Below are 121,896 nucleotides of genomic sequence, written 5' to 3'. Positions count from 1 at the left end.
ACAGGAGGTAATGGATCATCTCCACCTGCTGTGCCTAGAAGATGCTGCAATGCCTGTGTGTAAGAAGCCTGGCCCAGGAGCAGTGCCCAGTGCCCTCCCCTCAGGGCAGTATTTGGCCTCTCAAGGCTACCCAACCCTGAGCACTGGCATGTGGGAGCCAGTCCTCTCCCTCTGGCCTGAGCCTCAAACCCACAACATCCTTGAAAATCCTGAGCAGGGCTTCCCTTAGCTGGAGGAGCAGCCTGTGGTGGTTCCTGGCTGCCACTGAGGGTGACTTGCCCTCCTTAGAGAAAAGTTTTATTCCACCTTTAAGTGACTGGGTAGCAATACAGTTGCTTCTATTACAGTTTATATTTTGGCTTTCCTGCTGCTTAATTAGTGATTGAACAGGAGGAAGTCAGTGTTTAGGAGCTATCAGCAGGCAGGATTGTGCTGTGCATTGGAGGTTATGGGCTCACAGTAAAAACGCATGCACCAAAACCACACACAAACTTGATTTTGCACAACTCTAACAGCAGTGACTCAGCTTGCCCTCAAGAAGAGATGGCTGAACGTGTTCCACCTGGCCCAGAACCTTATCATTTCACCCAAGGGTAAAATATTAGCGAGTAACCATCAAGCCAAGTACGTTACAGTCGGGCCATGGGCAGCAGCTGTCTCAGATGACTTCAGCCTTGCCTCGGAGGTGAGGAAATTGGACATGGGTTGCCAGCAGCCACAGAAAGATGGGCAGGTGAGGAGGTGAAGGCACCCTGGATCCTACACAGGCAGTGACCAGCTGCTGTCTGAACAGGACCCAGGAACCAGAGAGCTGACAGAAATTGGATTTTTGTTTGTTTATTTGTTTGCTGTTGTTTTTGTATTAGTGCCCCCATGGCCAGGAAGCAGAAAAGAGATGCCAAGGTGTTTCACAGGATGTGAAGCCCAGCAAGAGAATCTAGATGGGAAGAAACTGTAGCTCTTGGGTCTCACATCTGCACTTGAAGTGAGGTGATGCTGGGTCCAAGGAGCACACAGGTTAACCCTTGCATGCCTGGTTAGGCCAGGGCATCTGGAATAGCTTTGACAAGGTTCTCAGCTAGTTGGGACAGGCAAATCAAACCCAGTGAGGCTGCAGAAAAGGATGCCCAAGACAACTATCTGTACTAATACAGGAAAATTTTCTAAGCCTGATTTGCTTCCCATGAATGCTGCTTTAGCTGGCTGTGAGCATCCCCCACTGCGAGTGAGAGCAGAGCAATGCTGACTGGGGTGGCCAGGCATGGCAGGGAGGGAAAAGGTCAAGGTGATGCTCCCAGAGCTGGCCTGTGTTCCAGGCAGCACTCTGCCCTTTTCCCCCTCCTAGGTTAGAACAGGATGATCCCTTTGGTGCATTAATCCCTGTTTATAGCAAGTGTGTCTGCAAGGCAGAGCTGCCCTCAGACTAATGCACGGTGACTAATGGCTTGCAGAGCTACTGAAGGAGGGCAAAGCAAAAAGTCCTGTTGGGTTTTCCCCAGAAGTTGCAGGCGTTTAGAAGGAATTCGCTGCAGCCATGTGATTTCTTGGGAAGGGTGGAAGTGCTGGAAGTGAGATGCAGTTTGAAGGCAGCAGGGGAGAACCCAGGGCAGTGCCTGGGGTGTGCAGCACTTGGGTCTCCCAGGACTATGCAGTGCTCACAGTGGGAACAATTTGGGATTGCAGCTTTTCCCCATAGCCTGGAGCATGGGCTACCCAGCAGCAGCTTCTGACCTGGAAATTTTCATTTGCTGCTAGGCCCATCACAAGAGCAGGAGAGATGTTTGTTATCTTTCGTCTGGTGGCGCCAGCAGTTGAGCAAGAGTGGGAGGCTGGCTGCTGTATCCGTGCCATCCAGAGCTCCCACCTCATCCCGCTGGGTGGGGGACTCACGGGCTTGGTAGCATTCCTGGTATGGTGTATCTCCTCTTTTGTTTCAGTGTAATTAGTCTGAAAAGGATGTGGCATCTTCCACCTCAAGGGGAACTGCTAAAGACTCATTAGCAGGGTGCGGGTCGTGGCTGCAGGGGCAGCACGGCGGCGAACAGGGAGGGACGTGCACGGTGCCAGCTGAGCAGGGCAGGGTGTGTGCTCCTCAGCCAGGGTTTCTCACTCCCTGCAGCGCCTGGCTTCGGTGCAAGCACGTTTACTTTCCCCGCGGCCTCTCAGGAGGCTCCAGAAGGGTGGGCAAGCCCAAGTTGCCCGGGAAGCCTGGTGGCAGCACGGTGGGCTTGCGGCTGGCAGCGTGGACCTGGCAGGTTGCTGGGCGCAGAAGAGCACAGCACATCATCTGCTGGTGGCTGAACTTTTGGAAGATGCACGTGAACATCCGTCTCTTCATAGCCACGAGCAGGATGGAAAAACCCTCCCGGGCTGCTCTGCTTGCAGAGATGCTGTGAAGGCTGTGTGAGTCACCTGGGGAAGCACAGGGTGCAGCCATGCTCCAGATAAAGTCCGTGTGCACTTCATCCCTAAGAGTCGGGGACACATTTCGGTGTGGGGATGGGTATTCTCGAAGTGTTTGCTCAGAGCACCTCAGGGTGTCAACCACACGCGGCTCAGGGCTTTCCCTGGGGACCTTTAGTGACAAACCTCTGCCCTGCAGCTGTGCAAAATGAGTGCGGCGATCACCCCACTGCTGATGGGGAGTTCACAGCCTGCCCCATCCTCTCCCAGTGCCACGAGCTGCTCATATAAAAGACTCTATTTTTCCTTTGACCCTCTGGCCAGAGGAAGGAAGGAGGGGCTCACACAACAGCTTTTTCCAGTGTGCTTAGTGGGGGGAAAAAAATGCCGTGGGAGGTGGCCGAAGGCTTTCCCCGCCTAGACAGGGAGCCCATCCACCCACACCCAGTTCTGCTTGGAGGAGCCAGGCTGTGCCCTGATGCTGTAGGCAGGTAACTGTCACAGAGTAGATAGACATGAAACTACTCTGCCTCACCCAGGGCCAGAAGGGTTTTTTGAAAACAAAAATGAAGGGGAAAATACAGTCTCCACCCTTCCACCCATTTTGGTTGGCAAATCAAATAAAACTATCTCGGAGCTGGCACCACAGGAGCAGTGAATGCCAGCTCCCAGCCTCTCACATGAGGTCAAAATGAAAGATGAAAAAACAACTCCCAGGTGCCTGGGAGCCACAAACTGGTTTTAAGATGCAGGTAGGTTGTTTTTCCCCGTGTGGTGGTGGGAGCAGCCCCCCACAATCACCCCATGAGTGGGCAACTTCCCCTGTAGCAGCTTAGTCACCCCTGAGCTATGGCACACGTTGATTTGGCTCAATGAAAAGGACTTGGTGAGAAACGCATGTCACCACAGATGGCTTTCATGGGCATCCTGGCTTGGGACAATGCAGCCAGTGACAACATGCTGAAGGGGACCTCAGGCTTGGCCATCACCTCAGGTGTGCCCAATGGTTGCAGGGACCCCTGCAAGGATAAACCAGGTACCAAGGTGCCCCACAGCTGGAGCTTCTGCCCTGGATGGGTACACTTGGCCCATGCATGTTTGGTTGCTGTAACTAATACGAGACTTTAAAATACAGGTGGGGGGGATTTCAGTGGTTTCACAGACAAAATTCCCCTACTTAGGGCTATGTACTCTCAGAGGTGGCTCTGGGTTTGCCATGAACAGACCTTGTCATGGGTGCAATGAAGATTTTTTCAAAGTTTGTCAGGGGATCCATGTTCTCCTCTCTGTGGGGGGGAAATCTTAAGACAGCTTCTTCACCTTTGCTACAGTCCAGTTACAGCATTGTGAGCAGCTGGGAGATGCTCTGCAGGGCAGTCACGCTTCTTCACCACTTCTGCCTCAATGCAGTCAGATCAACCACTCTCATTTCTTGCACTGGGGCTGCCCAAGGCACACTGGTGGCAAGTGGTGGCCTCATGTCTCACCAGTAAAGCAGGGAAAAGCCTTTAACCTGATGCTTTCAGCTGACATTAGGTGCAGAAGCACTGCAAGGAGATGATGTGACCCTGGGCTGCGCTGGGATATCAGCAACACCCCTGGCACTGCCGGGATCAGCCCAGCCAGTCTGATGCAATATTTTACCCCCGAGCTTAGGACCATTGCAAAAAAGCCATGTGTGATGGCAGGGTGGTTTTTTGTGGTGTTTTTCCCCTCGTGGCTCAGCTGCTGGGCTTGCACGCAAGGCCGGGCAGGAGCTGCTTATCAGCTCACCCCATCGCGGCAGCGGGAGATGGTGCGCTGCCATCTCTGCTGCTAATCTCATTACAAATAAAGGAGGAGTAGAAGCTAAACTGAGCTCATATTAATTCCCCCTGCCCTGCCCTGCTCAGCTTCAGGAAATACCTACTAGAATTGCCGTTCTTGTTACCCAAACCATCCCTGGAAACAATCATTAGCTGACTTGCTCCTTTGCCAAGGGTGGCCACTCACCAGCCTGCTCTCTTTGCCCACAGGGCCCCCACGGTGCCTGCTCCCACCATGGCTCTCACCAGGGCACATACTGCAGGCTCCTGCACTTGTACTCTGCCACCACAGCCCCGCACGCTGCTGCCTGGCTGGACCACAGCTGGACCCCCTCCCCTGAAGTTCAGGGGTGCTTTCAACCAGAAACAAGGTGAGAATGGCCAGGCAGCTCTCTGAGTCACCTGTTTTGCTTTCTCAAATTCTCTAGTGTGCTGCACTTATTTTTTGTGGGGTTGGATGATGGCCAGGAGGTTGGGACGTGCTGACATTTATGATTTTTGTTTTTCTGCATAACAAAAGTTTTGCTAAATGAGAAGGAAACAAACTCAGTGCCAGCTTTCACCATGTGTTTAAAACAAGATAAAAGCAATTCTGGGCTGGCCGTGGTATCCTCTAGAGCTGTGGAGACAGCAGTTTCCACTGGGGGGATGGTCAGGTGGCCCACACACACTGCACCGTGCTCCCAGAGGATACTGGGGAGCTCTGTTGCTCTCAGGGACATCTATTGGACCTGTCCATGTGGAGCCCCAGGCCCAACGTGAAGGCAGGGCTGTGCTTGGGGTGAACAACAGTGCAGGATCTGACTGTGCATGGCTGCCTGTTGGTTCTGGTGCTCTCACTGACACCAGGGCATCCCATCTGTCTGGGTGCTGGTGTGGAAATGGGCTGGTGGGAGGAGCAGCACACATCTACATGGGCCCATCCACACGTGGGGAAGAGCACAGTGTCTTGGGACCTGGCCAGGGTCATACCCCAATGCACAGACAAGCAGGAACACTTCCCCCAGGAAAAGGTGGCTCTTACAGTGGGGTGTGGACATAAGGAGCAGTTGTGGAAACAAAAGACATACTTCTTTTCTCTTTTAATATAGTTCTTCCCTGAAGCAGGACTAGCCCAATTTTATCTCACTGCCAGCTGTTTTGTTATTTTTTCTCTCCCCTCCCCCCTCCCCATCCCGGCTGCGCAAGGGTGTGGACAGGAGGAAACAACCTTTTTTTTTTAGTGACAGTTTTTCATGGGAAGATGTTCAGCTGCCTGTAAGTGCTCAGGTTGGCTCCACCCAGGTGTAAGCAGGAAGGATGAGCAGGGCTCAGTGCAAACTCCATCTCCTTGTTCTGCCCACATCTTTTCCCTCTTGTTGGAGACTCACTGTCCACATGGCCCTAAGCCTCCACAACAATATTGGCAAGGTTCAGTTGCTTAAAATTAATGCCTCAGAAAGTCTCTCAGGCTAATGCCTATGGAATGTCCAGGTTTCTTTAGACTGCAGCCACTAGACAAAAAGAGGTTTAGGTATTTCAGCCTTGAGTGTAGATTCAGCAACTTGTAAGTACCCACAAGTCTTCTTTTCGGGTGATGTTTCAGGGGTGAGCTTTTGGCTGGAGAGAAGCTTTCTGCAGCCACGTGGAGTAAGGCATTTACAGCCCAAGGGGGCTCAGCCTCAGACTTTCTGCTGGCCTCTCTTGGAGGTTTTTTACTTACACAAGGTGTTTTCCATGCTCCTACCCTCTGCATGAGGCATCAGGTACCTTGCTGGGCTGTCATGCCTCCTGTTAGCCACTGCTCCCCAAGCCTTGGTGCTTTTGCTCTCACTGGCTCTTCACACTCCGTTGCTGAATCCCTGGCTGCAAAGTGCAATCTTGTCCTTAATGCAGGCATTATTTCATCTGTATTGTCCTGAAATATGACTGACCTCCCTTTGCTGAGACATGCCTGTGGCACAGAGCAGGCTCCTCCAGTGCCCCCACAACCTACAGCAGCTTTGTGTAATGGGCAAGTGAACTTGGCTTGGGCCCACTTGGGCATCAAAACAAAACAAAACAAATCCTCTTGGTAGTAAAGGTCCCCTGGCATGGAGTAACACCATGCAGGCTTCGCTTTCAAAACCACATCCACACCCAAACGCATGCACACACACACAGAACCACCTCAGCTGTTGTTTTAAATACTTTTAAATTCCATTACATTTCCTTTATGGGGAGTTGTTGTTTTTTTTTCCTCGTTGACTGTCATAAATCAACCCTGCTAATCCCACTCTACTTATATTATTATTATTATTATTATTATTATTATTATTATTATTGGGAAGGGCATGGCAGAGTGCACAAGGAACTAAGGCACAGTTCAACCACCTCCATCTCCAAAAGGCTCCTGTTGCTGGTGATAGAACTGGGGAATGTATAACACATGACCAACACCTACCTGGGTTGTGCTTCTCTTTGGTGGCCAAGCTTTGGCTAGAGGAGCTCGGAGCTGGCCTGGGAGCCATGAAGTGTGCTCTGGAATGCACATCAGCTTTGTGCTCAGTGCTGTGACTGCAGGCACTGCCTCCCTGCGGAGCTGCTTCACGATGGGGCTTTGGGAAGCAGCAATTACTAGACTGGCAGGTCAAGAGAGGAGTAACAATGTGAATTGAAGTAGGAGGAAGCAAAAATGTAAGTGCAGGTTGTCCCTGGGGCATATTTGACCAAGGAGGAGTGTATATGTTCAGTATTGTCATCAGCTTTCTTTTCACAGGGATGCAGGTGCTCTGAGGCACTCTGGATGTGACCCTGACAGCTCTGCCAGATACCAGGCCCCTGCATCAAATCTAAGAGTTAAAATTAATTTCTCAGAGTCCAAGCCACCTTGGTGGCAACCCATCCCACTTGGATACAAGAACCTGTGTTGTATTTTACCCCAAAGAGCTCTGCCACTTGCTCCTGTGAGGCTAAAGAGTGCAAATAAACTTGGCACCCACCTCTGCTGTTGCAGCAGAAATACAGATCAACTTCTGAGCTAGACTTTGCCAGAGCAGAGAGCTGGAAAAACAAACAAACGGGAGAAGTGCCTTTGACTCACTGCATTCCCATTTCCTGGCTTCAGCCTGGCTCAGGCTGCCAGCAGGTCCCATTGGCAGAGCAGTGCAGTGAACAGCATGGCCCAGGCAGCGCAGAGTCTTTTCCCTTCTTGGGGATTCAGGGGCCATGTTTGCAACTGAGTCCTGAAATATTGCATCCCCCTGAGGCTGCTCCATGGTCCTGCACCAAAACTGTTTCACTGAGGTGTCTGTGGCCCTGCACACCCCAGCAGTGCACAGGGGCTGTGACTCCCTCTGCTCACCAAACTGCCTGAAGCATGTCCACGGTATGGAAGTTACTGCACAGCTGGATACAGAGCAAGGGAGATGGACAGGCAGCCAGAAGCCCACACACACAATCCACGCTCCTCCAGCATGGAGAGGGGGCTCTGCTCAAAGGTCTGAGGCAGGAAATGCCAAAGGGACAGATACCATCATGAAGCAGGCCCCAAATTCCTTGGTCTATCCAACATTTCACTGAAGAAAGACAAAGACAGGCACAGATGTGTTTAGTTTATTTTCCCTGGATTTAAACACAGCTCTGGCTGACCACCACAGCAGCAAACAAACCATGACCTGTGCCAGCCCCTGCACCTCCTCACAGGAGAACCAGCTGGTGGGATCCCTGGGAGGGCTGGGGCTGTGCCGAGGGGCAGCTCTGCAGGATGCACTTGGGTAATGGTTGTTGGGGGATGGCAGCACAGAGCCATGCAGAAGGTGCAGCATTAGGAGTCAAGCCTTGGATGCAGCAGCGTGGTGCATGTGGAGGGACAATGAAATGGGTGTCAGCTCTCCAAACTGAACAGCTGCCCTCCCCTCCTTCCCCCCAGCTTCTCCTCTGGCTGTTTTGAAAAAGGGGAGGGGGCGTTAAGCACTTACAGAAGAGGCACTAAAACAGGGAAGGCTCTTTGAAGGCAGAGACCTGGGGCAGTTCTTTAGGGAGCCCACATGAGGAATCTTTTCAACCATCTTCGAGGAAAGGAGATAACCTCAAAGGAATAAGCAATGCTGGTGGCTCAGAAACACCCAGAGCTTTTTCCTCTGCAGATTCAGCATGGAGGAAGTGCAGCAAAAGACTCTTCCAGCATTTTCTAGGCAGTAATAGTGCCCTCTTCACAGTCTGGGCACTTGTTTTTCCAGATGCACAGAGTTCCCCCCTGTCTTGCCCAGGACCAGCTTTTGAGGAGGTCTCTACAGAAGGACAATCCTTGTCTACAGCCTTTGCAGCCAGTGACTGGATGGGAAGAGGGGGCTTCTGAGCCTGGGAGGTTTGAATAGGAACAAGCTGCAGGAGCAAAGAGAAAAGACAATTCTCTATTGCAGATTTTAAGTCCTGGGAATGCCAAAACTGGCAGAGGGGAGCAGAAAAGGACTGAAGAAAGAGCCAATGCAGCAGGTAGCTGAGCAAAGCTGCTCAAGGATGTGAACTCCAGCAAAGGTCCCTGCAGTGTTTTCTGGATAGATTGCAGCCTTGCAGTAATTTCAAGGTTGCTAAAATCTGCCTTTTAGGAACTGCGTTCCAGCAGCAGCAGCAGCTGCTGGGTCAAAGTAAAAGCTGTCCTTAGGTCTGGGACAGCAATTCTGTGGCTCAGTGCCTGTTCTGATTGAGATGGGGCTGCTCTGATCCCACACACAGGACTAAATTTAATAGCTGGGGAGGGATGATTTACTGGCTTAGCAGCAGTTACTTGACTACTTGCAAAAAGTGCTTTCACTGCAACAGGCTGGGTCAGAACCACTCTGAGCAAATAGATACTACTACACCATGAACATCTGCTGCTTCTGCACTGCCAGGATGGGAGGATGCAGCCAGGACACCCAGAGTACAGAGCTGCACCATGACCATCCAACACCATGGTTCTTTCTAAGCTGCTTTGCAACAGGAACTTGGAAATTATGACTACAAACTTTGGGTTCTACCAGAGGCAGACTGGGCTGGAAGCTCTAAGTATGCAGTGTGAAGCAGCATCCTTCATGTTCCCAGGCCATTAGCAAGAGAAGGGACTGAACATGAGTGACAGACCCTATTTCACCAGAGTCAGCTGCAAATCACATCCTTTCATGCCCGTGCACAGCTCATGCCCCTGCTCAGCAGCTGATTTCTGGAAGCTCTGCTCAGAATTAATGCCCAAACACCAGCTTTGCATGGCTACAGAGGTATCTTCATTTTGCTAGGATTTGGGTTTTCCTTTTGTTTTTTCCCCTTAAAGGCATATTTCAAATGGTGAGGGACAATCATTACTCCAGTTTTTGTGCTCCAATTTCCCCTAAGAGGAAGCAGGAGGAGGAAGACTGGTGCCTTAGGACACCTGAGACATTTCTCCAGCAGATGCTAAAGAGAAGCAGCTATTTTTGGTTGAAAAAGAAAAAAAATAGATTCTCCGAGGGTGTAGAGTGGGCCTGAATGAGTCCTGAGAAGTGCTAGAGAAGAACAGGGAATGCTGGAAGCAGAGTCAGCCCCACCAGGAGATGCTGGCATAAGGATGAGGGTTCCAGCAAAAGCTGTGCTAAACACAGAAGAGGCACTCCTGAAACTCCACAATCATATTAACCTGTTAATTTATACAGCATCTCTGTACAAAAATAGAAGGGTTCTAATAAGAATAACAATATTAAATAAATATTTAATAGAAAAAGTCTTTGGCCTAGTTCATAGCTCATCCTTTGGGTTGATGTTCATTTCACTGGGTCCTAGATGCTCCTGGTCCAACATTGCAATCACTTCATCTGCCTGGATTCGTTCCTGCAAGAGGGGAAGCGATGAAATGGTAACAGCAGAGCTTCAGTGCCTGCTCCAGCTAATTCAGTGAGGCTCAGGCTGCTGGCAGGACATGCAGCAAGGATTTTACCCCAGAACCAGCAGTGTAGGTGAGAGGATGGGGAGAGCCTGGGACTCGAGCTGGGGATTTCCTGGGCAAAATAAATCAAATCCTTTCCCACCTCAATACCTGATTCTCTCCTCCCTGCAGGGCTGCAGTGGTTGGGGCAGAGCTGATGTTCTGCAGCTCCCTTATCACACTCCACTAGCAGCCACTGCTGCAGCACAACCTCCTCCTGTCCCCTCCACTGATTTCCAGCTCCCTGGGCAGGGCTGATCTCCTACCACACAGGCACCAAGGCTGGAGGAATTTCTGCTAGTGTAAAAAATCTGAGAGACATCGAAGTAGATGGCTGAAAATAAGCTTTTCCCCAAACCTTGCAGCCCACCTCCATCACAAGGGAAAGGAACGAGGGTTTCGCTTTCTCAGTGCATTTAGTTTTGCTTGGTCTTGTATCTTTTATTTCTACAGACCAGAATTGCTATCAAAGAGAGGCAGGGGCTGGAACAGCAGCTTTTTAAAACAGAATGTGGAGGGTGCCTGGTGAAAGGCATCACAACCCAGATCTTGCAAGGCACCTTGGGTGCCCAGAGCCATGGACTTCAGGTTGCCAAAATGCCTATGAGCGGACTTAGCAGCACGACTCAGCACAGCACTCGGAGCTGTGGACGGCTCTGGAGGAGTTCCCCATCCATCAGGCTGCTGCCACTAGGTGTCAGAAATGGCCAGCCCAGCCCTGCACGGAGCCCTTCCATGCCCCACTCAGCACCCCAGCCCAGCACTGCACCCCACGGGCCAAGGGCAATGGCTGCCCAGGAGCAGGACTGGCAGCAAAAACCTGCCCCAGGGCCACCAGCTCATATCATGGGAATGCTGCTGTGGGAGGTGTAATGGGAGGAAAACAGATGGACTGGGACTGGAGAATAAGATGGTCCTGGCTCCTGTGCGATGCTGGCTATGCCCCAACTCCCCTCACAGCAGAATGGAGGGACTCACCAGCTCTCTGTAAAGAGGGTCCAAGGTGAACCAGAGAGCCACAGCGCACCGCTGGCCTTTGGTGACCGCCTTCACCCCGTGGGGGTTCTCGCCACCCGACGAGAAGCTGATCATTCTCCCACACTTGGGCTTGATGGAGGCCTGCAGGGAAACAGCAACAGCAGGCTGGCAAGGAGCTGCATGTGCTGGCTGTGGCCAGGCTCACCATGGTCCAGGGCCTGGGACCTCACTGGACATCCCTTTGCATCGCCCCAGGACCTGCTCAGCTGCTCTGGGGGACATGTAGAGCTCTAGGCGTGCCTGGGAAAATGTGTGGAGTAAATAGGCAGGTGTGAAGCTTGCTCCTGCTGTGCAGACATCATGCAGAAACGACAGTGGCATGGAGTCTCTGCAAAACTATAGCTGACCACCTAGAGCAAAATGGGGCCATGGTGTAACTCCAGGGACGTCCAGGGTAAGCCTGGCATGGCTGTGAAACATCTCTTTCTTCTCTTGGCAGAGCCCACAAGAGTCCTGCAGGACCTCAGGAGGGAGCAGAAGTGCCAATCAAATCGACCCTCAGGCACTTAAGTAGACCCAATCTACCCTCCAGCTCCTCCAGAGACCCCAGCAGGGTGCCCAGACCTCTGTTCAACCACAGAGTGAGTGCCCAGCTTCCTTAATGGCCACAAACAGAGGTGAGGGCTCATGCCGGAGCCACATCCCTCTCAGGGTCTGATGTCCGTCACGGTGACACACTCTGGAAGAAGAGACTTGGATCAGGCACTGCATCTGTATGGAGGCACCAGTTCATGTTTGACCACGAGATGGGGTGGCAGCTCAGCAGTCCTCCAGGCAGGGACAACTACCAGCCAGCCCTTTGCCTGCACTGGGGGTGGGGAGAAACAGAAGGTCTGTGCTCCTCTGCAGCAGGATTTTGTATGGGCTGTTTGCAAGTTAGGAGCTGCAGGCTGCCCAGGGAAGTGCAGAGCCCTCAGCATGGACTACTGAGGAACAGCTTTTGGCCCGCAGCACCAACTCACCGTCACAGTTTTGGCATCCATCTCAGTGAAAATGAACTCGCCGCCTTCGAAATCTGCGTTCATGTACAGGAGGGCACTGGGGGAGGAAGTGGGAGATCCCCGTAAGGGCAGCACTGGGGAGGTCTCAAGGCTGACCCCCACCTCGTGGACAGATCCCACACTGCTCCACTAAGCCACAGGTGGGGGACAGCCAGAGGGAGAGAAGTCCCTAGGGAGATCCCCTCCCTTCCTTCCTACCTGTAATCCCGAAAGGTATAGGCAGGAGGCTCCTTCCAGCACTCGTTGGCCTCGGGGTCCAAGAGGCAGTTGTCAGCATGGATGGGATGGCTCAGATCATTCCTTCTCTCCTGCTGGCCTAGGCAGAACCATGTGGAGGAAGGGGGAAGGAGAAGGGGTGGATGAGATGGAAATGCCATGCTCTGTGGGGTCTCATCATGGGGTGGGAGCCTACCCTGACCCCACATTGGATGATGTTCACAGGTGAGAGAAGGACAGGAATGGCTGGGGAGAAAAGGCAACATCTAAGGACTCAGATCTGCACAGGTCTGCCTGTTCCTTACTGCAGGGAAGCGAGATGGAGAGCTGGGGCTGGGGTGGAAAGGAGAACGGAAAGACAGAGGAGGCAAGAGAAGAGGGAGGAGAAAACAGAAGAGTTGCAGATATGAAAATTAAGAGACATAACAGAAATGAGCTCCTTTGGGACAGCAGTGCCCACTTTTTGCTGCTGTGGGATGCTGACTTTGCCCAGCCCTTGGCCACCAATTTAAACATCAAGCAAAATGGAGCTACTCTGACCCCCATTCATAAAGCCCCCACGGAGGGCTGAACCCCTGCCATCCTCCCTGCTCCACTGCTAGCTCCAATTCCTCACCAGAGAGGGCGGTGCGGCACACCAGGTGTGTGTAGGAGAAGTAGAGCGTGGAGTTGAGCTGGAAGTAGGACTCGACGATCCTGCGAGCCTTCTCACTGATGTCATAGAACAGCCGGGCACTCTTCAGCGGGACACGGCCCTCGTAGCCATACTGGGCAAGGAGAAAGGCCAGAAGGGGTCAGTGTTATGTGCAGAGTGGGAGGGAGGGCACAGGAGGAGGAGAAAGAAGAGGGAGCTGTACCTTGAGGGCTTTGAGGACAGTGGCTCCTTCAAATCTCTCATTTGGGGTGTGGGGGGAGGTTTTGCCCCTGTAGCCATCTCCAGCCAACATGATCCCCTGGAAGACATGAATACAGATGAGGGGTGAACTGGTTTGTCAGGAGAGAGGTGTCTGCAATGGAAGCACATGGCAGGCACCCTCTTCCCCAAATCCCCCAGGGCTGCATTCACTGGGCCAGGTGAGTTGGGTGGGAAGGTGCTGCAGCTGTCTGTGAACAGGGATGCTGGATATCAACCACCCACCTCCTACCTGGGGATGTTTTGGCACCCTCAGTCCCTTGCCAGGCTCAGTTAATGGTGAATGAGAAGGCTCTACCAGACTTGTGGATTAGCATCCTTTGGGGTTGTGTATAACATGGAGGAAGAGCTCCTTCTGCCCAGGCTCTGTCTTGCAGCGTGTTTGTAAGAACAGCCCAGGATGGAGCAGCAGCTCCCGTGCTGCAGTTATGGGTGTGCTACGGGGACAAGCATCCACCTGCTCTCCACAGGCATCCCGGCATCAGCTGTAACACCCAGGAGCAAGGCATAAACCCAGAAGCTCTCCAGAGGCTGGTCATACATTCAGCTGTCACGCTCAGCCCAGGGCCACTGCCTACTCACACTGGCCACCCTGTGCAGCTCCCGGCACTGCTCCTCCGAGATGACGTTATCCAGCAGCACTCGCTGGGTGCCATTCAGCTGCTGAGAGTTGTAGACAAACTTCACATCGCTGTAGAGAAGGGGGCCCCCTGAGCAGAGACACAAAACCATCCTGCTGAACATGCCCTGGCCTTGCTGACATCTTGTACAGTGGCTGGAGGCCAGCTGAAGTCACCCAGGTGCGCTGACAGGCAAAGAGCTCCACAGCAGAGAGCAGAGTTTGGCCTCCCATCAGTAACATAAGAAAGAGAAGCAATGGGAACACATGGAGATGAAACCAATTTGCTGCAGGAGCATCAGCATTTTCTACCATCTGAACAGCTGCCCTGCAAATGCAGGGACCACAGCCTGGAAACACCAAACCCCAGGGGGACACAGGGAGAGATACGGACAGTGGCTAACTTGGCTCTCTGGCCCAGCCGTCAACACCATCAAGGCTGTAGGCTCCCATTGCATTTGTGCTGTGTGGATCCTGCTGGCTTGGCATGCAAAGCCACTCTCTGCAACTGTCATCAGTGGTTTTTGTCTTCTATACAGAGAGAAAACCTCACGTGGTGCTGAGCTTGCAGCAAGCCCTGCTCTCCTCCAAGAACGGGGGCAGGGAGTGGGTGAGCCAGAGCACTCTGAGGACAATCCTCCTCCACTGAGGCAAAGGAGCTGCCATGGCTGTCCCTGCCATCCCTCACATCCTGCCTCTGAGCTGCCTCCCTCTGCCTGCAAGCTTTTCATGAGAGGTTTCAATCCATCCCCATCAAATTTGACTGATCAAAAAACCAGAGCAAGGCCCCTAAACCACCATCTTTTGAAGTCTCTTTCTTGCATCTCCTCAAAGAGAGAAAATGAAATGAATGGTAACAATAAAAGCCTAAACCAGACGTTTCTCCAGGAGAAAAGTGAAATACATCTAAACTGTGGGGAAAATTATTTGTTGTCACAGAGACACAATGAAATAGAGGAAACAGAGTCACAGAGCTCCTCTCACCATGTGGCACTACGGAACTTCTCTGTGACAATGTTTTTGTAACTTTTCTTGCCTGTTGAGTCAAAACTGTGTTCTTGGCAGGTTTCCTTGGCCCATGGAGGACACGTAACACCCACAGAGCCCTGTGATTAGCCCACAACTTTATTTCTGAAGAGTTAGGTTTCTTGGAAATGGAAAAGATGGGATGTTTCTGGCGTTCACTGTGCTGATTTTGTTGCCTGATAACCACACTTATTGCAAATGCAGCTGGATCAGAATCAGGATTCTCAAATCCATACTCCTGGCACGCTCCAAATCAGTGCTGCGTTTTCCAGCTCAGATGTTCTTCCCCAGCCACAGGCACATGAGGGATGAACATGGGAAGCATCACTCACCACTTCCAACATTTCTTCTGTTCCTCCCAGGGATCCAGTGGGCCAGCTCTGTGCCATGGACACTGAACCCTTGTCCCACACTGACAGTGTGCTCCCACCTGCTTTCCTTGCCTCCGCCTCCTCTAAGCATCAGCAGAGAGACAGGCCTGTTCCATGTCTCTGTGCTCTGTGAAAAACACCCCAAAGAAACTGACGAATTCTTTGGACTTTTGGGAGTGAAGGCATTGGCAGAAAGGAGGAAGGGGGGAAGGGTAGAAGTATGGAAGAGTACAAAACTAAAACAGACTTTTTTCTTTCGGCCTTTTTCCAAGTAAAAAGAGAGAAAGAAAAAAAGACAACAGAGAAAGGCAGCAGCTGGATGGACAAAAATCCCAGTTTCTTTTTGAATGGTTTCAGTTTTCTTTGTAAACAAAAACATTCTGCAAGTAAACCAGAATAAGAGCATAGAGAAAAATAAAAACAGAAAGAAGGACTCCGAAATTACTTGGTTATAAATGGCAAACAGGCCAACAAATGTAATTCAACCAGCTCTTGGCTTAAGCAAGATCTTTGGGATCTTACTGTGGTATTTGCCTATTTTATGTATGGCTAGAGAAGGGATAACAACACTCTGAACACAACACTGAGCAGTTGGACACAGGCTGGGGAAAGCTGTGAAATTCCCCAAAAAGCGCTACCATCCATTGCATTAGAGGGAGGTTTAATTGCCTGCTGCTGTGGAGCTGGCTTGCTAGAGACACAAGACACCTCCTGGCTTGAGACCCTGCTGTTTTGCAGCAAGGACTCTGCTTTGGTGCTTGGCTACAATATTGTTTTTCAAAATTGTTATGGGGAAAAATCCTGTCTTTAGTAGAAGATGCTATGGTATTTTCTGTGGTTGCTGAAAATGTGCTGAAATCAGTTGAAGTGTCTGCTGACAGGCTTATAAACAAGTGATTTCATGTGAGCTAAGACATGAAATCATAAGCTAATACAGTGTGATCCAGCACATTTAGCAAAGCATCAGGACCAGATGCTTCCAGCATCCCTCCTTTTGCAGCCTGGACAACAGGGAACACATTGATCTTAAAAGCACCAAAAGAGGAAAGACTACTGTGTGCTGGTGTCACTTTCCCCATGGTGAGGAAGACCCAACCTCCCAGCTCCACATCTCAGGGCTCTGTCACCTCAGCAGGTGGGAAAAACACGTCCAAAAAGCAGTGCCCTGGGATCCACAGACCCAGAAATGCTGTGGCAGCATGAAGACTTCTCTGTCTCTTAAACAAAACTGGAACTCCTTAAATAGGAGTGGCTCTCATTGCTCAGTGGCCAGCCTTTGCAGTGTGTAGTCTCTAGCAATAGGAAAAAAACCATCCCGATTTTGTTGAAACATCTCCATCAGCCTTACCCTCCTTCAGCTCTCGATCTGGCTTTGGCATGGGTTTCTTTGTCAGGGACAGCCGGGGCCCATCCTCTGGTTCACTGCTGATACTTGATGGGACACTGAGGAGCAAAAGAGAAGAGGAACGTCTCAACTTTGGCCACAAGTTCTTGCACTTTTGCACCCTTTGGAAACTAATACACAAAACCCCCAAACAGATCAGTACTTTGTACAAATGTCACAACATACAAGCTGAAGCCCTCACCCTGTCCTGTGGCAAACATCTGGGAATGGGAGCAACAGTTTCCACCAGCAAAGCACAGACACCAACAAATCTGACCAGCACCACTTGCCCCATCAATCAAATTCCCTCCAGACCATTGCTGGTTTTGAGGCACTCAGCTAAAATAAGGTCCTTGTGGGAATGTTTGTAATGGTAGGGGGCAATGGGCCCTAGTTCAGCCATGATGGTGAGCTGGGTGGATGGGCAGTACCCCCGAATGGCAGGCTGGTACCCCACCATGAGCACATCCCCTTGATCCCACCGTGGGGAATGGCAAAGCTGCAGCTCAGCTGGGGTGACTGTGGCTCACCTGTGCTCGTCCTGGCGGGGGCCATACCTGTTCCAGTAGTTCTGTGGGAAAAGAGAGAGGTCAAACTTCTTAATTTAATGCCCGGCCAAAGCCAGGGCATTACCTGCTCTGCCTGACTCCCAGGAACATCAGCCAGCCTCTCTGGATCCATCCCACACAACTTTGGGCAATGGCCTGAGGTCACCAGATTGAAAATGTGAATCCAAACTGGCACATTGTGATGAGTACCTAGGAAGCCCAGCTTGCTCAGGCATCTCTGTCTCACCCCATCACCATGGCAGTGGCTGGGACTCAGACAGACCCCATGGCAGGAGAGCTGCACGAGGCTGTATGTGCCTCTCCATCACCCCAGGACTGCCTGCCTTTGCTTTGCCACCACTATTTTCCTATAGGGAACAAACCAGGCCAAGACCCAGCTCCCGAGTCACCTGCAGAGGACTGGCTTTATAGCAGAGGGGAGGGGGGGAGCTGGTCCTACAGCTGTGAACTCCTACAGGTCCTGCCACAGCACACCCAGGCATTACCGGCTCCGTGTAGGCGTATCCCAGGCCAGCCGCAGCCACCTGCAAGAGGTGAGACTCCAGCTTGTGGCGCCGCAGCAGCGTTTTTGCTTCCTGAAAAGAGAAGGAAAACAGGAGTAGTTGCACATGGCAAGCTTTTGCAAGACAGTGGCAATGCACCTCTGCTTCAGAGGGGTTTGGTTTCCATGCAATGCTGCAAAGTCCCGTGGGGCGAGGGATGCTTGGAGCAGCCCCAGGAACAAGGCTGAGGCACTCAGTACATGACAGAAAGTGTTCAGCAACTCATTTAGGAAGCCTGAATCCCCAAAACACATGTCCATAGCTGGAAGAAACTCCCGAGCGCCTTGGAGAGCCTCCAAATATCTGGGCAAAAGGCTGGCCAGAGAAACCCCAGCTGCAGAACAGGGGCAGGCTGATGGGGCAGGGACCCCGGCTGGACTGTGCCTCAGTTCCCCACATGGAGCCCATGGCCTGGCCCTGGGATGCACTCAGAGTGCTTGGATGGGGACCACAAAGCACAGCCAGCTGGAAATTGTCCATCAGAGGGCTTTATTTTGAATGAAAAGTCTGTAAACAAAACACTGGTATTTCTCCTAGAAAAGTCTTGTGCAAAGCAAAAATCAATTCATTTGTTACAGAAAACTTCAAAACACTGTAAACAATTAAATGTTTTTGTCAACTTAAGGTTTTTTTCCTAGATTCATTTTGTGAGGAAAAACAACAATTATTCTTGTTTTCCTTTTTATCAATTTGCTTTTATTTCTTAACACTTTACCAAATTCACCTCGATTTGCCTGGAAGTCAAGGAGTTCCCAAAGGAATGGAAAAACCAATTCCTGCCAACACTCTACTTATGGTGCAAGAGGTATGAGCAGGGCTGTGATGGGATGGGAGGAACTTCTGCATGGTGAGGAAGGCAGCCCCAGGGCCATAGATAAAGGCTGCCCAGACCAGAGAGGAAGCCAGTCCTGCTGGTTGATGGAACACACACAGTTTGGTTATTTGACCCCAGCCTAACCCTGTGACAACAAAGCTACTCCCTGCAGGACAGGCTGAGCCCTGAACTCCAAGCTAAGACACTTGAGAGTAATGCTGGGATCCCAGCCTCCCCTGGGAAATATTTCTCAGCCTTTTGCTGGGTGTTTCATTGCATTCCTCCTCTGCGTATCCTCCGGAGCACTGGACAAGAGAAGGGTTTACACTGTTGGTCACTGCCCTCCCTGCCCTTGCTCAGGCTTTACTAAGCTGAAGTCCCCATTTAAAGCAGATCCTGTTCACTGGCCTCTCCTCCACACCAGTGACTCTGAACTTGAACTTGTGAACTTGAACAAAAATCACCACCTCAGCATCACCAGCGAGCCCAGCACTTCCACTTCTCTTTTCAAAGTGGTCCCACTGTGGGAAAGCTGCCAAGCTGCTTTTATTTTCAGCAGATTCTTTTACTAAAGCCTCCCACCAAGAGCTCTCAGGTGTCACTCACTCTCACCTTGCGGGGTTTGACGGTGGCTGGATCCACTGTACCTTCCAAGAGACCCTCGTAATAACCTGCATTCTCCAGGACATCTTCATCATCCGGGTGGAAGAGCAGGTAGGACTTGGCACACTCCAGGGCTTTTACGTAGTCACCGACTGGGGAGCAACACAGCAGTGGTCAGGGGGGCACAGGGGGCTCACACAGAGCCCAGGAGGGGACTGCAGGGATGGAGGCACAGCCTGAGCTCCCCATCAGCTGAAGGGGCAGCCCAGCACTTCACAAGGCTCTTTTCATGCCACTTTGTCTTAACCACTCCACTTCACCAGCAAGAAAACTGAGGCACAGACACGAGACTTTTCTGCCACCATACACAGATCAGATGGTATCCAAATGGGATCCAACTGGATGGGCAGGATGTGGATACTGTCTGGCATCAAGCTGCTTCTCATCTGTGCAGCATCTCTCAGGGCCCAGGGGGTTTTACCCACCACATTAAACCTCTAACTGGGCAGAGGAATAAAGAAGCCTGTACACCACACATGAAACGCTGCTGACTCCTCCTTCTTTCTTCCCACTGTGTTGATGAATGAAGAATCTTTATGTCTGAGTAGAAATTTTGACCATTGTGCATTCTGCCCTCTTCAGGAAAGAGCTCTTTGCAGAATCCTGAGAGAGCAGATTTCTATTTTCTTTTATATAACAGAACATAATAAAATAGCACACAGAACCACACAACTGGCATTATTTTTTAGCACTGCCGACTCCTGACATTTTGCCATGCTGCCAGCTCCTGCGACTTTACTGCGAATCTTAAAATATTTGGCAATTGGCAAAAAATTGGCATCTTGGGATAAACTTGAGCTAATTCATATATCTCTTATATTTTAATTTAGAAAATTTATCAGGTCATTTCAGAAATTGTGAAACATATAAATCCCAAGGATTTTAATATCAAAAGCCAAATGAAAGGATCCTAAAAAACATGATTTATTTAAAGAACAGCAATGTTTAAGCTAAAGGTTGGTCTTTTAAAACCTGACTGATGATCTAAAACACCTTCACAAAACTACTTAATTGTATTTCAGTCAACCTGACTTTTGAAGAGACAATTTCCACTGTTAATTGCTTCTCTTTCAGACCACGTCTCTGCATCACTGTAGTGTGGACATGAGGGGAAAATTGCCTTACTCCCACATGGAACAATATAAACTTGCACAAAATGAACAGAACTCAGCCAGGTGCTACGAGGAACAGTACAAGAGCCTTTACCTCTGTAATAGGCAAACTGCAAGTAGTCATAATGGAGGGGAAGGAAATTTTCGATGGGTGAGATCCGGCCCGAACGTGTGGCGAGCTCTCGGACACAGTCGTGTTTGCAGGCCAGGACCTGCATGTAGTGATCTGCCAAGAAAAGAGGGAGAAGGTGGCCTGAGCTGAGAAGGATGGCGACAGTGCTGAGACAAGGACAGACAGAGGATAAAACTCCTGAGCTGAGGGATGTGCAACTCACACTGCTTTGGTCTGGCAGGCGAGTGTGCACTGAGAGAAAGGCTCCTCCCCAAAACCAATTTGAGAGAGTTGCAGTTACAGCCTTGCCCCCCTTGAGAAAGGCCTTCCTCCTTCTGTCAACTGTAGAGGGAGCTTGAGCATCTCTTTTGTGTGGCAGGAGCGCTGTTTCTGCCCAGGGAAGCTGGTGGCAGGGACCGCAGGTGGCAGGTAGCACTTCAACCCCAAGAGACAAACCCACAAAGCAAGCAGAGGTGTGAAGACAAGCGGCCACATGTGCTGCCACATGAAATCCAGCTCCAGACTCCCTTCCTTCACCTCATCTTTAATCCTCTCCTTTCCTGCAGCAAGGAAGGTCCTGTGAGGGCACGGGGAGGCTTAGCTAAGAGGGGCTGGTGCGGATTCTCCAGCACGGCCAAGCAAGGCACCTGCACCCCATCCGAAAGGTCTGAGGTGCAAATCTGGGCAGCAGAAAACCCCATGTCTGCTGCTTCTCAAAGATGAGGTATCTCCCAGGGAATCACGAACACATGGTAAACATCTGCCATTAACAAAGTTTCTTAATTGGTGGGAGTCCACAGTATAGGCGTTGTACCAGCTGCACAGTTTTTAAAGCCAACACTGACATCTGATTCCATTTTAGAGCCTTTGCTGCAATGTACTTATGAATCTACTCTGCTTGCTCTGTCTCTGCACACCATTAAAAACCTTAAGGAACAAATACAGGCTCGAAAATAACCATGTGCTCAGCTACCAAAGCATTTCTTAGAGCTGCCATAAAAAACGCCTGAGGAATTTGCAATGAAATCAAGTGGAGACTCAGAACAGTGCCTATTTGCTCTTGACAGGTAGTCCGAGTAGTTATCTGACTTACCATACACACACAGGGTATTACATTAAGAAAAGCAAGAAGGGAAAGGACATAAATCATATTGTTGTAATTTAAAGCTGTTTAAGCATCCTAGATCCGAAATAATCCATCACTGAGAAGCACTGCTTTTTCTTGGTACTCTCAAAGTGCCCTACAACTAGGGTTATATAGACTGGAATCAATTCACTGAAATGTATCTGTCCCTGGGGGGAAAAGGTGAGAGTGCTTCAACCTCAAGCAGCAGCACAGCAAAGCAGTTTGGGATTAAAGAGAGAAATGAGTTTTGAAGAAACAGAAACTCTCTTTTCTTTGTATATTAGTGTTCCCACTCCCTGTTGAAACATCTGTGCCTGAGTGCCTTGGACCAGGGGTGAACTTTGGATTATGCTGCCCTGGAAGGAACCACCAAGTTTCCAACAGGAAAGCAGTTGCATCACGTATCTTATTTCCCTCCCTCAACTCCCTGTTTTGTTGGGTACCTGAATGGTCCCGGGGTTTAGAGTTGTTATGCCCAGGCATCCCTGGCCAAGCCACAGCACTTGCAGGGACCATCTGGCCTGTTGTCCCTCCCAGGTGATGTGCTGCTCTGAGCACCACCACACCATGACCCTGTCTGTGCTCAGGATGGGCCAGCACAGAAACCCCTCGGCTCACTGGGGCTGCACCCGGCTTGCCCAGCACAGGAACAGTTTGTCTTGTTCGAAGAGCAGCAGCTTTCAGTGAGAAGGATGCTGGGTTTGCTTTGCCACTGAAGACTGCTCTCTTGATGTGGCCCCTGGGGTCCTAGTCAGGGCTCTAAAAGCAGGTCTGATCAGCTGAGAGCCACACTGGTACCAAGTCAGCCCTTCCAACACTTCTATTTTTCGCATGGGTAAACAAACCCCACCAGGGTAGCTTCCCGTCTGGTATGCTGGTGGTTTCTCCTCTTGGTTGTTTCAATTAGATTTCCTGTCTCGACACAAACAGAATTATGCAAACCCAAAAAGCAGTCTGCATCTGAGTGAAGTATTTTCCACATAAGAAGCAAGATTCCAGGGCTTGATGCTACTCTAAGACCATAAGCAGATAAATAAGATTTCTGTCACCAAACAAACCTTAATTTATTGCTCTTCCTTCCCTCCTGACTAATTAAATGTAATCTCATTTCTACTGAGAATGAACTGTTTTAATCCCCTCTGGCTCAGAGCCACACATGCAAATCTGAAGATTACATAGCAATGCTCAATTCTCTCCAGAGATTTCAGTCAAGATCATAATTAGGTGGGCCTCCACTAATGACAAATCCATCCTTTTGGATGGGGAGAAAATCCATGTTGCGAGCCTTTTTGGCAACTTTCCTGGCCCTCTGGAGCATGGCCAAGAGAACTCTGCTGCTCTTTTCATATGCTCTCAGAAACAGAAAACATAAACAAAGGCCAGCAATGTCTAGATCCCAGGGAGGTGTGCGAGACGTGTACAGGGGAAACGGAAGCAGTTAATGATAAAGCACCTAAACTTCAAGCTGTAATGGAAAGCTGCAAATGCTCCCACATCTGCAAATGCAATTATTCTAGCCCAGCTTCCATTCAGGACCAAAATGAGATGTTCTAGTTCACTGTCTTCTGAGTTTGCACTTTCTGAGCTTCCAGGTGCCTCCTGCAGCGTTACCAGCAGCAGAGATGGAAGGGAAAATACTTCACCAAATCCAGCCAAAGGCCCAAACTCAGTAATTAAAAACATTTCAGGGCCAAGGGTGAGAATTCTAAAAATGCAAAAAGATCTCACCTGCAACAGCTTCGTAGAGACCAGCCTTGTAATCCAGGTACTCGTGCTCCTCAAATCTCTGCGGTCCCTCGCACATGATCTGGCAATCCTCATCCTCGGAGTAGTATCCTTTCAAGGCACGCTCCAAGAATTCAATGGCCAGCTCGTACTCCTCCCTGTCATAGTGCCTCACTCCAGCACTGTAGTCCTCCTGCAAAGTAGGAAGGCAGAACACAAACCATGAGCAGGCTACACTGCCTGGACCACAGCACCCTGCCCTTGCCACCTGTAGATGCTTCTCAAAAGAAGGAACAAGGGGGCAGGGACAGGACAATCTCTCCCCAGATACCTACCAGATGTAATCACTTGTACCAAACTGTGTTTAAGCCATCAGTGGACTTTTGGACCATTGGAACCTACTAAACCTGCCTAAATGCTCTTCTCAACTCCTCCATACTTAGGGAATTCTCAGTGCCACTCCTAGATTATGCATTATATAAAAAAAATCCTTTTTTTCTGTTTTTACCCTCCCAACAAATAACAACACTGAATGCCAAGGAAAAAGATTGGTCCTGACCTAGGAAGATTGTTCTAAAAATGGTCCTTAATCAGCACCTCCATTAATTACACCAAACAGCCACTCCTGCTCCCTTGATTCTTGTGAAATTGGGAAGTTGGGGGTGGCCCTGGCATTTGTCTTGGGCTTTTGCTTTGGGGAGGTGGAAAAAGCTGACACACTCCTGCCTGCCACCCTGCACCCTCACCAGCACAGCCACTCAAGTTCATGAACCCCACCCAGGTGGGAGAACTCAGCTCAAAAGAAACACACAGGAGCCAAGATCTGTCGTGGAGGCTTCCATCGAAGCTGTCTGCTGGTGTGTGTTCGCAGCCACGGATGACCCCCAAGTTCTCTGAAGAGGGGGGCCAGGCTGGGGATGTAGCAATCAAACAAAGAGCAGAGTGCCTTGAGAAGGCAGGAGCAGGCTTACCTCAAGGGAAAATGCTGAAAGGGAAAGTTTGTTTTGCTGCACTGGTAAGAATCTCCCCATTTATAGATGCATCTCTCTTGGCCTCCTAAATCTCTCCTCTCCAGACTTCCTGATACTTAAGCTGGGCACCTCTTCAACTCAGACTCACCATGTGCTGCCTGGCCTCCTGGTCAATCAAGCTGACCTTCCCTGATGTGGTCTTGTAGTTCTCGAGGTCCTGTTGTATCTCCATGTGCTCAGGGTTTGCCATGAAGAAGGTGTGAGCTGCATTTGCTGCCTCCTCCAGCTTGTTCAGCTGTAACAAGGTTAGAAAGACCAGGTGAGGTTGGTGATGTAGGAAGGTGAACACAGTTTATGCTGCATCCTCTGACATCCTTTTGACACCTCTGGACTGGGAAATGATGGGATAACCAAGGAAAACCTGAATGCAGAGGCTAAAGAAAAAAGCTGAATTGAGAGGAAAGCCACATATAAGTGAAATGGAAAGAGCTGGAGTTGCTGAGAGCCAGATAAGTCACTGCAACTGGCGATGAGATCCAGCCTGTTTTCCAGCAGCACATCCTCTTAACTCAGCTGCTCCAACCACCTGCACAGTCCCAGGTGGAAAGATGAGATGGAGAGAGAAGAAGAAAGCAGCTGCTGAGACCGCTCTGTCTACAAGCCTTGGAGGCTGAGCTATGTCCAGGCTGAGGGCTTCTACTTGGAGATGGGGACTCAGAACCATTTATTAAGCTCAGCTGTGTATAGCTGCAAAAGGCCTGACTCTGCTGATAGTGGCAGAGGTATAAAGAGAAGTTTATTTTGGTATACCAAGTTATTTTGGGTTTAGAGATTCAGAACTGAGACCAGACATTAGTTTCACCCTGGAGAAAGCCTCGTAAACAAACAGAACTGTTAGTGCTGAAAACATCCACAGCAGCTGCTGGGAGCATCAGGAGCAGAACAGATGTTCAGGTGAAACATCTGCATGAGCTAGCAGGAGAGAAGTCACTCAAGCACTTGCTTCTGAAAGAAAGCCAACACCACTGAGTACCAGCAAGCTGCAGTGAGGTCCCTGGGACACATCCACACTCTGACCCAAACATATCAGCCAGGGCCAGGCTAATGCTAGCCCTGGCTAGGCTGTGTCCAAGTGTTCTCCTTGACATCAAAACCCACACCAAGCCCTGTGCCAAGAGGCTGCTCCTGAGGCACCAGAGCCAGCAAGCTCAGGCACATCCATGTGACATGGTACAGCAGCTCACCTGCACAGGCACCCAGCAGACAAATCCCACCAGCAGAACGAGAACAGAGACCTGCAGCAAAGCATGAGCTTCACACCCTGCCATCCTGCAGCAGAGCAGACAGGCTCCAGGGTAGAGACAGTCCAAGAAGCACACAGGAATATCCCCAAAAAGAAGGTGAAAGCCACGGCATCCCAGCCTGCTCCCCAGGTCTGCACACCAAAGCACAGCTGTGCTACAGTGCCCACAGAAACGCAAAAAATTTGCCTTGTGTAAACTTCAGAAGTTTTTAAGGATTATCTCTGTACTGACAACATGTGCAGGGAAGCCAGATTTTACTGCAAAAACAACATCTATTCCAGTCTTTCATTTGGAGTTTTCCAAAGGACACCACTCTCCATAATAATCCCTTGGCTTTCCAGCAGGCATGAAAAATGACTGTAAGAAATTTTTAACTGAGACAGCACATAAAAAACCAAAACCCCTTCAGTGCAGAAGTATTTTTTTTTTTAAAGAGACATTCCTATTCAGAAACATACATTCCATTTTGAAACAGATCATTTCAACATAATTCCACTCTGGAAAAGTTCATTGCAGCTGGACACCATCGAATATGGAATAAAGGACTGACCAGAGCATCTCACAATGGGAATTTTCAGGTCCTGCTGAGTATCTGCAGGAATGCCACTGCAGCTGGTAATTAGGACAGTCAAGATGGAACAAGAGGTTTGTTGGAGATACACAAGTTGCTGACCTGATCCAGAGGGCTCCTAAGAAGCCACGATTTGAGCTGCTTGGGGGAATTGCATTCCTTCACACCACAGACTTCTATTCACAAACAACACCCTGCCTGTGCAGATTTAAAAGAGACTGAAGGCATCTCAGAAGGAGAAGTGGTCCCTCAAGACACAACCTGCAATAGTCTGTTGTGGGATGTTCTTTTTCCCCTTAGTTCTAGATCCTTTCCAGAAGCTGTCAAAAACTGTCAGAGATCCCAGGATGGGCTTAGTTCTGGATAACATCCACCCCTGTGAAATGTGACAAGCCTGATTTCTAGACAATAGAAAATCCCTTTCAAACAAGGCTCACACTGTGTCTTGTCCTGCTGGCTCTTCACAGCAGAGATGACCTTTGGAGTTTGCTAAGCAGACTCAAAGCAGAACATTTCAACTCAACGCTTTTCAATTTATCATGTTCCATATTTGCCTTAGAAACACTCAAGTAACACAAAGAAGCCAACAGCTGCTAAGTTTGGGGGAGTTTTTAAGTGGGTGAGTGTATATAAAAGCAAAATTCCTAACTGGTAAGACACGTTCAGAGTCTAGCTCTGACATTAGTTATGAAACATTCTGGGGAAACTTTTGCCAAAACACTCTGAATTCACAAGGAGCGGGATATTTTGGTGCTTAAAGGTCTGGGCTGGGACTCAGGACACCTGGACTCAGTTCCTGGCCCTGTCACAATCTCACTGTGCAGCCACTGGAAAAAAACAATTTTGTTTTCTTTGTGCCTGGTTTTCCATTGTTTTAAGCTAATAACAACAAAAATAATAGCATTTCTCCCACAGAGTAGTAATTTTGTTTATTTGGATGGCAAGCAACTTGGGGGCCATAAGCATGTGCAAGCACGTAACACAAGGAGATTTTGATCTTTGTACAACAACTGCTGAATGAAAATCAGCAAGGAAAAAATGACAAATGTAGACTCACAACTTCAGTATGTGCTCAAAGGTCTGCTTGCTCACCCCACTGGAATGAGATCGCTGGACCATTGCTGCAGCTTTGCACCAAACCCTGTGTATTTCAGCCAGAGAAGACACATGAAGTCAGAGCAGCAGCACTGAGAGAGCCCTGGGAACACCCTGCCCTGTCCATCTTGATCTTAACATGCCAACATCTAGAGCCAAGAAGGGGAAAACACAACACGTAAGTGCTGCTGGGTTCTGATGCTGGAAGATGTTTATTTTCCTCATTGAGATTTAGGAGTGGTTCATTTCACAGAAAAATAGGAAAAAATATTTTAAGCAGCAGAACCTCAGGTGAAAGAATTTCAGCAAACTGTAAAGGCTCAGTTTCACTTGCATCTGGGACAGTGCTGGCTGGGCTTCGGTGGGATTGTGGCTTCCAGCCTGCAGAGGTGGCTTGGATTAGAAAGGCTGCTGTAACTGGAGCATTGTGCAGGAACAAAGGCTAGAGAAAGAACCTTGAGTGAGCATCTTGACCATCACTAGACAATTGAGCCCAATTCTCACTGATAGCCGTTGAGAGAATCCTTTATGGAGCCTCCACAGGCTGCACGGTGACACATAACATAACACTAACAGACCCTTACTATTCATCGTCATTCTGGGACCTGTTAAGATATGTTTAAGTCAGCAAACTCCATGCTGAGCAATCTGATTTGTACCTGTGATGCCACAGTCACCAACCACCTGGGCTTAAGAAACAAGCTGTCTCACTGAAACATGTACAACTTGCTGTTTGATTTTTCCATCACTTCGGCTGCTGTGTCCCCCAAAGAGAAACACAGAGGATTCACCTCATTGCTAACACCCACCCCAAACACCTCAGACTGGCTCAGCTCCATGTGCACATGTTCTGAATTCACACTTGCCTTCACTACTTGCAAATGAATTCTTACCAAAGCCCCTCTCATGCCAGATGCTCAGCAAGCTGGCACAAACTCCTGTCCCCTTCCCTAGGGAAAAGGCCTCACAGCAGCACCATGGCTTCAGATACAATGACCCAAAAGTTTCAGTCCTTTAAGTTTGCTCTCTGGAGCTTGGCAGTGGGGATAAGGAAGTGGAACAGGCAGGGTGCCAGTGAGACAAGCACTGCACAGCTGTACAATCAGCTCACGCAGCCAGGGCTGCCCTCCCACCATCACTTTGCTTGTGTTGAGCACTGACACACTGAAGCTTATGGGGAGAAGCAGCTGTAGCCAGAGCAACTACAGGTATTCAGCTGCTCCCAGCTCACCCTGAGCTTTTCACAGCAAAAACAAGGATGAAAGAGGTGCAAAAGTCAGAGGATTTTAGAGAGAATGTAGCCAAATCAAACCAATTCTGACTGCCTGAGATGAGAGGTCACAGGTGTGATATAACCAAGACCTCAGACTATTTTTCATAATGAGTTCCCCTTGCATTAAACTTAATAGCAGATTATTGGCAGCTGTCATGCATTCTGTGTTAGACTGTCCTATCGAACCTGCTTCTATATTGAGGTCTCTTCATCACATAAGATATAGCTTCAATTAAAACTTTTGTTTTTGAGGGGAAATGAAGTAAGGTTTATATACTGGAAAATATGTCAGAGTGCTCAGCATTTCTTGCCATGCCAGGACTGGACCTACCTGCACATGACCTCAGTTAATTCCACAGTGTATGAGCTTGGCATGGAGCTTGTGATGAAAAATTTCAAACCATTCAGCTGACCTAGAAACCAAAGTCTCCAACCTCGCAGACAATCCCTGGTTTGCTGAACAGATAATGTTTTTCTAAACTTTTCCATGGCTCCACTGCTGCTGTGTTGTATTGAAGGCTTAGTGCACTGGACTCTGCAGAGGAAGGAGGCTCTGGAGTCTGCAAGCACAACAAGGGAAATAAAAGGCTCAGTGTCATGAAGGATTAATCTCGTTGTGTCTGTGCAGAGCTTACTGCCCAGGCGAGTAGGAGCAAGCAGCAGTGAGATGGCTATAAATAGCATCTGACCTTGCCTCAACTATTTTATTATTGCAAGTAAGAAGGAAGAAATTCTCCTGAGAAATTAATCAGGAAATTTTTCCTCTGCTGATGGGTCACATATTTGCAGAATGATCCTTGAGCTGTTTGCAGCCCACCATGGCACCCACTGGCCCCACAAAACCACCAAAATCAGAGAGCGAGGCAAGTACACGGCAGGAAAGGACCTTAATCAAGTGCAGGGAATAGGTACCAAGAGCCAAAGGTGTGAGGCTGTCTCTAAGTTCTGTACCACACCATCCCCTGCTCTCCAAACCTTTCACCAGTTTCTTGTCTTCCAACTCAAGATAAACAGGGTTGACTCCTATCCCTGCTACTGCTGTGATGAGGGGCAATAATGATGCATTCCTGGAGACTCCACATGTATCTTTTCAGAGGTCTTTTTCATTTTCAAAATGAAGACAACCTGTAGCCTGCTTTGGACAGTTCCTCTTAGACTACCTCAGTTTGTGTGCTGCTCCCTACCACTCACTCTGGTAGACCCAAATCCAAACCAGAACAAATTTGGACAATTGGCACAGGGAAAATCTCTCCTGAGAAAGGAAATTTAGAAAAGGTTTGGAGTTTTTTTGGTATTCCAACAAGCAATTTTCAAGACACAAACATAGCTGGATTGGTAGGTACATGGTCAAAAGAGCTGATTAGATGATGAATTATTCTCCAGAAAGTGGGAGATACTTGGAAATTTAAAATCAAACTGAACACACCACTTCAATATTCTTCATGGAAAAAATTACTTTAAATAATCAAGACAGAAATCATATTTCTTAACGAATCTCTCACTTGAGCCATGCTGGCATTATTTTATGTGTGCATGAGTCCATGCTGAGCAGACTGACTGGATAACCCTGCCTGAAAGGGCCATTTTGCATTGAGAAAGCGAATTAGATTGTCACTTACATTCTCCCTTCCTTCCCTCTCTGACATGCTCCTCCTGAACTGTTCCCAGGCATGTAAGAATGAAGATTTCCACACGTTCCTGGCTGTGCTTTATACGTTTCAGTGCACACTTGTGTAACAAATCCTGCACAAGGAGCAGGGCATTACTCACAGCAAAACCATTTCCCAGCGGGAAGGACCCTTCCCGTACAAATTTCCAACACACTGAAGCATTGCAGGATTCATCTGCAGAGCAAGCAGTGGTAAATGTGTTTGTGTTTACTGAACCTTCGAGCTGACTGATTGTGAAATACACTCTGAGTTGCATTTTGTCCTATGTAGACACTCAGTTCTGTCCAACATACTCTGAGAGCAGCTGAGTTGTGTGTGAAACAGTATTTTCAATGAGGAAAACGTGGGATGTATTCAGCCCTCAGGAATGTGTGAGGATGGTTACCCATGAAGCTCCTACACCCCAGAGTTTTCCTTGGTCAGGTAATTAACCAGTGCCCTTGGAGATGAGTAACATGGGAGAAGCAATACACTCACAGACTAATGACAACTATCAGTGCAACAAAAGGTGGACAGTATAAAACCAAACAGGCTTTCCACAGCAGAATTTTTTCTTGCATGTCCTTCCTCCTGTTGTTATAACATCCCTGTGGCAGCTTGAGTCTCTGCTCACCTGGAAAGTATCAAAGATTAGCCCAGGCATTTTAGGCTAATGAAATCGAGCAGCTGGGAACAAGCAGGATGTGACTATCCCCTCCCCAGGGACCACCAGCACTCCTGCAGGCCACTGCCTGTTAGACAAATAATGAGCTTTTAATCTGATATACTGACTGATAACAGAGAGGCAGGCAGTCCCCAGAGTCACGGAAATACCTGGGAGAAGAAAGGTGAATCTTGCTGAAGACACTGGCAAGGAGCAAGGGAGGCCTTTGCTATCAGGGGAAGAGGGTCTCATGCTTTTAGGGGAAAATCAGAACTAAACAAACTTGGCAGGCAGTTAAAAGCAGCTTTTCAGTTTAGCTGTGAATTTTCTCCAGCATCCTGCCTCCCTGGACATTGCAGCTAATCAAACTGCCCCGATTGATAACTGGGTCAGACTCCTAACCCAGCTGTCTCCACACTGGTATCTCTATAGAAATAATTACTAAAACACTTAAGAAAAACACGACAGAAAAATCTGAGACAAGCAGAAAAATTCTTACAGCAGGAACTTTCCTCCCTTTCTATGGTTTAGCAATGGCTCAGCACCTCTTAGAAGAGTCAGACATGATGAGCTGTTGAATGCCCTTTGGGAGCCAAAGTTTCCTGTGCAAATGCATTTGCTTGTCTGCTGCTACTTAACAACATCCAAACAGCTACGTGTGTCCCTAGAATACGCCCTCCTCAGAAGACACATGGTTTTCCATGACCATCCCGGAGCCAGGAAGCCACAGCGACCTGGTGATAAATGATCCTTGTTTTTTGCAGCCCTTTTATGATGTAAATGGAATTTTGTCAACGGGTTTACAGCCTGTGCCAGCCTGAAAAGTCCTCTCCTGAAGAAGGTGCTGACTGACTCGCACAGTGACCATGGTCAGTTTATGGTGTTAGCACCAGAGCTTTAGTTTGAAAAGCAGAGTGCAGAGCCCTGAGGGTAGCTGCAAACAGGACTGTGCTATCTGAGGAAGAAGTTATCTCTCCCTGCCCTGACCTGTGATGGGGCAGCAAAGGGAGAAGCAAACAAACCATAAATTTCAATGGGAAAACAGACTCACAGCATATCTATGCATCGTTCCCTCACCCAAAACCCTTGACAGTCTTCAAGGAAATGGTTTTAATTCACGTTTCTTCCAGACACAATGTTTCTTGAATACCTTTTCAAGGGCTCAAGTCATAAACCAGCGAATCATGCCTCACAGCTGCTGAATTCATGGAAACCATCATGATGGTGATGGACATTAGGGCACTGCAGATCTGATTAAATAATCATCGGATTCCAATTCAAGCATTTTGAAAAGTCTAAAGAAGACCTGCAGATTGGGGGTAGGCTTTGCTCACTGTGAGGGGAACTGACTGACACCAAGGGGAAGCAAACTCAGCTTATGCCTTAGTTGGGTTTGCAGAAAACTGCCATATTTGAAAAGAAATTTCTGCGCTGATTCACCACTACAGGGCCAGCATCAGGGCACTGCACTGGCAACAGAGAGTTTGCAGAGGAAGGGAGAGAGTACAAGGAAAGAAGTGAAAACATATCCATAGTTCTTCAATTTAATCTTGGTTGGTCTGAAAAGCAAAGGAGAGAACTCGCCAGGGATACTACCTGTATGGGCTGCCAAGTTCAGTCCAAAGGTTCAAGTATCCCAGGAATCTTCCCCCAGCAGTGGCTAGGGGTGGATACTTGTGGGCAAGGCACAAGGACATGGCGGGTACACATTCACCCTCACACACAGGGCATTGCCTGCAATGTCCAGCAGCTTACAGGCTTCCTGGACCACTGTGCTTAAAAGCCACTGATGGATCTGTCCTCCATGGAGTTGTGTAATCCTTTCTAGAACTCATTTATACAGGCTGCAATAAATAAGGGGTTTAGGAGATTTTAAGACATCAGTGTATTATTTTCACCAGAGTACATGTGTGGTTGAGAAAGACCTACCACTAGGCTATGTTAGAGTTTTCAGAAAAGGTGGAAGTTACTGCAAAGCACATGTTGACTCCTCAGGAAAGCAAGAGGCATTGCAGCAGCACTGCAAATCTCCTCAGGTTCCTCCAATGCTCAATGTTCATAAAACTCAAACCCATCTGAATAAACAGGGATAGGGCTTCCCACCAAAATGCATCTTCTGAAATGAAGGGACACGAAACAGGGCAGGGGAAGGGGTCCACAACCCACCCTCTCATCCAGAACACTGAGAGCACGCTGGGTCTCAAGGGTTGTTGACAGGATGAGTATGCTGGCATGGGATGGACTACACTGACTTCACAGCAGAGCAACTGCCAGACACGTTCTCTGCAAAATCTGACCCTGAAGTTTCCGGAGGAGAGGTTCCCTTTCATAAGAGCTGACACACGGAACAAAAGCATGCTGAAGAACCTACCTTCAGGCATTGCCACGTTCCGTTTACCCAGCACCACTAAAGAAACGTGTATTTCATCTGGAGAAGGTGTAACTCTACCCTTGCAAACGTGACTTTTACCCTCCTCCGGCTCCCCCAGCTTTGATGAGCACTGTTACTAATTTGAGAGAGGAATTGCTGGCTTTGAGAGAAGAGTAACACCAAGTCCCCAGAATGACACCTCTGACAGCCCCGGGGCACTGTATGGAGAAGTGTGCTCTGCTGTTCAGGCTCTTGGTGCAGCTCCAGAGGCTCCTGCGGAGTTACACCAGGGCAGATTTGGCTCATGCTCCAGTAGGCAAGGCCACATACCACTTGGACAATTGCCTCCATACATGACACACACCACAAGTCTCAGCTGGATTTGCTGCTTCTGAAATGAAAACACTTTGCTTGCTTTCCCCAGCCTTGGCTTGGTAATCGTTACTAAACACTTATCAGCTAGACAGCCTTCATTTCCTGAGAGCCTGGACCTAATTACCCCGGGAAACGTGCCGCTTTTTCTTCAGACACTGAGAAATGCTGGTTTCTGAGCCCTTCTACTACAATGTTTAACTTTGCTCTGATTAGTAGAGGGTAGGGGAGGGAAGAAACACAGCCAGATCTCAAGAGGAAAATGCAGTGATCATTCACAGAGATGCTCTGGCTTCACTCTACATCATTAATAATAACAACAAAATGCCACAGATATTTCATCTCCCCTCCCTCCCTTATTAATCTTAGCTGAATGCTGCGAGGCCCCTGCAAAGAGGTATTATTTTCCCTGAATTGCAGGTAAGGAGTCTGATGTCTCACAGCAAATCAGAACCAGACCTCGGGGCTGCCGGTTCCTAATGCCATTCCTCGAAGGAGTCAAACAGGCCCTCACAGCTCCATCCCGTTATCAGGACATTCGATCCAGGACATTCGAGCCAGCGGTGGGATGAAGGAGCCTTTGCCAAATGTGCTGCACACAGAGCGGTGCTTTCAAACCCCTCCTTTGTGCCATGGGGCCCACTGGGACGTTGAGTTACAATTGCCCACTCATAATAGAGCCCAGAGTATCACCATCAAATCAAACTGTGGGTTAATTAGTGTATAAAAAGCCGCCTACAAATGCACAGTAATGGAGTTATAGAGTCATTAGCACCAAATCACAAGATCTGCTGCTGCAGCAGTGTCACTTTTACCCTGTGAGCTGCCCAGGAGCTGCTGCCCATTCCAGAGGGCTGCCAAACATCTGCATCCAATGGGAGCGACTTAGGGCAAACCTGCTTGGAGAACAAAGGCGAGGAGACTTGAGCTAAGGAGTTGTGCTTCCTCTGACCGAGGCTTCCAGGCACTCTCACTAATCCTGTTATCCTGGCTTGGTAAAGAGCTTACAGAAAGGCAGAGTGGGTCCTCCCAGTGGTGCGGCTTTCCTTTCACAAGAATTAGTAGAATGAATGTGGGATGTGTCAGCTCTCAGTTGGACCGGTTCACATGTGGCCAAAGGAGTGAGTGACCCAAGAGGAAGTGGGCACATGTCTGTCCTTGAAAGCAGCCAAGAGATGTGCCCTCTGCAAAGGGCTGACCAGCGGCACATCCCACATTTCTGACTCTGGGTGCTCTCCTACAGGTGTGTACCTTCACCCTTCTTCCTCACAGCCACAAGCTGGAAATAAGACACAGACCACTACCCTGGGCAAGAGCAGTGCACAGACTGGGCACTTGGTCTGCACAGATTCCTGCACTGGGGGCAGATATGGATAGAGCCAGGCTGGATGCCAGCCACAGCCTGGAGGAACTTAAAGACATACAGTGTTCAACCTCTGACACCCTTGTGGCCCTGCTTGCTGGAAACCCTGTACAGACACACTCCTCCACAACCTTCTTCACATCAAGGGCTTAAAAGCATCTGTGGTGATGGATGACCTTTGCTGGTCTCTTACCCAAGCACCGGCTCCTCAGTTTCTCAGTTCTCAACCAGCACCAGGAAGCAACATCCTGAAGGATGCACATGTCACTTGAGGCATGGCACAGGTGTTTATTCCATCACTGCTTGCGTTGCTCTGCCTGCCTGAGATGGGGAAAGCAGCTGCTTGGTGCAGCTCCAGGGAGGGATGGCAGCCCTCCACAGAGGGAGCCCTGCCAGCTGCTGCAGGATGATCTGCAGCCCAGAGCCCGTGGGGAGCCGGGCAGGAATGCAGCAGGATTCCTGGGGAGCGGTGTGTCCCACAGGGATGCACAGGATGCACAGGCTGTTGTCACTCACGGCACTGGCACACTCTGTGTCCCCGCTGCAGCCCCAGCACTGACATCACCCTGGCACCGTGGGAGATGGTACCTGCTGTCTGGGGCAAAGCTGTGCTCCACTATGCAAAAAAAGAGGAGCTGTCTGCCCTTGCTGAGGACACAGCTGAAGTCATGCTCCCTGAGAAGCCAGTGTTTCCCAATTGCTGGCTCTGGTTCTGATTTACTGGGAATTCTTCTGCCAGGCACCAAGTACCCCCATGACTCAGTTTCCCTGTTAAACAGGAGCACAAACCTTTTGGCCCTAACTGCTGGGAGGCTGAATGACAACATTTAAATACCTCAGATGACATGTCAGGGCTTAGGACATTGCAAGATTTTTCTGTTGATCTGAAAATTATGCACTGGACTCCTGTAAGAGCTCACTCAGTCCTTATAAGTGGCTCTTTGTCATCGTTCCCATCCACACCCTGGTTCCTCTTTGAAAGGCAAATACTATATAAAGCTGTTTATAGAGACTGAGATCTAGAAAAGAGAAGTCAAATAGGGTCAGGCTCTCTATGGCTTTGCTGCCCTGAGCTGTGGCCAGGGGGTGGCTTCCTGCTCCCCCCGTGATTGCAGGGAACACTGACCCGTTTGTCTGAGGAGCCTCCGACGTGGGTGGGTGTCTCCTGCCCCTCTGCAAAGAAACGTTTCATCTCCAGTGGAAATAGCTAAGATGGAAAATGTGGATGATGCCAAGATTAAGAAAGAGAATTAGGGAAACAGCAAGCGTCCCTAATCAATCATGCTTGGACAGTGAGGGTTTTATGTGCACAAAGACTTCACTTAAATTCTTTTTTGCATTTATCCACAAGAAAGAACAAAAAATATAGTGGCTGAGGTAATTGCCAGATGTTGATTCACCATTTTGCTTTCTGCAAATGTTTCCATTTTGTTGAAAACCCAATCAGCAAACTCAGGAACCCTTAAAAAAATTTATTTATTTAGAAAATAAAACCTGTTAGCAGCTTCAATGGCAGCACATGACATGGATGAAGGCAGAGGAAGTCTGCCATCTAGCAGACTTCACGCCACTAAATTTTTCCTGGCCTGGAGCAGCAGAACCGAACCGGTCTCTCTCTCACTGGTACCAGGTCTGGTTTTCCCTGGCACAGTAAAGAGAATGCGTGATGAAACAGATATGTCAGTGCAGGGATTTTTAAAAGAAAATATAGCTAAGTATTTTAACAAAACTTCTGGTAAGGATACTAATCATCATCTGGTTCACAAAGATCCTTTAACTTGGTTAAATACAATCCAGGGTGACAACTGAGACAGGCAAAGACAGAAAGTCACAGAGGGCAGCAAGGCAGGCAGGATGTAATGACATCCTATGTGACCCACCCCAAACCCCTGAGAGGAAACTACAAGCCCTGAGAAATCCCATCACAGCCAGTGAGAAGGATCTGCCACCACGCACCTCTAACAATAGCTCAGAGCATCCTGGGCTGGAGAGCGCAGGAGCTGCAGCACTTCCCAACATTTCCGTTCTAAACAGAGATTTACAGCCAACTACTGACGGATTAAATAGGGTGAAGACTAAATCACAAGCCTATTGTTACATTTACTCAGTCTCTGGCACGTGCACCTAACCATAATACCGCATCTAATTTTGGTTTTAAAAATAATCACTTTGGACTTAGTTTCCACAAAACGCTTCTGTTTGACTTAGTGCACAACAGCTGTTCATTTCAAGAAGCTGTTGGAAAAACATTCATCTGCTCCCAGATCAGACTACTGTTAAAAAAGCAGAGCATCCTTCTAACACTACCAAAAAAAGAAAAAAAAAAAGGAAAGATTTGTGCTTTAAAAAGTACAACTAAGCAGAACTTTTGACAAATGTGTTTTGGTCATTGCTGAAGCTAATTCAAAACATAAATCCCTGCAGGTGTAACTTCACTGTAAACACGTGGCTTTCCATCCAAAATAAATCTGGGGCACAGAATAAAATCTGCATGACCTAAGAGGTGACTTGGCAAACGGCGCCATGGGCAGACTTGCACAGTTAGCACCAGTGCTGCATTCAGCTCTCTGGGTTATTATTTACAGGGGCTTCCTATGACGACAGCATCCCTCCCCTCCGGCTCTTGGGGAGCACTTCCCTGGAGCAAGATGCTCTGGAGCGCTCACGGTGCCAGGCTGTGGCACAGGCACTCGCAGCAGAAACGTTCCAGGAATGACGTAAATGTAAAAAAGAACCCTGGTTTCCAGTGACAGCAGCAGAAAGTTCTCTGGCTGCCAGACCACAAACAAGCTGGAGGCGTTCCCCTCTCTCATCCTACTTGACACGAGACCTGAGCCAAGCTCCTTCAGCAGCTCTCCAAAGGATTTACCATGAGACCGCCCATATGTCCGATTCCCAGCTGCACAGGCCTGTCCCTGCCCTGGCAAGGGGAAAAGGCTCTGCTTTATGGGACAGATGCAGCAGCAAAAGCTCTGTCTGTGATGGGGCAGGAGAGACAACAAGCTCCATAAACCCTGGGCTGGATTTTATACCAGACCAACAACAGCAGTAGCAGCTTAAGACTCCTGGAAAAAAGTGATGCTCTGAGTGAAGCACCAGGGAGGGCCAAAGTCTCAAGAGCTGCACCCCTTGGTTTGCCCAGGACAGTGTGGGCTTCCCACTGCAACAGAGATTCAAACTCCCCTTCAGGTATGGGCTGAGGGCTTCCCACCATGCCTGGATGCTCAAACCAGTGCTGCAAAGCAACTGCTGTTTCTCATGTGCCATATCACTCACTTTTGTCTCATGCTCAATAGAGCAGGTCAACCAACCAACAGGTCAGCTGGCCTGGTGACATTTCTGGTCCCAGGCTGTTCAGGCAAAGGGGTCAGACTTAGGTACCCATTAACTGCACAGAATAGTCTTCTTTGTCAGCAGATGACAGTGATCCACAGAGATGGCTCAGAGCAGGGCCAGTGCAGCCCCAAACATGTAGGAGAAGGTGGGTAATTCCTTCTCTCACCTCACCCCAGAGAGCTCATGAGCAAGGTTCAGGAAAGGCACCAGAGGCCAAGTCTGGAAGAGGAGAACAATGAGGGTGAGAGAGATAAAATAAACTTTCACTTTTGGAAAGCAGATGGGCCCAAACCATGGAAAAAGGCTTTATGATCCCTCAAGCAGGAAATAAGTGTTGACATGCTGTCATGTTGCTGTGTCAACAGCTGACACATCGCAGCAGGATAATTTCACAGGCTCCCACGTTAGTTTAAAAGCTCTCTTTGAAAGCACAGAGGCAGAGCAGAGGCACTTCAAGTCTTGCACAGCAATGGTTCTGCAGCAGATCCACTGCTGTGGATTCAGTGCCTCAAGAAGCAGCCTGCACAGAGAAGCCACAGCCAGCCCTGCCATCCACCGAAAGCATCTGCGGCTCACCACAGATGGCTGCTGATACAAGACCAAAGCACCAGCCTCCCTTCCCTTTCCCCCTCCAAGAAAACAGTACTCTGACCCAAAGTGTGTTCAAAGGGTTCATTGTCTGGCCAACACACGCGATGCTTGAAGCTGGCCTGGAAGTCCTCAAGGTTGTGGACAAAGTTCTGCATGTCTCAAGCAGGCTACAGCACTTCTGAGAGTCTCTTTTATCCCTAAGAGGAGCTTTTTGTTTGCTTTTAACATTATGCACCAGAAACAAAATATTGCTCCTTTCCTCTCTCCCTGCCTTTCTTACCGGAAGCAGGTACTGGCATTTTCACCAACAAAATTGCTGGGCAGTTTTTCTAAGGGTCTGCATATCTACATTCTCTGCATTTTTCAGCAGTGGGGTGCAAGAGCCAAATCCTTGAAGACTGGCCCACAGGGTCCTGCCAGGATGGAAACCAGAAGGGATATCTCCAGGAAACCTTGTACTCATTGTGTTGCCAACTGGAACTGCATTTCTTCTTCCAGCAGTGGGTCCAGCACAAGTCACACAGACAGATACCAGCAGAAAGAACAAAACCTGTGTCCCCTACAAGCCTGATGGAAAGGCTACCCCTATTCAGCACAAATTCTGCAAAGCCCATTCAATCTCTAAGGAATATCTCCTTTTAGAATCCAGTTTCATCTCCCAGCCCATGATACTAGAGACAGGCTCTGTGCAGATGCATCTCCCACCAACTTTTTCTTTTGAGAGTGAGCCTGCCTCTGGGAGAAGTTTGCTGAAGTTACCAAGTGAGTGCACACAACCCTCTCCTTGGAAAGCAGTACATTAGGAAACCGTTTGGGCTCAGACATCAGACAAGTGGTTTCGCCCATTAACCTATTAATTTACACTCTCCCCTGCCCCAGGTTAGTGCCTCCATGCCCTGCAGCAAGCAGGCACACTGGAGCAGCAGCAGCAGATCTGCTCTGCCCCAGCTGCAGTGCTGCTGGCCAGAGCAGGAGGCAGGATCCTGGGCCACAGCCATGACTCACGCTCCCAACCCTGCCAAGTAAGTAGTTTTGGAGCAAGGAAGTGACAGGCAGACCAAATTAGAAAGCCGGTGAAACAAAATGAAAGAAAATCCTCCTCAGCTCTCCTTACTTGCATCCAGCAGGGAAGCAGGGTGTGCAAAGTGTGAGAGGTGTCAGGGCACAGTGTGGTGCTGCACTGACACACAGGTGGGCTCTGTCCCTTCTTCTACCAGAGGGAAACGCCCTCTCCAGCATTTGACCACAGCAGGCAGGCCAATGCCCTGTATGGGTGAGTCACCACACTTCATGGGGTGCAGCCAACCACACTGGTGCTGGGTGGGTTTCCCTCCCTACCTTCTGCTGTAGAACAGTAGAAGAAGTAATGCACGCCCCAAGTATTTCCCCAGCTACTGCGTGTAAGGCTCCATGGTTCTGGGCTCACACACAGGTGCAGGAAAATATCAAAACTTACAGCCATGACAGTCAATGGCAAATCTCCTAGTGCTAAGGGGAGCTCAAAACACAGCCCCAGGTGAAGTGGCCCCAAACCAGGTGCTCCAGGTTTGCCTGCTTCTTTACAGCCTAACTCCACAGCTTTCTTGGATGGTAATACCAAATCTGCAGATGGGGAGAGGGGCACTTCTGAAGCTTCCCAGGGAGAAAGCCATATTTCTATTACTGTACCTTGACCGCTGTAATGAATGACCCTAACAAGACTCAACCATGTGTTTAGCTGGCAAGAAGGGGTCAGAAGTACAGCAGATCAGCATGAACCACAAGCCCACAAATACTGGTGAAAGAAATCTGAACTAGGATGAGTGCCCTGCCCATAAATCCCATTGCTGTGAAGAAATCTGAAGGCATGGTGATGACGACCCCTCTTGCTTATGTCCCTGATCCAGGTGGCTTCCTACAGGAAGCTCTACTACATCCTGTCCCACACACACTTTGCCCCAAAACCTTCTTTGCCAAGTTTCAGCCCACAGCTGAGATTTGATAGCCAAGTTAATGACTTCAGTATGTGTCAGTTCAGAGCAAGGAGGATGAAAAAGTCAGCCTGACTTTTTCCCACAGCCCTCGGTGCCTGGTAAATGGGAAAAACATCAAGAAAGGGAGGAGGATGCTGTGCCACAGCCCTTGGGAAATCCTGCTGCGTGACTGGCAGGGCAGGGTGGATCAGCTCTCAGGCAGGCAGGGCAGATATTGTCAAGGAAAGAAAAGGGCTGATGAGGCTTTCCACCACTAATAATATCAAAATAGCATATTGCTTTCATTGGCAGTGAAGCAGAAAATGAAACGGTGCAAAAAGGAGAAGCCTCGGGTGAAGTGGACTGGAATAATGTCAGGTCTGCATGAATGACAACCCTCAAATGCCCTTAATACTTGAGTTTTTCTCTTGCACATTGGGAGGTCTGGGAGGTACAAGCTATCAACTCCTACTCTCCATCCCATAGGAATCCTCCCACACTCCTGCCTTTGCACTGCTGGTAAATTGGCAAGTGTCTGCAAGCTAAAGCAAGCCCCTGGGAAACATGAGCCAGATGGCCCCACTGCCCACTCTGATGGCTGGGGGAAGAACATCCTCACTTGCTACCTCTGAGAACCATTAAAGTGCATTTCCTTCAGTGCAAAGGGGAGCAAAGATGCTTTTGCTGGCATTTAACTCCAATTATGAATTTTGGCTCAACAGCCTGACCCACAGGCTCTCAGCTCTTAAATCAAAACCTGGAGAGGACATCTCCTTGCTGCTACACAGAATGACAGCTTAGACCTTGCCCAACTTTGGTGCTGTGGCTGTCCCATGCTGGGTCCCTCACACTCCACCAACCCACAGCCCAGACAGAGCCTGGGCTCTGTGGGGCAGGAAGGGTTTGCTAACATGCCTGTACACTGATTTATAAACTAAAGCACTGACTTTTTGTGACGGTCTACTGCTATGGCATTATAAAAGAAAAAAAGAAAATAACCAGCAGGAATACCAAAGAATAATTGAAGCAACTTACTGAAACTCTCTAGAGTGTTCCCAAATGACTTAATGAACTTTTTTTTCTTTTTTCGTGCAGATCCTGTGCAGAATCCAGAGCACATGACGGGAGGGAAGCAGAATGCATATGAGAGCACACACCTAGCAGGTACACCCCACAGTGGGCCATAAAGGCACTGTAAGTCTTCAGGATGTTCCCAGGCCAAAGCTTCCTCAAGCATTACAGCTCTTATCATCTAAACGCACAGGCATGCTCACACATGGCAGCAGCATGTTGTGACAGCATGCCAGCTGTCTGCAGACCTGCATGCACTTATATATAATGCATCTATTATAACAAGGGCAAACTGTATGCCTGGAGTCAAAGCTAGGTGGGAAGGATCAGTTTAGAAGTGGTGTGATGCTCCTCAGCTCCAGAATTCAAGCTGCTGGACAGAGTTCAAAGGTGTTTTTCCTTTTCTCTCTTTGTGCTGTCTTCTCCCCGATCACCCTTACCCCCAGGAAAAGCTGAATGCAAATTATCTGTTAATTCACAAAAATAACTGAACAAATTGGGCTGCAGCAGGGCTTAGCACAGTTCCCAGCTCAGCTGTCCTTCAACCCAAAACCAGCACAGCAGAGCTCAAGAAAATGACTGGAGACACCAGGGTGTGAGGCTCAAGCCTCACCCTGCCCAGGGCTCCACTGACCTTGCAGCTCAGCGACTGACACAGAGCGATGGGAACCTGCCAGCCTTTGCAGGAAGGGCCTTCAAAGGGTCAAAGGCAGGGACACTGGTGGCTGTGGGTGAGCAGGGCCATGGAGTTGGCAAACCCCTGCGCCCTCCCCTTCTCTGGGATGCTCAGACCCCGTGGCTTTTGCTGCCTTCAGCAGTCTGTGCAGAGAATAGATGCCTTTTCCATACACAAAACGAATTATTTCCTTGCTCTCAAGGAGGAGACACTTCCCTCTCACACACCCATCAGGTTAATGCACATTTACAGCTCCTGCAGGGAAGGGAAAGTCCAGGGATCCTCACTGCACCTCAGATGTTTGGCACTTTGCTTCCAATAAGCAAGAAACCCCTTTGCTGCGGGAGGGCAGCCTGGCAGAGCAGGGTCCCTGAGAGGGGAAGGGCAGTGCTGCTGGGGGCCAGGATTTGGTCTATCTGGCTGCTGGAAGCACTTCATCTGGCTGTGCCAGAGAGAAGAAAATAAATTAAATCAGTAAAAAAACCCAGGAGGCTGGGGAGTTAATGTCATTAAGCATCTGACAGCTGGAAAATGTGAGCAGCCATTGTCTGTAACCCCCCACAGCTCCTCCAGCCAAAGCAATTTGCTGAAAGCAGCAGCAATAAAGTGTAAAAGCCAAGACTGGAAACACTGACTCCCCTCCCTGCCCTGCTGCCCTCACTGAGGGAACAAGACAGCTCAGAGGTCACCCTGCCCCAGCTCGTGGGTCCTTGGCTTCCCTGCACCCCTTCCCCAGACCTTGTCCCCCCCTTGCAGCTTTGAGGCAGCGGCTCTGGGATCGCTGCCGAGAGGCCTGAGGAGGCCATGGCAGCAGCTCTCTCATCTGTCACCCGCTCCAAGCAGCTGTGCTCCATCTCCACACACAGCACTGATGCTCCTGCTGTCACCGTGGGGGTGAGCAAACTGCTTTGAGCATGGCTCCTGTCCCCACTGAGCTGCCATGGGGAGGGAAGGAGCAGGACAGCTACACCCCACACCACCAAAACATCGCTCCTGCCCCTTCTCCCAGTTCCACTGATGGGAGATGCTACAGACCTTGCAGCTGAAACAAAAGTGATGCTCTGCATCCCTTAACCTTCAGGCTACCTTCCCTTCCAGCAGCTGACCCTGACCCCATGCCACCTTCCCCAGGCACAGGATGGTGGTCACTGATCTGCTCCCAGCAGCACCCTGAGCCTCCTGCCAGTGTCAAACTGATCTGGTGCCAGCAAGAGTGGGAGCATTCTGAGAGCACTTTTGGGACAAACCTTGTGCTGGGGAGAAGATTTGATAGTAAACCACAGCTTTTCCCTTTAAAGCTTGAAGAGGATTTTCATCAAAAAAATCTTCAGTCTAGTTCTGAAAGCACTGAACTCAGGCACTGAAACTACATCTCACTTCACCTGGCAAAATGATGGGAAAGCAAACCAAAGATTCAATCCCAGGAAGTCCTTTTAAGCAACTCAAACTTATGGACAGATTTGTGGGACTCCTTTTCCTCAGACCGTGTAGCAAGCTTCAGGTTTTATCTGATCACAGGCAGGCATTGAACTCCACTGTCACACCAGTCAAAGGACTTGAGGGAATTTCCATTGGTCCAGTTCAGTCTACTCCACACTTCAACAAGAAATAAAAAATTGCCTTCACAGTAGTGTGAGAATTAAATTTGACCTGTATCATACCCAGATGCTCCCTTCCACATGCACACACACTCTGAGGTCCCTCATAAGTTACTCTGGTGCACCAAATCCTGCAAAACACTGAATGACACCAATACCCCTTGGCCTGAAGAGCTCCTTGCTCAGCACCTCATCAGATGACACAGCTGCAACAGATCTACAGCAACAGCACAGCATGTTCACACTCCTACATAGCAATAACTGAGATCCCAAAGACATTAATTTCCTCACCACTTCCCCTGACGAGTCCCACGCACTTCTGCAACAAACAGGAGGATTCTGCTCAAGGCAATTCATATGGGTATAAGCCACCTTTTCCCTGGCATCTTCCTCACTGGATGCTCATGAACTCCAAAAACCACATAGGAGCACCTCACAGCAGCTTGTTCCAAAGTCTTTGTGTTCCCTTCCAGGCCATATGCCTTCCTCTACCTTGCCTTCATCCAACTGGGAAACACACATTTAATTGCATTCATTTGTGTTCAAAAAGGCCTATTGAAAAGTAAGTGGATTAAAAGCTGGTCTGGAAAAAAATTAAACCCTATTGCAGCACAGCACAGGCTGTGTATTTGGGCTGCCATGTAACGCAGGCAATGGGAATTCTCTTCTGCAAGAGGCATTAGGAATTTAATGTTGCAGCACAGCCAGCTGCAATGCACTTAGCAGATGTCTGAGACCCACAGCCTCATCCATCTACCTTTGATCTTATGTTCCACTCCTTCCTTCCAAGTCTGAACAGCCATTTAACCATGGCAGAGGCTCAGTGCACTTCTGCAGATGGATCTAAACCCCTCTCTGAACTCCAAGGGCAGGAGCTGCACACATCCATCTGCAGGCAGCAAAAGGGAACACCCACTCATTCACTCCTTCACCCATGCCACTGTCATCCAAGACCCACAGAGGGATAGTCTGCTTGAACGTGGCTTTTCCATTGCAGCAGACAGTTAATGCTAAAAACAGGCTGGCTGGGAGCTGGTGACTGAGTCTGAACATCAACACCTTCCTGTTTGCACTTCCCACCAGTGAGGCCAGCCAGGCCAGTGCTGCTCAGCCTCCAGCTCCCCACGAGAGGACCCCTGCACAGGAAGAGATTATGCAAGCCTTTCTTACCTCTGTAAGTCCAAGTCCAGGAGTGCAAGGTAGTAAAATATTACCAAAAAAAAAAAAAACAAACCAACAAAAACCCGACAGAACAAAACAAACAAAAAAACCAAAAAACCCCCCAAAAAAACCAACAACCAAAAAAAACCCCGTGAAATTAGAGTCAAAGAGTCAGACTGGTGAAGCACCAGGCTTGTCTACCCCATGGGTGCAGAGACATCTGAGTGCACAGCAGTAAGCAAACACAACCACTCTGCTTTCAGCCCCTTCTGGCAGCTCTGCTGGTGCTGCACTGCTCCACGCTGATGGGTTGCCCCAGATTCTGGCAACCACAGGACAGCCACTCTCCACACACTCAAAGCAAACATAGGGATAGCCAGAAACAAACCTCCAGGACAGGCCATTCATGTCAGAGTTGGACTCAATAATCCTTGTAGGTCCCTTCCAACTCAGAATATTCTGTGATTCTGTGACTTGTTAAGCCTAAAACCTTCCCTTCCAATCCATACCACACCAAGCTGCTGGCTCACAGATTTGGCTCCATGTGGGGAAGAAGGGACAGGAGAAAGAAGAAAAATTTGTAGCAGTTTTTTGCAGTCCAGTGAAAAGGTTCAGCAGCATTTGGCAGATCATTAAAACCTGCACAAACCCACTGTGCTCCAGGCTTCCTCTGAGCTTTCCCCTCCCAGTTTTGCTTGCCTCCCTTCTCTGGCGAAGCCAGGATGCAGAGCTGGCATGCTCTTACCGTTAATTAAGCAACAGCAATTAAGCAACACATTTTTAAGCGGTTCTCTCACAGCCGAGCTTGGGAAAAGGCTGGCTTCAGCATTGAACAGGCAGCTGTGTACAAAGTGCCAAATCAGTGCTTGACAACGAGGGAACTTGATATGTAAACAGCCTTGTCAGTAATTACCCCAACGCCTCCCGGTGAATTGCTGCGGCTTCGCTCCATTAGAGCCTCGACTTCCTCGGGGCTGAGCGAGCAGACAGGGATGCTGCACGAAGCAGGGGTTTGTCTGATGGTTAAACCAAAGCCCAGGACACTTAACAGGAACAACCTCACTGAATATTCAGTGTTGTGCTAACGGAGCCACGCGGTGACGTGGAGTGGCCCCTCTCAGCACGGTCTTGGAGGATTTATCCATCTGTCCCGCAGGTTCTGGGCTGATGTTTATTACAGCAGATTGCACAGGAGAGAGGCTGGCTCTCCACAGTCCTTTGGAGCCGAATTCAGAGATTGCCGCTCCCTTCTCAAAAACTCCTTGGGAGGGGCCTGGCAGATAACAGGGATGGGGAGGTTTCCATCACACGGACAGGGAATTGGACCTAGCTTCCCTCTTCGCTCCAGCAGGAACCAGGGGCTTCATGTGATCCACGTGGTGCTGAAAACACGTTCCAAGATCCCTGAGAAAAATGCTGAGCAGCTCTCCCACAGACAGCGCTGAGCAGCTGCAGAGCAAGCAGTGCTTGGAGGATGCGGTCCGAGGCGCCAGGGCTGCGGCTGCGATCCACCAGGATGCAGCCACATGGAACAGCAGCGCCAGCACGGCTCTGCTCTGTGCCCCCTTTGCCTCCTCTCCGTGCCTTTGGCTTTCACTGGGACCTAAGAGCAAGGCCACCTAATCTGTGTGCTCAGGGAAGCCTCAAGCAAAATTTAAACATATTTACTGGTTTGTTGTTTTGCTTTTTTTTTTTTTTTTTAAAATAATGGCTATTTCTGCTCTGCTCCAATAAACAGGCGAAGGTTGCCAAGGACACCCAGTAAATCCCACATATGCTCCGCTCTTCTCAGCTGAATATTTACAAATTTCCAAAGTGCTGAACCTCTTCAAGCCATTCAGCTTCTGCTTTCATCTGTAAAGTCTATCTCAATGCTTCTGAGATTTTCCTCCAGCTATCCTAAATTAACAAGGATGGGAAACGAGGCTTCATCTGTAACCCTAAAGGTCAATCACATCATTTTGCTACAACGTGCCAAACAGACACAAGACAAAAACAAACATACGAAGTTTCCCAAAGGTTTATGAGCGAAGAGCCCTCTCCCAAAGGAAAGCAAAAGCCCTAAAGTAAGGAGGATGATTTAAAGTAGTTATTTCTATCTGTCTAGATAGTTGTGACACATGCAATGCCTGGGTGCTAGCAAGATACCCCAAGCTATGTGGGTTTTCCAAGAGGTGATAAAAACATTCCTTGGTACTTTAGGATAATGCCACCACAAAAATTCTGCATTCTAATTTAAGTGCAGCTTTGCATACCTGCGGGGAGTTTGGCAGCCCCAGGACAGGCACAAACAGTTTCTCCCCACTCCAGCCCACAACACCCATGTTATGCTGCAAGTATGAAGGAATCCCAGCCCAGAGACCAGGAAGATCTTTACAGCCTGAAACCACTGGGAACACCAAATAGCAAGTTCCAGATCAAAAACCACGTCACAGGATAGCCCTGATTTCACCAACATGGGCAACAGCATGCACCGCATGTCCTGAGCTCCACCAGCCCCATCTGGTACCACTCCTTGGGTTCAGTTCCCAGGGAGGCAATGGGAACTGGGAGCGTGGGAGGAGACCTGCCTTAGCTCTGAGAAGACGGCACACAGACTCCCAGTTATCCAGGGATGGTGGGATGTGCCCCACAATCTGCATTTCAAGGATCCAGAACCAGAAAGGTGAAGGCAAAGCCACGTCTCCAGCTAATGAGACTGGCTGGTTCTGCCCCTGCTACTTGTGCTGCCCAACAGGCTTTCACATTCCAAGGGAGCTGTCAAAAGGCCAAGTGAAGAGAAAAATACTGTCACTAACAGTTCTGAGCTATGGGGCTGGAGGTCCAAGCATGTCAAAATGAGTGACAGTGGTCTGAAGGGACTGCACACAGCTGGAAATTTGAGTTTCCTTGCTCCTGCCAAGGCAGAAGAAAATCCAGCATCCCACGGTAGCTTCCAAAAGGGTCTCCTTCCCTAACGCCCCCTTTTCCATCTGTGTGTGACTAGTGGGGAGAAGTGGCTGTGTCACCACTCATGGCCTGCTCCTGAGCTCCAGACCCTGTGCAGGGACTTGGACCACAATCCCCATCAGCACTGCTCTGGCTCTCAGTGCAACAGAGGAAATCATGCTCCAGGTAAAAGTGGATTATGGATTTAAACTCCATGTTTGCAAGCTGTGTTTTCTCAGCACTTAAAAATAACCAAATATAAAGATGTATCATGAAAGCTTTTTCAGGGACCTCACTTTCTAGAAACTATTCAATTCTCAAAGTAACATCCCTCATTTCTAATTCATGTACTGCTTCACTGCCTTTAATAGCACTTTACCCCAAATCTGCACTCTCTCTTCTGCCTAAAGCACTAATTTCCATTACCTCAAGAGGTATCAAATTCCAAATTTTTGCTGCAGCTTCAGGTTTTCACACTCAGGTTACAGACACCTCATTAGCCTCCCCACATCTGGTTCAGGCTACAAGGTGCTCGTTCTGCGACACGCCAGAATCAGTCAACACGACTGGCTGGTTACGTACGGGCTCCAAAATGTCTCATGTATAAGGAAAAAAAAAGAAAAAAAATTAAATTAAGTAGATGGCCCATGGAGCACTGAGATTTGCAATTTTGTTCCTGGAAAACTTCTGGTAAGCCCAGTTCCAAAAATAATACTAGGAATAGCCCTCCGTGTGGGAAGGAAGAATTTTCTAAAAACCTTTGATCTCTGTGTTCCAGAGAAGGGAACTGACACATTAATCAGAATATATTGCTGAATGGGGTTCCTCTCTCACATCACAGGGCAAAACCAAAACAGGTATTTAAACATTGGTGTCCAGCTCCTGACAGATATGTACTGTGTTGTTTTTTTTTTTTCTCCCCAGGATATTTTTTCAATTAACAAAGCAGAAACATAACAGTTCAACTCTTCCATAATCCCTGCTATCAACTCTCCCCTAAATCACTGCTCATCTCCTACTAAAATGTCTAACAGTTCTCACCTAGAATTTCATGCAGGTTTGTGTCTGGCCTTTTTTAATATGTATGTATGATGAAAATTTCCAAATATAATGAATTTATCCATGGCTACAAGCCTCATTTCACAGGTGAGACACAGGGGTGCACTTGGGGAGAACTTTGGTGGTTACACTGAAGCGATAAATCCAGGTAGTCAACACTCCAGAATAACCTTGGAGCATCCCAAAACTCTGCAGGATAAATGTCACACACACATACCTCCCCTCCCACCTAGGTTTCATCACAATGCAGAATTTACAGGAAAAGCACTTTCCAGATTGGACCCCCTGCACGCACCCTCCTTCCCAGCACTTATCACCACTCACAGAGGTCACCTATGGAGAACACCCACACCTCCCATCTCCTCCTTCACCTGATCAGGGTGCAGGGTCCTTGTCATCTAATTCCTCATTTTGAGGACGCTTCCTCATTTTGGAAAGAGCATCTTCAAGCTATCACTGGCCCCTTCTCCCCATCCTCCACCAGCAGCAGAGCCAAGTACCCGGACACAGGAATACAGTGCCGAGCTCACGTCCCCTTCCCAAATTGCCTCTGTCTCTACAGGCCACAAGCTGACAGCATTTGTTTGGATTCCATTCCTGGACAAGACCTTGCTTGAAGCATTTGATTTTCTCCACTTCTTCCACTTCCCTTCTGTAACATGAAGCAATCCTTTTTCCCCTATAAAAAAATGAAATTTGGAGCATTCAACCTAAATTTGAAGGTATTTATAATTTTTGGTCCATGCACTCTCAGCATTACTCTGCCAAACACTACTTGCTGCTGGGAAGGCTGACAAAATGTGATCAGCCAGGAACAAGTGAACTTAAACTTCATCATAGGATGGAAATTGGAAAAGGGAAAAAGGAAAAGGGAAAAAACAAATGGTATCAAACACTTGTCACTTTTGCAATGGTGTAGGATGATGACCCTGCTCAGTGACAGCTCACTCACAGACTGGTCTGCTATTGTCTATCAGCAGTTTATGGCAAGTAAAAAGGTTATCAGCTCTCTTTGGAGATAACAGAGTGAGAGGGGAAAGGTGAAAAACACATCTCCAGTTCTCCAAAGACAACTTTAGCCCAAGGAGCACACATTCTGTGTGGCTTTATCCATTGACATGATTGCAATAGACACACGTGTTGAGCTGCTTATTGATGCTTACATCACACAGCATATGAAGGGATATAGGAAAGCAGAAAGTCTGCTACCCAGTTTGGGTAACTGGGATTTGGCACAGCTGTCTGACCTATATTAACTTTCCATCTACTGGAGTACTACTTGGAGGAGATTCTTAACCACTGTTCTTGTATCCTGTGCTTATAGTTTGTAAAACAAGTTAATTCACAAAGAATCTGAGTTACCTCAGAGGAAGAGAATTATGAGAGACTTCCTCTGTCTGGATCTGATAATTCATTATCCAGTGCAGGGGAATTTGCTTATAAGTAAAACATTAAGGAACTATTGTCTTCATCAGTAGTTGCAGCTTCATGGAGCTATGGAGCTGCTGTGGAGCTGGCTCAGACCCCCTGCTATGACCTTATCCTGTTCACCAGCTCCCAGCAAGGCAGGAGGCTCCCTGAATGCCATCTGCTTGCAGAGCAATACTCTGCAGTTCTGCCCCCACTCTCCAGACCCCTCCTCATGAATCTGGCAGCATTTTCCAGCCTGACTGACAGGCAGCAGCACTCAGCATCTCCCACATCTGCTGGCTTGGGGAGCACGTGTGGCCATTGCACTGCACACCCTTATGCAAAGGCTCAGCACCATGAACTCTCCTGCCCTGGGAACTGGAGAATCCCACTGAACAACAGGAAGCATTAAATCAGCATCTCCTCTGAAAAAACACCACAAAAACCACCCACGGGGCTCTTCTGCTCTTGCTCTTTTGGCTCTGAAACCAACTTCCTCAGCAAAGGAACCTTCTCTGACAGGAAATGCTGGCTTTGTCCATCCCATTGTCTCCAAAACATCTGCACATGCTGTCAGAGTTCTTGGGTAGGCAGCATCCCCCTGGCCTGTGCCTGTGACAGAAGGAAGAGCCTCCCTCAGCAGGAAGAGCCCTTTCACAAGCACTCTCCTCTTTAGCCCTGCACAGAGTTAACTCAGCCTTACACCTACGAACACAAAGGCCACACCTGCCCAGCAAATGATCTGATTTCTGCAGCAATGTAAGGGCTAGAATAACTTGAAGAATGTGGGCTGCTCTTGCAAACAGCCTATCTCACAACAACATCAGTCCTGGCATTCCCACTGCAGGACACCAGCAGCAAGAAATGCCAAGTCTATGCTTTGGGGAAAGTGGAACCAAGTGAAACACACACCCAGCAGAGCTGGGGCAGGGACAGGAGGCAAGAGAAAAAGAAAATTACTCTGGAAGGTCTGGTCTAGGAGGGAGGACTGAAAACAGTTGGCTTTCTCAAGCTAGAATTGAAAACACAGAGGGGAGCTGAAAACACAGTTCAGATGCAGGCTGATATATAAAAAGAAAGCTGATGAGGAATCAGAGTATAGCCACTGCTTAGTAGCATGTAAAAATGTTTATCTAGGTATCAGGAAAAATAATGCCCAACTTCAAGGACATTTTCCTTTGGGAATTCAGGATTCTCCTCAGGAGGATTTTAAAAACATATATAATAAATATCTGGCATGCACCTATCTCAAGCAAATGGTTGGACTACATAAGTTTTTAAGTACCTCTCAATGCAGCATTCACATAAATCTATGATCTTTGAGAATTAATTACAATTTCTGAAAAATCTTGAGCACTTTTAATTCAGAAAATTTGCCAGCAATTGCTAACTGCCTTTTATATTGAAAACAAGCATTGTGTTTGTGCTCTGAAGTTGTTTTTCTGTCCTTCCTTGAGTGCCCAGTCCTGGCCACTCTTGGGGACCTTTATTCTAACTGGATACAGCTGCTCTCTGTGTCAATTGCATAAAAACAAAAACCAAAAGCAAACCTCCTCCTCCCCCAATACCATTAATCATGTGCTTTCTAGTGCACACAAATGTTACTAAGAGTAAGAACAGCAATAACAAAAAGCGTGGGACAAATAGGTTTTCTCACTAGAAAATCCAAATGTGGTTTCTGCACTCCATGTCCATAGCCTGTTATTGCAAGGAGCTTCAAAGGAGCAGAATTGCAGGGAGCAGTTTGTGACACATCTGGTATTGGGCTTTATCTGGGAGGCATCTTAATTGAAACAGAAAATTCGTAATTAAGATTGGAATCCCTAACAACCTTCCCAGGACCCAAACAGGAAATTCCAGGTAGGAAACTGTTTCTCATCCAACTCTGCCTCCTCCTGAAACCAGAAGTCAAAGGAGCCCTGTGTTGGCCAGGCACCTCTGCTTTTGTGCTGCCCCTTGGCACCCAGTTGAACCCAATGGTATAGACAGGAAAAGAGATTAAAAAGAGCTGCTTGACTGGTATCACGGGCATCTTTGAAAACAGAGGGGCAGAAAATCAATCTGTAGTGCAAGATCAGTGTGTCAGGGGCAAGCAGGCAGCCACTGGTGCACCACTGCCTCCATCAGCCTTCTCCTCAGCTGGTACCTCCAGCTTCTGCCTCACTTACTGCCCACCCCCAGGGCACTCATAGAGCCTGTGATTGTTCCCTCATGCTGGGAAACATGCCTCCTTTCAGCTGGAGCATCTACTGCTAGAGAAGCATCAACAAGTCACTTGATGAAATTTACATCAGCACTTGACAACTTTTAGGAAAAAAACAGCCAAAGGAAATTGGGATTAATCCCAAACACACTAGACAATTCACGTTTTTCAGGGGATGATATACCTGTCTCATTCCCAGTCCTTCATCTCCTCCAGCAAGATAAATAGCAAAGAAAACAAACCAACACCCTCTAAACTTTCCTTCTGCAAGGATCCAGATTCCATGAGACTAGTCTGCCTTGGCTGTGAGCTGGAAAATAATAAACCAGAGCTCTGTTCTTTCTCAAGGGCCACAATGAAGAAGCTGTGCACAACCAAGAATGAAAAAGTCCGTGACTCTGCATTTTCCAGGCTCTCCTCCAGGCTGGTTGCTTATAACTGAAGTTGTGAAAGAAGTATAGCAATTCTCTTCCCGGAGACATTTGTGATCATATATCAAAATATAGGCATCTTCTAGCATCTTCCCCATCTGCTTTCCTGAATCAGCACCACAGCAAATTCCCCAGCAAGGTTTCCCATCTCCAGGTGCCACAGCAGCTAGCACACAGCCCAAAATGTGACAGTCAGAAAGTGTCCTGAGTCCCCAAGAATGAAGCAGGAAGCCAGTCATCTCTCCAAGAAGCCAACACCAAGCCTTTGGAATTCCAATTCGTGCATGGAACAGACATGAAAATCCAGGTTGCTCTTGTGCTCTTTCCCTAAAGCATGAATCAAGTCCCTCAATTCTATTTTTAGTTGAAACCACAATGGGAGGTCTGCAAGGGTGGAAAAACCTGGGAAGTCTGAGATGCAACCTACATCATGTCTGGGCTGCATCTGCATGACTCAGCAAGCTCTGAGGGGTAAGATCAGCATCTGTGGTAACCAAGAGCTTCCTCCTCTCCTTTCAAAAATGTGCAGTTGTTGCACAGCCAGACTCTGAGCAAGCAGCGTATTCGGAGGTGAAGTAAAAATACTTTCCTTACCTAGCAGATTACAGCAAGGCTTTCTCAGCAAGGAGTGTGAAGTGTCAGCTGCCTCAGGGGAGCAGCTCTAGCACCACAGCTTTTATGGTAAGATGGTTTACTGCAGTATCAGCCAGAGAGGGATCCATGGGCAATGCCAACACCCACTGAAAGACACGGCAATCCTCTGCCTTGGAAACAATTAAGGAAAGACCAAGAGTGTGTCTCTTGGTCTCACCCGGACACAAGTGTGTATGCACCAAGAATTGTTTCCACCCCACTTGTGGGTTTGGTTAGGTCGAACCAGAATCACAGGGTGGCCAAGAGTGGCTATACTGATGAGCCTGGCAGCATCTGGAGTGGGAAGGACATGAATTGCAGGTGTCAATTCACAACAACACGTTTAGATCAACCATTCACAGCTTGCTAACGAAGAGATAATTCTTGTCCTCCTGCCAACGCAGCAGCTCAGCACCCCTTGTGGTGTGGTGAAGCCTCCTTCCTTTTGTAGTTACCTGCAATGAAAATATGCACAGCAAACCCTCCCACCTGCACAGGAGTTTGAATAGCTACACTAATGAAATTAATTAAAAAATTAAGAAAGGGATGGATTTCACATCGTTGGAGAGACTCATGCTGTCCAGAGCAGGGCAGAGAGAAGCCCTGTCAGCCCATTTCCCACTGCCACCCTTCTGGCATACACTGCTTTTTTGGTTTCTTTTTTCAACATTTTCTATGGAAGGCAACTTACTGGGCTCTTTTAGTCTTCTAAACTGAGTAATTCTAACAAGACATGGTGTGATCCGTGGAAAACACATAATAACACTTCTACTGCCTTCGTATATTTTCATCTTACTGGGGTGGTGAGTGCCTGATGCCCAGCAGATTCTGACCACGGGCACAAACCAAGAGCAGGGAACTCTCACTGCTGCTTTCACCTTGCTGAACATGTACACTCTGGGTGATTTATTTACCACACCAGTGCAAGCACTGCAGGCTCTTTGAGATGAACGAACTCCTGAAGTTTGTACACCTGTTACTGCCTCTGAGCATCCCATCCTCTAGCACAGAGCAGAATCACACACTGGCTCTGTGCAGATTACCCATGAAAAAATCATTAGTTAGAGGGGGGAAAAGAAAATATAACCACCATGAAAGAGAAAAGCTGTTAGATGGGGTTTTGTGCTTAATTGCTCAGCTAAGGTAAACTTCTTGCCTTGGACCTCCCACAGCACAGCCAGAAGTAACAACTTTTCTTTCTCAGGACTGAGAAGTCTTCTCATCTTCTTTTCATGCTTCAACAACTTTGTATTGGATATGAGCAAGTAATATCAATCATTTCTGCCTGATAGCTACCTTGCTGCTTTAGCAACAAATAATGTGATTAATGAAATTTTGAGGGAGAAAACAAAGGCTTTACTAAACACAAAACATCAGCTAAGCACTGTGAACTTTTCTTAAATTCCCTAGAAATGAAGAGCAGCTGCCTGGCACTGATTCCCCCAGCAGCATTTGAAGTGGGTGCTTCTGAAAATAGACATGATCTTGTGCCTAAGAAAATAATCCCTTAATTTTATAGGTGTCTGAATATAAAAAAGGCTGAAAATGAGAGTGTCTGGGGAGGCACATATAATGCACTGCCTGGTGTCTAAAAAAGTCTTTCCTTTTCCTCTCCAAGCATCAGCTAGTGGAACTTGACTTGATTTAAACTGGGAACTTGGGTGGTTCAAATAAGAAACCTTTTCACTTGATGTTCAGTTTGACATCGATTTCAGTTTTTTGGGGTCAGGCCACTCAAAAAGAAAAAAAAGGCAAAACTTAAAATCTTTCCCAAATTCTAGCAGTATTCCACAGCAAGGAAAAGTCCTCAGCAGCTCCATGTAGTGGCTGCTGGCAGAGGTTTGCCTCAAATTTTTAACAGGATATTTTAGCCTCTCTACATAGCAGTGACATACACTGTCACTGTGTTCTTGGGTGAAACCAGATGAGATAAAAAATAAGCAAAAACTCCATTTTTTTGTTCTTGGGGAACTGTTCTGATCTATGTTACCAGTAGCAGGAGGAATCAGGCTGGAAGCAACCTGGGTGGGGCTGGGTAGTGAATGTGGGAAGGGGATATGTGTGCTGAGGAGGACTTGTACCATTCTGGGCAGGGCTGAAGTTCCTCTGCCAGGAATACTGTCCCTAAGAGAAGAAGCAATAGAGCAATCTTGTGACTGCTCACACCATGATGCCCTGCTAACCCGATGGTGAATCACTGACTCAATACACAAGGCTCTGGAACAAATTCTAGAGAGAAAGCAGGGAAAAGTCTCACCAGAGCACATCACGAAACTCTGGAGTTATTTAAAGCCCAGAAAATACCAAGAATGGCCCATGAAACAGCAGCTGTTTGGGACTGGTCTGTTATAAGCTACTCTAAAGAAAGCACTGAATATCCTAATTATGTTGAAAATTATACAGGTCAGCTTCCATATTTAGTACAGAGTGGCACAGAGATAGCAAGGGGACAGGACACATTCCTACTTCTTTAGCATGATGCCACCCAGACCCATAAGCAGTCTTGGCCTTCTCCCCTGTTATTTAAACTACAATAAGCCGTGCTCTGCCTTCAAGGAAAAAGGGGGGTGGGGAATGAATCCAGACCTTTGTGGGGAAGGTTTCAGTGAAAAGGCTGGCTGCTTTTCTGTGGTTACTGAGGTAATGAAACTTCAACAGGGGCTTACACAATGTCAGAGTGGAAGAAATTCAAAGCATCTATGAGAAGGGTTTTAAGTTACTCAAAAGCCTTACTGATACGATTTCAGAGCCAGCTACTCTGTTTGGACACCAATGTGCAAGTGAACACGTCTTTCCAAACCACATGCAGCCAGGCTATTCATACTCCCAGTCTTGTCCCAGCCATTCATAAGCAGGAGTGTGAAGCAGCAGGGCAAATCAAATGAATGACTTCATTCCTCCGGGGATATGAGCAAATGTGAACAAAGAAGCAAACAGTTACAAATTCAGGGTGCCACATTTTGCCAAGTTTTCTTCTATTGGGGTACTAAGAAAGATTCAAGGAATACAACTGTTACACTCATTCCTAAAGCTCTGCACCCATGACTGCACACGAGTGTGTATGCACAAGCAAGCTCCAAGATCTCCCAAATTTACAAGCCTCCCTGCCCAGCTCTGTGGAAGATATCACACAGCAGTTTAACACACTAACACTTGTGCAGTTGGATACAAAGATGTATGTCTGGGGTAAAGCAGAGTTTGGGGTACTGCATCCCATGCCAGGGAAGTGTATTCCTTTTGCTAAAGCAAAGGCCAAAAGCTCTTGGAAATCCTCACTTTGTAATAGAAAAGGTGTTTATGGACTGGCTAAGACACCCCCAGTTGCTAACCTGGGACCCAGCAAAACACCAATCAGCTCCATTGTGAATTTTCTTCTGCAGCAATCCATGTCTCTGTAGCTCAGAAAAGACATGTGTCTATGCTTGCTGCTGAAGACCAATGTCCTATTGTAAACATGAAATCTTCTAGTGTGATCTAGGAAAAAAAAATGAAAAATTTTGGACGTGCTTCAGTGATGAGAAAACCCAATGCACACTACCTGAGAATAATCCTGGTTAAACCTCTCTGCCTACCTGGCCTGGAGGATGAGTCCCTCCTGAGGAAGGACCAAATCCCCTGTGAGACAGTGCTGGCTTTTCTGGACACCTGGCACACAGGCTTTAAGCAGTGGAAGCAAAGCTACACGGCCTTCAAAACCTCCAAAAGTGACCAGCTGAGAGACATGAACAGCAGCTGTTTGCTTTGTGCAGGGCCGAGACCCTGTGAGGTACTACCATCAGCTCCCTCTTTCCCAGCCACAGTGACCCTGCCTGGCTGCTTCAGTCCCAGCATGAACTCTTGCTCCAGTTTTCTGCAGGAAGAAGTTCAAATCCAACCTTTTGGCAAGTTCTTCCTTTCCAAACAAACCCATTGCTACTCATCCTCCTCAAACCCTGGTACAGGCAAGTGCCTCTCAATATGACAACATCCCCACGACCTTCTCCTCCAGTTTGGCACAATAGTCTGCCAAACACATTTGATGCTGTGACTCCTTTCCCCTGATCCCTTTGCCATTTCTCTTCCCTGCCCCAATTTGTCTTGCTTATACTTCTCTTTCCACTCTCCCATGAGTGAAAGACAAACCGAAATATGCTCCAGAGCTGAAATTTCAGTTCACCTCGTGGATTTGAAATCAAGCAGAGTATCAACTTTCCAAAACAAATCTCAGTGGATGTTGTAATAATTATTTTTCCAGTAATGATTTTTTTTTCTTGTTTAAAGTAAAGCAATATGAAAAATAGATAGAGTCTTGCTGGGAAGGGAGAGTCCCTCTCAGCAACTCTCCTCAAGCAGCGCAGCTGAGACAGGACGAGCTGTCAGTCCTGCTCAGCCCCATGGCTGATGGGTCTGACTCTCCTTGCAGTAGCTCATGCTGATTGTCAGGTTGCTGGTGAGGTTCGCCAGAAACCAGAAAGAAATAGGGATGTGTGTGGAACAGATTCCCAGGGTAATTTATGGTGAGCTATAGAATGGGATTTATGGCATTGGGCAGTGGTATGACAGAGGGATGGGAGCGGGTTGAGGACATTAGGACATTTAGGACACTTCATCCTCAGCCAGATGTGTCCTGTAAAATGAAAGCTGCTGCCCCTGGACAAGGCAGCTGGCTTTCCACATTCAGTCCAGGTCCCAACCAGAAAATGTTTGTAACTCAGGAACTACTCCAACGAAAACCCTTGAGTCACATTTCTTACAATGATCCTATCAGGCTTTGAAGGCCCAAAACAAGGAGAACCATTATTCTGCAGCCTGGCAATTATTTAGGACTCCCACTCATCTGAAATGCTCAATTTCCCCCAGATCCCATGGATATTATCAGGTTTTGAGGGCCTTTTAAACAGCAGCAGCAGCAGCTCAAGGAAAAGCATCTGGCATAAAACATACTGAATGTATTGAAGTCAGAAAGATCCCTGCAAATGTAGTAAGGAACACCTGAGTGTGAATTTCTACTGTATGGAACACAGACACTGCTCTGGTGCCTGTGAAGGAGCTTTAACAAAGGGTCATGTTGGAAGCTGACCTGCCCTGGACCTGCATGGCTGACATCCATGTCTCCTCTTTCACATGCAGGACAGTTGTGACAGTGAATTGTCACTGCTGTATGACCGCTCTCCTCTGAGGGGACAGTTAGCTCATGTCCTGCTAACAAGCCAGGCAGCACCACTGACTCTGAGCAAACCGCTCCATAATTGGCCTTTTGCAGCACAGGACATCTTTAATTAATCTGCTACTGTTTATGTGTGCTCTTCCTGCTGGAGCTCACTCACAGAGCACGGACACCACGCGGCGCATCTGACATTCCCCAAATACGTGATGTCAGTCGTGTCTTACAATGCCGAGTGCCTGGTGTGTAATTACTGCACATCAAACTCATCCCACAGATGGGCAAATCAGGGCATGGAGTGCTGGGCTAGAGCAAACCCAGCCGTTCCTGCCCTGCCTCACAGACTGTTCCCGGTGTCCGGGTCACACGCTCCCAAATCAAACACAGTTGTGACCATCAGGCGGTTGCTACATCTAAGCCTGAGGTCTGCCAGATCTCATCTGAGCGCTGTGCAGAATGAAAACCCAACAGGCTGGATTCAACACACGTGGTTCAATGCACAGCTGTGCTCTACTAAGTCATCAGGCATCAACCTGAGTCACTAGAACAGTCACTAGAACAGATGTAAGTCCATGGCAAGTATAGGCACTGCTTCAGCTCTTTTTCTTTCTGCACAAGCTGCGTCACACTCCCTTCCATTTGTCCTTACAACCTCCATCTCAGTGCTTTCAAATTAATGGACAGATGCACCCATACCATTACATATTTTACACAGTTTTATTGCTAATACCAGCAGGTCTCAAATCCAGACACCTGTGAGGACTCTGCTAAATCCATCACCAACTTACAGTGCAGTCCATCAGTCAGAGCAGTTGTCCTCAGCATTGACCAAGATCAAAGTGTGCAGCTCAGAAGGCTTCAAACCCTGCTATTTTCAGCAGCCTTTGGTACATATCTCTGTCTGAAATTCTCTAGCACTGACATCCTTCTGCTGTCACCCGTCACTGGTTGGACAAAGTCTCTGATTGCACTCAGCAGCACCCTGGCTCTGAAACAAGAGATAACTGAGTGCTGCTTTTTGGCTCATAATGCTAAGCAAAAGCAGATCTAGTTTTCTGTCCTCAGGACTGCTAAAGCACTAAGTGTAGATAAGAGCAGAGGGCCAAGCTTGTTGGCACATAAAAGGGAGAATACCGCACAGCCAGAATTCTACTGCAGTTTTGCAAAAGGGGAATCTACAAGGATAACCTCCAAAACGCCTGATGATCCTCCAGCCACAGAGGAAACACTATAAAAAGAAAAGCAGATTGTCCCTTCCTTGTCTTCCTGCAATCTTTACTTTTCCAAACCTAGGACTCAAGAGCAAACAGAGCGAAATTAAATATGGTTGAACTCTCAGCTGTCTGGGCTTACCTCTTCTTCCTCAATAGCAGAGAATAAGTTCCAAAGCTGTCATTAAGTGGCTTAAATAAGATGGACAGTAAAGTGATTCATATAATGCACTATTGACTCAGCTGCACCATTGACAAACCGGCACTTAAAAGCACTGATAGCACCACCAGCATTCTGTTTCACTTAGCACAGTAATCCTCATCACTTCCCAAACACAATCCTTCCTAGGCTTGAGTACATTCTTACCCCAATGAAATAATCCCTCACTCAGGGGCTAAGCACTGCTGGCTCTTATACCTGAGCACTCCCTCCCATCTCAGGTGTGCAGCACAGGCAAACACAAGGAGAGTTTTCCTGTTCATCTCCCCAGCTCCATGCACATCTGTGCATGTGAGAAGAGCCTGTGACACACACCTAGAGCATGCAAGAGCTCAACTGGCAATCCTACTTAGCAGGACTTTGTTACTCAGCACAGGCTGGCTGCAATACCAAAGCAACCCCAAAGACAGCACAGAAGATCCCGAAGGACCTGGAGCCCTTTCTGAGCAGGGTTCCACCATCTAGGAGCTGAACTGTAACATCCACCATGTAAAACAGCAGCAAAGGGACAGGAATGTAAACAATAAGCCTGAAACATGCCAACTTTCACTATCTAATACTTCTCAAAAGCGTCATGAAGGACGCTATGGCTTCTACACTGTGCTTTTCAAAATAGCTGAGTGTACTGATAGCGGGCAACTCACTGACAGCTTTAAGTGCTGTAACTTTCAAAGAAAAAGTCCAGATGAATGCTTATTCAGGTCTCTCTACCTGGTTTGGTTTGATTCAAAAAAGAGTAGAGGCTGTAAGTGGTTTATTTAGGAGTCAATAATCTAGCCAGATTCCACAGCAAGGATCCAAGAATATATTTGGAAAACAGAAGCACAGTGGTTAAAGAAATAGTGATTTGGAGTTAAAAACACCACTGTAGGAAGCCTTGTGCTACAGTGCAAAAGTCATTTTCTAGGGACTGTTCTGTTGAACAACCCAAACAGTAATCAGGCTGGAATGAGTCTTCCAAGATGGGAAAATCTCTTTTGTCAAGCTCAGATCTGAGTTTGGCAACATTAAAAGAATCATAGCCTACTCCAGCTCCCAGAGCATCAGCTATCACACGGGAGAGTCCAGCTGCCAAAACTGAAACTGTCCTGCACATCCCAGGCCATCAGGGAGCTACAAGCCTTGTCCTCTACAAAGCAGTGCCTTGCAGAGCTGCCTCCTGCCACAGTGCTCGCTGCAGCCTTCCAGCATCCAGGCCTGAACTGTGCCCGGGCACTGGGGAACAGCCAGGCACTGATGTCCCATGTTGTGCTTTTGTGACACCCAAGTCATTGAGGCTACAGGAATGAGACCTCAACCCAGCACTAAAACACTGGGTGCACATAGGATCTGCCCCTTTATAAGGTGGTGAGTCTGGTCAAGGAATGCTCAGGCCACAGGGAGAAAGATTCAGCCAGTTTGGGTGGCAGAGAGCAAACTCCAGCAGCAGGAAGGGCGGCTGGGAGAGCATATAAAGGTCATGCTGATGGCAGACAGGGGTGCAACAGTTTTGGCTCCCCCATGCAGGCAAAAGTGCTGCATGAAGCCTGTCCGAGCCAGGCTTCAGCTGTAACTCAGCTGGAGACTACAGCCCAGACACGGACATTACCTGGGGAGAGCTCTGGGGGAGCCTGAGGATGTCCTTTGCATCCTCACAACACACAGGACATGCCTGCAGTGAGCTACCACAGTCTTGTAGCCCAGCCTAGGCTGCACAGAAGGGACCTGAAGTTGACAGCTGAGTGGACAAGCTGCTTCCTAAAGTGGCACATTACTGTTTTATTTGCTATTTGCCTGCCTTGTAACAGGATCCAAGCTGAAACCAAGTTTTACTAGCAGCACCCCAGTGAGCCAAGGTAACTGGCTGGAGGAGCCTGTGACTGACCCTGGAGTGACAACTCCAGAGAAGCAGCAGAGCCACCTGGACACCAGGGTGCAACACTTATGTTAAAGAAAATAGAGTAGGACTGCCAATCAAGGAACCACTCACTGCCGAAAGACATTAATATTTAAAGCAAAGGGAGCAGTAGTAACCAGCTTCCCCAGCAGCCCACAATGGGATCTGCAGTTACTGCAGCACCCTGCAGTGCCTACACACGGTGTGCTGAGTGCAACAAGGTTATTAAGAGCACAAGATGCAGAAGCACCACTCACTCAGCAAACCCTGTCCCAACCACCTGCTCTCAGCAGCACAGATCAGGACTCTGCATCACCATGCAATAAAAGTCTCTCCCAAAGCAGCATGACTTCCCTCTACACAAACAGCCTTTCCTCACCCACCTCTGGAGCTCAGTGCATTTCAAATTCTTGCTTAACAGCCTGCAAACACATCCCCAGGATTAGTGCTGCCCACAGGTAAGAAAACTCCTGTCCATTTTCAGCCCCTGCAGCACAGAGACCAGCAGCTCCATAAATAAGAAAAATGGGGATAAGACACAACATATTTTCCTCCCTTTCACTAAAATATTTTGCTTCATCACAGATCCTTTGGATGAGGTTGGCAGCCACAGATGGGGAGTGTTTTCCAGCAGCAGGACAGTGAAACATACCACAAGTCAGTGCTCCTCCTTTCAGACTCTTTCAATGAAACTTTGCCGTTTCTCTTCTGCTTCCAAAGACACAGAGTAACTCAGGTCACAGATGCCCCAGCATATATATAAACCTTAGAACAGGCAGTACCTTGGCAAAAAAACACTTTAAAAGCAGCTTTCCAAGCAAGGGAACCAACAGACTGTGCTTCAGTCCCTGGGCAATCACAGAAACACCTTGGGCAAATATTTTGAAGGATGTTTTCCAAGCTCTTTCTCTCTGTACCACACGGATCTTTCCTGGGAAGGAATACTGCTGGCTCCATCTTCAAAAGGAGTTGCACCCGCAGCCCTGGGCGATGAGCTTCAGCACATCTCCCCACTGCACCCTCCAGAGTCCAGCCCTGACCTCACAGAGCTGTGGGTTTAGGCACTGCCCTACCTGCAATACTTTGAGGCAGGATTTGCCCACTCTTTTTTTTCAGGCAGAAGGCTCTGTGGATTCATGTGCTCCCACCTCTAACTTTGACAGGACACAGCACAGTCTCAGGCTTATCTTTCTGCAGGGACGTGATGTGAGATCAAGGCCACCACTGCAGCTGCTTTGGAAAATCCACGGTGAAAAGCAGCATGTCAGTGTCTAGCAACCATTTTTGTGATTTTTCTGATCTTTTTTATTCAGGTATACTGGTACATTCTAGTGGTGCAGACAGTCCATTTCTGACAGTGTCCCTTCATTTTCTTCTCCTTCACTAATTTTCTGTGACCTCCCAGATGTTCCCATAACCCTTAATAAAATCTTTAGTGCTGTAAATACAGAATTTTCTCCTGCCCATGGCTAACCCACACTTAAAACCTGCTGACTGCTCTGCACCTCTGGTACTGGTGACATTCTCCCGAGCAGCCTGTCTGCAAACTCTGCCTGACCCAAGAACCAGCATTAGGGCAGGGAGCAGGGGACAGTGGCCACTGCCACCAGGCCACCTCTCAATGGCCAGCCAGTCACCTCCATGCTGTGAGGGGACACGTTCCCTGTCACCACAGCACGGTCGGCGTGCTGTCCCACACCCTATCTGCTTCCCACCCCAGCACGAGCACAGACTCAGCCTTTCATCCAATCCTGAAAGAACGTGTTTTTCTCCTCTTTTTTTTTTTTTTTAAGTGAACAAGAAGCTACAAGTGAGTATTTGGCCTTCACAGCTGATGGGCTGCAGCCAAAGCCTGCCATATGTTCCAGCTAATACACGTGGGCTTTGCTTCTCATCCAAGAAAGAAAAAATAAGGACATTTATAAGTTGGGATTCAGCAGGATCATGTGGGAAGGAAGGGGTGGGGAAGCGATGCTATTTTTGTTGCTGTAATTATTTGGTGGCCAAATCCCTGACCCTTGACGTCAGCCCTGGAGGGTCTGTTCAACTGACCAGTTGTCAAGGAAAGGAGAAGGACTGGTTGGGATGTACAGGCTGATGAGGTACAGCTCCTTGCTGCCTGAACCCACCCACAGGCAGACCCCCTGCCTTCATTAGTCATCACCAGCTCATGGCCAAGAAATAAAAATGTCAATACCTTATTGCTGACATGTTGGCTGGAAACAAAAGCATCCAGGGAAGTTCGTGCCCTCCTTCCTGCCATCTGTTACTATTGAAAACTACAGGCCAAGTCCTGATCTCAGCTACCCCAGTGCTAAGGCAGAGAAACTCCATGGCCCTCAGCTGGGTCACTCCGGGTTCACATTGATTTATCCAAACTCAGCCTGGCCTCAGTCCAGACTACACACATGGAAATATGCCCTGTGCAGAGTACAGGGGTTCCTACTCCTTGGGAACAAACCCAATCACAATGACTAATTCATACCACCTCCAAAGGAAAAAACTAAGATAAATAATGCCTCAATTCCTTGCTCTAGACATCCAGCAGTGCTTTGAGCCCAGAATCCTGCTAGCAAGGCTCCAACAGTGCTCAGGAGGTTAGCAGCAAATGGCTCAGCTACTGACACGATGGTTTCTCACCACTGCCCATGCCATCCACGATGAAGTCACCAGTTGTACAAGGAAATGAGAATAATCCTTGTTGAAACCTCAGCCACAACTAGAGAGTACTGGGCATAAGTTTGCTTAGCAGGGCTAAACTGCATTGCTCATTCACATGCAGTTCATCATCAGCTGCCGTTTGTTATTCCTGTGGCCAAGGACAACAAAAGGGCTCCGCAGAAGCCAGAGCAGAGCTCTCGGACGTATGGATGAGATTTAACAGGCAGCACAAAAAGCCACTTAACAAATCCCAGCACACCAAGGCACATGGATGGGGCAGTTCAGCAGCAAGGCTCTGCCAAGGAGCAGCCAGCAGAGGAAGGTGCAAAAACCACGAGAAACTAAGGAGATAAAAGAACAGGGAAGGAACAGATTCCTGGGTCACATCCCAGCAAGGAGTCTGGTTTCTCCTGCACTACTGGCGCCCAGTTTTGTTCCACTTGGGACATTAACCTAGCTCGTGCACTGGGAGACCTTTAGATCAATGTCTCAAAGAATCCACTCAAACCATATGAGTCACACCTGTCTCATCCATCATCCAAGCCACGTCACCAGGGATTGCCAAGAAATAAGGAGGAATCCAGGCTTACCTTATTTTCTCCAAAAGACTGAGAAATATTGCAGACTGGGACCCACGGCAGGTGTATTTTGAAGCCCTGGCACGACTGCATAGCCATGAAGTGAGAAAGAGGAATTTGGCAAGACAAAAAGAGCAGCCCTGGCTATCAAATGGATGATTACTAGGCTGTATGAAATGAGCTCAGTGGGTCTAAGACCAGTATGTGTTTACTGGTTGTGTCCTGATTTGCTGGGCAGAGCTGTCCTAATTTACTACCAGTTGAAATTACGTGGCAAACTGCAAACAACTGAGTTCTGCTTTTGGATTTGCTCTATTAAAAAAAAAACAAAACAAAACCAAACAAACCCAAACACTCAAAAACCAAAACAAAAACAAACCAGCAGAAAATCACTACAACAGGTAGTCTAATTTTTAGTACATCACCAGCCCATAGTCAAGTCCAAAAAGTCAAGACTGAGTCTCCTGTGAAGAGAGTGAGACACCTTCACCACTGAGACGTGCCTGGTCTGCATTTGCTGGCAGCAGAATTGAACCACTGGGTCACCTCCTTCCATCTCTGACAATACTTTCAACTCAAAACATTTTAGAAACATTTCAGAAACATTTCATTTGAAGTGGTCAGCAAGAACAGGAGCAGAGGCAGCTGGGTCAGTGTCCCAGGCTTAGGGCAGGACTAAATATCGTGCTCTAAACCCAGGACACTGACCCAACCATCAAGACTCAGTGTTTTCCATCCCCATAAACTGAGTTTATTTTTGTCCTAAATAATTTTAGCTTTCTGAGCACTAACATTTATCCTCTGCTGAGGAGTAGGAATGCTTTCTCAGAAAATCTAAATAAAGAGACGTTCCAAGAGATTAATTCTGGGATCTGTTTATTTATCCAGTATCTGAGTAATACCAGTTCTCAAGATTGAAGATAAATAAACACCACTAATAGTAAAAATCAAAATAATAATGATTATCTTTTACTATAGGTCTTTGTCTGAGATGTCATAAATCCTGCAAAAACAAGACCAACTGCACAGGCAGGCCTTGCAGGACAGGTGGTGCCTGTGGTAAGAAATAGCTGCTCCCCCAAAGACTTTAAATTAGGAGGTTTTACACATTATTCTGTGTCACTGCCCACGAGATGCTGCAAGTGAAACCATATTTACCCCAAAGGCTGTGGCTCACCCCTGGACAGGGCCCCATTATCTGCTTAGGTCCATGCAGCATTGTGGCATGAAGGAAAACTGAACAAAATGCTCATGGAAAACAGCAGTCCTTGAGTGAAACAAATCAATTCCCTAAGCAACTACGTTGGTGTGAATCCAGAATTACTCCACAATCCCTAGGTGGGTAATCCGGATGTCTGTAAAGGAGACAAAAGTCTCTGGCCCTGTGAAACACACAGAGATGGGCAGCAGTGAGTAGTTACTGGAAGTGGAAAGAATTTGGTGGAGGTGTCTCAACAACCATGCTGAGGGTCGGTACAGGCACTCAGACACCCAAACGTGGCTGGTGGAGAGATCACACAAGCCCTGGCAGAGGGCAGAACAACTGGACTGGAGAGGTTAAAGGCCAAGGTTTACATACACAACTCTCCTCCCTTGGGTCTGGATCCTCTTAAATAGGGAGTTTTCAAAGGCAGAACTGGAGTCGGGCAATTATCTGTATCGCAAGTGTTTCTGAAGTCTGGGCTCCCACTCTGTCCCTTTTGTTGCTCTTCTGTGGTCTTTTATCTAGTGACTATTGTGTCTGTGCTGCATTTCAGACATCTTGGTGGCGTGGGTGGGCAGGACAGCACAGTGTGACCCAAGGACATGTTCCCAGCAGCACCCCCAGCACTGCACCATCTGCTGCAGTGCAGAAGACCCAGCAGTGAAGACAAAAGTGGAAGTTCTTCCCAAACAAGACCTTTTTTTTTAAAAAAAGGAACAGCTTTAAAGAAAAAATAAACAGCCTCTCCTACAACACAGAAAACCTAAACATTATTGTTTTATGCTTGCAACACATGAAGTCATGATGGTAACAGAACTGAAGAACATCTCAGACATGGCAAGGGGGGGACTCAAGACAAAAACAGAATAAGCCAGACATAGTCAGATTCTTGCCCTTTTTGCTCCACCTACAATCTGGCATTACTAAGATAGAAGCAATGTCCAACATGCTGGGGACTTGTTTTATTTATTGTTTTAAACCCAAGCACAGACTAAAAGGCTTTTACTCATCTAGATCCAAGGCTGGTGGTTACAAACTACATATGTATGATTCCTGCCATGCTTCACTGATGTGCAACGGGGCATTCAGGCAACTAGGAAGACAAGACCACTGCAAGTCAGTATTTACAAAGTGGGAGGAAGTGCTCAGCAAAAGCACTCCAATATCCAGAGAAAATTAAAACAGACTATAGCTATCTACCCAGCAAGCAGGCCAGGGAATGCTGTGGCTGGAAACAGGATGACACAAAGGAAAGAGACCTCAAGGAGAGGGTTGGTAAGGTAGAAGAGAAACAAGGCCTGGTTTTGCAATTGAGACAGTGATCAACTTTTCCAGGTTACTTGTTTTTGGACGAAGCTGATTTTCAGGAGTTAGACCGGGGACTGGAAGTAATGCTCTGTCACAGGGCTCATGGCAGACCATCCAGGGCAAGCTCCAACACGGCTCCTGAGTCAGCAGCTCGCAGCAGCAAATGCTGTCACAGTGTACGTTGTGTACATTTCCTCCTCCACTCACTCTCAGAGCTAGAAAAACTCCAAAAAGCAGGGTTAGGAACATCACGGCCTGCAGGCTAGGTTTTTACAGAAAAAAGATGACTAAAGCAGCAAAGCAAGGAGAAGACATGACTAATAAAATATTTAAGAGGGCAAAGAGATCCCACCACACCCACCTGCCAAGCCTAGAGGGTATTTCTTTGACAAAGACCAAGCAGCCAGTACACAGCAGAGACCAGCAGCATTTGGCAAACTGTCCTGCCTGTGGGACATGACAGCAGAAACCCACTGAAGAACCTTTTCACTGTGGGCTGGAGAGCCCAAGACATGCACTGCAAGAGTTAAATCCCATGTTTTCATCTCCTTCTGTTTCCACACCTTCTCAAACCCATCCCACCCTAACTGCCTCAACTAGCTGTACCCAGTGTATTTCCAAATTACCTGAAAATATCAGCTATCCTAGGAAAAGGAGGAGTATTCCTACTTAAATACATATTGAGAAGCTGCAAAGAAGTCTTACAAACACATGTGGACTTGGGCTGCTTGTTCAATGCAATTTGACTCTGTAGAGTCTGCAGTCAACCTCAGGAGCCTGATCCTGAGTCCAAAGCTGACAGAAACCTTCAGCTGAATCCACAAGCTGTCCCATTCCTGCAGTGCACCACAGTCTGCCCTCACATCATGCCAGAGTCACCAGAAACACTCAGATCACGTCTGTGAAATAGAAAAGTGGTCTTCAGAAGACCACTGTTTCTGTTTCAGAAAAGTACAGATAAATTAGGAAATGATTGCTAGGATGATGGGGAAGATCACATCAGAGGCTGATAGAACGTGTTTTTATAGAGGGATAGCACCGGTATTTCACTACACACATCATCACCTCCCTGCCCCTTTACAGTACTCTATGCAGGAATATCTTGAGCATCTGCTCAGAAGCAAGAGCAATGCAGCCCAGTGCAGCTGTTGCTATTGGCCAGTTTTAAAAGTCCCAAAAAAGCAAAAAAAAGAAGCAAAAGAAGTCCAAAACTTCCAATTCTAGCACCACATTTCCACCAGTTCACTGCAGAGTCTTATTTACATCATCACAACTGGGCCAGGCTGTGCTGGTGCTTGCTCTGCAGTGAGAGACCAGAGGCAGTGGCAGACCCCAGCCCGTTCCCAGGGCACCAGAAGGCAGTGGGAGGCCCTTCCTGCTCCCAGGGCATCTGGGTAGCCCTGCTGCTCCCAAAACAGCAGAGGCACACACAGTGCTGGCCAATGTTTGGCTGTGCATCTGTCCAGCAGAACTGAAAGCCTGTGCTTTTCCTACCCCACAGGAGTGTTGCAAGAATTAGTTCATGTATATTCAGCACCGTTTTTCAAAGTGCTGCACAAGAGCCAAACCCTTCAATTTTTTTTCATCTGTTCCTTGCTCTGTCACTCCCTCCTGAAGGGATGTGTTTCTCCCCTCCTGAGAAACAAACAAGCACGAGGTCAGCAAGAGTGGGAGGTGGGAAGAACATTCCAGGCTGCTCCTCTTCTCTCAAACCACAAATGTCACCAAACCCTGCCATCCTTCCAGTCCTCTGTACTACTGCCCAGCATCCTGGCCTCATCTTGCAGCCCGGGGAGGAGCTGGACAGGGTACACAACAGGGTTTTTAACCTCATCTCATTTCCTCTTGGGTTTCAAGGAGAAAACACGAGGGTGAAATGGCCACCCCCAGAACTGTGCAGCCTGTCTGTGCACCCACAGCAAGGCAGGCAGGTTCTGCACAAGCCCCGCTTTGCAGCTCCTCTTTTCAGACAAAATGCTGAGCAGATGCTGCAGCCAAAGTCAACCCAGAGGGTGCGGAGCTGATGCATCCCAACCCTCAGGGAACATGCCAAAGCCTTGGCACTCAGCCTTGGCACTCAGGGGTGGTTCACATCCGAGTGTATGACTTTAGACCTCGTGTTTGGTGCAAGTGCAGGCAAATTCCAAGTGGGGTATTTTCTCCTGTGCACAGACTTGTTGAGCCAGAGCAAAAGGGCAGTCCTGGGAGCAGAACTCAGATACAGGCAGCAGCCAGGTGAGGACGTGGACAAATCACTGCAGGGTGCTCTGTGGGATGAGGTTGGTCAGTGCTGCTTACAAAATCCAAGAGCATCAGAAAGTGTTAAAGAAAAAGGTATTAAAAACACAAGTCTAGTCAAAGAGTACCTTCCCTTGGCTGCAGTGCCCGACACCCGGACAGCCATGCAAATACCAAGAACATCCACGACTCCATCAGAGAGCAGTGAAATCAGTGCTAGCATGAACATAAAATCCTCAGATGTTGCAAAAGCAAATTAAGATGAGTCACACATAAAATAAATTTTAAAAGGCCTGTTTTCAACACATTGCTTTGATAAGCTCAGAATACCATTTTAAATGAGGAAAATAACCTCAGTCTCAGTAGAAGCACACCTACAAGCCCATACCCCAAAATCTTCTGGGTATTAGTAGTCAACCTCAGGAGCCTGAAAATATATCAATTTTACTGAAGTGGGAGACAAACACCCTAATGCTTTGTTTAGAGGAAAGTTTTTCAGTGAGTTTGACATCAGTGAGTCTGGAAAAAGCTTTGAAATCAGGATAAGAAATCACTTAATTTTTTAGCATGACAAATTTTGTGTCACTTCCCACAAATGCTGACACTACATAGAGCATCTTTCATAGTAAGGACCATCAGCTGCACTGGCATTGCACACAAGCCAAATTACAGTTCCAGTTCACTCCCAGGATTTCTTTCAGGAACTCTGTGCACCACATGGCCACTAGAGTTTAAGCCAGTGCAGTTCTAGTCCCTGACTTGTAAAACTGACATTAAGGCAATGACAGAAAAGGAAGCATAGAAAAAGCAATATAGCTATGATTTTCCACTTGGTTTCAGAGTGCTGATGGTTTGCCTCCTTGATGTGTGGCTGTGTAAGCACTGCACCACAGGCACCAGCACTGCCTAGGAAAGATACTTGCTTCTCCACCTGGAAATGGACTTCAGCAGAATCACCTTCCCTGTGCTCCGCTATGCAGGTCTTCACCTATTAAGTTGCCTAAAGCAACTAAAAGGTTATGAATGGGCTCAAGTAAAGCAGAAATCCAGAGGGAGATGTTCCAGAAATGCTTTAAACATTCAGCTTGGCATGAAACAAAACTCCCACAGTTTCTGTCCTTACTAGTCATGAACAGGAAGACTTACTACAGGTAGCTGGCTTGATAGAGCACAAGTCTTGAATGAATAAGAAAAGCACCATTAACTATCATGGTGTGGGTTGGTGGGGGGGTTGTTTGGGGTTTTTTTCTCTGTTTTTTTTTTTTTTTCTTCTTTTTGGAAAGGAAGTTCAAAGAGTAACACCATTTTCTCATGTTTTTTACCAGTTATAAGGCAGAAGTTACTGGGATAAGAGGATGATACTCAGGATGTCAGTGGCTGCTAAATACTGACTGCACAGTGTTACTTTGCAGAAATACTGTGAAGTATTTCACATCACATCAGGATAACGACCATCAGGTCCCTGGAACACAGGTTACATATCCTCCAGCTTCACGTACAGTCCCAGCTCCTGGAACATGGAATCAGTTCAGCTTGTCTGAAAGGGAAACACCTCTGGCGGAGGGCATTGGGGGGGTTACTGCAGGGTTTCTGGGGGCTTTTCTCTGCAAACTGAAGGCAGACAATTTTCAGAATTATACTATGTCACACTAAAACAAAAACATCCTTTCCCCAAAGCAAACAGAAAAGCCACCCAAAACAAACCAGGAAACGCACAGGTAAGCCAAAGCTGGACAGAATCCACGTTGCCATCCAGGATTCTTTTTCTCAAGAACTGGCCATGACCACTGACCACACACACCAGTGAAAATGTTGGGGGGGACCACACCTGGACGGCTGACAGAGATGGCAGAGGGGGCACACTTGGGATATTCGGTACGGAAGCGCGGTAACCCTTTGGAGAGGGCAGCTAGGAGGGCCGGGCCGGGGCGGGCGGTGCCTACCTGGATGTATGCGCGCTGCAGGTAGCTGTAGGGCACCCTGCGCTGGAAGTCGGCGCGCACCTCCTCGGCGGCGCGGTGGCGGGACACGGCCCCCAGGCGCGGCTCCTCGCAGCGCCGCACGCAGTCTGCGCGCCGCAGCACCGAGCCGAAGAAGGGCAGGTCCCCGCCGGCGCCCGGGCCCGGCGCCGCCAGCCGCACCTGCGCTCGGCACAGCCGCCGGCACCGCAGCCGTGCCGCCCGCAGCTCCCGCCGGCTGCGCAGCGCCCGCTCCAGGCACCGCGCCGCGCCCGCGAAGTCCCCGCCGTAGTACGCCTCCACCCCGCTGGCGTACAGCGCATCGAAGGGCTCCAGCGGGCCGCTCTCCGCCGCGCACCCGCCGCCCGCCGCCGGCAGCACCAGCAGCGGCAGCAGCAGCGGCAGCAGCAGGGCCCCCCCGGGCCGGCTCCCGCCTGCCATGCCCGCCGCACCGCCGGGACGCGCCGTGGGCAGCGCGGTCCGGGCGCGCTCGGGGCGATGGGGTTCGGCGGCGGGATGCGGGACGGTGCGGGGCTCCGCGCCGTGCGGTCCGCCCGGCGGGGTCCGCGCGGTGCAACTCGGCGTGGTGCGGTCCGTGCAAGCGGCGCCGTGCAGTGGATCCCGGCGTGGTGGGATGCGGGGCTCCGCGCCGTAGAGTCCGCCCGGCGGGGTGCGGGGATCCGCGCAATGGATCTCGGTGTGATGGGACGCGGGGGTCCGTCAGCGAGAGCGGGGCTCGGTGCAGCGGGCCGGGGCACCGCGGGCTCCGGGAGCCGTGCGCGGGGCTCGGCTGCGGTGGCGGCGGGGCCGCGGCTCCATGCACGCCCGGCCTGTGCCGCCCTCCCGCGCCGCCGGCACCTCTTAAAGGGCCCCGCGCCGCCGGCCCGCCCCGCCCGCGCCGCCGGCCCGGCCCCGGCCCCCCCGCAGCGAGCTGGGGGCGCGGAGGGGGCGCGACAGCAGCCAGGGCTGCTCGGAGCATCCCCGCTACCCTGCGGCCGCAGGGGCTCGTGAGTGACGTCGGGAAATGTAAATCGTCCCGGGGTGATGTCAGCGGCAGCAGCGGCAGCAGCCTTTCCTCCCGCTTCTCCCTGCCGTGCCTCGCACCTCCTCCTGCCGCCCCGCATCCCCGCGCTGGCGTTCTTATTCGAAGGATGCTTGGTTTTGTCTGCCTGCGAGGCTGCTGTTTGGAGCCGGTTTTTGCTGGGTTCTCCACCCCCCTCGCCCTTCTTACCCCGGCAGCCTCCTGCCTTCGGGAATTCTGCAAATAAATAATCTGGGATGGGCACAGTGAGTGGCTGGCGAAGCTTTCTCAGCTCCCAGCTGTGTGTTTGTCTCGATTCCTCCAAGATTTCTCTCTTCCAATGCTGCAATGCCCTGCCCTGCCAAAAATGTTACTCATTTTTTTTGCATGAATTTTTATGCTTTTTTGTGACGAGACACTTGGCAATGCAGTCTGGTGACACATGAAAAAAAAAATCTTAGTTGGCATTTTAAATAATCTCAGTGTTGAACACCTGTCAACAAGAAGTTTTTTATATTAACACAGTTAATTCGGCTGAAATCAGCTGTTCCTGAGTGAAGGAGAATGACCAAACCCTGGATCTGGCTAGATGCTTTACTGTCAGCTGTTCTGGGCTCTGGTACTCCAAAGTCTGTGCATACAGCACTGTGCTCAGTAGGGTCTCTCACAAGGCATTGTGGCCTTATTTTTTTCAGACATTTCAGGAATATCTCTACAGATATTGCCTATCTTCTCATAGACTAAAATAGCTGCAAATGGGAGATGCTTGAAATCCACTTGGTCCAGATTTTGTTACTGCATCAAGCCAGATGTTCCTCACGGTCATGCTGTGCATCCCCCTCTGCTGCTCCAGTGACTTTGATCAAATCATGCCTTGTTTATACTGCTGTGTCCAGGATCAGGAACAGGGCTCGGCAGCCTCTCATCAGGCAAGTGGTCAGATTATGGAGTCAGTTTACAACAGTTTCACATAAAGGAAGTTTTTTTCCACATGGCTAGAAATTTACTAGGGTTCTTGGTGAAGATCTTTCCCATCTGGCAAAGATTTCATAACAATTGTTCTTGTTGCTTTCTTGCAAATTGGCACAAAATGTTTTAAAGGTTTGGGTGTCCCTCCACCCTTCTGCCTGCCAGGCTGGCATGCTGGGGAGGGTGTTCACAATGGGGGAGCACAGCGCCCTGAAGGGGTATCTGCAGTGGGAGGGGTATGTGCTGTAACCATTTGCCTGTGCAAAACAAAGGTCTCAGGTCCAGATAAAGCCTTTTGCAAAGAAAAATTTATCAGCACTCCTGGGGAGCAGAGGCGACATTATGAGAGGGCTACTTAAACGTTCTCAAGGGTCCCAGAGGTGCCACTGGTGACTGCAGAAATTTAGAGTAGGAGGGAGCTCTTATCCCTGTGACATTATCACAGGGATAAAATGCTTGGCTCCCTGGGTGCAGTTGCTGAACAATGCGTCTCCGATGATCTGTTTGCAGAAGCGCTGTACCTAATTCCACATTGCTTTCCAAGTCAGCAACATCTCTGCGCTTGCAGTGGTAACAGAGGCCCTGCTTAGGAAGGAATGCAGCAAGTGCAAGAGGCTGGAGAGAGAAGGAGGTCAAACAAAATGTTTTATTTCACACTGCTGCATGTTGTGGTCCAGATCTTTTTTCTCATTAAAAGTCCTTTTCAAAACAGGGAAGAAATAATTCTTTGTTCTGACACCCTGCGGCCCCATTCTCCTGCCCTTCTTCCAGGGTTTTTTTAGGCACCCGCTGGCTTTAGGACCAGGCTGCCAACCACCCCACTTTGCAGTCTCCCTGCCTGGGGTCTCACTTTCTTTGTTCACAAACATTTGGCTTTGCCTCACCTTGTTGGTCTGTTGTTACCTAATTGGAGCAAAGAGCTCAACAACAGTTGGCACATACAGGGCTCTTAATCCAGGGTATCTCTCTGACATTCAGAGCACTTGCTTGAACAACCACCTTTAGTTCTATGACCCTGCTCACTGCTACAGCAGCAACCAGATGGAAAGAAGTTTGCTGGTCCCTTTATTGTGGGTCTTGTTCTTGCAGAAGATCTGGACCATAACATCCAGCTGTGCTGCTGCTACAGCCACCAGCATCACAGGCAAGGTGGGCTTGCCTTCATGGAATTGGAAAGGAGCAGGGTTTGAAAGCCTTGCATATATAAAGACAGGGTTTCACCCAGTACAGCAATTACTGGTTTAGGATGTTACAACTCTGAATCAGGCCCCAGGATGCCTGAGATGTCCCTCATGCCTTTAATGAAAGGAATAATTCTAAAAATGTAACAACTCAGCCCCTGTTCAGATGTTGATCCTGGCCCCTGTGCAGTTGTTTTGAAAAACCTTTTCCTACGTAAATAGGTTCATCTGAAGCTTTTTTTTTTTCCCTTGAAAACTCTGATATGTGAGTCAAACCACTGATGATTTGGCAACAAGATAAGAGCAAAATTTAAAATGCCTTTCAAAATGGCTTTTCAACATGCACTTTTACAAGCAGACCTAGGTTCCAAGCCATCTCTCTTTCATTTGTAGACTTGCTTTCATATTTAATTGTGGACAAACTTTGTAATTCCAAATCAAACACAGGTGACCCCTTCAGCCATGTACCTTAGTGAGAGTGCTTTGAATCAGATGGAGAAGTAAAACATACCCTTATTGAGGGGTTTTGATTTTTGCCTCATGTACAAAAGTGAGAGTTAATTGACTATATCACATCCATTAGTTTAATACTTCATGATTTAGACCCGAATCCATAGCTGAATTTCATAGAATGCTTCCATCTACCCAACACTGTTTTTATTCAAGAAAGTGTGAGAGTGGTTGTGAATGTCAGTAAATGTCAGGAAATTAATACTAAATAAAAAGATGCTACAATATTAATTACGAGGTGCTACAATATTAATTACACACCAGATTTTGGGACTCTCCTAGGAAAAATCCATCATCAGAGTTGTATAAAACTAGTCTGGGTTTGGGCAGAGTGAAAGGATGAGTGACCAAGGAGGAATTTTCTCTGTAAATTATTATTCTTGGTATAGCAAGATGTAGCACATTACAACAGTGTAGAATATGGATGGAGAGAACACAAGGTGCCTGCTGGGGATGCCACTGCATGTGCTCCAGGTTTTACCTGTTGTTTCTTTGCTGTTGACTTACAAATCTGCTTCGCCACAGCTGTCTCACTCTATGTTTGGGCCTGTCTCTGATGCATTGCTCTGCATGGGTTGCTGATGACCTGAGGTCAGCACAGGTGAACAGGTCTTTAATTTTTCTCCCTAAACATTTTAACTTTTACTTCCTCCTAGCAATATTTGTGTAGGTTCAGGACCTGGGAGCAGCTATGGCTTTCTCCCAGACGTCTGACCTGTGATCAAACACTGCCTGTTGTTATATCATAAACTACAATCCCAAGAACCCAGAATGTCCTCTGTCCTAGCAGGCCTCTATCCTGACATTTCTCCAAAGCATGTACATCTCATATCTTGCTGGTGACAGCCTCTTTTTTTAAATGACTTCCTCTTGGCATTACCTCTGCAGAAGCACCAAGTGATTGCCAGCAAAGCTTTGCTTACAGCGTTGCTCTAAGTGCATGACCTGCTCTTGTATCTTCACATACACTGTCAAGGTCATCTCATATCCTCCTTTGCAGCACCCAGTAAAGTTGCCTTGGCACAGGCTTGTCCACTTCTCTCTCTGCTGCACACCATTATTAATACCAGCCTTGACAGCTCATTCTATTCTTTCGTGGTCTGTCCTGTCTCTCTGCTTCATTTCATGGGATTTACTGTACCTCTGCTGTTTTAGACAAGGTTTTGTGTTCTAGAATTTGCTATTGCTTCTATACTGCAGCACAAACCGAAACTAACTCCCCAAAGCCATCTCTGCAATCATCCCTCCATTGTGCCTCTTGAGGCTTTGGACATGTGTGCTTTAGTTTGCAAGTGCTTTGTGATACACAGAAACCCCTGTGCTGCATCTGTTACAAAAACCTTAATGCAAGAGCACAGACAAATACAACGCAAGGTTTGCTGTTGGCACTCAGCAGAGAAATACAATCCTATAAATCACATAAGCAGATGATCCTTGTGTCTTCCCATGTGTAGACAACAGTATTGAATTCCAAGTGCCTTCACACTTTGCTTACTTGGAAACTTGGACTTGAGTACGGTTATAAATTAAAAAACAATAAAGTTCAAAAAGTGTAAAATACTGAACCAAAGGCAGGCACACTGGTGTCTTGAAGGAGTTGGCCCCATGCCTGTACATTTGAGCTTGGATTTAAAATACTTCCATGGCCTATATTATTTGGGACGACAATAATTAATGACACTAAAGAATTATTATATTGTGCTCTACATACCAGTTTTACTACACTGACAGACAAAAAGTTTTACACAACTAGAGTTGCTGTTATGAACAGGAAGGTACCTATAAATGACATAAACTGGGAAAATTAAATCAGAGACACATATGACACAGTTATTTTCAATGCATAGTCCAGAGTTAATGAGACGTGTGAATGGTTTCATTGTGTGACTGTCTGAACTTTAGCTGTAAGCTGTGGCAGTTTCAGAGGGTGAACAGGGTCCAATTCATGACTGCTGTAATTGGACCGAAGTTGGTGACATTGCCAAAATGATGGGTCAAGTGTAGAGCGTGTGCTCGCACAGCCGGAGCCTGGCTGCAGCTCGAGGAGGTCACACACACAGATGGATGAGGGTGGCACAGGCTGGCTGAGGTGGCCTCTGAATAGGGTTTGAGGGACACAGAATTCATCTAGGAGGGGCAGAGCCACAGGTAACACTTCTGTCTGACAACCTGCAGCCCTCTGGGGTGGTGTGTGAAGGGCAAAGAAAGAGAGGGGATGGCAGAGAGAGGCCACACAGGGCAAACCTCTTCTGACCCAAATGAGGTTGATGGAGATGTGTGGGTGCGGATGGAGTGGCCCAGGCTCCTGTGCAGCTGGTGTGGATGTTTGCAGACTCACCCCCTCTCCAGAGAAAAGCTCCCCATGGAAGTCCTGCCCATGAAAACCTTTTGGATAAACATCTGGTGGATTTGATTCCCAGGTTTCCTGGTGCTGGCAGCTCTGCTGCCTGCAATGGGGCTGTTTGTCCCAAAAGTATGAGGACTCAGCTGCTGTTGAGTGACATGGAAGAATCAGAGTTTGTGAAAGCAAGATGTGGGCATCAAAGTGGGACAACAGGAAAATGCTCAAGGGCCTCTCAAAATCTATCTGAAGCAGTCTGTGTCTTTTAGCGGAAATGTTAAGTAAACCCTCATTAAAATCAATATAACTACCCCTAAATCCAGTGTGGCCGTATATTTCCTCTGTATGACCTCATGCTTATTTTTCATATGTATTAAATTATAATCTGAGCACCTTAATTGGTTTTTTTTTTTGGTGATTCCTCTTATCAGGTCTTGTCTGGTTTCAAAATACCATTGAGGACTTAGAAAACATTTAAAAATAAGATTATGTATAAGCCATGGGGAGGCTGAGCCAGCTCAGGTAGATGCTGCATCTCATCCAAAATATAATTTGCAAACAGCCAGGTTTTATCCACAGACCTTTCTCCCTGCATTGCCCAGCAGTGAGAGACTGCGACTCCAAGAGTAAATATTTGTCTTCCCCACAGAGCTCTCCACATAAGCCAGACCCCAACTTATTGAAGAAAGAAGGAAATGTCAGGCAGGGGGAAGAGGCCCACAAGGAGGGCAACCCGACAAGAGAAAATGGAGAGTTGTCACAGTGGGAAACCCAACATCCTGCCTGTGAAAGCAGAGGAGTGGAGAGAGCAGCAGTGGAAGCCCAAAAGACAAAGTCCACTGAGGAAATGAGAAAACAATCTGGCAATAGTAGGACACACACAGCAGAGAGGAGCTCCCTGGTTAAGCACCAGAAATGATAACTGTGATCCATCCAGGACCACAGCAAATACCAGAGGCTCTCACCAACACTGGCATGGCAGAGGCATAGAGGGGACTCCTGTGCTGTCAGTCTTTCCCAATTTTAGTTTTATGATTCAGTGAAAAAGTGGGAGGCTGAGAGACTAGGGAAGATATGAAGCTTCCATAGACAGACTTCTTTCACAAGCACTGGGTTCCCTGTGGCTCCTCTTTCATAGTCCATCTTTCCTGTACATTAGTGCAGTTCTGACTGAGCTGACCAAGAGGTGCACATAACCTCTACAGCCCCATCAGCTGCAGCACAAGGGAAACCAGAAGAAATGATGTGCATTTAAGTATTAGTTGGAGTAGCTTTTGATCTCCTTAAAGACCTGCCCTGGTTAAAAGTCAAAAATCTTCATGAGGGTGAAGTGCTGTTGGGGCAGATCACAGACACACTGTGCATGCAGAGAGAGAGGCCCTGAGGTGATTAAAACTACACTCCAGAGCACATTTGGCTGAATCATTTTCACTGCAAGGTGTTAGGTTTATTCGGCCATAGTTTTCATCCTAGAGAATCCTAAAATGTTCTGCTAATGCTATACACATAAAACTCACTTCACTACAGCTGCTAGGCAGATTGTTGGCACACTGCTTCCCACCCAGATGTGGGAAGGGAATAACCAACCCAGGACATCTCAGCAAAATCCTGTCTTAAGGGAAATTACTCCTGGGAAAGGAAGAAGAACTTAAATTCTTAACACTTTTTGTAATACAGAGTCCTCTGGGGGGGTCTTGGTCAGTCTTCACCGTTGTAATACTGGAGTCAGAGTGCTGGAGCCAACTGTGTGGCCCTGGGGCAAACGAGAGGAAACACCAAGAGTTCAGAGTTGTGCTGGGAGCCTGCAATGGACCACGCCCAGATTCACCTGGCGGTGGGTCCGTAACACCGACACTGCCGTGCTTGGCACCAGCTCGGGAACACACAGCAGCGGGGGTACCTCCTGCCCCCAGCCCACGAGAAACCTCCTAACACTCGGCCAGCTCCAGCTGAAAGGAATAAGGAGACAGAGGGTCTGTGGCCAGCTAAGGTGTGCAGGAGATTGCACCATCATTCCTCCTCTTATCCCGTCTCTTGTACCTGTGTCAGTAACTGGGGAGGCTGCACAGATACTGTGCAGGGCCATTCCTGCTGGAGAAAGGGCTGGAAGGGGTGAATGGAGGAAGGAGACCTGGAAGGAGTGCATTAATATCATTATTTGCAGAACTACTGCAGGCCAGTGGAAAGCATTCAGTTTGGAAAAGATTCTCCCAATCCAAGCAATGACATGTTCCCTCATTCCCTCTCTTTCCTTCTCTTCCCCCATGGCTAATATTTAGGCTTCATTAAAGGTGAAGTAAAGCTGGACAAACTCACCTGCAGCAAATTTACTCTGGTTTCACAGTGGTGTTACTCACAGAAAGACTGGGTATGGAAACCATGGGATATGGTGGAAGGATATGGAGTGACTCCAAGAACAACACTCTGAGATCAGTATCTGCCTCAGGCTCCCCTGTGCCACCCTCTCCTACTGTTCTAAGGGATGCCAAGCTCCAGGGACACCAACTGCACACCAGGCAGCAGTGGAGGCACAGAGGGTGACTGTAACATCAGCTGTGGGACATATGGCAAGAACAGCAAATCCAGATGGTGATAATGAAGTGGAGAGGAGCAAATATCCTGTCTCGTTGAAGTGTTCCCTATAATTATAGAAATTGCAGAATAGAAACACTCTTGAAGAATGGGAAGGGAAATTGCCTCTGTGTTCCCTGTGGTGTAGCACTCTGTGAAAGCTGATGTTTCTCTGATTAGTGGCTGTTTCTCTGAGGGGAGCAGGAGAAGGCTGTGGAGGGAGCAGATTCCCAGCATACCAGGTGCTGTGCACCCAGGCAGGGAAGCAGGCTGCCTGAAATCCCCCAGGACAGAGGCTCCCCTGACTCTCCTTGCAGGGGGACACCCTTTGCTGGCTCAGGCATGGAAGGTGAGCACCCGAGCAGAGAGGATGTCACTGGCACAGCCTGTTCAGTGCAGCTTCAGCAGTTTCTCTGGGGCCTTTTTTTTGGCTGAGGATGGACTGGGGGGAGGGGACAGATTTCAGCCTTACTGTAATCACTAAAAATAGACCCTAGTGTGCATTCCCTCCCTCTCTCCTACATTGCATTACCTCTGGGACTTGTCCAGAAAAAGATTCCAGAGTGTAGCCAAGAGGAGATGATGTCTGAACACAGTAGCAAGGACTCAGTTTTCCTTAATTTTCTAGTTTATGTTTCAGCTTTTAGTGGAAAATAAGTAAGGCACAGACAGTGCTGCTTTTGTATCAGCTCCTTGCATTGAAGGTCTCAGCTGTTAGAAATTAGACTGTGGTTACTTCTTTGACCCCTGTAATTTCTGTAGAGAGCAGTGATGTGGTCTCACAAGCATCCCCCTGGCCAAGCCTTCAGGACTAGGAGTGAAATTTGCTCTGTGTGCCAGGTCAAGGGTGGTTTTTGAAGTATATGTCCAGAGAAGGATAGCCAAAAGCTTCAGCAACCTTTTGCTGCATTAATCCATCATACTTCGATGAGCCAACAGCTCAAATGGAGCATTTATGGAAGGAGAAGAGAGGTTTCTCATGAGAAGTGGGATTTTAATGGCAAAGGAGATATGTGAAAACTTTAATCTTAGTACCAGGGTGTGTTTCTTCTTAAGGAGATTCTGACCTTTTTTTGTTAGGAAAGATTGCTGTGAACCTGGCTTTGCAACAGGCTGGATTGTTTATTTATTTCTTTATACAGCCTCCATTGTTGTAAGCCAGGAAGGTCACTCAGAGCAGCAGCTGCTGAAGAGGCTGGCAGGCGCCCCAAAGCAAAGGTCACCAGAGCACTTCCAAAGGATTGGCAGCTGGTTGGGTGGAGATGCAGGCCCAAAAAGCATCTCAGAAGGTCCTTGGCCACAGCTGGATGCTGCTCTGGGGGTGCCTCATGCCCGTAGGGATAATGCATTTAAACAGCACATGCTTGGATATGCAGAGTTGGATGGGTTCTGGGAGGGCCTTCACTGGGGAGTGTGGGGAGTGTGTTTCCTCGCTGGCTCCCAGCTGGAATCAAGGGCAGTGAGTCTCTACCATCCTGTTTGCCATCCTGTGCTTCAGGGCCTCAGTTCAGTTGGCATCTGCAAAGGCAAAATTGAGCCTTTATTTATTGCTGGTGCCCCTGTTGCGCCACCAACAGCAACACTTGTGGAACTAATTGCTGCATACAGGCAAAACACAAAGCTCAGTTTTGTTGTGCCATTTCCCACCAGAACAGCCAGCAGAAATCCCTTTCTGCTGAGATTAAAGTCCTGTGTGAGAACAAGAAGGGGGTTCTACTCCATTTTGGGCTCAGACATCTTCTTGCCACTTTAGTCACAACAGAGCTTGAAATCTCTCCTCTATGGCAGTCCCTGAAGGGGCAGGCCAGAGCATCCTTGTGGCCAGGAGGTCTTTCAGATGGAGCTCCAGGCAGGCTTTCGAAGCTCAAGACTCAAACTGAGGTAATACACACGGCAAGACACTTTTGAGGGAACAGGGCTCTCAAGTCCCTGCTACCATCTGTCTCCATGGGACTCCAAAATCCTCCTTTGCCTCTACAGAAGAGGCAGGCAAGGCAACAAGAGCCCTCCCTGAGGGCTCAAGGATGCTCTCAGCTCCTGAATAGAGATGACAGAGCTGTTCAGAGGGCAAAAGGTCAGCACAGCCTTCAAAATTTTCTGAACGCCAGTGTGGAAAATGCCCTCAAATGCCTGAGCCATGCAGCAGAGTGGGTAAAGAGGCAGTTCCTTACATCAGAGGGGATTCTTCAATGCTTCACACAACCAGGCAGGGCTCAAAGAGTGACAGAGCCCAGAGAGGAAATAAATAAAGGATTGATGGGGTATGTGATCAAACCTATGCCCCTCTGGAAGTCTTAATGAGTAGTCAGTCTGTTGTTTTACAGACAGCAACCTATCTTGGGACAAATTATGCTGATACATTATAGGATTTTCAAACACATCTTGTACTAATTTTCCAAACTTCTAGGAAAAGGAGAGCATATGGGGGATTTTGCACCTAGTTAATTTTATGGAGTGCATTGAGTAAGGGTGGATTTATTTTTTGAGCTAGACATCGTTTCAACCATGGCTTTGTGTTTCTTCATTGAGGAGGCAGGGTACCGTTTTATTGCCTTGTGTAAATTGCTTGTTGTTTTATTGAAGCATAAAACACTTGGCAAGGCTACAGCTTCCCATTATCTTTCAATTGGGTGGGCAATAATTCCTTAAACAAACATAAAACCTTTTTAAACCCTCAAATACCTAGAAATCAAAACAACCTAAGAACAGGGACGTCCAATATGCTGCGGGTAACGAAGAAACGAATGCACTTTTTAAATACTGAGCACAATTAGGTCTGGAAAACCACCTTGAAAGCTGAAATAAAAGCCTGTCTGATGTTAGCATTGCCTGCAGTGTTTCCTTGTGTTTCCTTCTGCTTCTGTGTCTGCCTGTAAGCCTGCTACACTGCTGGTTATAAGCACTGATCAAATCCCAAGGAACTGCTGATATTCTGCTTCCAGATGAGTTTGCAGATACTAATCCAGTAAGGAGAGGTGGCAAAGGGGAGGCTGGCAGACATCCTTGTATTTGCTCAGCCGCTGGAGAGAGATGTGTGCCAGTGCTGGACTCTGCACCAGGGCTGTTGTGGTGTCTCTTTGAACACACACAGGATGGAGATCAAGCCATCAGCTAACCCCCTTCTGCAGCAGTCCTGCTTCTGTGAGAGCTGACCTCATCTCAGAAAAACCTCAGCACATTCAGCACATTCAGGAATTCGTGAGTCATCCCTGGGAAACTTTTCTGCCTCTGCACTGACATCTGAGCAGAACAGCTCATACTACACTGGCCAGAACTTCTGTACCTGGTGGGGCTTCAGGGGCTTTTCCCCACCTTCATGAAAGCAGGTTGCAATCAGGATCCTGCCTATCAGTGGCACCTGGAGTGGCTGTGCCCACAGCTGTTTTCTTCATCCTGATAGATCCTGATAGAGACACAAGGGACAGTCTCTAGGCCAGGGGGATGGCTCATGGACAAGACAGAACCTGAGGAGAGAAGACAGCAACATCCAGCTGTGATGACAGTGCTGAGGGTCAATACCTACATCATGGTCAGTACCAGGTAGTAGCAAGCAAGGGCCCCTCCCAGGGCTGTGGTCTTGGTGAGCCACCCTCAATCCCCCAGCTGCTTTAAAACTGCCATTCCCTTTGGCTCCTATCCTCAGCATGGCACATCTCCAGCCAGAGGTCACCTGGGAGCAAAGAAGCTGGCTTTGAGCATTGTTCCCCCAACATGAGGGATCAGCAAGACCTACCAGGAGCACTGTGCTCCAGTGCAAGTGAGAGGCTGCCTGGATTTTTCAAGCTCGTGACAGTCAGGTTGACAGTAGCACCAAAAGTCTGTGACTCTCTTCTTTCCTCAGCAGCCATGGCAGGTCTCTGCAGGACATTAAACATGGCTTTGGGGGGGTCCCAGAGGACCCTGCCCTAACCACCGAAGACGTAGGTGAAGACTGGAGAAGGACACATGTAAAAGCATTCTTCAGCCCTTGGGACAGACTTGACAGGAAGAAATGAACAAGCAAGTAGAGAACCCAAAGTAAAATAACTCTGTCCATGTCACACTGGGGAGGTACCAAATCACCCATCAGCTGGTGCTAGATTTTCCCTAATTGATGCTGTATCCATCCCACACAGACTTTCCATGAGGGGAAACCATGCCTGCTAAAGGAGCTCAAGGGAGGTGTTTGGTTTTCCAGGGGAGCTGGAGCTAGCATGTTTATGTTAAGAGAAGCCCTCCAATATTTGAAGCCATTCCCATCTGCAGAGAGGGCCTGGTCAGTCAGATGTCCTCCCCAAATGTAGCATTTAGGAAAAAGGAGGCTAATTCCTGCTCTCCAATGGGAGAATGGTGTGGAAGGAGTTCGGACAGCTGGAGGAAATGGCAGTAAAGGCATGAGGAATTCTCATAAATCATCTGTGACTTTGGATGATCCAGTTTATGCTTATGCCAACATGCTCACTCTCTGGGCCAAACATCACTGATTTTATTGGAGTTTCCCCAATGAGGCTTGGCTGGGATAAAATGGGACCTTTTTTCTTTAACTGTGTGTCCACTTTTTCATCACAAAACATCACAGGAATTCATTCTTCCCCATGCTGCTCCCCCAGCCTCGCAAGCACACAAACATTCCTGTGCAAATAAAATGAGCTTCTGTGCTCAAAAAAGCAATACTTGAGGTTTTCATGTGTCCAGCCCAAAAGCTATGTCAAGGCTGGGTTTTTTCTGCCCTGAACAATGAGCAGGGTCAACACAGAAGTGGGCAGAATTAGCCCCAAATACAAGAGAAACCAGCTACCAGCTGATGCCAGGAGCACTTAATCTCTGCAGTGGTCTGGCCATTGAGACTTCTGCTGCACTTAGCACAAAAAACCTGAAGTCTGAGACATTTCAGTGACATTCAACAATGTCACACCCAGACAATAAATTCTTGCATTTGTGAACTGCCTCTCAGCATGTCAAGGGGAAAGTGCCGGACAGGCACCCATGAATACAACCCACCCTCTTCTCCCCCAGGCCCCCAACCATCCTAGTTGTCTTACTTTTGTCCTAGCTATATTTTTCTGTCCTTTATCCAAACAGCTAGGAGAGAAAAGATCACTATGTCCCTCCCTTAAATATGTTTTGAGCTGGATTTTTATCATATATCAGTGCTACCCATTTATTTCACAGAGCTGCTGCTGATTTCCAGCACAGACTCTAAGGTCAGGAAAACACAGAGCCAAGATCAGGCCCCTGGGGCAACCACTTCCCCCTGAAGGGCTGAGATAACTAGCACCTCCCTGTACCAAAAGGATCTCTCACAGTGACAGGTGTGCATGAAAAAATCAGACAGAAGTCTCTCCACACACGGAATATTCCAGTCAGGTTAAACTCTGCTACCACAGGGCAAGAAACAGGCGACTGTGTTGGTTTACACCAGTTATGGAGCTGGTCCAAGCATTAGATGCAAGGTTAGTTAGGCACCTCATCATGAGACCAGGAAACAGCACAACCTATTATATACACAGGAATTTTTGCAATATTTTTCTGTTATGACAGCACTCGGGGTTTGTGCAGAGTGCTGTAAAAATCCAGAATAAAAAAACCTCAGTCCCCCTCTCTCAGGATCTCACAATATAAAAACAGAAAGCAGGTAGACACAGAGAAAAATGAATAAAATAGAAACTTATGATGACTAAATTCATGATGAAAAACAAACCCAGGGAACCTCCCCCTTTCCTCATCCCACCAAGTCCCCAGTTATGGAAGAACGTCCCAGCCTCCTGCTGCCTTCCCTGCCCTCAGTCCCAACCTGGCGTCTTGCAGATAGATAGGAGAGAGAAATTGACTCCCACTGTGAGTTATGGGATTAGGTGCATTTGACATTCATCCAGTAATCCAGAAAGATGAAAAGACACCAGTGTTGAGCCTGGCCAGGCTTCATAAAGAGGCATAGGACCCTGGAGATCCACAGGACTGATGCAAGACCAGGGGAGGGCGAAGACCCACAGACACTGAAGGCAAACCACAAATAAATGACTTTATAAGGTCATGCAAGGAAGTTCTCTGTTCCTAAACTGGCTAAGCAAAATGAAGGATGCTGTGAAACCCTCTGAAATCAGAGGATTTCAGAGCTGAGGGTGCTCTGTTCTGCTTCCTGCTGTTCCCACAAGCTGAGTGCTCTACAGATCTCAAGGGCATATTGTCCATTATTCACTCTTCCTTCCTCTTTCCCCCTCAGCATTATGGTTTGCTCACACCACAGAGTAGATGTTCATGTCATATGAAACAATTTCATCCTTTGTTTTCCTCCTCTTCAGCATGCAGCTTCAGGTCTTATTCAGTGCAAGTGTTTAAATGCTGTCCTGAGGACACCACTTCACTTTAAGCTTTTCTCTGACTGTTTTATGCTGCCTCTAAATGCTACTCTGGCATTCATTAATTTCTTTGTGCAAGAAATAAATACTATTAGCTCCATGTTAGCTGTATAAAATTAATCCACACAAAATCAAAATGAGATACAGCAACAAATTTTGGCGTGCCTACTGGGGCATCAGTGTACTGATTTTTCAGAGTATGGCATATTTAATCTATCTAGAACACAATCTATATTAACACCAGCCATATCAGTGAGCATCTGCAAGCCCCACCACACCGAGAAAGTGCTACAAGAAGTTTTTCAGACACCTGTAACTTGTCCAGTTTGGGGAAAGCAGAAAACCTCCCACCCAAAGTGGGCACTCCCTGCCAAACCTCCAGGCTTGGGCAACACTTTTGTTTTTGCAACAAACCAGAGGCAAGAATGCACAAAACTATATATCTGTCCCAAATCTTGGCCACAGAGAATAGGACAATTATAGCTGAAACACCCCAAAACCATGGAAATGCCTGAGATGGACAGACCACATGGAAACCTTTAGCTCAGAGTATTTAACAGAGTCACAGAAGAAGGTCTGGGAGGTGCTGCCCAGAAGTGCAGGTGGGCCCCCAGGCCATGCTCAGTGCCTATAGGGACAATCTGCAGCAGTCACCAGGGCTGACCCTGCTGAGGGACAGGGTCCTGCATCATGGCCAAGCTCTGGCACATCTCCCAAGCCAGATGTCCTTGCTCTGCTGCCCCTTGCTGGGACAGAGCCTTGAGGAGCATGGCTAAGCCTCACTAAAAGCAGCATGAGTAGGAGGTGGCAGTGGAAGCCATGTGCAGCCTCTGCATTCTCCTCCTCTGAGGCTGAACAGAAGCCCAGACAGATTATTTTCAATATCAACAATTATTTACTGGTCTGGGAGAGACTCTGCAGGATTGTGGCACAAGCTTTGTTGTCACAGCATCCACTCCCTGCTCCAGTGAATAATGAAGGAGTAACTGCCGGAAAGAGGGAGAAAAACATGCAGAGAAGCAGAAGGAGGTGTGCAGCACACTGAGCTGGGGCCAAGCTCCTGGCAGGGGCTGTGTGAGGGTGGCCCTGTGCCCAGATGGTGCTTGATAGGAGACGCACAAACAACTGGGCTGCACTGAGGCCTTGGCATGGATGTAGAGGGGCTGTAGGACTAGACACGCCATTTTCCCCTGAACTGTAAAACCACTTCTGGCCACTCTCACTCATTTGAAACAGCAAATGTTTGAGTGCTGGGCGAATTCCAGGTCAGATAGCTTCATTATGCCTGGTTAATGGTCATGGTGGGTTTTAATTAAGCCATAATGCTTTTTGATTGCCTGCTCTAGGCATTTGTGCAACATCACCAGACACTAACAGACAAATGTGTGATGGAATGCAGGGAGCTCCGAGCTCCCTATGGGCATACTGTAATTGTCAGTGTTATGGCACCTTTCACAGCCAGGTAAACTGCCACTAAATCACTTGCACAACCGATGTTGGCTATTCTGACTGCAAGCAGGAGCATCTGCCAGGATGGTTAACCTTCTCCAATGAAATCTGAAGGATGATGGCTCCAGAGCAAGCTGTTATGAATCCTGCTTGGACCGTCCTTGCTTTGGCTTGCCTAGAAGTAGAGAGAAAATACAGCAAAAATTAAACTTCTGGGCAGGTATGTGTTTGACTCTCAGATCCATTGGTGGCACTTGAGTCCAGCAACACAGAGGTTCAAGCACAGTTTCCTGCATGGTGTGTGTCCTCCTTGCCCAGTGTCAGTGCTGGGCTGCGTGGGCTGATCTCATGATCTCCTGAGTCACAGGTTGGTTTTACTGCTGGCACTGCCTGAAACAGCCACGCTGGGTATTTCCTGGGCAAGGGGAGCTGCTGGCAGGCACCAGACTGAAGGCATCACACTCACTTTGTAGAGCAAGCACGTGACTCCTTCCTGAGGGTCTTGGTTCCCATGGAGATCCTACGAACATCAACACAATAAGGACTGGAGATAACCCTTCCTCCTCCGCATCGTGGACCGATTGCAAATAATATGAATAATGCCCAGGCATTGTGGGGTTCATGGCCCCACTTTCTAAAAGAAGCCTGTTTGTTGCATGGTGCATTTGGGGTTGTGGAAAAATTTATGAAGTGTGCTTGTACTTGACAGCTTTTTCCAGGAGGGCTTTGTTGTTTTTCTTCCAAGAGTCTGCATCCAGTTACAGCCCGGAATATGTGATCTCACAGTGTTTGTATTTATACCTCTCACAAAACCATTTTTACAGCACCAGTATCTATAGGTTACTGTGAGGCACCGAGTGAAGTCATTGCAAGGTCACCTCCAGGGTGATGCCTCCTACGTGCAGCACATCAGTCTGGCTGCAGGACAGCTCCAGCTGAAGCTACTCTCTGTAGCTGTGAACTGAAGAAACACATGCAAGGGGTATTAAACTGATGAAATAACAAAATGTAAAGGGAAAACACGCTATAGGGAAAACACTCTCCTGGCTGGGGTCAGTTATGAAGATTTGATAATGGAAGGGGGCTTTTCCATCACCTATTCCCAGATTAGGAAAACATGCAGTTCCCTGAGCAACAAGCTCAGAGGGCTGTTGCTTTCATGACTTCTTTAAACAGCCTCTGATATCTCATGATTTCAAATTTCCATGGCAAGGTACTTTTGTATCTAGTCCAAGATTCCTCAGCTCTCCTGGGAATATTCTCCCCGCTACACAGGTGACACTCATGTTACCTATCAGTGTAACAGGAGGCTGTGAATTGTCATCACACCATGCAAGAGGTTTGGCTCTTGCATGGAGAGCTCTTTTTGCCTCTCCTGAACCCATTCTCAGAGGGAAAAAAGTAACCTCCTTATTGGAGGAAGGGAAAACATGGCGTAATAGAACAGAAGAAGAAGAGGTGCAGCAAAGGTTTGAATCTCAGCCTTTGACTCTGACCTTGCAGCCTTCCCTGGGTAGTTGAGAAGGAGGCACAGCCTTCGTGAGCTGGGTGCATGGAACATCCATAATGTGGGAGAAAAGCAGCCCATGGACACTGTGGCACTCCTGGAAATCTACATCTCAAAGGTCCTCCTGAAATGAGCTCTGCTGCACACACAGCTGTGTGAGTCTGTGGAGTGGCACTTGGACCTTGTTGTGTCATAGAAGTGGGATAAACACAGGCCTTTTGGGTAGTTTGGCTCATTTGCCAGATAAGATCTTTGCTGAGAACAGAAATACCAGGCTGCACATTCCCACAATGAACTGAGGTTAAGAATTTTCATTTGAAAATTTGTAAGAATTTTCATTTTCAAACCTATCACCGCACTAAGATGATTCCCAGTGCTCCAAATGCCCAGAGCTTTTAAGAAAAAAATGTTTCCTTTTTCCCTCATTCAGGACTTTGTTGCTGTTGTTGGGCTTCGTCTGTTTTTATGAAAGACCTAAGTGATAACACAAGTTTTATCCTGTGGAAAACCTAAGCCCTCCTTTACTCGTTAAGGCAATCAATTTTATTCTGCCAAATAGCTCAGAGGCATTCCAGCACCCACTGGAAGTGGTGGTAGCTTTCTCACTGACTTCAGTGGGCACAAAATATTCCCAAGACTGGAAATCCCAAATTACCTGCATCTGTTCTGCACATTTCTGAAGCCTTCCAGCTGCTAACAAGACCATCGTGTTGGAAGAAAAAGTACAGCTACATGAAACATTAGTGAGAATGTGTGTCTCACTCTAAGTCCTGGTCTACTCCAGTTGATTGGAAAACTGCCACAAATAAATCAGAACTTGGCCGCACAAGTGTGCTGAAAATCAGGGCCAGCTTCAGCATGCTACGTGTGCAAGGAGCAGCCCTTGGCTTGGGCTTCATGGGAGGGTATTATTCAGTGTTACGGTTTCTATGGCTGCCCCAGGAGTTTGAATGCTTGTCCACAGCCCCTTGTCCTCAGCCGCTTGGCTACGATGGCTGCAGGGGGGAGAAGGAGGATACAGTGCCCTGTAAACTGGAACAGTGAGAATGGCTCCCTTTCTCTCCTTGGAATGGGAGACAGGGCAAGAAGGAGAGTATAGGAGTGTTACAGGGAAAGTATAGGACTGTATTTTGGGAGCTGGAGGGTAGCAAGCAAGCAAGGGGTCCATATTGCAGAAGAAATGTGAGATGCAGTGAGATTGTGGGGGGCATGGGAGGAGAATGACCCACTGGAAAGACGTAATGGCCACCCTGGCCTTTCTCTAACTCCTACCCCAGCTCCTTGTCTCATTCTGCTGCCCTCCTCTCAGCTCTTCCTTTGTGGCTGGAATGCAGGGAGGATCGCGGGAAACTGAGGCAAGAGCAGAGGAGGGACAAAGATGGCCAAGAGGAAGGTCTGAGGGTCATGCTGGGTGCAGGCAAGCCTGAGGAGACAGAAAACAGGCAGGAGATGACCACGAGGGAGTCCTCCCCGCTCCTAGGTGTGGGGGTGCTTGCCCAGGCTCTCATTCTGGGAGAGTTTATGCTCTAAAATATAAAATCAAATAATATCAGCCCATGGTGGAAGGTCCCTCTCTTTCCCTTCCCATGCACTGCCCTGTCCCTCCAGAGGGCTGATAACCTGTCCAAGTGACATGCTGCTCCCCCTCACATCCCCCTGCTCTCTGGTGTCCCACCCACTCCCACCAAAACACAGTGGTGCCTCAGCCCTCGATTCATCTGCTCTTGGAGGAGTAAGGCGCATCCTTGCCACCTGGAAAGCATCTCACTTTAACAGGGAAAGATAAAAAGGAAAATTAATTTGGTGGAAGTGTAAGGATTAAGTTCACATAGTTCTTGCTAAGAGACTTAAGATGTACAAGGCAAAGAAAAGAGGAGTGATAGCACAGGTGAGGCACTGAGCGCTGCCATCCCATTTTGATGTCTGAAGTTATAGCTGGCAGCCTCTTGAAAGGGATAGTCAGCATTTTAGGGACAAAGTCGCCTGGCTGTACTGGGAAGGCAGAAAACACACTTTGGGAACAAAGTCAGGCTTTTTAGCGCCAAGTGTGGGCTCGAGGGGATTAGCAGGGCACAATGTCTTCCTTCTGATCCACCCCCCGGCCCTTCATTCCCTGCGAGGCGGGCGAGCAGCCACCCCTGCACTCAAGTGGGGCAGAAGGGGGCCATGGTAGGAAGGTCAGAAGCAGGAGGCTCCCGGGCGAATTCCCGCCTCCATCCTCCGCACGGTCCCCCGGCCAGAGCCTGGGTGACAAACGCGGGTACCCAGCAGCACAAATGAGCAGCACAACCGGGGCTGGGTGCGATACGGTGCAGTTTGGGGCGCTGGGCTCCTTGTAGCCGAGGACACGGGGTCCTGCAGGGCAGGATTTGGGGACGGATCCCGGGATTCCGGGATCGCTTCCGCGCCCTCCGCCCGCAGCGCGCCCGGGGCCGCAGCGTCACCTGCCGGCCACTCCCCGCCACCGCCGCTCCCGCCTGGAATCTCCGCGGTTCCAAGGAACCCTCGGGCGTGGCTCCGCATCCCCGCGGCGTTCCGGAGCCCGGGATCCTCTTCGCTATGCCACCTTCCCCCGCTCTCTGCAACAGCTGCTTCCCCATCGCACGCTTCTTCCTCGTTGCCCCCTCCTGGTTCTGAAACGCTCGAGGCACGCTCTGCTCCAGACAGGGCTGCCGGGATTTACCGTGTGGGAATGTGTAAGTGGATGGATGCTATTCATGTGCTTCTTGCCAGCTTACTCAGTACGGAGAGCTTGCAAACCTGCAGGTGAAGCCAGTCCAACACCATCCCGGCTGTGCCAAGAAAGGCACCAGACTTGGTCCAGGGACCTGAAATCCCAGGTGTTGGTCTCTGCATCAGACAAATGAGCTGATGAAAGAACCATACTTCCCTGCTAAAAAAATTGAATGAGATCACAGCAGTTTATTTCACACAGACTGGTCACATCAGTCCTGACAAGGTCACGTACACAAAAGGCTGCAAAAACTCTTCTGGGAGACTTAATGAGAACAGTCTGCTTTACGTTCTCAGATGAAGTGAACAATGTTTGCCTGCGTGAAAGGCAGTAATACTAACATCACACTTCAGATACCTACAGCATTTTGCAGGGATTAACTAGTTAACCCCCATAACCACTCTAAGCAACTTCTGCTGAGGCATCATTACCCCCTTTTTATATATCACAGGTAGTAGAATTTCTCCAAGCCCAAACTTCACAGCCAGCAGATCCCAGACTCTTGGCCAGTGGTCAGACTAACTGTCCTTGCTGCCATCTTCTCCAGATGGATGGATGAACAAGGGTTATGCATGCAGGTACAAGAGACAGTGCAAAGTACTTATCTGGCTGACAGGAGGGACCATGCTCATGATTTCTTAGGTTAAAGGGATCAACACACACCCCATGAGCAGCCCAGGCTGAACACTTCGCCTCAAGCAGAGCTGGAAGCCTGATGGACTGACCATCTCCAGCTCATTTTGTTTTCATGTATCAAGGAAAATTGTCAAGTTAAAAGCCTTGTAGGCTGGTGTTCCTGTTTATTTTATAATCTTGAAATCCTGAAATCCTACTTGGCAGTGAGTCAGCCCTGGGTTGAGGATCCCTTCCTAGAAAGTAAATCCAGAGTCCGCTCCAGTATCTCAACATTCCCACTTGTGGGGAGTTTGCCAAGCTCTGCCCACAGACATCTCAGAGCAGGTCTTTCACAAAGCCCAGCCAACAGGACATTAATTGCCTGCGTAAGCCCCACACTAGGTTTTGTAGGATTTATGTTACTAGCAATGCAAGACCAAAAGGCCCCTCCCCAGTCATGACTGCTCCTGAGGTATCAGTTTGATTTTGAGATGTTTTTTGTGTTTAATGCCTTCTCAGCCCTCATATCCTCTCCTTGTAGATGCTAATCTGACTGTCCACCACCTGGATTGATGCAGAAACCCTGTGACTGTGGTTTCAAAGGTGTGCAAGAGCCTCCATCACAAATGCTGCAGCCACCAAAGGAGCAGCAAGAGGTGCTGGCCACAACCCTGCACAAAGGTGGGACAGGCTGCCACAGGTCCCTGCATGCCCTGAGGAGCACTGAGTGAAGAGGAACACTGGGATGATGAAAAGTTGTTACGGGCTCTGCTTTAACTGCTGCTGGACTTTGCACTGAGGCCAAATACACCTTCCTGTCTTGTCCAGGGACAGCTGCCTGTGACACAGGGTAACATGGGCAGATGGGTACAGGAGCCTTGCACACTGCTTGGAGCATCTTCCCAGGACTTGCTGCCCGTGGCTTTGTGATCCTGTTCTCCAGAGACACCCAGCAGTGAGCAGAACAGCCGCTGGAGGGTTTGAAAATGTGGCTGTCAGCAAATGGGTCACATCATATCAGGAGCCAGTGTCCCAGCAGGAGATAAAGATTCCAGCCCACACCCTTCCTCTCCTCATAGCTAGACGATGAATTTCTCATCATTGTCCCAGAGAAATCCTCTCAGGGGAAGATCTGGAGGAGGATAAGAAGGATCTTGCAGACTGGTTCAAAGAGTTTGGAGGCAAAGTATGAGAACACACCACGTGGAGAGGCAGACAGTGGGGCAGTCAGGAGGAGCGGCACCCCAGTGTCACAACCAAGGGCAGGAACCCCATGGAAGGGGACAGACAGCAACAGACTGTGCAAGCCCAGCATGAGCACTGTAGTCTGGTTGGAAATCCACGCTCCGGGGAGCGGCTCAGTGCAGGCACAGCCTGGGTGAGCACCTGCAGATGGAGCTGCAAGAGCAGGTCCTGAGGAGCAGCAGCAGCATCCCCTGCCTGCACAGCCCAGTGCGTGGTGGGTGAGGCAGGCAGCCAGGCAGGGCTGGAGGGGGACAGAGACTCTCACGTTGGCTCGGGAAAGTCGAGGGCTCACCAGGCTGGGAAATGGTCCTGTTTGGAGGAATCTGTGGTTCTCTGCAACTAGTTTCCTAACTAGGGTGAGAAATCTCAGAGATGAGGATTGGACAAAAATGCCCTGCCAACAGCAGAAGTACCCAAACCAACACACACTAACCCAAATGCCAGGATATTGGCTTAGAAAAACAGGCTGAAAATCGTTTTCGGTGCAGTTCAAGACAGGGAGTGGGACTACCATCACATGAACCTGGAGAGCCAGCCCTCACCTTGCCAGGCTTTTCAATTAGCATAAATATTCAATATTCACTGACCCAGAAAGATTGACCCTGTCCCCAGGGCCTGGCCATAGGAGATCCTGCTAGACCTTACTTAGCTTTCTGTCTTTTCCTGCAAGAACTCCTCTCAGAGGAAAAGCCTACATCCCACCTATTGTCACTCCAAACATTCTGTGACCTCATCCAGCTTTGTGGAAAAATGTTAATATGAGCCCTCCTCCTACACAACCTCCCTGGAGCAGTGGCCAGAACAATGTCCCCCAGCTCCTCACAGCTGTATCTGTCCAGGGAGGAGACGGGGTTCCCTGCACATCCCCCTTTCCTGCCCCAGGCCCCTTCCCTGTGCAAGGCCAGCTGCTCCAGGCACTGCAGGGTGCTCAGCATCTCTGCCAAGCACTTCCCTGGCTCAGTGCGGTTCTCCAGCAGCTCGGCCGGCTGCACTCTCAGCTCCGCTTGGGAAGTGGGAGTGCTACAAGCAGAAACTCATCTCGGAGCCATCCAGGAGCAGCAGGTTCCCGCATTCTTGGTAAAGGAAGAAAAATAACCCCAACAAACCAGCAAGGCAGCAGAGCTGGGGGAGTTCAGCTGTAGCTACGTGTGTGTCAGTCCATGGGGGGGGTAACACTGGGGTGCTACAGTCCCTGCAGAACGCTCTGCTGGCTGGTAAAACAGTCTCTCTAAGCCATTGCACTTTGAAAACAAAGTCCATCCCTATGCACCCCTCCGCGGTCAGGCACTGACCCCATTTTACCTGGAAAATGTCCATTTTTTGCGGTTATTTTGTTTGAGGGCAGCCCGGAAGGGTGGGGGTGTACAAAGAGATGGTCAGCTGGCAAAAGAGAAATGCTCAGCAATAGAGAACATGTCTGCAGCCGGGTTCATTTCTCTGCTGAGCTCCCTGCAGCCCTCCGAGCCCATCTCCTTGTGCTCCGGGTGAGATGGGAGCCCTACCCATGGTTTCATTTCCCAGGCTCAGCTGCTCCCAAGTGACCCCGCTCCCTGGGAAGGGGCTGCACGACCCGGCTATCTGGGAGGCCAAACAAGGAAAGTCTTTCTTGGCAAGGGAGAAGAAGGACCTGGGAGGCCCCCTCGGCTCAGGTGACCCACCCGACCCCCATCGCAAACAGCTATAAATCCTCCCACTTCGCGCCGCAGCATTCCCGGGCACTCCCCCTCTCACTGGAGCTGGGCCTGGTTCTCCAAAGCATGTCAGCGCTGGCCAGCCTCCGAAGGTAAATATGCAGCTGGCTGACTTACTACTTATCAGAGGGGTTTTCTGGCTGAGAATGGAGCTGACTTTAAGCAGTGCATAGCAGCGCTGGGCATAAGCTGTCCGGTGGGGTTTGCCGGGCTCCCTGCAGGACCAGTTCTCCCAGATCCCTTTATCCCGCTTCATCAAAGGCTCAGTGTGGCCCCTGCCGGAGACCCGGGGCTGTGAGAGTGGCATGGGGCACTCTCAGCCATCAGCCGGACTCACTCAGGCTCTGCACGTGCTGAGTTAGTGGTGAGCAGTGCATTTCCACGGGCACAGGAGGATAAGGATCAGGACTGGCACCGGTATCCCCCATGGATGGACTACCTGCTCAGCAAGTCTTTAAAGAATGGTTAACTTGATAGAGATTAGCTGAATCTCCCTATCTGCCCTCAGAGCCTCTCCCACCTCTGTTCATTTGCAACAGAAAGCTGGAAAACAATCTGCCTCACCGCCCTTCCTCCACTGGTTTTCCCCCGGCTCCAAACCACTCCAGCAGGGCTGTTCACAGAGTCCCCACATTCCACTGTCACCTTCTCACCCTACACCTCCACCAGCCTCTCCTCCCCAGCCAAGCCTCCAAGCACTTCCCCCTCTCCAAACCCTCCCTTCCAGCATCACCCCGCTCTACCTCCTCCCACCCTAAGTCCTTTCTTGCTGGCTTTTTCTCTCTCCACATAAGCCTGCCTGGGAGGTTTGGCTATTTGCTCCCCACGCGGGGCAAAGCCCTCTGGCAGGGCTGTCACCGTGGCTCCCTGCCACTCAGCATCACAATTTTGGCTAGCCTGGGGCAAAGGGGAGCCCATGGGTGACCCTGCTAAAGACCAAAAAGGTCCAGAAGCTTCCCGAGCACTCTGCCTGCGATTTAACAGAGTTCACAGGTGCTCAGTACCCTGGAAACCCGGTGTTTTATATAAGCGATTGCTAATCGCCACCACGGGGCTTACCCATGGAAATGGCACATGAATCACACCTGGTGCAGGTTTCAGCTCCTCCTCTGGCACACAGAGAAATGAAATGCACAGCTGAGATCATGCAGATAAGGGTGACACAAACTTGTTCCTGTTCCCAAGTGCCAACAAGGGATCACCCGTGCAGGAGGCGGGATGCTGCTTTTTGGGGGTGCTGCTCCGCACCGCGGCTTCTGCCCCATCCCGGCGCTCACAGCACAAGCTGCCAGCAGGGAGATGGCAGCGTCCTGCCCGGGGTCGGGACTTCGGGGGCCACCAGCAAGAGACCCATATGGCAGTGGGGTGCGGGGTGTGGGTGGCAGGCAGAGGAGTGCCGGCAGAGTCTGGCAGAGCACTTTCCAGGCAGAAGGGCCGCGACCCATGGGGAGCCGAGGCGGAGCGTCGGGCAGGTGGGATGAATCACGCCTTCCTCCCAGTTTCTCCCCATCGATTCTGAAAGGAGCCGAGATGGCTGCTACAGATACCAGTGCGTGTGTCCTGTCCCCCTGTCCCCCAGCTGCTCTGGGCTCAGCCACACACAGGGGGACTCATCACCCTTCAGTGACTGCACCACAGAGATCCAGGCCACTGAGGATTTGTAGCCCCTGACACAGAGACCCAAGATTTCTAAGATGTTTTTAAGATGTTTCTGGTACTTTGGTTAGGCAACGTCACTACCTGCTCAGCACAGTTTGCAATGCAAACACCACAGAGGGACCACTTCCTCCAGAGCTGCTCAGGGGAGCCAGGACCTGCCAAAACTCACAATCACTTTTTTTTTTTGAGTTCAAGTCCTTAAGGCTTGACTGCCCATGCCTTTCTGATTCACACCCAGCTTTCTGAGATTCGACAATATTATCCCCGAGAGTTTTAAACTCAAATACATAAAGGAGTCACATGCAGCTAACCTGAATAATGAGCTTGGCGTTTCCAAGAGACAGTTCTTCACCAGCCCAGCCCATCTACCCAAGGTGTGTGTACCTCCGAATGATCACACCGAGTAGCATCTGGATATTTGCCACCAGCACCAAAACTTTCTATTAAACCCTCTTCTGGAGCTGCAGTGGTTCATCATGGTCCTTTGTTTCAAATGTATGGAAAGACTCATGGCTCCTGCACAGGGGAATATTCCAGCCAGGATACATCTATCACCTCTTTACCCTTGTGCAGTGTCTGCATTGGACCTGGAGCATCCCAGTGCTCAGACATCCTCTCTCTCTGATTTTTTTTCCTGCTTCAAAAACCATCAGTTTCCAGGGGCAGAATATCCCCCTAATTTTAGGCAAGACCTGTGCTGAGAGTTATTGTTTAGAGGGTGCCAGCTCTGAATTGCTCCATACTTCAGTCAGGAATGCCTCTCTTTCTCTTCTTTCTCTTCTTTCTCTTCTTTCTCTTCTTTCTCTTCTTTCTCTTCTTTCTTTTATTTCTTTTCTTTCTTTTCTTTCTTTTCTTTCTTTCTTTTATTTTTTTTATTTCAGGAATGTTGTAAGTAAATTCACAGCTGAACAACAGTGGGAATGGAAACCCTCAGAGCTGAGGGCTGCCTACGTTACAGGTACGGTAATTCCAAACTGATCCTCCTTTGTGCTGATAACAGGGCTGGCTATTGTTTTCCTGAAGTCCACATGTCTGAAAATACCGCAGGCGTAGATAATTGCAGTGAGCATGTGCTTTTGATTCTGTTTCTAAAACACGCCTGGGATTTAAGCTTTTTAAAATCATGACCCTGATTCTGCTTTTTTCAAACTCAAAAGCAAAAATTCCCTTGGCTCGAAATGAAGAAGGGTCTAGCTCTTAAATAAAACTTAAAAAGGGGAAAACGTGCCCCTTTTTTCTTTTTCTTTTTTTGTGATGAAAGAACAAAGCTTGAAAGCTTTCAGCACTTCCGCAGCTTCTTTCTCTCCCCCCCCCCTTTGATTTTATTCCCATTTTCACATGTAGAAAGTCAGATCTTATCTGAAGTGATAGGACAATTTGAAGCTCTTCTGCTTTCATATTTTTCTCTATTGATTATGCCCATTAGGTTAAGCTTTGTCTTTGGCTATAACGGGTTTCTTTCAGCTTCTGGTTGGGCACTTGGCTCTCAAGGGCCACTCTTTCACCCTTTCATGTTGTGCCACTGGGTAACTGAGACTGGAAACCTCATACAGCTAAAGAAAGAAAACAAGTGAGGGACAGCTGAATGAGCAGGATGCTTCCATAGGCTGTTTTCTGGTGATAACCAAGGCACCTTTTGGCTTCTTTATTGCCTAACAGGGTAGTAGAGGTTTGTGGACCATTTGCTTGGGTTCTGAACTTTCATTTTACTGTGGATGGATGTGAGCTATTGCTCTTCAGTTCCTCCATCATCGACACACCAGCAAAGCACATGACACACAATGGAAAAACAGAGGGAAAGTCCTGAATAAATTGTTCTTCAGCTAAATATTTTTAGGACAGGACACAGGAAAGGAAAAAAGAAAATTTGACCTATGTACCTGTGTGCCTCTTCCCTATCTGCTCTTACAGCCCAAAAAATTTTGGCCTGGCCAAGGTATAAGGCGCTCAGAGTTACATCATTGTGGGGCTGGCTCAGCCAGGACAATGTGAAGTTGTAAACAAGTTGTTACTCAGGCTTGGTTCCCCCTGGTGTAGCAGGGCTGCACGGCTGATGTTGTGGATCCTTCGGCTGCCTGTGTCCCAGCTCAGAGGGATTATAATTACATCTCACCTTACCGATCTTTTTGCCTTGCCTGAATTGCTTCCACAGACCTGCTCGACTTGTTTGGCTGCTGCTTACTATTCAGCACAAGCCCCCACCCACTGCCCTTTCATGTACATTCATATTTGTGTCTAAAAGCCACAGAGGGACATTTTTTGAGGGGGAAGGTGATGAGTGTTTGCTGCTGCCTGGACCCCCGACTCCCCAGAATCCTGGGGCCAGCTGCGGGGCAGGAGTGAGTCCTGTGCTTGTCTCAGTGCACAGAGCAAGGACAAAACAGTGGCTGGCTTGGTGAGTGAGTCACTCCGTTTCAAAATACGGAAAATTTAATGAGACGCTTCCTGAAACCTGAGTTCTGCTCCCACAAGGCACAGCAGAAAATGCAAACCAGGATACAGCAAGAAGCTAAGGTGAGGGTGTACAGACTCGATTAGGGACAGAGTGGGGCCCTTCCTGCGCCTCCACTACAACTTCCAAGTGGCTGTCACACAGGCAGATGCAGGCAGTGCTGATGCAAACAGCCTCTCCAGGTGAAACTTTGCTCTCTCCAATGATTCCAGCCCCAGCTTCTCACTGGGCCTTTGAACAACATGGCTCAGACACTAGCAGTAAGAATTCCCTCACTGAACACAGGGCTGTTTTTCACTCTAGGCTTGATCCTACCTGTTACAATTATGTGTAGAGGAGCCTGATAAGGGTTAAGGATGACACAGGATATTTCAGACTGCTCTGACTCTGTGTGAAGAAATGGCCCCATGAGCAGCAATGAAATGGAGGGGGGTTCTTGCAGCAGGCATCTCACTGACTTTGCATTTTGATGTTGCCCTGTGTGGCCACAGTTAAGCTTGCACTCAAATCCATAAATCCTAGAGTGACTCTTGATCAAGTGTCTGATTCACCTGACTCTGAAGTCACACCATGATTTAGAAGCTGCTCCTCAGTAAGGTCAAATGGGAGAGCTGGGCTGAGTCAGCCACCAAGACTGCTGATCCACTGGTCTCAGCTGGTGGGAATGGGACAGGCTCCTAGCCTACAGCTCCTCACTCAGGGGCATCCTTGTACCCAGCAGGATCCCAAGCTGTGCCAACGTGTCCAAGAGCAGAGTTCCTTGAAAGGAGCAGCTCAGGCTGGATGCCCTGAAGAACTGATGTGCATTTCCCCAACTTCTGCCCCAGACATGCACAAAGCCAAAACCAGGGCCAGCTTGAACAAAGACAGCCTGTGCTGGTGCTGACATTTGGGATATCCATGTGAGAGATGGAAGATTGAATTCATGTTCCTGCTCTGGTCAGTTTGGAGGCTGCAAATGTCCTCCCAAGGCAGTGCCCTAGCTTTGAGCTGGTGGCTTCTCTGGATGGCTCCCTGTCCTCCACTCCAGCTGAGGTGTGTCTGGGTGTGAAAACACTCATCAGGGACTCAAGACGAGCCTCTCATGCTCCTGGTGAGTCAATCACCACTCTGGACATCTGAGTGACTCAGTACCTGTACCCAAAGGCTGGGCTCCAGCAGGTGCCATCCCTCCATTCCTGCTCCTCATGCACTGCTGTTGGGCCAACACTGTTGCAGGAAATGGCTCCTGGCTTCTATTTGGAGGGCTGGACACAGGCTGGATACAGGGGGAGAAGGGATCATTCAGGTTTCATCAGACTTGTGAGACATGCTGGCATTGGAGCAAGCCTGAGCATGACTTGAGTGAGGCAGTTGGGACAGCAAATTCCAGGGGAGGAGAAACTACATCAGAACAAAGGAAGTTTGTTTGAGGACAGAAACACAAAGAAAATTCCTCATTGTTGCAGCTCTAAGAGAGAGATTAAACTGTTTCTAAAGTTAGGTGACTGCTCCCTGCCTCTAAGCCATTCCTCATTTGTCACCCAAATTATGTTTAGACCTGGGGCAGCACCTACCTGTATTAAACTGAATTATTTGCATCCAAAAAGAGTTGTTAAAAAAGAAGGTTCAGGCAATGCAGCTTATCTTGTTTATCTGACCTCCTTTGACATTACGGTCCAATGTGTATCTGTGGCAGAGGCAGAAGCAGAAAACCTTCCTCCACCTGGACACTGCTGCTGGTGCTGCCAGCTCATCTTGGAGCTATGACCAGGGGCCTGCTCCCTACTAAAGCTGCTGCTGACCTTAATGGAAAAGGGGAGAGCTTTTTTTGGTGACTCACAGCATTGAATATTATGTTGGGAAAAGAGCAGCTGAGATCAGTAAATTAGCTTGCTTTCATTTACAAGAGTGAGTGTTCTGTTGGATGGGGATCAGGGAGGCAAAGGGTGGTTTGTTTATCCAAAAGGAGAAAGGACTTAGTTTAAGTTTTGGTGGCTGCTGGATGTCCAGAGTCAATAGCCAAGGATTGCCTCAGGGCAATTCCAGGTGGGAAAATCTGATGGCATTTTCAAATAATACCAGTCTGGAGAGATCGTGATCATTTCTGGATTTGAACTGATGTGAGCACCCAACTGAATCAGGGGCTCACCACTAGTTTTGTCTCTTCAACCACATTTAGGACGTTTTATCGTAACTCAAGAGCTTTCTATTTGATAGCTGCAGCCACAAGCTTCTGCAATCAGAACCAAGGGAGACCCTTTCCTGGTGGGGTCCAACACACCCCTTCCTGCTCTAGCAAAAGAAAAGGTGAACATGTTACATCTTCGATCTGCCGCCTGCTTAATTCAATCTAGATAAAAGCTGGCTTGTAGCTCATTACTGTTTACTGAATGGTAACTATGGACAAGCTCTGTTAGTTTGAATATGGATCTCAACCAGATGAGGAAAGGGATACGATGCCAAAGGTAGCTGTTCTAGCAGGATAAAAGGAAAACCTCTTCCCTTCCTGTGTTGTTACAACAAACAAATGGACTTAGCCTTTTTCCCAGTGGGATTCCCACACAAAAATAACAGAAATTGCCCCACAAATGGCAGCAGTCCCAAGTTTTCATTACTCTTACGATGCTGCTAGAAGCCTTTTCCAAGTAGATGCTGGCACTGGCCCTTGCAAACTTAGTCCAGTGTGTGTGTCACCTACAGATGTGCATGCTTACACAAACACACTTTCTCCTGCTGGTCCTAGTCAGAGCAGATCCCCATTCTCCACTCTACTGAGCAGTTAAACTTCGCCCTGCTGGAGGGCTCCCTGTGCTGGGCTGGTTTGTGTTACACTGACACACACACACACAACGTTTCCAAAAGACAGAATTACCCTGAGAGCCTAACTTCACCAGTCAGCTTAAGATTTGACTGCTCATCTGCAACAGAATCTTGCTAACTGGTGTTCACAAATGAGCAAGAACAGCTACTGCTGCTTTTTTTAATTGCTTCCATCAGGCTTAATAGGATGAATGAGCGAAGTACACAGAGGCGGGTGTGGGAATGTGTCCCAGGTTGCACCCACCACGTTCTTCTGGTCTTCTCTGAAAGAAGATATCATCACTACAGTAACCATCCTTAGCCATCCCACAGGTTTTGGGGACGAATGGAGATGACATCCTCTCTTCCCCACCTGCCCTAGTCAACCAGAGATAAGCTGTGGGAAGCTGACTCTGTGCCCAGCCCGTTCCTCTGATCTGTGCATGCAGCTGCCTCCACAAACAGAATTAAAGCCACATGAGAAACATCCAGCCGGAAAAAATAAATCTCTGACATGGAAGAGATTTCACTGCCAACAGGAGCCCCAAGGATCATGAGGATGAAGAGTTACTGGTGTTAGGAGCAGACCCATGCTTGTGGGGAGGGACACCTTCTTCCATCCCAGGGTGGGTGTTACGGCACATCCAGCAGCAAGTGCACTGATGGTCTCCACAAACATGTGCAGTCACCTATTCTGAGAAGAAAAGCACCACTACTGGCACTGGGCAGAAACAGGCTTTCATAGGAAATCGCCTCAATTGCTCTCGAGAGGAAAAGCTATGACTCTGAGAGGAAATTTTCCAGTTTTTATTAGCTACATTGTAAGTTGTTTTGCAGTTGAATTCCATGGAAAGAAGGAAGTGTATATTCAGCTTTTATCAGCATTTTTTTCTGAACTTCTTTTAGTCCTGCCAAAAGGTAAAAACTCAATGTCCTGAAAGAATCTCTTGTGGGAAGTCATGGACATTGTAATCACTGCTTTTAGCTCCCATTTTTCCAAGAGATGTGAATCATAATTACCCATGTCACAGGGGAGTCCCAAACAAACCTCTATCTAAATCTCATCGCGGAAGAGATTAGCAGATCCCCTGCTTTACTTGCACATCTGTGCTCTGGCAGGAAGGGAGCAGAGCTTGCCCTGCACTTAATGTGCCATCTGCAGCTGTTCTGTAAGAAATGCTTGAATGAACAAACTGGAACAAGACTATGGTCAGTTCCAGGACCCTCTGTGCTGTATTTGTCCTATCATTTCCATAGGTATCCCTTCTTCAAAATGAGTAGGAACAGCCAAGTGATGCCCCACAAGGGAGCCCAGGTGCTGCAGGCTCAGGAACGCTGAGCTAAATATTGGCTGCTTCACCAGAGCTGTTACTGCACTCCAGTCATGCATGAACAAGTTGATTTAAGTGTATATATTTGGTTCTGTCTCACCCTTACTATATTATGTGTTTTTCCAAACTCTGAGCTGTTTTTATGGCACCTGGCATAGCTTAGCTGAAGCCACTGCTCAGAGGGCCTGAGGGCCGACACCATTTCTATAACACTGAAATAATTTGGGTTAGAAGTGCACCAATGGAAACCTCTGCCAGTTTGTGTGTACTGTGTGTCACTGCCCCTTTCACAAGCACAGATTTAATTATCCAGGTGAATAATAGGAGGAAAGGGAGGGCTAAGTTCTGAACACCAGGACACAGATAAGCAAGTTTGCCCATATTAGAAGGGGGTAAGCTGGCTTAGAGAAAGTACTTCACAAAACAGTTTGAATCCCCTCCAAAGCCCTTGTACTTTTGGGTCCAAGCAGACAAAGCAATGCAAGCCTTCAAGTATTCTTGGTGTTGACACACACTGCTGAGCTCTGTGTATGCCAAGATAAAGAGGCAGCCTCCAGTAGTCCATTATTCAGTGCTAGACAACTTGATTATGATGGAAACAAACTACTCTTTTCCAATATTGACATTGTGATCTATGGAAACAAGTTCTAAAAGGCCTGTCACATTTTGAACTACTGCTACAGCTGTAATTAATGTTTTTAACTTATTTTGAAACACCTGATATGTCTTCTTTGGAAAAGGGTTCATGCTGAGTGCAATTCTGTAAAAGCAATTTTCATCTGCTCCTAACTTTGGTCTTGATGTCATCACCTTTCAAATCTGGCCTGAGCCTGGCTCTGGGAACAAATTGTAAGGAAATTCCTGTTAAAACATTGTCTTGCAGTGATCAGGACTAACTCTTGCCTTCAGTAGAATTAGGTGTGTGCAAGGAAAATTTGGTCATTTCTCTGAAACATAGAACTCCTTGTAGACTCTTACTCAATGTTCCAGCTTCTGAGGAATTCTGCAGAAAGCCTGGGAGCTTTGCTGACCTGCCTTGCCCAGGGAGTTACCAGTGCCAGAAGTGTGGTCCTACCCCACTGGTCTGCTTTTCTCCCTTGCCTCTGAGCTGCAGGGTCTCAGCCCAGCTCCCTGCCTTCTGCCGGCCTGACCACCCACTGGCAAACCCAGCAGAGAACTGTTCAGCTCTGTGTGTTCCAGAGATGGCAAAAAGAAGGAGTCGAGAACATACTGCTGGCAAGGATGGAGCAAGGGAGACCTCTTCCTTTCCAGGGCAGCATGAGGACAGTGTGGTCCATCTTTAACCTGTGCCTGCAGACAGAGTTAATAACTCCTCACGTCTGGGCAGCCCCACACCAACACACACAGAGCTCTCTGAGCGTGTGGTGGATTTGTGGAGGAGGAGAAGCACCAGCACAGATGATGGAAGACTCAAGTCCAAAGCCTCCTGGATCTGTAGGCACTTCACCTGGTTTCAGGCATTTAAGGTTCGGGGCTATAGTTTGCCTGCTGCCCATGTGAAGCAGAGTGTTCTAACTCACTTGGCTGCTCTGAGGATGATGAAGAATTTAGGTATAAAGAGCCATGCAAGTCTTGGGAGAGAAATACTTGCTCTGGAGTTAGCTTGAATTTCAAACAAGTATTTTCTGTATCTGCAGGGCTTAGTCCTGCAGTCTTACCCTGAAACATGGAGCAGACAGCCTGGAGCAGTCCCATGAGCTCAAGTGCTGCCTAGGTGTAAGCAATTACTACTAACAAATCCAGCAGGCAAACAGAGGAATGCTTGAGCCATGACAGTGTTGTATCCCAAAGCAGGACCTGTTCACAGAGCAGTAATTACTTGCTGTCTGTCTGTCCAGTATCACCCTGTCACCCCAGCCTGTGTCTTGAGATCATTTGTGGTATTTCCGCTATCACTGCTGGTACTGACAACAATATTGTCACCTTCGTTGCCTGGACTCAAAAAAGCACCAGCTAGAGGAAAAGTTGTAGATGGGGGGATGGAGCTATGTTTTCTGACACCGCAATCAGTCATTTGGGGCCAGTTCGAAAGCATTAGGGAAATACTGCTTGGTCCTGTGCTGACACTTGAAGTCTAATTAATCTGGGCAGTAGTTCTTAATGAAGAGTGAGTGTCACTGCAGCAGATGCTGGGCTGTCACATCCTACCTGGGTCTGGAGGATTCAGGGGGCTGCTCCCACCCACGAAAGCCCCAACAGCTCAGCCCCAGCTGAGCTCCTGCCCGTTATTTTCCCGAGGATTGCCCAGCCCCAGCCCTGTGTGGCGTTGTTTTCCATGTGGATGGAACATACTGCAGCTCCAATGTGAGTGAACACATTAACATCAACACAGCCTTTTCCCCAAGCTAAACATATTACAGCATCAGCAAATTACAGGGCACTCTAAATTAGACTCCCTCTTGTGCAGACTCTGCTTGCTGGGCCAAGGCCACATCCCTCCCTGAAGGAAGGCGGCAGCCGAGGTTTCATTACTCCTCATCTCCCCTGCTCCATGCACAGGGCTGCCTGGGCACAGTCACATTTCTGCTCATGCTCCCAGAGCACCCATCCCAGCATGTACTTCCCAAAGGATGCTTTTGTCATGTTACAATATGACAGTGACCAGTAAATCCCAGCAAAAGCGACTGCCCATAGCTCTGGGTCAGTTGTGAGGCATTTTTACTCATTGGGGGAAAAAAAGCATGTAGGAAGGGACTGGCTTCCCCCTTCTGTCCCCAATTTCTGAGCACCTGAAGTCAGGAAAGGTTCAGAGAAGACCCCAGAGCACCTGTGTTGAAATCCTGGAGTCAGGTAAACAAGCAGACCTGGCTCTCTGACAGACGTGTTTTGGCCAATGTGTTTTTACCAGACCTTTTCTAGAGAATGCAGTGTGGAGAAATGTTATTGTGGCTCTGGGAAAACAATAATTAAAAGGAACCACTGAGCTCTTTTCCCTGGAAAAACAACAAATGCAGCCCACACTCTCCCATCCCCCTTACGGCAGCTGGCAGCCTTGCTCGCAGGAGTAACCCGGGGCTCCAGCTCTGCCTGTGTGTGACAGAGCTCTGCCGGCCCCGGGGCTGAGGCTCTGCCATGCACACCTCAGGGCAGCCACCCCTCCGGGAGCTGCATTTAACAAGAGAGGCCCTAAAAAACAAGCAGCGAAAGAGGAGCCACACAGGTAAATGATTATTTACAGCTGCTGCATGGGGAGCGTTACACAAGGGGAGGGTGGAGCGCGTTCCACCGCCCTTCCACAGCTTGTGGGCAGAAAAGCCGATCACCGCCGTGATGTTGCTACTCCCCCAAGACGGAGTTAATACTGTTTACCTTGTAATAAGAATGCTATTTCTTGCTTTTTTTCCCTTGGCTGAGCTTGTTTTCAGTCTCCCCGGCTGCTGTCCTGCTGGGGCAGCTGGCTCCGAGGGCAGCCAGGAGTCCTGGGCTGGGAACAGCAGCATCCCATGCCTCCCAACTGCTGAACCTTGCTGTGTGGTTCCCATGCAGAGGGAGGTGAATCCATGGCAGGGGAGAACACTGGTACTAGCACTGAGAAGCTTTCAGATAGCTGAGACTTTTCTAGGAGCCTGGGAAGTAAGAAAGCTTGGCACTAGCTAGTTCATGTTGTTCTTCCCTCACTTTCTTCTTTTTTTTCCATTAAAACCCACCTTCAAGCTATAGGACATTGGCAAAGTCTGTCTTTGTACCCCCCAGTCCTCGGGATCCTCTGCCCTGATGTGAAAATGCAGTTTTTTATGTCTGTCATCCTTCACCTTCCTGGACAAGAGCCAGTGATGTAGCTTTTGCAGGCTTGGAATTTTATGATGTGGCAGGTGAAGTACAAAAACACCATGGTAAGAATGGGGACTTGTGCAATGTCCCAGAAAGTGCCACCCAGCCTGGCTGTACCGGTCAGCAACAGCCTGGTATTGTCAGGTGGACCTGCCTGGTGATGAAAACACTTTTCCAAATAGTCCTTCTTCCAGCAGGAGGGAGGATCTGTATGACCATAGTGAAGCAGGACACAATGGAAGCAGAACCAGGCAAAAATATGGGAAACTTAACATCAAAATTCATGTTTCTGACATGAAACCTGCTCCTGGGGCCTGGCTGATGAGGATTGGAGAGGGCAGCTTCTGTGCCTCAAGGCAAACCTGGCAGATGTGTTATCCAGGTGGGTTGTCTAGGGCTTGGCCCCCAGCCATGGCAGAACCCACAAGCTGATGGCTCCTTGTGGCCCCTGTGGCAGCAAAGCAGGAGCACCCACAGGCTCCACAGTTCCAAGGGCTCCTGGTGTCCACAGTAGGTCGCAGTAGGAAATGTAGACCCTAGGAACACCGAGTCCCTGACGCAGTATGCTAGGAATCCAGGCAGGGCTTTTCTGGAAAAGCAGTAGGAGTTGGGATGTTTTCCAATCAAGCACATGAGGCTCAACAAAGGAGTGTTTTTCCCTTTCTGATCAGTGATGCAGATGCCTGAGTGCAGGACTTCAGGAGCTGCAGAAAGGGTCAAAAGCAATATGCTATAGAAGAACAAGCTCCTTGTCGCAGGCTGGACTTCTAGAAGCAGGGAAACAGCAACGAGGCAAATTGAAGAACCAGTGGGAGTGGAGGAATGAAGAGTCTAATGAAGGGGGACAAGGAGGACACCCTTGCAATGCTGTTTGCGTTGCAATCCAAAGGCCAGCTTGGAAAGCTCAGATCAGTTGCCCAGTTGGATGCAAAGCCCTGGCTGAAACACGTGATTGTTGTGAGCCTGTGGCTCCTCTGCTCTGTGTGGCACCAGCCACCTCCTCTGCCAGCCGGTAGGTGCTAAGATGGTGGGCAAACCACATTGTGGGCGAGTAATCTTGATGGGATACACACCAGTGCCAGGGCTTTGGCCACTTGCGAGGTCTGACATTGCAAGATTTATGGAAGATGTCCCCACCCATTGCAGGGACACAGACAAGGTGACACATAAAGGTCCCTTCCAACCCAGGCTGTTCTGTGATTTGACTGCAGACCTGACACTGTGCAAAGAGCTGACCACAAAATAACTTTTCAGGCGGACTCAGGTGTAAGACCCTGGAAGATGCTGCTACCATTGGCAGCTTTTAGCTGTCCTTTGTGAAAACACTGAGACAATTTTGCACCACTGTCACTTCATTGGCTGTCCCGAAGTTACTCCAAATGCCTCCATGCTCAGGACAAAGGCTCGAGCTCTTTCAGTCTGGTTACTCATCTAGATTTGTAAATCTGCTGCTTTTTGAGCAACTTAAGAAGTTTACTGACATTCCTGGGGTTTTCTCTTAAGAAGAAGTCCTTCATTAAGTTCTTTCGCTCGGTAATGCCATTATTTCTGCTTCTGCCTTATATTAAAAAGATTCTGAGCTTGAATAAGTGTTCCACAAACAGCCATCAACAGCTGTCACTAGGTCTCTTGGCTATTTCTGGGATCTTAATTGTCAGTTTTCAGTGCTTTAATACTCTTTAGATATGTGTTCAGAGCAATACAGAAAACAGAGCCAAATTTATTACAAGAAGCTCATGTGCAAATCAGAAACTGAATCTGTAAAAGACATTGGGCATCAACAACTTCTTAAAATTATTGAGTTGGAGAAGCCAAGAAATCCAACAGGCTGATGCTATTCCGAAAACATCTTGAGATCTCTTACTCCTTTTAAATATCTAAGCAATATAAATGAGCATGTAATTCCCACTGACAGTGAAGTTCCCTGCATAGTATACAGAGCTCAGGCACTATGTGAATAATAAATATGATATGGAAGAAGATGCCAAGAAGCAGTCAAAGTTCCCATTGTCTGCAGAGACAAATGCCATCATTTCATTGCAAGATGGCTTTAGCAGAAGGAATGTCAGTCACGTGCAAAGACTGAAATCCAGTGAGAAACTCCCCCAACTTTCAACCCATGCAACTCCTTTTCTATGCAGCCTACAGCAGAGATGGCCAAAGGGCTGTAGAAAACATGACCGAGTACAATTGCATGATCATGGAAGAAAGGCAGGGGAAGTTAAAGTTTGGCTTTGAATTTCATCCAGTTAAAAGTACAGTAAACACATAAACAAGGTAGCCTCTGGCTCCTGCCCCTGTGCCAGTCCCACACACAGACCTGCATCTCCTGCAGTGGTCTATTTTTGCCAGCTGCTGAGAAGCCCTGACCATTTTATAGATGGGATTGCTTTCCTCTCTTCTTCTGCCCAGGAAACTTCAGAGTAGAGCTTGCAAAAGTCCTTGGAGAGGGAGTGAGCACGAAAACATGGGAAAAAGTTAATCTCAATGGAAATCCTTGACTAATTGACAGGTTGGAATAAGAATGACCATAGACCCCAAACTATGCCAGGCAACCAGCCTGCTCCAGGCACTGCAAGCTCACTCAGCCAGCCACATGCCTGGCTGTTTTGCTCTGCCAGCTTTACAAGGCCTAATTAGCTTTGCTCCTATTGTTTGTAATTACAAAAGCAAACAGTTCTTGGGGAGTGAGGGACTAGAGGCAGCTCCTTGACTGAGCTTAAGAAAACGTTTTTAATACATTTTGCCTCTCATCACAAATACTTAAAAATATGAAAGGGATGAACTCAAAAGCCTGGTGAACAGAAAAAGGTTTCCAGGGCAAGTAGAAGCAGGGGGATAGAGCTTTGCTATACCCTGGGGAGGTATCAGTGCAGGTTAGAAGATGCCATGCCCAACAGGAACCATTCTCTACCTGGCCTGCAAAAAAGGTTGTGCTGTCACAATAGGAGAAGCACAGTACACTCCCTAAAGAGCTTTAGAATGAGATAGAAGGAGTCACACATGGAGCAGCAGGACTCTCACTGATCTGAGGGCACAGCAGCTCCCCTGGGAACACCTTGGCTCCACACCCCATCCCTCCCCCATTCCTGCAGCTCCCACTCCCCTGCAAGGGAGCCATCTGCCTTCCCCCTGCCCCTTCCTGCTCCACCCAGGGTGCAGCCTGCCTTGCCAAGGAGCAGAGCAGACCTTCTGGTTCCTGGGCTGCAATCGGAGCAGATTACTGGGTGAGCTTCTGCCAGAGGCCACAACTGCCTGACTCACTGCAGAAGATCTGTCCCCACCTATGTCTGCTGTAGATACACACGGCTAAACAAACTCCATCCTGGCAGACAGGCTCCCAAAAGCCCAAGTTCCCACTCTTCACTTCCATGTGCACCATTCCAAGTTCTGCTCAAAAACAAGAAATGAAGTAGTAGTCTGATTTTCCTTAAAAAAGTCCATTTATTGAAATTTTTAAAACACTTTGTACAAGTTCCCAATACAAGCATCTGCTCCCTGGCTCAAGGTTAATGCAAATACAAAAGCACAGACTTCAGCAGATCTTTAATGTGACCTGAGCTGCCATCTCCCAAGACAAGAGGTCTCTCGAGGCAGCTGCTGTGCACAGGCAATTCCCCATGGAGAAGGGGAAGCCACATGGCCCAGCTCCCAGTACAGGCCAACATCAACTCAAGCCTGAAGCAAATGCTCTGGTTGGTTTCTTTTAGTAACTTTATGCTGCAGGAGTCAGGTAAAACAGAGGTACAAGGCTTGTACAGACCACCAACATGGTACATAGCTCTCCCTGTCTACAGAAGGAAATCAAGAGATCTGATGCCTCTGAACATATACACAATTATAAAGCCTGGTCAGAAGCACCAGTTTCCTTCTATACAAAAAGGTTGAGCTTTGGAGAAGTGGCACCATCCCTTTAGGAATTACAAGACTTAACTCCCAGTGTCAGCCAACACCAAGTGACTGACTGGGTGTTTCAGGGAAAGGGGTGGGAACCTTTGATGAACAGCATTATTATTATTTTTTTTTGGATATGACTCAATATGCAAGGATGGCTACATCTTTAAAATGTTTGTTTCTTCCTCTTTGGTGAGCTTGGATTACAAGCAAATGCCATAACCTTTGGGTCAGTTTTCTTGGAATTTGCCTTCCTATCATCACTGAAAGTGTTTACAAGAAACAGACAGGATGGAATGGCAGCGTGTGAGGTATCCTTGGGGAAACATCAGGGAGTGGCAGTGCATTCAGTTTGCTTTAACACAGCTAGCTGCATCAGGCAAACAGATTTGTTGATCTGCTGCCAAACTAAGCCCAAACAAGAAAGACTCGAGGAAAGAGGAGAGTGTTAAAAGGTAACCTGTAACACACACAAGGGGATAAAGCTTCAAGCTCAGCTGCCAGGGTGGGAACAGGGAGAAACAATCACTGGCAGCTCTTAGTGTCTAAGGAACAGCTACAGCCTCAGAGAAACACAGTGAAAACAGAAGGCAATCCTTTTCCTTGAGCTCTTCCCTGGCACCAGGGAAACCTGCAGATGCTTTGGGAGTCTGATAACTTCTGTGGTCTCTACCTCACACTGCATCTTCCATTGGCCAACAGCATGTGCACAGACAGCGTGGATTTCCACTGAAGTCACAGCAATTTGTTTCTGACTCTTTGTCTGCATGGCAAGGAGGGTGCTGAAGATGATGCCAATAAGACAGTACAAGAGAATTTTATATCTCTTCAAACATTCCTACATGTAAAGTCTTTTCCCCAAAATTATGTTTCCCCTTAAGCTATTGGTTTCATCATTTTGTATATAATATATGTTCCTTTAATTTCTACACACACCACACTGGGCTCTAACTTAATGGGATATGGGACTGAATTGTTACCACCTATTTTTAAAAAAAAAACCAAAACAAACAACTAAAAAAAGCACCAACATCCGTCTATAAAAACAGTATCATTTTCCCTTTTACTCCCAAAAACTAAACTTAACCCAAGCTTGGAGGTTTCATCTTTTCAGTGGCAATACCTATGAATCTAGGCTAGCCTTCCTCCACGGGCTGGGAGAGAAAGGAGAAGTTATGTCCAGTAGCAAAGAGGATTACAAAAATATACACATTTTTGGGAGAAGAGGAAGGCAGAACCTAGAGCCTGGACTCTGCTCAGGACAGTGGCATTGTAGTGTCCTCTCCAAAATGCTTTCACTACCAGTGCTGGTGGTTCCTCTTCTTTGTTTCATTATACATAATCCTTCCCTGTGGAGGAGGCATTTTTTGGGTAGCCTCGGGTGGGTGGATATGAAGTTTCTCTCCGTGGACAGGAGCAGCAGAGGAAGGATCCCCCCAGTATGGCCAGAGATGCAGCTGCCCAGCCAATGAAGAGAGCTGACCCAAATTCAAATCTAAAGAAAGAAGGGAAAAAGTGAAAATCACTGTAATCCAGGGGTATTACTTGGAGTAATACATTCACACAAAGCAGAAGGAAGCCAAAACTGGGATGGATGTGGCTTCCTGCAAGGCAGCAGCTTGGAGCAGTCAGGCTTTGTTGACCCTCAAAGCTCAGAGCTGGCTTTGTCCAGTATTTTGGGTCACCCCACAGAGCTGCAGGCCAAGCTCTGTGCAAACCAGGCCTGTAGCATGCAGTGGGGTAAAAATCGCAGAAGTCCCACCAGACAGGTCTCTGGTAGAGATGCTGCCTTAAAGCCAAGACCTAAGAAGCACATGGATAATGAGATCTGGTCCCAGCTCTTTCTGCACAGTTTGGATACAACCCAGCTAGTTCAGAAAATTCCCTTCTTTGTTTTGAGCAACTGCTACTCAAAACTAAGCTCTGTGAGTATTTGTCATGCTGAACTATAGTGTGTTACACCAAAAGGGTCAGTACCTGGTGTTGACAGGGGTGAAAGGGTCATAAAAGGCCCGAGCCACTCTGTTGCCGTACCACGACGTGGCCACCAGTGCTGCCAGACCTGCACGTAAAGAGAGCACAATGTCATGGCTTAAGAAAAAACAATCAGCAAAATCACTGCAGCAGAATCAGCATCTGGAGTAAAGCCGAGCTGCTGCTACCCTGGAGGTTCTGAGCTGTTTCAGTTAGTGCTGGTTGAGAGAGAAGGTAAGAACAGATTTGAGGTTTCCCCCAGTTACACTGCAGCAAAGGCAGGACTGTTCTGCTGACAGACTTTTTTCACTGAAGCAAGGTCAAACTCAGCTCTGCCAACAGGTACAGAAAGCATGAAGTCCATACAGAGAGTGCAATGCCAGTGCCAAGATGCCTCAGGTAGCCTGAACTACTGTGTCAAAGTCCTCTAAGGAGTTCCCAGACCAAAATGCTTTTGGAGCAACACATCAAGCCCTTGCACATTCATCACAGGATATATGCCACCTAGGAAACAGCACACTGAACACTCAGCACATCTGCAGGTTACCAACCTGAAATGATGAAGATCACCCCACCGAAGACAGCCATCCTCATCTTCTTCACCTGATCATCTTCCATGCACTTCATGCATTTCATGCCTGTCACAGCAACAAACACTCCGACAAGCCCCAGGAGTATTGAAGCCACCATCAAAGCCCTTGTAGCCTGCAGGCTGCCTGGAAGACATTAGGATTTGAGTTACCCTCAAAGAAAACTCAAGATACAAATCGAAATTCAAATTACTGGGCTCAGCAATCATGTATCTAAATATTCCCACTCCCTGGTACACAGGATACATCCAAGCAAGACATTCCTTTTCAGCTTTAGTCTCAAGACTGTCATGCATCAGGATCAGAGGACTCAGCCTCTTCTAAAATGCATGGCAAACAAGGGCAGGCAGCGGTTTTTGCAGGAAATGACCTGGGAATTGCCCTCAGACATCTTTTGTTCCTTGATCATTTGAATCCCAATTGGAAGGACATATCTGTTTATCAAAAGAAGTATTCAGATTTAGGCTCTACCTTGACAAAGTACTTAAGCACACGTTTTAATATGAATAGTGACATACATATGAATAGTCCCACAGCAGACAGCAAGGCCCCTTAACTGCTCAACACTTCCAAAACCTGTCTTTTATACAAATAACTCAGTGCTGATTTAGATTTTTTCTTGGTGCTAAATTCTCAGTTTGAGTCACAGAGGGTACAAAAATACAATTGCAAAAGAAATAGGATTTTCCCAGCCAATTCAAAAATACTTTGTTTTCTTTTCTACTTAAAATATTTAACTGACTCAAAGACACTCAAATGCTTAAAGAGCCTCTTGTGCTTTGAAGAGTTGGAGCATGGGGTGATGCCTCCCGTAGGCAAGCATGGAATGTGCCTGATTTCTCAGCAGACAGACTTGATGTACTTTACCCAGAATTTTGGTTTTATATGGACTCATCTGAAGGCATTGACACACTAACTCTAGGAATGTGAGCTACTGAACTCAGATTTTCTTGATACCAAAGACAGAAAGACAAGTAGTGATATAAACAAAGTCATTACTAAAAAAAACCCTCAGGTGACAAAACACCTGACTAGCAGTGCAATAAGAGCCTGAGCTTTATTGTCTGGCAAATCAAGTTTGTTTGAACAGCATGGATTTTAATATACAGCCTGTAAAGCCCTGAGAACAAACAGGGCTGGTTAATAAAAGGAATAAATTCCAAGGAGCATGCTATAACCAAGGCACAAGTGTCCCCTGACACAGAATCTCAGGTCTGGAGCTCACCCCTCAAAACGCCCTGACTGCATCCTGATAGAACTCTGTCTGCAAAGCATTTCAGGTTTGAACAACTGCAAGATTTAAGCCTTCAACAGAGCACCTGCACACTCAGTCAGGGCTGGCATGGTGAACCCACCCGAGTCCCTGCCACAACAATGGGCTCTGTGGCTCAATCTGAAACTCAGAGCTCAGACCTGACACCAGCCAGGAGGAGAGCAAGGCCACACAGCCAGCCCCTGCAGCTCCTTTACTACACTTTGTCCCACAGAACTGCTTGTGCAGGAAAACTCCTGTGACCCACACCAACACCAAGCTCTAATTCTGCATTAAAACAGATCTGGATCTGCCCCTTCACACACAGCCTTATTGTTCTGTAAATAGATTACGAAACCACTTACACACAACACAAAAAGACAATCAGAGCAACAGGAAGGAACACACGTTTATAAGATGAGTGTTTGCTTTCTTGGGAAAAAGTCCTCCATCAGCTTGGCTAATATCTCTCCCTTTCTTCAAAGGGGAAGGTGACACACCTCCGCACCACCCATGTGTTAATCAAAACCCATCTGCTGCACCAAGTACAGAAACCCATTAACAAAGCCATTTGTCACTTTAGCATAAATCACCACTGCAGATCCAAACTCGTTTTTAATTGATTTATCTCCAGTGTCAGAGACTACACTCCAAATATAACTTCTACCTTACAAAAGTAAGGCCAATGTTCAGAAAGACTTCAACTGACAGGTTGCCACCCAGGAAACCCAACTCTGCCTCCATACATTAAAGGCCAAATTGTGCCCTACAGCAGCAGCTCCGGAGAGGCCCATGGCTGAATACCAGTTTGTACTACGCATGGGAAACTGTATTTTCGGCAGAGGTACCAAACTGGTTTTATCAAGACTACAGTAAACTGGGCTCAGTCTTGCTGCAGAAGAAATGACTTTATAGGAGAGGGTTTTGAAAGAGATCTTTCATGAAGCTCAAAATAGGCAATGCTATCTTCTAAAAACTAGAAAACCAATTATAAGGGTGGGAAGAAACATTTCACCTTCACACACAGTGCCAAGGGACAAACACAGGGAAATGCTGGAAAAAGTTTATATGACCTCTAAAAACCCAACTATGAAACCCACTAATATCTCAAGATGTTTAAGTATTAACTGGATGCATGCCACGACAGCTTTGCAGGAGCAGCCGAACAAAATACAGCATTGTGAGCATTCCCCAGGGCTGCCCACTCTCAGCAGACGCTGGTGGGACAACTCCTGGTGCCCTCGCCCCCTCCTCATGCATGGCTCCATGGCATAAAGGGACAGAAATATGTAGGAAACTTGAAGTGGGACAGAAAAACAGGTTGGAGCCTTTGCAGAACATTCTGTTCCTTTGTCCCAAGAAGCTGTAATGTGCCATGACTGTGTTAGCCAGCCATCCTCCACCCGCCCCGAGCTCCCAGCACAGCCTGGGAGGCAGCGCTTTTGTCCTCCTACCACTTTTGCAATGTGTGCAGTGCACTGGCCACAGTTAATCATCATACAAGCTCCCAGTTATTAACTACACATTAACAGATGCGCTGTCAGTGGAAGCTTCACATCCACGGGCTGGGAAAGCTACTTTAATAATAGTTCTGTTGTTCACACGGGCCTTTCCAGATGCTTTAAAAATCCAAAATTATACAAGTACAATATTGTCTCAACCTGCTAAACAGGACAGGCTACCGACAGCAAGTAGAAGTAATCCACAGCAATTTAACTTTACAACTTCTACCATATTAGAGGGAAAACAGGATTTCCCCAACACTCCTTGCTGCTGCAACTGTCTCGCCAACAGGAACAGGAAAGCCCAGGCAGTCTTGGGAGCCCTTGGGGAAAAAACAGTCCTACACAAGGTGAGACAAACTGGTCTGGCACCAAACAACAGCTTTCAGACGGCAACAGTATTTTGTCAACATAAACCAGTATTGACTCTGAAGCCAAGCCTTTTGATTGCTGGTTAGCAATGAGAGACATGGCCTGAAAAGCCCACAGCAAGAAAGCAGCAAGAACTGAAGAACAGAGGCGTAAAACTACTGAAGACAGTTAATAACATATTTGCATTCTGCAAGGCCTAAAATAACAAACATGCTGCTGCAGATAACACCTGTTTCACAGAATAAGCCCCACTTGTTTTAAAAACATACTGACAAACCATTCAGAATTCTTGTTAGTGGTTTCTGAAGCTTAAGTAATACTTTTTCCTTCCCATAACTATCAGCTGAGACAGAAGTAATTGCTGGTAACTGCTTAGTTATATAAAAAAGTACTTCAGTATTTCACCTGCAGATGTTTGAGGGTTTTTTCTATCATCCCATTTCCTTATTCAATGTGTTTATGTCATTTATATTACAGAAAAGCTGTTGGGAAAGTGCCATGGGATTTTTGTAATGCCTGTTTGTAAGGCAAAATTGCTGTAATGGCTCTGTGTGCAGATTATTCTCCGATAGGGATGCTCATCAACTGCCTTAATTTAAAATAAGGACTTTTCCTTCCCTTCCCATGGGCCTCCATCCAGCTAACTGATGACAGAATACAGGTGAGACAGATGCTGTGCAGCTCCCTCTAATCCTTAGGAGGGAAGTTCCCCAGGAGCTACAAGCACCCCTGCAGTATAGGAAGCATGTTCCACTGTCCGCCTCCAAGAGAAGTCAGCAGCCTTCAAAGCCTTCCCACCGGGGTTTCACGAAAGCTGGATCCCCTGGAAGGAGAGGGATCTGAGATCTTGCTGGTCTGCCCCGCCTGCATTCGAAAGTTACTTTTGTGCAGTAGAGAGCAAGCAGTTAACAGCTTCAGAGGTGGCCAGCAAACATCTCTCACACTTCGCAGTCGTTCTCACTGCACCCAAAAGCTGCTAATGGCTTGGAGGCTTTCAACCCCCTTACCAGACCCTGCAAAGGCCCACCCTGCATACCCATCAGCATCAGATTCCAATCTGGACACTTTTAAAGTGCCTCCCTACCAGTCTAGAAGACGGTACAGAGGTATCGAGGCAGAACAGGGACTCTGGGTCCTGTTTCTTGAAAAAATGGGAAGGTTGGGAACTCCCCACTGCATGCCCAGTGCAAAGAGGCAAGTTCAGTAGGTAACAGTGGGTTTGTACGCTGCGTATCTGAAAGCAAGTAAGGTTCAATGTCCTCCCTCCTACGCTCACTGACAAAGATTGGTGGCAAGACAAGCATGGTACCACCATTTCCAGGTTCCTGCTCAGAGGAGACCTGGGCAGCCTGTTTTCCCACAAAGCCTGGAAATTCCCTTACCAAGAGATTTAGTAACACATAGTAACAGCTAAAGCCGCTTAGAAGCTGCTTGTAGAGCAACAAAGCCAGTGTGTTGCAACAGACTCCCATCCCCTCTTGCAGACACACCACGGCACTGCACAGGAACAGCCTCGGTGGCATTCCAAGTAACCCTCTACCTTCTCAAAGCCAGCACAAGTGAGACCTTTATCGCTCAATCATGATTTTTCATCAGGAAGGAACAGGGATTGAGAAACACGGTAGCAAATTAACCCTTAACCCACATGAAAGCACAGATACCACCAGCAGGTTCTACCTGCTTAATCAAGATCTAAAGATGGGAGAATTGGACACATGTCCCTCATGCTTTGTCCCTCCCTGGGCCACCCTCCCAACTCCCCTACCACCAGAACTGAGCAGCAGTAACCTGAGCATGAACCGTTCCTTCCCCCACCCATTCTCTTCCCCAGCTCCTGGAACAGGCTCAGCCAGGGTGGTAAAGGTGTAGGAGGGAAGATTTCACATTTCAGCGATGTTGCTTGACCCAGAGGGCATTCAAAACCTTGTTTATTTTCTAGGCTAGGGCACAAAGGCTCATTGTGCATGTACTAGGTTTGGTGATGAATTGATAGGTGAGTCTCAGCTTGTCTCAAGCACAGAACCTCTCCCAGCAAAACCAAACAGGTCGATGAGTATCTTCAGCTATAACAGCCTAGACAGGATCCAGAACATCTGCTCTGAACAGGAGAACGCGATTAGGTGGGGCTGAAAACTTTCAGAGAAAGGTACCAGGAGCCCTACTCCCTCCTGTCTGAGACCATCCCCCTGAGACCCCGAGGAGCACAAAGCTGAGCTAAGCTCCATGGACCATGCTGGAGGGCCACAAGAACAATGCTGAGGCTGTGCAATAAAGCCTTGTTGCAAGGGTGGCATTTGTTGCCTGAATGTCTGCGTGTGGCCACACACTGCTTTTCACGTAAGCCAGCAAAACGCAGCCTTTCTGTTGCCTGAATAGGAGCAGTGACATAAGCCCTCAGCTGAACACAGCTGCGGGAGAAGTGCCAGCATGGGTGCACTCCAGCAGTGTGCCCACACGGGCAGCTGGAGGCCCCTCGGTTGGCTAATGGTGCTCATCAGCTTGTGCCAACCCCATCTCTGCCTTGCAGCCAAACACTGACACATCCAGAGCAATGGCAACAGCTATCAGATACTCCAAAGCTTGCTGGCAAAGCCTTCCAGCATTCCCACAAACACGAGTTACTGCAGGTGCAAGAAGGTTCAGTCCTTTCCACAGGGACAACGTAATTACAGACCTGAGCCTCTCCCATCAGCACATGAGGCTCTGACATGTGGCTCAGAGCACCTGGGGCATGTGAAGCTCTGGCAGGAAAGCGTGGCCAGGCAGAAGTTCTGCCCACACAGCTGTGCCACCTTCACCAGGACTCAGATGAATGCAGTAAGGGAACTCTCCACTGCACCTGTCCCGGGGTGTGGCTGTTGAATTGGCTATAAACGGTTTGGGGGTTTTGTTTGGTCTTTTTTTTCGCACCTCCATCCAAACCAGCATTGCAAGTCCCTGCCCAAGCCCATGTGGCTGTAAGACCTTGAAGGGATATGAGGAGGGAAAACGACAGATAAGGTGTATTTCCCCAGGCATGATCCGCTTTCAAGCAGGAAAGGCACAGCCTAAGCAAGCTGAGGGACCGCAAGAACGAGGAGTCTTTTTGCCAGCCCTCACTGATTTTCCCTGTGAGGATAACATCCCCTGTGATATTTGAGAATTCTCAGGCATTCTGTCCTGCAGAGCTCGGCGAGAACAGAAAAGGCCACTACAAGCTCAGCCTCGGTCCCCATCACCTCCCTCCCTCGCAGCCCTGGAAGAGAAGAGCCCGTATTGTTCGCGGGACAAAGGTGAGGGGAGCAGCTGGTTTCGGCGCTCAGCCCTGAATGGGCCAGGGCCGGAGGGCCTGGGGCAGGTTTTGGGGAGTCTGTTCAAGGCGGGCTCCGCAGGTGGGTCTCATTTACAGCACAAAGGGCTGTATACAGCCCCCGAGGCAAGGTTACCTTTCGCAAGCTATCCAGGGGGTGGATGGAGATTCCTCAGCAGCTGCTGGCATCTTCGCCCCCCACCTCCAGTGAGAGATAAGAGGCTTGAAGCTGAGCTTACACATAATTACCCCTCCGGACTGTACGCTCAGCCCTGCCCCGATTAGCACAGCCCCGCACTCTGCGAGTGCCAAGTGGGTGCGCAGCACTCCCGATGTGAGCAATCCGCACCTCCGCCAGCTGCAGGGCCCACGGGGGCTTGGGGCAAGGGAGCAGGAGAGACTGATGTGGGCTGGCCACGAAG

General features: G+C 48.3%; 2 protein-coding genes across 5 annotated transcripts in view; both read right to left on the bottom strand.

The window, feature by feature from the left end:
- Nucleotides 1-7,765: 7,765 nt before the first annotated feature.
- P3H2 (prolyl 3-hydroxylase 2) lies at nt 7,766-73,212 on the bottom strand. 4 transcript variants are annotated; one of them, XR_007205790.1, is made up of 16 exons: nt 72,400-73,212; nt 24,455-24,601; nt 23,339-23,528; nt 20,467-20,598; nt 19,210-19,352; nt 17,727-17,816; nt 17,203-17,243; nt 16,637-16,731; nt 13,855-13,982; nt 13,217-13,312; nt 12,976-13,126; nt 12,342-12,459; nt 12,105-12,180; nt 11,083-11,223; nt 8,147-10,010; nt 7,766-8,005 (listed from the first exon to the last, which is right to left on the bottom strand). XR_007205790.1 is itself a non-coding variant. In XM_048314724.1 (15 exons), the coding sequence occupies exons 1-15, from the start codon at nt 72,853-72,855 to the stop codon at nt 9,918-9,920; spliced, it is 2,097 nt and encodes a 698-aa protein (XP_048170681.1). In that variant the 5' UTR covers nt 72,856-73,212; the 3' UTR covers nt 7,766-9,917. The 4 variants fall into 4 exon arrangements, 3 of the variants coding, with proteins under 3 accessions (XP_048170681.1, XP_048170684.1, XP_048170683.1); XM_048314724.1 differs by having other exon boundaries at nt 7,766-10,010; XM_048314727.1 differs by lacking the exon at nt 72,400-73,212 and adding an exon at nt 28,881-29,025 and having other exon boundaries at nt 7,766-10,010.
- Nucleotides 73,213-112,025: 38,813 nt separating this feature from the next.
- The window catches only part of CLDN1 (claudin 1), an 11,499-nt gene continuing 1,628 nt past the window's right edge, over nt 112,026-121,896 (bottom strand). Inside the window, exons 2-4 of the mRNA XM_048314822.1 lie at nt 115,021-115,185; nt 114,473-114,557; nt 112,026-113,990 (exon numbers count right to left, since the gene is read on the bottom strand). Of these exons, the coding sequence (XP_048170779.1) occupies nt 113,828-113,990; nt 114,473-114,557; nt 115,021-115,185 (413 nt within the window). The 3' untranslated portion in view covers nt 112,026-113,827. The remainder of the gene's footprint in view (nt 113,991-114,472; nt 114,558-115,020; nt 115,186-121,896) is intronic.

Source organism: Corvus hawaiiensis, chromosome 10, assembly GCF_020740725.1.
Source record: "Corvus hawaiiensis isolate bCorHaw1 chromosome 10, bCorHaw1.pri.cur, whole genome shotgun sequence".
Lineage (NCBI taxonomy): Eukaryota > Metazoa > Chordata > Aves > Passeriformes > Corvidae > Corvus > Corvus hawaiiensis.
The sequence above is the reverse complement of the archived record's forward strand: the minus strand, read 5'-3'. Positions and strand labels throughout refer to the sequence as shown.

Bases quoted from the DNA above. Each gene is read 5' to 3' on its own strand.
- P3H2 (XM_048314724.1), bottom strand. From the start codon at position 72,855: ATGGCAGGCGGGAGCCGGCCCGGGGGGGCCCTGCTGCTGCCGCTGCTG. The intron at 13,313-13,854 runs GTGAGTAGGCAG...CATGTCTTCCAG, and splicing joins AGCTGCACAGGGTGGCCAGT to GGGATCATGTTGGCTGGAGA. The intron at 13,127-13,216 runs GTACAGCTCCCT...CTCCTTGCCCAG, and splicing joins CTGTCCTCAAAGCCCTCAAG to TATGGCTACGAGGGCCGTGT.